Consider the following 144,179-nt stretch of genomic DNA (forward strand, 5'->3'; position numbering starts at 1 on the left):
TCAAAAGCAAAACAATGGGGACCGTCACGGCCCACAATCAATGATCTTTCAATCGAAGTTGTTCTGCTGCAGTACCCTGTCTCCCTCAGAGCCTGGTTTGTAGGTGAACGCTGAACTTCTGGTTGTATGTGTTCTTAAATTCTGGAGGAAGTAGAAATGGCAGGACTCCCAAGCCCAAGGTGGATGTGATCTCACAGACCTTCTGGCCAACCACTTTCTGTTGTATAGGCAAGATGGGAGAAGGAGTTAATAGCCATGCTTTCTTATGTTGAATAATAGGTGGACGCCTTTCACATCGTTTTCCATTGTCCATCACTGCTCACCACTGGGTCTCATTCAGTTTGAATCTTTGTTATTCTCTCCCTTCTCTCCTTCTTCTTCTCCTCCTCTTCCAACTTCCTCCCTCAAGTGTTGCCTTCTGCCTCCCGACTCTGACTTTCTAAATGAGGTTCAATGGCTCCTTTCATCTTGGATCCGGGAGTACTTCCGGTGCCAGGGCATAGCCTACTGGAAGTACTTCCAGGTCAATCAGAAGTTCCCTAAAGCAAGGAGCTGCACTCGCAGACCCAAGCAAAGGCAGCCTCACTGCACTACAATTCCCAAGATTCCTTGGGGAGTATTGGAATGGGTCCTGAAGCCCAGGGTTGCTACCATCTAGTGGGTTGGGGGAGGCATATAGTTTTGCAGTGAAGCCTCCCTCCATCGTTCTTTTACATTGGCCTCCCGGCCAGTTAATGGAATTGAAGCAATCTGGAAGACACCATTACAGAACTCAGGATGCATTTGGCCAGACACATACTATGTCTTCCCACTCAACAATTTCCAAAGCTTGCCATTTGCTGGATACCACCAAAGAGGACACGAAAACCAGGCACTTGGTGGTCAACTTTTTTGGGGTACCTAAAAACTGTCGACCTACCGCCTGATGAAGCTGCGGCTGATTGAGTCCACTGAAGAGCACTAGCTGTTCAATGAGCCAAAGAGCGTGGGAGGAACTAACTAACTAAAGTGAATAATAATAATAATTCATTACATTTATATAGTGCATATCTCACTACTCAATGTGCTTTTCATAGAGACTGGGGAGCCACTTCAACCACCACTAATGTGTAACATCCACCTTAATGATGTGATGGCAGCCATTTTGTTCCATTACACTCACCACACATGAGCTGTTAGGTTAGTAAAGGGAGCAAGCAAGAGATAGCCAATCAGAGACAGGGGAAGATTAGGGGGCCAGAATGACTAGGCCATGGCGGGCTATTTAGCCAGGACATCGGGATACACCCTACTCTTTACGAATGAATGACCAACACGTTTGAGTGGTCCCATGCAATGTTGTGTGGGTTTCTTACGCACGGAACAGGCAGTGCAAAGTGTACTTTATTCTTCCTCCTCTTTCATTACAGCACTTTGTTAGTGGATTTTTGTGAAAAGTTATGTTTTTAAGTGTCACAATCATTTTGAGTTTTCAGCTCCATCTTTAAAACTACAGTTCAAGAGCTTCGAGACCACTAATATTATCTCTGTGTTATAAAAGAAAATCTTGAGACGAGACTATTGCCAAGAGATTTTTTCAAGTCCCGCCCTCCTCTCGACCATTTTGAAGCACACCCAGGGTCCTCTCACCTCTCATTCAAGTGAATGCTTTTGTCAGATACAGTTCCTGCGCTCTCTAAGCTCTTATAAATTTTTACCTTTTCCTCACTTTAAGTTCCCAATAAAAGAAGACTTATAATGTTCAAATCTTATTGAAGAATTTCATCCCGAAGGCTTATCAACAGAAGAAATGAATACACAGGCAATCCTAGCACCGAGAATCGATGAAGTCAAACGAATTAATGCCAAAATTGTGGATTGGTTACACGGCGAATTGGTTAAATGCGTATCAATAGACTCTGCTGAAACAGCATACAAGAAAGGTAATGTAGTACATCTTCAGGGGATGACATTAGACACCAAAGGAGATCTTGATATGCCATTCATATTATGACGTTTACAGTTTCCCGTGAGAATAGCTTTTGCTATGACAATTAACAAATCTCAGGGACAAACATTCAAAAAAGTCGGGTTATATATTAGAGCGAAAGAAAGTTATCCGCTGCATTGTCACAATGTAAGTCCAAACTCGGAATCAAAATTAAATGCGATATTGACGAAAAGTTCATTAAAAAAAATAAATTTACTAAAGTTTTACAGTAAAAGTGTAAGTTTAAAAAGTGTTTGCGTGTTCATTTCAAAACCACACAGAACGTACATGTTTAACGCAACGAATAACTCTCGCAACATGAAGCATAATTTTCTTTCAATTTATTACGTTTTACTATTTTTTTACTAGGGTGGCGCAGTGGGTAGCGCTGCTGCCTCGCAGTTGGGAGACCTGGGGACCTGGATTCGCTTCCCGGGTCCTCCCTGCGTGGAGTTTGCATGTTCTCCCCGTGTCTGCGTGGGTTTCCTCCCACAGTCCAAAGACATGCAGGTTAGGTGGATTGGCGATTCTAAATTGGCCCAAGTGTATGCTTGGTGTGTGGGTGTGTTTGTGTGTGTCCTGTGGTGGGTTGGCACCCTGCCCGGGATTGGTTCCTGCCTTGTGCCATGTGTTGGCTGGGATTGGCTCCAGCAGACCCCGTGACCCTGTGTTCGGATTCAGCGGGTTGGAAAATGGACGGATGGATGGATTTTTTTACTATGGTTAATTACTCGCTGTAATGTAAAATAGTTCTGTTATGCATATGTAACAATTCCCATGAAAATAACAGTCTGTTTAAATCGTACATCCGCTTCCCCATACGCGAGCGGCAGAACCGCGAAGTGGCTAGTGCGTAGCGCCCGCCCGGGGGTTGGCGAGTGAATCGAGCAGTAATATAAAAAAAAATCATATGAAGTATAAATGTAAATGTTGCACTTGGAATTTTGACCCATGTTTATATATATTCAGATATATACTTAACATTCATATTAATATTTATACTGAGGTTGTTGCTTCTTTTTAGTATTCAGTGTCATTTGCACCCGCGCCTGTACTGCTCATCACTAATGGTCAGACTTTCATATACAGCTAAGGGAGTACACTCCAAAGGAAAAGATTAATTAAAAAAGAATATGGTAAAAAAATTAACTTTTAAAAAAACGGCAAAAAAATGCAAATTTCGGAGTTTTGTTTAAATGTAAATACGCTTGCACATATTTCTGAAAGCAAAATAGGCAAAAAGACAAATTAAACAAGGAGATCATTTCGAAGTAAGACTGAATCAATTTTTTGTGAAGCTGGTTGGAATGAAGCCACGGTGATACCCCAGACCTGAACTTGGAAACCCCTATAGGACTTACAGTAACCAATATAAATGTCGAATCGTTTCAGGAATACTGTCACCAATCACACATTTATCACCTGTATTCATTTTAAAATCTCTAGAAAGCAAGGGTCTTGATAGGATAAAGGTTTTTCCTTTTCATCATGTTATGTTTATTTTTAAAACATGCAATGTCCTCTCTAAATACACTCGTATGTCTAATAGGGTTTTTAGGAGACTTTTCGACTCTAGACGGTACATAGTAAACAGAATATTGCTGTCTGTCGGACCAGGTTAACGTGAGCACCTCTGATCTTTGCAGTTCAAAATCCCCGCCCCTATTTTGACCGCCTCCTTCATGAGGAATTGGATTGGCTTAGAAACGTGTCACTTAGTGAGTCGTCTAATTCTCCCCACCCACTTTTAAGCAAAATTAATTCTTGGTTGTCTCCCGACGTATGTGCGAGACTACTATTTAGACCACATTAATTGGATATTTAAATAAATGATGATGTATTTATTTATATTCTTTTTATTAAATTAATATTTGAGGATTCCTTAGTAAAAATGATTCTCTCCTCCGAAGCGATGCCAAGAAAAACACTTATAAAAAAACCCCAAAACGACTCCGCTTTGAAACCGGAAACAGAAAGTGTACAGTCAATGTGTCATATGACTCGCTCACATGACGAGGCGAACAGTTTGCGGAGGCTGTCACTCACTGGACGTGTCCGTTTTTTACTTTGGTATAGTCGACTAGAAGATGGAGATTTGGGGTAATTAATGAAGAATTCGCACTGCACATCTAGGTGTGTCGTGATTCCTCCAGTGAGCCCACTGCCGCTTCTGCTTGGGTTGTTGGTTGATATTCGAGCACGGGTGCAAGGCACCGCAAAACAGACCTCGTTATGGTGGATTTTTTAGCCGAAAATAATCTGTGTGGACAAGCTATACTGCGAATTGTCTCTAGGGGAAATGCTATCATTGCAGAACTGCTGAGGCTTTCCGACTTTGTCCCCACTTTCTTCAGGTTAAAGGACAAAGTCGATCAGCAAAAATATGCAGATATTGTTTACGACTTCAGCTATTTTAAGGTAAGTTATAATCTGGTCGAAAAATCTTCTGTGAATGAGGAGCAGGCGGCCCAGCCAAATGAGTATAAATGAGAGGTAGTAGTAAAATATCCTGTCCATTCTATTAACATTCTCATAAGGGTCCAGCTGGAGCCCGTCCAAATAATCAGTGCGCGCAAGGCAGGAACAATACCTGGACAGGGCGCCACTTCATCACAGGGTGTACACACTCCTATAAGGGGACAGTTTAACAGCACCAGTTCAGCCAACCTGGATGCCCTTGGATTGAGGGACGACACAGGGGGAGCATGCACACTTCTCAAAGGAAGTACCTGGAACTTGAACACCAGTCTCCTTGTTGTGAGGCAGCAGCGCTACCACTGTGACACCCTTTGTAGGCATCCATTTTTTCAAGCAGTTTCCAGTTGAGGGTTGCATGAAGTGGCAGCCAATTCCTAAACTACTGAATGAAGGCACCAATTCGGCACCAGGACTCATGCAGGTTACTACGGGGTTATTATTTGCATATGCAGTGCAGCGAAAAAGAGTTTATCCCCTTTCTGATTTCTTTTCTTGTTGCTTATTCATCACACTTAATCGTTTCTGATCTCCAAACAAATTTATTATAATACAAAAGACCAACTGATTAAACACAATACACAGGTTTTAAACAATGATTTGATTTATAGAAGATTAAAAAGTTCACCAACATCTATGTCACCTGTGTAGGGGAAAAAAACAATTAAACTTTATGAATAAGCACAAATAGAGGAAAATGTGCATGGGGAACAAAAACTTTTTCACAGGACTTTATATGAGAGCTACCCTATGGCAAGTTGTCACGTGTTAGTGCAGCTTGAGCCCCAGGCACCTCATACATGGCAGAGGGAATGAAGGCAGGATGTGCCATCAGTAATGATTCATTTTTATTGCAATTCCATTTACTCATATGCTGTATCCAGAATTTTTCAGAGTTCTTTATTCATGTCCTGTACATTTTTAAAATATCACTAAAATGTGACCTGACAAGACTTAAACAGTGCCAGTGGTCCCAAGTTTGAGTGATTATGGGGCTTCTAACTATGCTCTTCAGTGGCATCTGTCTTTGAGAGAAATAAAAATCATTTTGCAGCAAAGAACAATTTGTAAAACAGTAATAATTATCTCAGTAGTTCAGTAATAATGGTGAAACTGCTTGGAGTGTGTATAGTGCACAACGGCTGTAACATACAATTCAATACATACAATTCAGGTGGCACAGTGGTAGTGCTGCTGCTCTGCAGTAAGGAGACTGTGGAAGATTGTGGGTTCGCTTCCCGGTTCCTCCCTGTGTGGATAGCGCTTTGAGTACTGAGAAAAGCGCTATATAAATGTAATGAATTATTATTATTATTAATTCAAACTCTGAGAGACAAGTGAGAGTCAGGTAGCCTCCTCCCTGAGCAGCACCCCTGGCAGATCCCCACAAAGTTCCAGCAACCAATGCCAACTTTTTCCAAGGTTTTTTGTTTTGTTTTTTTTTCTATTTTTCTAGATATTTATACCTAGAAAATAAAAAAATAGACTAAGAATATGTTTTAAGTTAGACTGTACTGGAAATAACTACAAATAGAAATAGGTGTGGTGGCTTTCGTGTGAAGTCTGACTAGCTAGACAGACAGAAGTTTAATTTTATTTATATAGAAAACACAACATGTTAAAAACACCCCACAATAATTTCTTATTTATGTGAGGTGAATGGATGATGCATCTGAATCCTCCCATCAGTTAATTTTTTTATACACACACACAGCTACTTTAAAGGAAATGTCTTGGTAAATTATTATCATTAAACAGCATAATGCTGGATTTAAAGATGTCGGTGAGTTTTGGAGATTAACTCTGTAATGTTCCTTTTGACTGATCATGCTGTTGATGACACCAGAGTAAAATGTATAAAGTATTTTATAAACCTTTTAATTGTTGTTTGGTTTATTATGGGTTTGCATATACAAATAAAGTATCTATCTATATCTATCTATCGTCTTTCAGATCTGGTATATGTTGCTTTCCTTATCTACAGTATGTAATATATTAAATGACGGGTGGGCAGATTCAGTCCTGGAGGGCCACAGTGGTTGCAGGTTTTTGTTCCAACCCAGTTGCTTTAATTAAAAAACAATCGTTGTCAATTATTTAATTTCATGGCTTGCTAGTGCTTTAACTCTGCCATGTCAAGTCATTCTCATATCCTGGATACAGTATTTTTTCCTTTCTAAGGATATCATCTAAATGATTTGAAGTCTAAAACAGACAAGTTATTCTTAGTGCTTCACTTTCCTTCCAAGTATGTAATTAAACCCAGTAGTGCATGATAAATACACACAGAGGTGTAAATGGAGAAATGCTGGTTTCTTTTGTCATTTACATGTTATTGCTAATAAGGAGCAATTAAAAACCAAGAATACAGCTGTGTAAGACTAAAATAAGCAATAATGGTTAAAAATCTGTGAATTGTGAATTTCCCATTGGGATTAATAAAGTATCTATCTATCTATCTATCTATCTATCTATCTATCTATCTATCTATCTCTATCTAAAGTGAAGCAGAAGTGTTACTTGAGCAATAAGTGCTTCTTATGAAGCAATTGGGTTGGAACAAAAACCTGCAGCCACTGCGGCCCTCCAGGACTGAATCTGCCCACCCCTGGATTAAATAGTGCCGTTATCTATTATAAAGTGCCCTGTCTATCAATCTGTCTATATAATGACTTTTTCTATCAGTTATATCGTGCCCTACCTATCTATGTGTTGGATAGTGCCTTTCCTGTCTGTCTATCCATCTATCTATTAATTACAGTATATATAATGGCAGTCACATCTGTCTTTCAGATCTGCTGTATATTGCTTTCTGTTTCTGTATGTATTATATAGTATCTATCTATCTACAAATAGTGCCTCTCTTGTCTGTCTATGTATAAATTATATTCAGTTTAAACCTATATGTGAACCTTCTGTTAAAGGATGCTTTTGAGAGAGCTGTCATCGCAGGCCATATTAGACATATATAAACAAAAGACCAGTGACTGTGTGTATGGAGCAGTCTGCTCTTTTCTTGCTCAACCACAGCCACTAGATGGCACCTCACTTCTCACTATGAAAGACCAGTCTGAAGCGAACGCCTCCACGCAGCAATGACCTAGTGCTAATGACACAGATGAAGAGACAACATTGAAAGAAGCAAATGCCGCGGCTGAACAAAGTGCAAGTGAAACACCTTAGCAACAGAGGGCAAGGCGTGAAGTTTTCTTTAAAAACATTATCTATCTGGAGGTATTTTCTCAAAACAAAGATTAATAGGACTCATTTGCCAGCGATCCGGCTAAGGTGTGGTATCACCAATGTGGGGCAGCAGTCACAGATAGGTCCACGTCCTCTGCCCTGGGTAATTCTTGAGAATTAGCTGACACCTGTCCAAGTTCACGAATATACAGAGTCTTCGGGTTGCTTTTTGTCCTGAAAACCACACACAGCTAGTGTAACATATTTTGAATTTTGATGAAGCATTATGCTTTAAAAAGGTTCAAGGTGGAAAACCGTTTAAACTTTTGGGTTCAGCATTAGTAAAATGTAGATGTCAGTATTGACTCCCCATACCCGGTCAGTCCGTTCGTTGCATAGTACTCTCTCAGGGTTGAAAGCCCACATGATCAGGGCACATAAAGCTTTTCTTACTTAGGTTGGCCATTCTCTGTTAAACCAAAGTGATGTCTATCAAAATATTCACCTTTCTTTATGTTTTTGTTCCAGGGTCCTGAATATTATGAAAGCAAGCTTGAAGCCAAGCCTGAGCTTCAGGATTTGGATGAGGAGTTCAGAGAAAACAACATCGAAATTCTGACCCGTTTTTATCTGGCATTTGAAAGTGTCCATAAATATATTGTTGACTTGAATAGGTAAGCTTTACATGAAGAAGCGTAAGACAAACTATTAAGATCCTTACTTTAATGGTGGTAGACTGCATGTACATATATCCTTGCTCATACATACAGATTGTGCTCTATTGATACAGAGGTTAAAATTCATGACGGGGGGGAGGACGACTCTGGGTTGGATCAAATGGCAAGAAATTCAACAGTGTAATTGATCAACAGGGAAACGGTGCAAGCAGGTTGTGATGGTGGTGTGATGGTTAGCTTGCTTTCCTTTCAAACAATAAATCTGTGTTAGATACCTGCCTATTTAATTGAGCTTTTTTGTATAATAAAGCATTTCCTTCAATTTTATGTCCTGGTGGAGACCATATTGTTTGTGGACTTATTTATGGCAATGTAGAGTTGTATGCATTACATCTCATCATTTCGCTACCGATGCAAGGTTCCTGGCACTGTTTGTCGGTTGCATTTGAAGCTGCATGCGTTATTATAAGGTTTTTGAAGTACAAATTTCAGGCTTGTCCTCACTTAAACACTAGTTAAATCAGTGGTCAAAATCCCACTGGTGTTTTTAAAGTTCATAGCAAATTGCGATTACTGATCATATCAAGTCTAAATGCAATATTTTTTCCTACTTTTTAACTTATGGTAAAGTTTGAAGTAATAGCCAGACAACGCTGGGAAACAGAATTACAGTTTCAAAACAGAAAGTGTGTCGGCACGGTGGCGCAGTGGTAGCGCTGCTGCCTCTCAGTTAGGAGACCCGGGTTCGCTTCCCGGGTCCTCCCTGCGTGGAGTTTGCATGTTCTCCCCGTGTCTGCGTGTGTTTCCTCCGGGCGCTCCGGTTTCCTCCCACAGTCCAAAGACATGCAGGTTAGGTGGACTGGCGATTCTAAATTGGCCGTAGTGTGTGCTTGGTGTGTGGGTGTGTTTGTGTGTGTCCTGCGGTGGGTTGGCACCCTGCCCGGGATTGGTTCCTGCCTTGTGCCCTGTGTTGGCTGGGTTTGGCTCCAGCAGACCCCCGTGACCCTGTGTTCAGATTCAGCGGGTTGGAAAATGGATGGATAGCTGGATGGAAATAGAAAGTGTTGTGAAATACTACAGTGTGATCTGCTTTCACAGAAACATCACTATGTGTGATGTGATGGTTAGCATGCTTGCCTTACAACTCATCCATCCAGGTTCAAATCCTGCCCATTATGTTTATTTTCTTTTTTGAACCAGCCCTTCCTCTAAGTAATTTAACATGTCCCTAAGACAGGCCAAATTACTCATCTAGTGTATTAGATATGTGATAGTATGTGTATGTATGCATATAAAATCGGGTGGTATAGCAATGCAGAGGGTAGAATTGCTGCTCCATTGATCCAGTATCCTGGGTTCCAATCCCTCGCCCAGTCATATCCATATGGAATATGCTGGTTCTCCTTGTGTTTATGTAGATTTTCCTCCGGGTATTTCAGTTTTGCTGCCATATCCCCAAAGAGTAACTGTGGGTGTGTGCATAAGTGGGCTGGATCCCTGTCTTGAAATGTTTCCTATGTTGTGCCTAGTGCTACAGGAGATGGCATCCTTAGTAGTCTCCCTCTTCAAGCAGAATATTGCTGGGGGAGCAATGTGTGCAAATTGTATGTTTCATAATAAGCCCTCTCTTTGTCACAACATTGAATACCAAAGTGAATACTAGCACTCAATTTAAAGGTAGACAGAACATTTGGTACAGAAATCTCTGCACCAGTGCTAATGTCTGTAGTAACAAATAATTCAAACCATACGTATATATAACCAGATATACGTAAAGTAGTGCTTACGTTACAGTACAGCTTGGACTATCAAAGAAAAATATAGCAAAATTTAAATGATGCAAAAGTATAGAAAGGGTAAAGTATAGTAACCCACTAATAAATAAAGGAATTCCATTTCCCACATCTATCCATTATTTATTAGTGGGTTACTATAATTTATCCCTTCTATACTTTTGCGTCAGTGATATTTATATGTTTACATACATTTCTTTGACAGTCCAAGTTGTACTGTGATGTGGGAATGTTTTTTAGTATGCCATCTATGAAATGTGGAATGAATACATTTTATTATGCTGTAAACCAACAGAATGCATTCCATTCACATTCCAATAGATGGCACACTACAAATATTAGCAGTGGTGCATACTTGTCTATCTGTGCTTTAATGACAGACCTCATCAAAAATACTGCCATACATTTCCATTTTTTCTTTTTACCTCTAGTGTTAGTATTGGAGTAGAAATGGAGTACTGGGAGGAAAAACACATGCAGACCCGGTGAGAGTGTACATATCCCACACAGGTGGTCATCAGACTTAGCAGCACTTACAACTGAGCCACTGTGCCATGTACACATATAAGGTATTATTTATAGATATATATATATATATATATATATATAAATCCATCCATTTTCCAACCCGCTGAATCTGAACACAGGGTCACAGGGGGTCTGCTGGAGCCAATCCCAGCCAACACAGGGCACAAGGCAGGAACCAATCCCGGGCAGGGCGCCAACACACCGCAGGACACACCTACACACCAAGCACACACTAGGGCCAATTCAGAATCGGCAATCCACCTAACCTGCATGTCTTTGGACTGTGGGAGGAAACTCATGCAGACACTGGGAGAACATGCAAACTCCACGCAGGGAGGACCCGGGAAGCGAACCGTTCCGCCATATAAATATATATATATATATATATATATATATAATTGTGTGTGTGTGTGTGTTAAGTGATTTGGCATACAATATATATTGAGGTTTTAAAGATTGGCTCTTACCAATATTCAGCATGTCTACAGTTAAGAGGTGAGGTTAGCCGTGGAAAGAAGACGGTATAGTCACAGACAGGTAGTTAGAGATAGTGAATGGTAATGGGGGGGGGGGCATTTTGTGATGCATTCCCATGTATTGTAAGCACAATGTAAAATACTTTTAACACCAGGGTTGTAACACAGCAGTGACAGTGGCACTTTGGCAACACTTTAGGACATTAGAACAGCTTTCACAAGAAGAAGCCATTCAACCCAGCATGCTTATCAATTCTATTCAGATTACCTCTGCTAAATGAAATGCCAAGTCAAGCATGGTAAACCCTTACTGTATGTGCTCAGTATAAGATTAAAATTAAAATGATCTTGTCAATCACAAAGAAGCAGTGAAGGTTGGCTTTGTGTTTATTGAAACTTAGTATTTACCCATGATCATCTACTTCATAATAAAGTGAATTTGAAATGATACTTCAAAGTCAGTTGACCGCTTTTTACTCCAGTAGTACAACACGCAGATAGGTTTCACTTTTACAGCCCTGAATAGAATTATGTATGAATTACAAATAAGTTCTGAAAGTATATTTTGCAAGAAATGTAAAACCTGAATTTTAATATTATTATTAAACTAGGGTGCTTTGCCTCCTGCTCGCTTCTCTCGCCAATCCCCCAGCCTGTGTTATGTGCCAGCCACTCTGCATCTCTGCCGCTCACGTATGTGGATTTCACTTTCACCAAACAACAAATCTTTTAATTCTCGCGGATATGCCTCTTCATTGGGAAGAAACACTACTTTTCCCTGATGGCAATACAAATTAGATGATCTTCAAGTCTCCGACTTAAAGTTTAAAGCCAAACAATATATTCGATCTCTTTTCGCTGTTCCGTTATTTCACCGAGTAGTAATTTCTGTTTGTTTGCGCTAATGCAATCTTTTCTATCATTTTTTTGAGACATTCGAATGTTAGTACTTTCATTATCTCTAACCTGCTCTGCATGTGTATCACGCCAACGTTTTTGAATTCTTTACATTGTTTTACTTTGTCATCTACTCTTTGTATTTTATTTGTGGCCCCGGGTGTGGTTAAATCTCTTGGCACAAAGTCATGTCTCGCAGGACTTGAAAAAGTCACATCTTGTCCCGGGCTAAAACGTCTCGTCTCATAATTTTTTTTATATAGTAGAGAGATTTTTTTTTTTTTTTTTTTTTGATGCAACTTTCATAGGTTAGTCCCTTAAGTCAAGCATGTTCGATCTTTATTGTGGTGTTTCTAATGCTTTCTCCTTTTATTTGTTTCATCTGTTTAAATAACTCAGAGTCAATTAGTCTCATTCAATTGGAAACAATAACTGTGTTCCAGATACCTTGATGACCTGAATGAAGGCGTTTATATTCAGCAGACCTTAGAAAGTGTGCTGTTAAATGAAGATGGAAAGCAACTTTTAGTAAGTTATTACAAACTAATTATTTTCCATTTCATGTATTGTAATAGATAGATAGATACTTTATTAATCCCAAGGGGAAATTCACATACTCCAGCAGCAGCATACTGATAAAGAACAATATTAAATTATTAAATTAAAGAGTGATAACAATGCAGGTATACAGACAGACAATAACTTTGTATAATTTTAACATTTACCCCACTGGGTGGAATTGAAGAGTCGCATAGTGTGGGGGAGGTAATAGTTTTTATATTTGTCTTTCTTTATGTATCTACATTTTGCTGTAACTGTGGTAATGTTATATCATCTAATAAAGGCATAAAAAGTGCTTTAGGTGGGGTTTGCATGTTGTTCTTCCATTCCTACCAGTTTCTTCTGACCTCTTCAATCTCAGGTCTAAAGATCTGTGATAAGTTTAAGTGACATCTTTAACTCTTTCAGGGCTGATGTTGACTTTTGTCAAAAGGAGGAGCTGACAATGGTAATCGACTGTAAACTATGACAAAACCCACCGTTACATTTTAGTTGGACTCTGGTTACTAGAAAGTAAGTTAGATTCATTAGTTTGACCGAGATTCCTTGCACTCTCGTGAGTAGCAAGGTGCACACGATGACAAAAATGGCACTGACATCTGGCGAGAGATCAAAGCGAATGTGTAAAGCAAAACACTCCGTGGACGACTTTATTGCCTATTATCTCTGAACTGGACTATGACTTGTCGGACTCGAGTTTTTGATACAAGTGATCGAAGATGAATGTGAGGTTCCAGCTTCAGCTGATTGGTTCCCAGCTAGCCGTGGCACTGACAATGTTCGCCAGGGAGGACTGCCACTGAACAATGATAAGAGGTAGAAACCAGATTGTAACGCACTGCGCCTGTGTCCCAGCCACACAAAGACAGCCTGGCAGCAAGCAAGCCGCACATTCTTGGCAAACTGACGGCCACAGCATGCAGCAACAGATGTTTTATGTTGACTTCTGAGTGAAATCATTGCTTTTTGGAAAAAATATTCAGCCCTCAAAGAGTTAAATTGCACCTGAACTAAATGCAACAGCATGTTTGTGTGTCCGGTGATGGACTGGCTTTACAAATAGTGCTGGTTCCTGTATTTTGCTCACTGCCAAACTAAGCTTTTGGCGGTGTGTAACGCTAACCTCAAGACGAGGGCATAACAACACTCTCTAACCTGTTTAGTCAAATTAGGGGTTGTGGGGAACTGGAACCAGCTGTGGCAGAATCTGGTGCTAGGCAGGGTCCCAGTGGACTCGAGCACACACCCACATTCACACAGGGCTAGGTTGCTATTCACATTTAGCCTGCCGCTCATATCTTTGGAGATTTGTGAAGTAAGTCAATGAGGTGTAGTGATTAGGGCTTTGAACTCCAAACCCTGGGCTACTGACACTGTGTGATCACATGCAAGTCACTTTACCTGCCTGTGTGTCAATTGGAAAAACAAAAGAAAAAGAAATGTGAACTATCTTAAATGATGTAAGTCAGCCAAATAAGTTAATCTGCTGTATAAGTAAACCTGAATTCCTAGACAGAAGCTCATGCAGCCATGAGTAGAAAATGCAAGTTCCACACAGGCAAAGACCAGACACAGAAGTCAAAGCCAGGATTCTGGAATCATGAAGTGGCAGTGCTCGCTGCCCGGTTAAAAGGGTAAGAGTTGTGGTAGCTTGTTACTACTTGCAGTAATAATTGGTTTGTTTTTTGCCCTTTTAGTGTGAAGCCATTTATTTATATGGAGTCATGTTATTGGTTATCGACATGAAGATTGAAGGAGAAGTAAGAGAAAGAATGCTGGTGTCTTATTACCGATACAGGTAACTTTAACATATTTAGTTATTACATATGAGAGTGAAATTCTGTCAATTAAACATTATTTAAAATACTATCTTAATTAGTTCTAGGTGTTCCAAAAAAAAAAAAAGAAGTTGGAAAATTTCACACAAACATTAGAAAGTTTTTTTTTTTTACACAGAGAACCACAGACACATGAAGTAAGTTGCCAAGTAGTGTGATAGACAGAAGAACTTTAGGGACCTTCAAAGCTAGACTTGATGTTATTATGGAAGAATTAAGTGGAGAGGACTGTTGAGCTTTGTTGGGCTGAATGGCCAGTTCTTGCTCAGATTTGGTCTAAAGTTCTAATGTACAGTATAGTGCATGGTTATGATTTAACAAACAATGTTTGTCTCCTGAAAGACTGGCCCTGGCAAGTCTGCACTTCCAAACAAACATCAAGATGAATAAAAGTGTAAGTTTCTATTTAGCATCACATGAATTGTTGCAATACTTAGAAGTGATAAAACAGTCCCTCAGTAAATTCCAGACCCTCCGCGTGAGGTCGTCTTTCAAGTTGGAGCTGCACAGGCACTCCTATAGCAGATCATGTTAGCATTTAACCTTTGATGCTAATTCCTGTTTTTGACATTGACAATTATATATTAATTACTCTGAATTCTAAATAGAGTAAAATGTAGTCATATTTTCAACATTTAGAACTCAAGTTACAGATATTTTGACTTTGATTTCTATTTTGACTAGTAGTAGTATTGTACTAGGTTTGCAATTATGGATGCAATGAGAAGTGAAGCAACATGACCCCTTTTATTGGCTAAATGAACAAATTACAATATGCAAGCTTTCGAGGCAACTCAGGCCTCTTCTTCAGGCAAGATGTCAGTTGTCTAGTAGAAAACTGATGGATGTTTTGCATGGACTTCGGATATTAAATTGGTGAGATTAGAATTGCAGGTATCTTTAATGAATTTGACTTATAGATATCTGAAGTATAATTTTTGACATCTAATATTCAATTGCAACAAGTTAAATGTAATTAATAATATCTATAGTTCACATTTATCAAGGCATAATTATGAATATCTGCCATTTGAGGCTTGACTAGTCAAAATATAATTAATTACAGCCTCTTTGACTTTTATGGAGTTTTCAGATAATGGAATAGTCCCCTCAGTTATATTTATTGCAAAGTACATGATAGGTATCTGTTATGTGCATTGTAATAGTCAATACCGAATTTTAGATTTCTGTTAATTTTTATTTTGATTAGATATCTCAAATTTAAATTCTGAAAAGTGTAAAGCTTGTTTTGGACATCTAAAACATGAATCTTAAATTTAAATTCTGTATAGTAAAAATTGTGTTTTAGATGTCTAAAATGTAATTTTTGATTTGTTAGAATGTCAGTATGACTCTTGCCAGTTGGTTGAAAAAAATGGTTTTGTCATATGTATGAGTCTCTTATGCTTATTGGCAAGTGGAAAGAGCTAAAGTTTATGGTCAATAAAATTGGGGACAGTTAAGTGTCACAGCATACAAGTTTATTATGTTCATGTGGCAATATTACTACTTAGAACATAAGAAATATGACAAATGAGAAGAGACCATTCAGTCCATCAGACCCAGTTGTTTAGATAATAGCTAAGCTTTCCCAATATCTCATCCAAATTCTTCTTAAAGGTTGTCAAGGTTTCTGCTTCCACTCCATGTCTTGCTAGTTTGTTCCAGAGTCCCACGACTCTTAATGTAAGGAAGTACTTCCTGGCTTCAGTTTTAAGTGCATTTCCCCTTAATTTCCACTGGTGTCTAAATACATGATTCACCCTGAATGGACTTATATGGACACAAGTGAAAAGAAAGAATGTGGTATTCATGATTGTATTTGTGATTATGTAATTCGTATATCCTCATACAGTCACACATGGCAGAAGTACTGGCAAATCCTAGAGAGCATGAGGACGTGCCATTACTCATGAGAATAGAATCATGTGGACATTTACAAAAGGAAATAATTCTCCAGGCAAAATATGTAGTACTGTACAAGAGATGCAGCACACAATGACACCCATTCAGACTTCTCCGTACCTGAAACTGAACCTGTGGTTGTCACACTCTCAGCTCCATTGTGAACCGTTTTTTTATTTTATTCCAGATGGTAGTTGCTGGATATACTTGGCCATATTGTGAAATATAATCCTGAAAAAAATAACCTTTTTGGACCATTGTTTTTTTGTTTGCAAGCTTTGGAAAAAATCTGTTTTTATTCAAAAGCTTTTAGGGCATGTTGTGTTTACATTTTTATTTATTAAATTCTTAATAAATACAAATTTATTTATTAATAAATGTGTTTATTTATTAAATTATCTTTCAATTTCTAAAATATTAACTGGCAGGTTAAGAGACTTGCTCTGGTTAAAACCAAGTGTGTCAGAGGGATGAATAATCTGAAAAATGTGTGTGGTTTACAGTCCAGTGGTTTTACTGTTACGTAACCTAAACAGGATGCTAATGGATCAATTGGAGGTTGTGTTTATTTTTTTTATTTTAGATGTTTAGTTATTGTGCATGTGCAAAGTGGGTTGCACAGTGGTCAGCATGTTTTATCTCATAACTCCAGTCATTGTCTGTACCAAATTTGTACATAGTCCATATGTTTGCTTGTATTATTCTCTGGCTGTTCCAGTTTCTCTCCACATATTAAAGTAATAATTTGAATGTTAGATGAACTGGTTGAATCTGTGTGAGTACACCTGCTTTCTGATGGACTGATGCCCTTTCCAGGGCTATTCTGAGGCTTGTCCCTGGCACTAATAGAATTAGGCTATGCAAATATGTAAAAAATGCAAATATCAACAGTTACTTGGACGAGAGTAAAATTGTTCTGACCTGATTGGAATGTATTATGAGTACCAAGTGGCATTTGGTAAGGAGTATGTGGGTGGTATTGGGTTCAATCATCACTGGATATTTTCATTTGGTGCTTCTGTGTACATATGTTTTACTTTGGGTATCCAGTTTGGGTCTCTTTTTCATCATTTGGTTAATTTACATGAGTACAGTTTTGAATATATTCAGTCAAAAGAAGGGAACATAGTTAATATTTATATAGTAACATGACATTTTCTACACCCGATATATATGCATTTTTTTTACAGCATTTTGAGTCATTAGTTTAATATATTTTATGCCAATTTTGATATGCTTTTTGCTTCTAGTGCTACACGTTCATCTGTGGACACGAACTTGGATGATATATGTAAGCTGCTGCGCAGCACAGGGTATTCTAGTCAGCCAGGAGCCAAACGACCTGCAAACTATCCTGAAAGTTACTTTTCCAGGGTACCAATCAGTGAATCCTTCATCAGCATGGTGATTGGCCGTCTACGCTCAGATGATATCTATAATCAGGTAATAAATGAACAAGTCACTTTTTCACAGGCTAACTAAATGTTATGGCTTTACATACTGATTGCAGATTAGTCTGTTTTATGAGGGTTGTGTTATCCCCTTTTAATGTCTATGGGTGATGTGCTGTTATGATGTCAGTTTGGCAGGAAGAATGACGACCTCAGTGTGTTTGAATTTTGAATGCCACCTCTCTTAATAGGCAAGCAGCCAAGCCAGTACAGCAAGTAAAATACTGGTGACTTAGAAACTGTTGATCTTTAATGTGCAGATATTTAGTTTTCAGTATGAGGTTAAATAGTCTTTTTGTGTTGTTCAGTGACAGAAAAAAAACAAATTTAAAGCACCATGTTTTTAATGCTGAAACACTTCAACTGATTCCTGGAGAATCAGTGGTTGTACTCTGAGGTTCTTCTATATTGTTAGGTTCCACACCCTATCATGGAGAGTGGTCCAAGCCATTATGCACAGAAGATTAATTTCAACCACTTGAATCATATTACTGGTAACTTGTGGCAATAAATGAAGATGAGGATATAGACAGACCATCTGAAGCTTCATCCTAGGATGTAGGTGATACTTCACCACCATTGTCTGGTCTGGCAAATCTATTATTGCCAGTCCTGGCTCCATATTTGCAAAGTGAAGAGTGAGAGTCAGATAAAAGCCAGTTTGGTGATTTCAGATACATTTTCTTAAAACACCAACATGTATTTCAATAGCACATTTTCATACACAAAATTCAAACATGAACGTCGGTAGGCTTTGCATCCTAGGAACCAAGTTACCCAAACAATTCTATAACATTTCAGTAATTACTTATTGCTCTGATGCTGATCTTTCTAATTGTAAAATAGGTCATTGCGATAGGAAATAACAAGAAGAATTCATAACTAATTGCAGAATTACAGTATTTGTGGGTTCCTCTAGAGTGCCTCTTTCTCTTTCACGATTTGGCTTAAAAACTAATCAGCATATCGTTGTCACCTAACAGGCTGAAATTTTGAGTTTGGTATTTTTACATCCAGCCATTTTAGCTCTAGACTGTCCTCAAGGAACTGTGACACACAGACCAACACACGCACACACACACACACACACACACAGACACACATCCATCATCGAGGTATCAATATTTTTGTTATCAGGGGACCTTAAAAACGATGAGATCTGTCAAAAATCAGAGATCAAATTTTTTGACAAATCTAAAGCCTTCGCTTCTCCCCAATAGACGATAGGTTATGGTGTGTGGAGGGCACAAAGCAAAAATGTAGCCTAAAGTGTTTTAGAAGATGTCAAAGAGATAGTTACAAGAAAAGAAAAACAAATAAAATTAGTTAAGAATAATAATGAATAAGTAAACAAAAATGAATAAATAAATCCATGCAAGCTTATATAACATAAATATACTGTATAATTGGTAGAAAAGTAGTGTCCTTATATACAATTATATAACATTTAAGTTAAAGATGAGTGCGATGATAAGGTCAGATAGCCGGGAGGACATTAAAAAAAAAAAAAACAGTAAGTTATTATTAAAGATAGCTTAATAGCAGATTAAGGAAATAACCATTATTTCTCCAAATTTCATCTAACGTGCCCCACTTTGGCCTGTTATAATGTCCTTCTTCACTCTGCTATAAACATATTTATTTGTGCCATTTGTTCTGCTTTTCTTGTAATTCTGCAGCTGTATTGTGTAGCACTAGATTTTAAACCTCCAGTATTACTAATAAGTTCTTTTTCCATCAAAGTTTGATATGTCTGGGTTTTTGTATCAACTAAATTTGTTTTGAGATTATAAAAACTATATATTTATGATGCCAAAACTCTGAAATAATTTATTATATGTTACATGATGTCAGTTAGTAACGTATTTGTTGCTTTTCAGGTTTCTGCCTATCCTTTACCGGAACATCGCAGTACAGCACTTGCTACACAAGCTGCAATGCTTTATGTGATCCTTTACTTTACACCAAATATTCTGAACACGCAGCAAGCAAAGATGAGGGAGATTGTGGATAAATACTTTCCTGATAACTGGGTTAGTCTTTTTTTTTTTTTTAATCATTTTGGGTAGTCTTTTTTTTTTTTTTTTTTTTTTGTATCATTTTCTTCTTTGTGTATAGCATTTGATTGCTAAACTTTGAATATACAATGGTGGGCACCCTGTTAGCCAGTCCTGCTTGTTAGTACAAATTGACTTTTCCCTCAGTCAGGCAATAGTATTGCCAAAACATTCCAACATTATCAAGAGGTTCAGTTGGTCAAACAGTTAAATGGGCATTATGTATGATCAGAGAGACTTTGATGGACCCATTTTCTCCTAAACAGCTGTCCTTCTGAGATTTTCACATATTACATTTTCTAGTGTCTATAGGGAATGTTCTGATGAGCAGTGACAGTTCTATAGGTAATTATGATTCTTGGAATTTGAGTCCTTTCACCATCTCAACATTGGTCCAGCTATGTCACCGGTCAGCTCTTCTCTGGCTACACCCTTCATGCCAACGTTTTTTCAGAGCACCCACATGAAGCAGTACTTTTCACAATTAAGATAGAAAAGAATGACTATTCGAGTTTAAGCATCAACCAGAAACCATTGTTAAATTAAAACTAATAGATCAAGAGATATGTTTGCATGTTTTCGTACTGTCTATGAAACGTGCCATGTTAAATGTCAGAATTTTGTCTTTTAGGTCATAAGTATTTATATGGGTATAACGGTTAACTTGATGGAAGCCTGGGAGCCATATAAAGCGGCACGAACAGCTCTTAATTATACTCTGGATCAAGCAAATATTAAGGAACAGGTATGGATAATATGATCTCATAAAAAACAGCTTTAAATATATTGGTATTTTTTAACATATATTTGAAAAAGTTAAAGGGGATAATATGATAGTAATGGGTAATTTTATAGTGTTTCTACTAACTCAAACAATCACTCCACTACTTTCTCTGCCTAGAGTTTCTTCTCTCTACCTAACAGCTCCACACTCATTTGTGGTCATTTATATTTATACTACACCATAGATTTACACTCAGGGGTTATCCAGAGCTCACTTTTTATCAAGCCCTTGGCATTACTCAGTCCCAAATTGCTCTTGTTAAAATGGAGGCTCCGTCTCTTTCCCTGTAGTAGTTGACATAAGTCAGGAAACAACTGTAGGTTTGCATATATTTTGCAATATAGGAACTAAATCACCCCCATGAATTTGGGAGAATATAATAATTACACACAGATGGTGACCAGGCAGGAATTCACACCGAGCTTCCTGGCTTAGATGATGTTACATAAACTTCTGTTACTATTCTGCACAAATTAATTATTAAACTTGTTAATTTGAAAACTGTTTTTGAGCCTTGATTACAAGTAAGCAAACTATTACTAGCTCAGAGAGGGAATATTTTGTCAAGCTGTCTAATTTCAAATAACAGACATGCATGTATTACAGAAGTGCCCTTGTTATCTTTACTTTTTGCTAGTCCTTCATAAAAAATATAAACTAATATACAGTAGCTACATCTGTGAAACTTTTTTTATTCCTCTCAGTCATAGCTTTGCTTTATGTTATTCATTTTTAATTTTTTTATCCATTGCTCACATAATCTTCTAGTTAAAAAAGCTAGTTATGGAGTTTTAAACATAAGGGGGCAGAGAGTACATAATTTAATTATCTTTGTGCTAAGATAAGACTCGAGTCTCCCTTTCTCTCTTATACTACTTAATGAATTTTTTTAAAAATCTGATGCATCTGTTTTATCAATGTATTACTGTAAGTATGCTTCTGACTTTGGTCTTGTAACATACAGGCAAGTCGATATGCTAGTAGTGTAGAAGTGTTGCGGCCCCAAGTTCAGCAGTTTCTAAAACAAGGATTTCTTCGAGAAGAGTATGTTTTGGACAACATTCCCAAACTGCTTAACTGCCTTCGTGACTGCAATGTGGCCATTCGTTGGCTGATGCTTCACACTGCAGAGTCAGGTAAGAAAATTGAGAATATGACAAATGTATACCCTAGACTAGACTAACAATGTAAATAACGGATATCTAATTGGTTTCAAAGAGACATATTAGTGCATGTAGCTCTGTTCATTTGTAAACGCAACCCAAGAAATGATTCCCAGGGATCACTGATTAATTTAATCAAATGAAAGGCCTTGCCTAATACTACGTAAAATGTCAAATTTTCAGCTTAGCTACAAGCACATATGTGGGCTCTCATCTAAATTACTGATGAAGGATTTACTGTAGGAACAAAAATGTAAGGTAAATGGAGAAACCAGTGGTACATTTAATCATATTTAAAGGCATGAATAGGTTTTTTTTTTTTATCAATTTAAGTACAAGATTCTTTGGCGTAGACGAGGGTTGTGGAAACAGCAAAGGAAATGTACACTTTGACAGGTCCATACCTTTTGTAAAAAATTAACTCTTCCTAGTATGATAATACATTCCCATCAGGTAGATAGTGGATCAACATGAAAAAGAAATTAGCAGAATATTATTTACAGATCCTGATGCATTGTTTATCTTTATGAAGCAGGTATGTGACAAATGTTGTCTAACTTGGAAATTTAATAGAATAATTACCATCAGAGATCCACAGTGGAAATATAATTTCTTTTTAAGGTCAAATTTTTTTAGCTCCATTTACGTGTATTCATTTTGTTCTAAAAATTTCAAATATGAGTGAAAAGCGCAGACCTCCAGTTGTATGCTTTTCTCAGTCGTTGTCATTGCTACATTCTGTATGCCACACTTGATGCTCAACACATGGTGCTGCTTTTTTTTTTTTTTTTCTTCTTCCTGTTATGGTGTTTGTTGTCACGTCTTCTTCAGTGTGTGTGATGTGGTTGACGCTCAGCAGATAATGTTTGTCTTCTTTTTCTTTTTGGCATTTTATTTTGTTTGCTGATCACTTTGGTTTAAGAAACCCACCAGTGCAGGTATGTTTACAGAGGCTGCCGATACCTCAAATTTTTTAAATTACCAGGACATATCAGGTATAAGCTTTTGATCAATACCAAGATCAACATTCTAACCCCATTAACTTGTTAGTAATCGCGTGACAAACAGACAGACCTTAACATTTTATACATATGAATAATATAGTTGCAGTTACACTAGTTTGGGCTCATTCTAGCCCTGTAAAGTTTGGAAATTCAAGTAAATAATTTACACAGATATATACATAAAAAGTCTCAAACCCATTCAATCTACTTCACGGTCACAAAAGCCAAAACATGTTCATTATGATGAATTTTACAGTTGAGTTGTTCAAAGCATATTCCCATGGGACACTGCCACAAATCTGAATATTATAACCAGAAATCTTGCTTTTAAATTGTGTAGCTGTTGCACGATGCTTATAGTCCTGTAATAAAAAATGAGCAATCAGTTGTATACCGATAGTTACAAACAAATGCTAATTTAATTCTGACTGACGATTGTCTCAGCTAAAGGCAAAATGTGTACATTTAAGAAAAACGTAGGTTGTTGTTAAGGTGGCAAATATTCTCAATTAACAGCTTCAGTTAAAAATTAATTTATTTTGGTAAAGACACATATTTGAAATGATTTCCTGTAGCGTGTGCTAATAAATTATTGTTCTTAAAGTATTTTTATGTGGAATCACGAGTAGATAAATGATAATATATATGATACTTAAGGCATTTTTAGTTTTTTGCATTTATTTATATACATTTAATTATGTATTTTACAGCATATGACCCAAATAACAAGCGATTTCGTCAAATGAAGGATCAAGTGATTAATGACTCCAAATATAATCCTAAAATTCTCTTTCAGTTGTTACTGGATACCTCTCAGTATGAGTTTGTTCTGAAAGAGGTAAATCTGTTTGTAATACATTCTTATTTTTAACTTGTTTTGTATGTTATATGAACAGATGTATTTGGGCACTCAAAATACAACATGAGCAGAATTTCTGATTTTGCTCCTGTGTTCATTTAATGGTTCACTTACTGTCATTGTATAAATGCGTTAAGATTCCTCGATCCATTTAAGTCTCTAAAAGTCTCACTTATTTATAAAGTTTCTTTATTTATGCTTAGACTGAACCAGTTACATTTTGATTAATTCATATATGTGTATTTCATGTGTCATTTTAAGAATTTATCCTTTTCAGTCTTACTTTGTAGTACAGTTGAGAAAGCAAAGTTACTTTTTTGGATCCTACATTTATGTTCTATGTTGTTGCCAGAAGAAATGAATTTTCCTTAAGGGATCAATGAAGATTTATCTGCTTCCCAAATAACAGTGCATTTCATTATTATGTAGCGCTTTTCATATCCATCTGGCTGTCTAGTGTCTGTCTATGTTGTGGGTACATGCCATAATACAATGTGGCAAATTCTAGATTACATAAAGTCACACATTTATGTTGAAATTTTACTAACAGATGTTCAAGCAAATGTTGTCTGAAAAGCAACAAAAGTGGGAAAATTACAAGAAAGAGGGTTCAGAAAGAATGATTGAACTTGCTGAAGTGTTTTCAGGTGTCAAACCCCTAACCAGGGTTGAAAAAAATGGTAAGTGATGTTATTTTGCCTCAAATCATGGATGAGCTTTGATAGATCTTAATAATAATAATAATTCTTTGCATTTATATAGTGCTTTTTCTCACTACTCGAAGCGCTCAGCAATTGCAGGTTAAGGGCCTTGCTCAAGGGCCCAATAGAGCAGACTCCCTTTTGGCATTTACGGGATTCGAACTGGCAACCTTCCAATTGCCAGTGCAGATCCCTAGCCACAGAGTCCCCCTAATGGATAAGTTTAATAATTTCCATCCCCCCCACACCAATTTAGCATAAGGCAAGAAGAAGGACCTGTTGTGGATGCCATTAATTTTTACTGCACAGTTATGCTCAGATACCTTCTCAAGTTCATTTATGTTGTGTCAATTTAGATGCCCAGTTTTAGGGAAGGCAAAAATATATTTTCCACTAATAAATAAAATTAGCTGCACATTTATGAAATACCTTTTCTTGTAAGCCTTGCTCTCTTTGTAAGTAATGTGGTCTACATGAGTATCCACTGCCTTTTGTGTCCCCCACATTTGAAAGTGAACTGACTCAGGTAATCATCTTTCAGCCCTGGTGCTTTGATGTTATCCAGAGTTTCGACCCTGGTTTCTCTTGTTACTTATAATTACAAACAGAAAACTATGCGTCTTATTTTGAAAGTAGTAATGATGTGATTTTATATCTTCTTTTAAGTCCCTTTAGTATTTGTATCTTATTCTACACAGAAAATCTTCAGGCTTGGTTTAGAGAAATATCCAAACAGATTTTATCTTTGAATTATGAGGACTCAACTGCTGCTGGAAGGAAAACGGTTCAACTTATCCAAGCTTTGGAAGAAGTAATGAATAATAAACAATTTAATTTGTTACATTTTCAGTTTCAGTTTATTAAGTTGTGTCAGTGACTGTAATAACATACTTTAAATATGTCCACAGGTACAAGAATTTCATCAGCTGGAATCAAACCTACAGGTCTGCCAATTTCTGGGAGACACTAGAAAATTTTTGCATCATATGATAAGAACAATTAACATTAAAGAAGAAGTTCTGATTACAATGCAGATTATTGGAGATTTGTCCTATGCATGGCAGCTTATTGACAGGTAATGGACTGACTTTTTAAAGATGTAGCCCATTTAGGCCAACCGTGTGCCACAATGGCTAAGGTGTTACACTTTAAACCATAATGCTGTTGGTTCATCGTTGACTTTGTGTTCCAACTTTTAACTGCTCTATGGAAACAATAGTACTCTACACTGTGCTGAGAAAATGTTTAGTGCCTTTATTATCAGTACTGGTCAGTAGCATATTGAGGGGAGTCAGAATGAAAAAAGATACCAGAGTGGAGTGCTTCTTTCATTTGTCCTTTGCTCAAAAAAGTCAAGCATATAGTTTTCAGGTCTGAAAATCGTATTGACCTGCTCCAGCAGAAAACTCAACCCAATTAATGGAATAAGTAGGATGAACAGTTTGTTTTCTAAGCTTAGCTGTTTGAAAATTATCAGAACGTTGGATGAATTCACAAAAAGTGGAGTTTTTCTGTATTCAAGCCAATGAGAAATTTGACAGCCTGGTTGCCACCAGACTTGGCTGCACGTTGTTTGCAGCCCCAGTTTTTTACAATCATGGGGACGTTGTAGTTGGATTTGAAGCAGACACTGGACGTTATGCATGGAAATTCTCTTTAGGGAACGAAGCTTTTTGGAACAATAAAGTAGAGTAGAATACATCTTTAGATATTTGATTTTTTTTTGTATTTTCCTCTGCTGCTTTTCAATTTCTAATCCATTGTTTTATTTATGTCTTGAATAGTCCTTTATAATATACATAATGCAGAAATAATTCAGTAGAACAAACACAACACTTGGCCATTGCTGATTACCAACCTGTTTTGTATTGGACAAAAAAACGTAAATAATGGGGACCTTTCTTCATCTTACAGGTTTTTTGACCCCCTTACCTGCGACTGAATGTGTGAATGCTGCCAACCTAGGAGATTGCCAGAATTTAATTAAATAGATTGTTAAAACAGAAATGACCACAATTCTTTGTGTGAATGACGCTTCATTCTGCACATCTTTGTAGATCCATCTCTATTGATGACTGGTTGGTCAGACACAGGCAGCATTTCCTTTTACAATATGGGTGTTTTTTTGTTTTTTTTGATAAAATCAGTTTTAGAAAGTGGCCAATGAATATTTATATCTGATAAGTGATTACATTTTCACTGATTTTTTTATTCCTAATCTATTTTTTGTCTTTCATTACAGTTTTACATCCATCATGCAAGAGAGCATCAGAGCAAACCCTTCAATGGTTACAAAGCTGAGAGCCACTTTTATTAAGGTGTGTGCAGAAGCAGTTTTTTTCCAATGTTTCTGTATTGTGACTATTTCTGACAGGATAGGCACTTTTGCCAGTGCCAAACTGTCCCAATGAAAAAAGGTTTAGAAAACGAATGCTATTGAAGATGTTTATGTATGTTGCAACTGTTACGTAAATTGGACAGAACCCACCAACATTTGTAGTGATAACACTCCTTTTTGCACAGTTTAGTTGACCTGAAGTGACATTACTTAAGATTACGCATGTCTCTTTCTAACAGTTGGGTCATTTGGTTGGGTGAAGGACAGGATTGCACAGAGTTTGCAGAAGAAAAAAATAATGCTTAGGGAGAAGATGGTGTCAAACTAGTAGATATATAAGTATTTGGAATTAAGATTTTGACTTCTTGAGACACTATTTCATTTCTAGTCTGTTTTGACTTATGTTTGTATTGGTTTATATTTTTGTTTGACATAAGCACTGTTATTTTTTGCTAGTTTTTGATGGCTCTGGCCATATTGTATATTTTAACAACATCCACTGGCAATCATGTGACCACCTGCCATTATTACGCTTGACATTAATGTGTGGGCCATATTTAAGGCAGGCAGTGTGGCATAGTGGGTAACACTTTGGACTTCAAATTCTGATCTTGTAGATTAAAATCCCACTACTGATGCTGTGTGACAATGACCAAGTCACTTTACCTGCCTGTGTTCTAATTGGTAAAACATAAGGAATGTAACCAATTGTATCTCAAATGCTGCAAGTGAAATAAGTAAAGAATAAATAATAAGATAGTGGCCTGCATATCCAAACACTCTCTCTTTGGGTTAAAAAAACAATTTAAATCTGTGTTACTCTTCTCTCTCTATATTTAATGTTAGAGAAAGAAAGACAAGACGCTTCCAAGATGGTTTTAGTGTTGGATCCTGGGCTTTGCTTTCTGGACTTAGACTCTCATTTTGCATTTTGGTCTAGTCATTTCGTTCTTACTTTACCGATCACCAACACTCTGACCTTTTTGCCACTTAGTTATTGTTTGTATCTCAAAGTGTATTAATTTCTTTAAAATCCCCCTGGGCACTCTCTTTCGCCACAGAGTCTCCATAACAAGGAGGACATGTAGGGTTCGACACTGAGTTGATTCTACAAAAAATAAATAAAATATTACAATTTAATATTAGTAAAATTCTTTGGAGGCACTCATTCAGACATAAAGGTTCCAGGTGAACAGGTGTTTTTTTTTATTTATATATATATATATATATATATATATATATATATATATATATATATATATATATACAGTATAATGTATGCCATTCCCCTTTTTTTTTTTAGCTTGCTTCGGCACTTGATCTGCCACTTCTGAGAATTAATCAAGCAAACAGCCCTGACCTTCTCAGTGTCTCTCAGTTCTACTCTGGAGAGTTGGTTTCCTATGTCAGAAAGGTATGAACAAAAATTATGACAATAAACATGCTTGGGTATTAGGAAACCAGAGTATGGGTGATGTCATAAAATTAAGTAAAGACAAAGGGGATTCAGAGAATTTTAGAGGACAAAGATTGAGAAGTTGGGAGCAAAGGCTGGAGTGGTTTTATGAAAGTTCCTTACACAAGAGACCTGTATGTAAAATTATGCATTTAATAAAGTTTGTATATGTACTAGCTTTTCTTTAATTTATAAGCAACACACTGACTTACAGTTAAAATAAACTAAACAGTTATTTTTATAGAGAGGTTGTAATTATCTTCCAACCAGAAAAATATGGATTAGGTACCTAATAATGTATGCCAAATGGCTTAGTAGAAATTTTTGCATGTCCTGATTTATGTTTAATAAAAAATGGTGAATTAAATTTGGTGAGCTATAATGGGCTGTTTGGCTTGTTGTTGGTTAGTGATTTTCTTTTTCTCTTTTATGTCAAATTGAAATGCTTGCTATCCTACCATTATCAAAAAATTGTATTTGGAAACTGACAAACCATTCCTAATTTCTTTTCTTATGACTTAGGTACTACAGATCATTCCTGAGAGTATGTTTACATCTCTGGCAAAAATTATTAAACTGCAAATCCATGACATTATGGAAGTGCCAACTCGCCTTGACAAAGACAAACTACGAGATTATGCTCAGTTGGGAGCACGTTATGAGGTGTGTCTTGATCACAACTTAGGCATTTGCTGTGTATGATGCAGGATTGTTGAGAACATTTTTAAGATTTCTAAATTATATATATATATACAAAATCTGCTGTGGGCTGGCGCCCTGCCTGGGGTTTGTTCCTGCCTTGCACCCTGTTCTGGCTGGGATTGGCTCCAGCAGACCCCCGTGACCCTGTAGTTAGGATATAGCGGGTTGGATAATGGATGGATGGATATATACAAAATTTATATAAAACCTTCTGTTTTGTAGATGAACCCATCCTGGCAGCATTTTTTCCCATCCATTTTGTCTTTTTAATGTTTTGTTTCAGGGGAACTGATTTCTTATTTGTATGCAGTTTTATCAGCTGTCAGGAGATGGACTTATTTAATAATATCAGTATATTTATATTAAACTAAAAGTGTTTTATTTTTCATCAGAAAGTATTCAGGAATTGTCTTATTAAAAGTACTAAAACCTTTTTAATATTAAGCATAATTTAGAAATGTGTTCTGTATTTAGATGTTAAAAATATTTTTTTATTCCTTATCTGCAATTGTGTCTTGTCTACACATTAAATTTTATATGTACTGCATATATTTTTTTTTTAAACCGGACACATTTAATATTACAAACTTCATCTTTTGTTGATAGTAGCAAACAAATGTAAAATCTTCATTATTTTTGACTGAATGAACGGCTATGCACTAGCACATCAGCCTATATATTTACAGTAATTTTGTGAATTGTTGTAATAGTACAGACTTCATTCTCTTAAAGATGTAAGACCTTTTGGATTGTTGCACAGTATTTGAGTTGTTCCAATTAACTTTCAAATTTCTGTCTTTGAACTGTACATACTGTCTAGCTGTCCATCTGTTTATTTTCTGTCTTTCATACATATATATTCATTTTCTTTCCAGGTTGCCAAATTAACTCATGCCATTTCAATATTTACTGAAGGTATCCTCATGATGAAAACCACACTAGTTGGTATCATAAAGGTAATCCATTTTCATTAAATGTAAGTCTTTATGATAATATATTTTATTAATGGATCACTTACCCTTTATTTTTTTTTCTTGAGCCAAGCTAGTTGAATTCTCTCCCTCCAGTCAAACTATAAGGCCTCCATTTCAGATGTGGATTGCTGTTTTTTCTTTCATGAGACTAGCCGCTTCAGCTCCTAGTGCCTTTCAAGGAAAGCTCGGTGACCTAATGATTGTATAGTTTAAAAATCAAGGCTATTTTTTTGGGCATATCTCAGTTATAAGGCCCCACCAAAGTGAGTAACATTATTATTTGTACCTGCCCGTGCCCAAGTGAACAGATGCTGTGCATCTCCAAGAATTGCCACTGCACTACTTATGTTTATGTAGAGGTATTTTTTTAAACACTGTCTGGAGGTGGTTCCTGCTTTGTACCTATACTTGCTGGGATATGCTCTAGTCCCCCAATGACCCTGCTCAGGATTAAGGAAAATTGTGTGGTACTGTTTGCCACTGCACCGCTCATTTTTGTGCATAGATTTTTTAACACTGTCCAGGGACTGTTCCAACCTTGCACCCAGTGCTTGCTAGGATAGATTCCAGCTTTCCAGTGACACTGCTTAGGATTAGCAGGTTTGAAGATGGATTGATGAATGAGAGAACAAATGTTTATCTTCTGTGTGATGAATAACATGGTAAAATAACTATTTTTGAGTTCATTCTAAAGGTGTTTACTTGGTCTTTTTTATCTATAACTGCCAAGTGGTGAGAAGTCATTTCTTGTTATCATGATGTAATGTAAAGCAAAATTCTAACTGGAAGGCAGAAGCAGAAATCCAGGTATTGGACTGAAAAAAGAAAAACAAAATTGATAGAGAAGTTTGGTGTTTTTGTAGAGTTAGTTGGGCAGCCTTGTTATATGGAGAGGTCTAAATAACCCAAGAAAGTAAAATTCATACATCATGGACATCTGGATCAAACAGCAAAAGTAATATTACATTAAATACTAATATCTTTTCTGAATAAAATTATTTGGTGCTTATCCTTTTATCATTCTGCCTGCAGGTATGACATGACTAAAGAGTAAGTTAATGTAAAATGCCAAAAAGCAGTGCTTTGCATATTTGACTGCTATATTCAAAAATAAGCCTGTGTTCCAGCAAGTTTTAAGATTTGGCTATTTGCAGTTCTTATTCATACAAATGCATGATTTTAATATTTAAAACACTGATGCTTTTTATTTGCATATAAATTTGTCAACCTTGTCCTTTGCATGCATTATTTATAATCCTTGACACAAAATGTGTTATATGCAACAAAGAAGTAGACAGCACTCATTCCAGTGTTGAACTTTCTCCTGTTCTTCTCATTCCGTACACTGTTAGATTCTGTATGCTCAGAATCATTTCCTGTAAAACAAGCATTGTGTTATTTTAAGTATCGACCCTCTTAGAACCAAAAAATGTTTCTAGTATAAGGCTTTTTTGAAACATAATGTACTTCTCTTTTTTTCTTTTCAGGTGGATCCAAAACAGCTATTAGAGGATGGAATACGAAAGGAGTTGGTCAGAAGAGTTGCTTTTGCACTGCACAAGGGTCTTATCTTTAATCCGAAAGCTAAGGTATCCCAATAAATCAATGTGTTTTAATTGAGAGAAAAATTGCTATTCATTTTTTAATTCCTGCAATGATTGTAGTAACTACAGTATAAAAAACATTTTTGATACTATGAATAACAAACACTTTTCTGATATTTCTCTAGACTAGTGAATTAATGCCAAAGCTGAAAGAAATGGCTGCAACTATGGATGGATTTTACCGTTCATTTGAGTATATCCAAGATTATGTGAGCATCTACGGGCTTAAAATATGGCAAGAAGAAGTGTCCCGCATCATAAACTACAATGTAGAGCAAGAATGCAATAACTTCTTGAGGACAAAGGTGATATTTGTTTTTTAGGTACAATACACACAACACAAAATTCAGTACTATTCCTCAAATGATAAAATCTTCACCTCAAAATTAAAATTACTTAAAAAAATTACTGTTAAACATGAAAACACCCCAAGTACTTAAACTCATGACTGCATAATTTAAGAGATGAGGCTCTAAATATAAAAGTAACAAGAGGATTTTACTTGATCCTGTCCACTCATTGACAGATCTCACTGCCATTCTGTTTTTCACTACAACTGCACTAATTAGGATTCTCCTTCAAAAAGTTTAACAAAATAACATACTTATTAAAAGGTAAGTAAACAAGATAACCCATTTATAGTATATTTTAAGATAGAATGGTATTGTTGATGTTTTTTTTTTGTGTTTCAAATAGCGTACCTTAGTGGCTAAAGCACAGGACTTTAAAAGACAAGGTTTTCAGTTTAATCCTCATTTCTGGATCCATGTATGACTTGAGCGGCGGGTCTTTGACTTGTTTCAAAAATAAACAAATGTAACAACATGTCCCTAATTATAACCTAAGGAAAATAACCTAAGGTAACCTAAGGAAAAATGGTTTGTGTTAATGGATAAATCTCATGGCCATTAGGTCTCAACAATCCAACCTATTTGAAAAGTTAATTTAACTATAAAAAATTGCACAAAACTATGGTGATGCTTCACATTTAATAGTTGGGAAGGGTAATCTTAGATTGGTAACATGTATGACTTCAAGTTAGCAGTATGAATACAGTTCATAAATACGTCATTAATATTCTATAAATGTCACTGTTCCTATATAAACTATCATGATAACTGTACTTTCTTTTCCATGAGAAAAACAAAATGGCTTGCAAGCTGCAAGCCTTAATGTCTACTTGTGTGCGTGTGTGTGTATGCGTGTAAAACAATGCACGCAAAATGGCTATTGGTGCTTCTGATTCTGAATCTAATGCCTTGTAGTTGTCCATTTGGAGTTTGCATCTTCTTCTCGTGTCTGTGTTAGTTTTCCTCCGTATACTCCTACAGTATATACCCAAAGGTGCCCAGATTAGATTAATTGGTGATTCCAAATTTGTCTCATGAGAGTGAGTGAGTGTGTAAGTGGGCCCTGCAATGGACTGGTGCTCTTTTCTGCCTTATACGCAGCTCTGCCTGGCAATAGGCTCTGACCACTTCAATCCCTAAACTGGAATGTTTGAGAATGTTGTGTTCAGTTAACTATAGGAAGCCTCTATATAACAATTTTGCACATTTATCTTTATTTTGAAAGGTGACACAGATGTATATTGTTGCTTTATATATTCACATTTAATTTTTTTTCAGATTCAGGATTGGCAAAGTGTATACCAATCCACTCATATCCCTATACCTCAGTATCCACCTGTGGATGAATCTGCAACATTTATTGGTCGGCTTTGCAGAGAAATTCTAAGGATCACTGATCCCAAGTATGTAATATATTATTTAAAAAATTCTATCAGGGTAGTGTTTCATTTACAAATCTTTATGCAAGTTAACATGTTTGGTGGAATTTTTAGTCAAAATCGCATTTGGTTTAATAAAGCACTTTGCATAAACAAATGGGTAGAAATGTTCCCTTTATTTGCAGGAAATACCTTTCATATGTTAGACTTTTTTAATGGTCTGTCTCTCTATCTGGGACCTTTTTGTGTTACAACTCAGATATATTGCTCAAACACAGCTACTACCATTTAGCCATTCCTTAATGAATTATAATCAAAACTAGCACGCATCTTTTTGCCTGATTTCAGAGTGACTTGCTACATAAACCAGCTGAACACGTGGTATGACATAAGAACTCATCAAGAGGTCACCAATAACCGATTGTTTTCAGAGATTCAGAACACACTAGGAACATTTGGTTTAAACGGCCTGGATAGACTTCTCTGTTTTATGATTGTCAAGGAGCTACAGGTAACCTCAAAACTTTACACATTTGCTTTGGAATATTCACATTACTTGTTCTTTTAAACAGTTTGATATTAAAACAAAGACAAAATAATTACTAAAGCTTCAAAAGCCATAATTTAATTGATAGCATATGATAAACTGTCATTATTTATCACATGGAGAAAGCACTTCACTGCTTAACAAAGGATGTTTTACTGTGAAAAGCTTGCCTTTTAGGTTAAACAGCAAATCAAGTCTGGCCTAGTGCAAGTAAAGATGGTTCTGAGAATGAGTGTACCTCATGAGTGTTCAGTGGAGTGACTTTCTGCCTGAGGCTCTCCCTGTTACAAGATTTAAAGGAATACTCTGCGTAAAGACTATATATTTTTTTATTTGTTAGGTACTCCATGTATTCTGTACTTAGGGCAGAGAAAAAAATTTAATGTTGTGTTTTCCATGAGAATGACAATAAAAAAAGTTTATGGTATAATACAAGCCATTGGTGATCAATGCTGTAAAATGGCAATCAATATGAAAAACTTGTGTTGTATAATCCACATGTCAGTTGTCTTAATTGTTTGCTCACAAGATTCAAAACACATACATTTTTTTAAAGTATTGTTAAATAGACAAATTCCAGAAAAAGCCGCACACGTAATAAACAGGAAATCAAATGCACATGGAGTTAAGCTTTGCATTTTCAGTTTATTATTTTTATTAAATTAAATGAAAGCGAAAGATATGGTAATGGACTCCTGGGTATTAAAAGCTATGATGACAATTGTCATTTTTCAGAATTTACTATCAAAGTCAAATAAATGACTGGCTCTTCTGGGTCAGGTGATAAATTTAAAACCTAGAAAAACATCAGGTTTCATTGATGGCAAGTAATGGCCTTTGATTACATAAAATATTTGGATTGAACTCCAGAGGCCACGGGTTTCCTTGAGGATCAAGTTGATAAACAATGACCTAAGCTTAGTATGTTTGAGCGAATACTGTATGCATTTGATCTTAAATTAAATTAAAGATGTGCTGATAGTTGATGTACCACATGCCAAACATATCATATAAACAGTATTACTGTGCTTTGAAGTCCATTGTTTATGTAATGGTAAATAGTTTTTCTTATTGTAGCAACATTCATCTTTTGTTAAGATTAAGATTGTTTGTACGTGCCCCAGAGGCAGGCAACTTGAAAAATCAATAGTTACATTTATTTATTTAGTTTATTAGTCATGCATTTGTTTTTCCATATGTTTTCGGTCTGCTCTTGGTCCAGTTACTTATATTTAACTCTTCTCCAGTAGTTAGCATGTATTGTTTTCTTATGTGTGTTTGTGTCAACTATGTGAAAGTAATTAAAGACAGTGAAAAATTACTTGGGAGAAAAAAAGAGTTCAGGCTAGTCAGCTTGAATACATTTATCATTTGCCTTAAAAAAAGTCTTAGTGTTCATTTCTAGGGAGCTGTCTTATATAGAGACATGAACTGTGATATTCTGTAAGACCTATGTTGGCCTGTGTTGAACATCAGTGGCTGTATTAAAAATAAGTGGAAGGATGGTTATAACTAAAATAACTCAAATCTGTCTGTGAAATTTGCAGATTTTTCTGAGTATGCTTCAGAGGACAATCCTTAGAGACAGATATTTACTCGACATCTTAAAAGCCCTGATGAATGCTGTGTCTCCTGTGAAAGGTATTGTGGGTAAGTGCAGTATAAATACATTCATACATTTTACATGATTAATATAAATTTCAAAACTCAGACTATACACTCTGCACATGCAAGTCCTATTAACTAAGAGGAAAATGAGTGAGTCAGTTTCTTTTTTTTTTCCCCTTAATTTGAAATTTCTGTGGCTGCTAGAGGTGTGAGAAAAAATGGATACGTTATAGCAGCATTACTGTAGTCACTCCTGGGTCTGGTGGGCCACAGTGGCTGCAGATTTTTGCCCTAACCAGTCTCCTAATTAGAAGACAGACCTAGCTGATAATATATAGTAATTCATGATCTTTGTATCTTAACAGATGCAAGTAAACACATAAATAAACAGTGTTGTTCTGAAATTGAAGTAAATCACACTATATTTTCATCACTAACCTGAAGGTAAAAGTTAGACTTAAAATTTTACACGTAAAGTAAATTGAGTTGTTTTTTTTTTTTTTTTTTTGCAGCAAATGCTTCTAAAGTTTACTCTGCAGCTGTCATGAAAACTCAGAAAGTTTGGACTCCTTATTTAGAGGCAATCCAAAAGGTAACCATGTTAAGAATACTAAGTGAGGGTGGAAACTATAGCTGTACGGGAAAAATGCTCCAAAAGTGCTCTATTAACTTAGTACAGATTTGGAAACTACAATCTTCCTTTACTCATTTATTAGTTTCTTGTTGCTGGACCAGACACAGTTAACTACCCACGGGGCAGCACCTTGTACACTTTTCGCAGAACAATCAAATAACTTCAGGTAATTGGTCAAATCTTTACAGCTTCATGGGACAGCATTGCTTTGCAGAATGTGAAGTTCTTCTTTTGCAGTGTTTACTACATTTCATTCGGTGACATTTATTCCACATCAATTTACAGTGCAAGGTAAAACCTTTCTTTAAGAGCCATTTTAAAATGGAGATTTCACTGCATTGCTGGTCTGAAAGTAATATCTTTGATACTTGTGTTTAAAAACTGCATATAGCACAAATATGGAATGTCATTTATGAAAAAATGTAAAGTAAGATATTAATTTTTTTATGAAAGGTCATCTAATTATTATGAAGTACAATGTCATTATTTTATTATTATTACAGATTTTATTTCAAACAGGCCTCAGATGATGAGATTTCATAATCATTAGATGGCTTTTATTTAATTATGAATAATTATATATTTTTTAATACTTTATTGAGTCATTTATATATAGTTTAGCATTAGATTATTTCATAATTGCAATTTTATTTCATTTTGGAACAAATAGTATTCCATAAACATGCAGTAAACAAACACATATTTACATATACATACATACATATATACGCGCACACACATACACAGAGTTTTACAAGGTTGTTATTGCCACATGCATAGAGTACAGCAAAACTCTTAAATGGCTTTTGCAACTTGTTGCCATAATTAATGGTTATAACTACTTTACCTCGAAAGTTCCATCTTCCGTACCTAAAATAGAGCCTGTGTCCCAACTGTAACCTGTCTTGGTCCATTCACTGACTGGCACACTTGCCCACACTAGATTTCTCAAATCAATTCATATCTCAAATGTCGTGAGATAAGTGAGGACATGTGGACAGGGCTCAATTGTAATGGGCTTACCATTAATGTACAGTCAAATGCCTGATTAATCACTTTAACTAACACAATGTTTCTTAAAATCCCATTGAGAAGATGCTTGCTTTCCCAAGATATGGGATCACAACAGGAGTTGCTGTAACTTGTTGATTGTCTAATTTGAGAAAAAGTGAAATATAAAGCCACCTCACTGTTGGCACAGTGGTAGTGCTGCTGCTTTGCAGTAAGGAGATTGTGGGGTCGCTTCCCGGGTCCTCCCTGTGTGGAGAGCGCTTTGAGTAGTGAGAAAAGCGCTATATAAATGTAAAGAATTAAAGTACAATTCTATTACGCTTGCCTTGATTTCTTTAGAAACATCAAGATTTTAGTACGCTGAAAGAAAAGCTCTTGTTTAATGAAGCTTTACTTATTTGAGGGATGCATTAGTTTGTGGGCTTCTTTAAAAGCTCCATCTGGATTGATGACATGCTTTTTCATTAAACGTGTGTTTGAAATCATTCTTTATTAAGTTGTAATGGTCTTTAAATTACTTAAGTGATAAATTGTACAATAATCTCAGTGTTTCAGCCAACATAACTTCTTTCAATGGCTCAGCATCCATTAAAACTGAACACTTTATTCCAAAATTCCCATCACATACCCTATACATATCTGCCAAAGTTGTCAGAGTTTTTACTTATTTAAGTTCTTACTTATTTAGTCTACCTTAATTTTTAGGTTGGCCAAATGCAGATTTTGAGACACCAGATAGCTAATGAGCTAAACTATTCCTGTAAATTTGATTCTAAACATCTGGCAGCTGCCCTGGAAAATTTAAACAAGTATGTATAATGGCATTCTTTTATCTAATTGTGCTTTCAATTAAGGTTTTCCAGACAGATTATGGAGTTAAGACCTCAATTCTGCTGTAATGTACATTATTATGTAATTTTAAAGTTATATCTCATATACTGTATGTATGTATGTATGTATGTATGTATGTATGTATGTATGCATGTATATAAAAGTATAATATATATATATGTATATGTAAATAAAAGCATTACAGTATGTTGTTACCTTCAAGTTATCGTTAGGTTGTGCATGCATTTGACAATTTTTGCATTCTATGAAATGCACTGCTATTTACTTTCAGGGCTTTGCTAGCTGACATTGAAGCCCATTACCAGAATCCTTTGCTGCCATACCCAAAAGAAGAAAACACTCTTCTTTATGAAATCACAGCATACTTGGAAGCAGCTGGTTTAAATAACCCATTGAATAAAGTAAGTGCAATTGATCATTTTTGACTCTGAGTGACAAGGGCAAAAAATTGGAAAGTGGAACATTGTGTTGCAAATTATGACCATAGGAGAAGATTGAATGATGAAAGCCTTCTCTGTTTGGTCATCTTCTTTAGACAGAATGGAGACTGTGGAGGCATTCTACTGTACTAAATAGACATAGCAAGAATAGTCTCAGAATTCTTAAAACTATTTGGAATTCAACAGACTATTTTATCCTTTCTAAGCTAAGGCTACAACAAGACTGTTTACTGTAACAGTCTTGGATGTTTCTAAAAGGTGCACTGGTCAAGCTGCCAGTTTTTCCACATTAAAAAATGTATATAAGAACTTATGTATCATTTGTAAATTAGCAATTGCCGTTTAACATAGGCACCAGAACGACATTACTACAGTAATTGTGTGAAAATGCTGGTGACTTAGCTTGGTATTTGAAAAGAAAGAAATTCCATTTTAGAGTCTACCTTGCATTGGAACTTGAAAGGCAGAAACGGGTGAAATTTGTTGGGTGTCCTACATGCTAAAGGTGTAGTAGAAAGATGACATGAGACATTTATAAATACATCATGAAAAAGTAGATTTGGTCTGTTTGGTCTGTTTTTTCATATACTGTATGATGGCAATTTAACTGAGAACTTTCCATTCCTGTGGTTACTTTGGTAATTCACAAATTAAAAGTTAAATTAAAAGAGAAAACCACAGGTCCCAGGAGTTTTCAAGAATTTTAAACACTAAAGAATAAAACAACTCTGTATAATTATTGTTATTTCTGCTGCTGTTGTTTTTTTTTTTTTTTTTCTTTCAGATTTATGTAACAACAAAGCGACTTCAATTTTTCCCTTTGGTGAATTTTCTCTTTCTGATAAGTCAGCTCCCAAAAATGCAATATAGCAAGAACCAAGGTAATGTATTTATTTTCTTATTGTATTAACAATGTGTGATACACTAAAACATGTCAATACAAAATTAAAATTATGAAAGATATTTTATGGAACGTTTCCCATTCCAGAATTGGCCCCGACCATATGCCAGTGATGTTCGGGTAGACTGTGCTTCTCTGTGTCAGTGAACTAGAATTAGCAAGTTCAAAAAATGGATAGATGGATATTTTATAGTTTATTTTCAGTTAGGACCTCTCAGGGTAGCATTGTCTCCATTTCCAACCGTTTACTGCATGCTAGTAATTATATAGTAACGTGTAGAATTCTTCTTTGAAAAGCTTCAAGGTAATGTGCATTGGCTGTATTTTTAACTTTTTAAATTGTTACCAGAAAAGCAGGATCCATATTTAATTCTTTTTAGTTTTTATTAACTAAACTTCAGCTAGGACTAAAAATGAATGTGGTGAACAGTAACGATTATAGCCTTTTCTTAAAAATTATCCATCAGTACAAAGTTTCACAGCTGTAGATTTGCAGCATACTTCACAATGGACACTTTGTGTTTGGCTGTTGATTCTTTTTTCTTAATTGCACACTATTCTTTCTCCCATTTTTAGTTCCAGCAGGAGTCACAATGTGACAAAAATACCACTAACTACATTATTTCCTGTTTTTGAAAAATACATTTTATTTGTTCAATTTTTGTACATTAAACTATTCCTACATCTGTTGGAAAAAATATGGGCAGATCAATTGCTGTCCAGCCAGTTAATGTTTATTTTATCACAGAACAGACCACCCTAAGGGCTTTTACAAAAGTGCACATGATTGTAGTTTAAAGCAGCTAGGCCAGAAAGAGCAATATAGAAACATTCAAAAATATTAAAACCACAGGGAACTAAACAATGGAAATAGCTCAATTTATGTAGAAGGTAATTGACAATAAAAGAGATAAACATTACAGTAGAATTGGAATCAGTAAAGGAGAAAGAGACTATTAGACAGATTGATTGATTGATAAATAGGTGAGCCACAGCACTCTTGTCAATGTTGACATTCTTTAAATTGCCTTACATAGCTTTTAAATAAACTTAACAGAAAGTGTTCTCAATTTTTGCGTGAAAGTAGTCCTGTATCAGTGTTGTTACAGACAAGTACTGCAGTTCTCAGCTGGAGGGCAGAGGAGTGGGTCTTAAAAAAGGCCATTAGTTAGTTACACAGTTTCTAGTCCCGAGGCTCCATATAACTAAATATAACAAAGGTTATAGTCATGCTAAATTTAAAAGTTCCCAATCACTTTGGTTGTCTTACAAGCACACAATAGTTATTTTATCTAAGCACAAAGCCAGTATGATCTATAGTCATGCCACTATACAAGCATTTGCTTTTGCATTTGCACAACTCCCATCATCTCAGAAACTGTGTTCTTAATGTGCACGCTAAAAGCACTTAGCCCATTCCTAGTCATGTCAAACTCCTGTCAAAAGCACAATAAATCTAATATCATTTCTGTTATGAGCTCTACACTCTTGTCTACATATTTTATTCATTCAAAAGCTTCATCAGATCTAAATATTCCTATTTTAAGATGCCACACAAATTCAATACAAAAAAGTGTTATTTTCACACCAATGCATGAAGTAAAGTGATGTGAAAGACTCATTGCCAGTTATCGCAAACGTTTGATTGCAGTTGTCGCTGCTAAGGGTGGCACAACCAGTTATTAGGTTTAGGGGGCAATTACTTTTTCACATAGGGCCATGTAGGCCTTATTAAATAAAATCATCGCTTAAAAACTGCATTTTGTATTTACTTGGGTTATCTTGGTCTAATATTTAAATTTGTTTGATGATCTGAAACATTTAAGTGTGATAAACATGCACAAAAATAACAAATCAGGAATACTTTTTCATAGCACTGTAGTTTATTATATTGACTAATCAAAAACCATTTTTTTTCCCCTGTTAGGAATGACTTGTAGAAAACCTACAGACCCAGTAGACTGGCCTCCTCTTATACTTGGTCTCCTCACATTACTGAAGCAGTTTCATTCTAGATACGCTGAGCAGTTTTTGGCCTTAATTGGTCAGTTTATTCGTTCTCTCATGGAGCAAACCACGAGGTAATTCTTTCTTTATGGTTATTGATATTTTGAATGTGTTTATATTTTACACTTGCTGTGCCAGCCATCTACAATGGGTTGAAATGTAAGTAATCAACGTGGACCTCACAGTTATCATTTGCAGTGCACTATCTATTGGAATGTATTTTGTAGTGCATGTAGTAATGGAATGACAAATTAAATGCATTTTAACAGATGGTGCATTACAAATATTTGTGGTAATACATTCAATTACTTCATGTTTGTGATGTATTATATTTTGCACAGGTCTCTTTTATATGCCATTTGGTGGGATTCATAAAAGAAGTGTGAATGTTTGTGATGTGTCATCTGCTGGAATGACAAATGCAATGTATTTTATTACTACCAATCTGATGTGCTGTCTGCTGGAATGACCGAGACATTGCAACCAGACAGACACACAGGCATTTACCCTTTTATTATGGTGGATTTTTACTTAGTATTTTTGTTTACAAGGGTGGCGTAGTGGTGCATTGCTAGCTGTGCTGCATCAAAGATTCAACATCGTGGTTTTAAATCCCAGCCCAGTTGCTGTCTGAACAGAGACTGCATGTTCTCCCCATGTCTCCATGCCTTCTTTTTTTCTCAATACTCTGGTTTCCCCCTTAATTCTTAAGGTATGTGTGTTAGGTTAATTGACTATTCTGAACCGGTCCCAGTGTAGGTAAATACAATTGTGTGTAAATGGGCCATGTGATGGACTGTAGCCCTGTCTAGTCCCTGGATGGTTTATGTCTTGTGCTTAGTGTTGCTGGGATAGGCTCACTGTGACTATGAACTGGATTATACTGGTTTGTAGAATTTTCTGTTATGTTACTATAAAGAATTACACAATATTGTGACCATAGTGAAAGTGTATTTATTGTAATTTAATGACTCTTGTCTGTCTTTAAAACAGTGTTGTCAATTTATATTCCCTGAATATAAAATTTAGGAGCTAAGTCTTGATTAAAAATGTTCATATTAACATTCATGTTTAAGTGATGAAGTCTTCTTAAAAACCAGATGTCCCATCATGGGAATTTAAGTGATGTGATAACTAACACTATATTTGTTACACATATGTAATTCTTTAGTCAGAAGATTCCAGAAATGCCATCAGATGTCATTGGAGCCTTAATGTTCATGGAAGATTATGTGCACTATACAAAACTTCCAAGAAAGGTAAGATGTCTGTAGATGGCTGATGTTAATAATCATTGCACAAATTTTGCTTTTGGTTATCCCACTGAGGATTTACAGTAGCAGGGGTGTCAAACTCAGTTTTGTTGAGGACTATAAATAACACTATATAGTGGATTCAGAAAGTTTTCAGATCCTTTCATTATATGCGCTTTTTATTGTGTTGTAGATTTAATTTGAAATCAATAGATTTTCTATTTTTGCCCATGATTTTACAATCAATAACCCATAATAACAAAGTGAAAACATTTTTTTCAGAAAGGCTTTCATATTTCTTCAAAATCAAAAACTGAAATCCAATCATGTACATCCCTCATATAAAAATACAAACCATGAAGTCTAAAGAACTCTCTGTGGACCTCCACAATCAAATTGTTTTGATGCATAGATAAGGACATTGGGATAAACACTTTTCTAAAGCTTTGAGTATTCCCAGATGCACAGTAGTCTCAAGAATTATGGAATGAAAGAAGTTTGGAACCACCAGGAGTCGTCCTAGAGTTGGCCATCCAGCAAAGCTGACTAATCTGGCAAGAAAGGCCCTGACAAGAACATAATGGTCACTCAATAAAGCAGTGTGCCTTACTGGCATATACAGTGCATCCGGAAAGTATTCACAGAGCATCACTTTTTCCACATTTTGTTGTGTGTAGAATTCTGAGGAAAAAACATAACACCCCATAATGACAACGTGAAAAATGTTTACTTGAGGTTTTTGCAAATTTATTAAAAATAAAAAAATTGAGAAAGCACATGTACATAAGTATTCACAGCCTTTGCCATGAAGCTCAAAATTGAGCTCAGGTGCATCCTGTTTCCCCTGATCATCCTTGAGATGTTTCTGCAGCTTAATTGGAGTCCACCTGTGGTAAATTCAGTTGACTGGACAGGATTTGGAAAGGCACACACCTGTCTATAGAAGGTCCCACAGTTGACAGTTCATGTCAGAGCACAAACCAAGCATGAAGTCAAAGGAATTGTCTCGAGGCACAAATCTGAGGAAGGTTACAGAAAAATGTCTGCTGCTTTGAAGGTCCCAATGAGGACAGTGGCCTCCATCATCCATAAGTGGAAGAAGTTCGAAACCACCAGGACACTTCCTAGAGCTGGCCGGCCATCTAAACTGAGCGATCGGGGTAGAAGGGCCTTAGTCAGGGAAGTGACCAAGAACCCGATGGTCACTCTGTCAGAGCTCCAGAGGTCCTCTGTGGAGAGAGAAGAACCTTCCAGAAGGACAACCATCTCTGCAGCAATCCACCAATTAGGCCTGTATGGTAGAGTGGCCAGACGGAAGCCACTCCTTAGTAAAAGGCACATGGCAGCCCGCCTGGAGTTTGCCAAAAGGCACCTGAAGGACTCTCAGACCATGAGAAAGAAAATTCTCTGGTCTGATGAGACAAAGATTGAACTCTTTGGTGTGAATGCCAGGCGTCACGTTTGGAGGAAACCAGGCACCGCTCATCACCAGGCCAATACCATCCCTACAGTGAAGCATGGTGGTGGCAGCATCATGCTGTGGGGATGTTTTTCAGCGGCAGGGACTGGGAGACTAGTCAGGATAAAGAGAAAGATGACTGCAGCAATGTACAGAGACATCCTGGATGAAAACCTGCCCCAGAGCGCTCTTGACCTCAGACTGGGGCGACAGTTCATCTTTCAGCAGGACAACGACCCTAAGCACACAGCCAAGATATCAAAGGAGTGGCTTCAGGACAACTCTGTGAATGTCCTTGAGTGGCCCAGCCAGAGCCCAGACTTGAATCTGATTGAACATCTCTGGAGAGATCTTAAAATGGCTGTGCACCGACGCTTCCCATCCAACCTGATGGAGCTTGAGAGGTGCTGCAAAGAGGAACAGGCGAAACTGGCCAAAGATAGCTGTGCCAAGCTTGTGGCATCATATTCAACAAGACTTGAGGCTGTAATTTCTGCCAAAGGGGCATCGACAAAGCATTGAGCAAAGGCTGTGAATACTTATGGACATGGGATTTCTCAGTTTTTTTATTTTTAATAAATTTGCTAAAACCTCAAGTAAACTTTTTTCATGTTGTCATTATGTGGTGTTGTGTGTAGAATTCTGAGGAAAAAAATGAATTTAATCCATTTTGGAATAAGGCTGTAACATAACAAAATGTGGAAAAAGTGAAGCGCTGTGAATCCTTTCTGGATGCACTGTAACTGTGAGTGCCAGGTGTAAATAATTAAAGGGCACAGCAGGCTCTTTATTTCTTAGAAGGCTGCATTTATTTTAATGTGTGTAGTGATGTCCTTCACAACTTCTATAATTCTGTAATGGCCGGTGCATTTTTTTCAACACTGTGGTGTGCTGGGCCAGTAACATCACTTAAGTGAGACCCACCAAATCAACAAGCTAATTAAAAAGGAAGGCTCAGTTGTAGGACACATTCTGGACCCCCAGGAGGAAACAAAGAAGGAGAGAATGATAACAAAACTGAGTGCTATTATAAAATATGTTGCACATCCTCTCCATGACACTCCAACACTGAGGACTTTTAGCCAATGGATCAGTCAGCAAAGGTGTGTCAGAAAATGCTATGGGAGCACCTTTATACCAACAGCAATATGCCTGTGTAGCGCCTGACTGGGGCTGGAACTGGAACCGGAACTGGGAAGCTTTTTTTTAATTTTCTTCCTTTTAGTCATTCTGTTGTGAGTTCAGACCTTTGTGTGTGTGTGTGTATAATATATATGTACATATACTAGCTGTCCCCTGCAGCTCCGCCCACGTAGTAGTGAAACAGGACAAACTTTAAAAATCAATAAACAAACACTCCAAAATGTGGCGATAGGTAGGCCGACTCGAACGGAGACTAGTGCGTGAGTGAGGAGGTCCCTGCCCAGCTCCCTACTCCTGACATGACACGTCCCCCTCCCCTCAGCCCGCAGCCTGTCTCGGAGTATCGCAAATAAATCGCTCCTGCTAGCGAACTATGATAAAGATGAGAGAAGTCTCAAAATTAACTGGAATGTTCAAGCAAATTATACAAAAAACAAAAAAACCCAATCTAAATCCGTTAAGTACTTCTCTCGTGAAAAGTGGGCAGAGAGATAGACATGACGTTGGATTTTATATATGTATGTGTGTGTGTGTATTTCTTTATTTAACTTTTGTAAAAAGCCTAATTTCCTCCCTTGGGACAAATAAAATTCTATCTATCATTATATACAGTTAAAACCTATATTTGAACCTTCTGTTAAAGGGAGCTTTGAGAAAGCTGTTGTTGCAGGCCATATGTAACATATTTTAAATATTGATGAAACAGGATGCTTTAAAAAGGTTCAATGGCTGGATTTGTCCCACAGGTCTTGAGTTTGACACCCCTGAATTAGAGAATTGGCCAAGGAGCAGGTAACATTTTTCAAGATAACATATTGTATGTGCAAAACAGTACAGTGAAGCATTTTTTCTTGATCAAATGTTTAAATTTATAGTTTGTATGCAAAACTCAAAGAAGCGTAACTAGCAGCATGTTACAGAATTTATTTTGTCTTTTTTTTTCCAGGTTGTTGAAGCTCATGTGCCAACTTTCATCATTGATGAATTCCGAACAATACTCTGAGTCCAATTCAAAAGAGAAGTAATGCATTAAGAGAGCAGTATGAATTCATTATTTGTAATGAATTTGGACTGATTTTCTGTATGTTTTCAAGCACTTGTGTAATGTAGGAATCTGAGTTCACATTTCTAATGTATTCATTTGAATTGACATTCTAACTTTGTATTATTGTAACATGTAAATTTTCCTTAACATAATGTAAGCAAAGTTAGTTAACAATATAAATAATTTTTTTACTAAAGTGTCCTGTACTGTTTAATATTAAATTAACTTTATTCACCAAAGTATTACTTTATAACTCTTTTACTGTACAGTATGTTTTCAATGTCATAATCAAGGCCATTCATCATTCCAGTCTTTAGCAGATCCTTGTATATGATAAACCTGCTTTGTTCATCCATCAGTTTTGAAGCCCACTTACCCTGAGCAGGGTTGCAGGGAAGCTGGAGCCTATCTCAGCAATTTTCAGGCACAAGGCAGGACAACACACTCAGATACAAGCATGCACTAGGACCAGTTTAGCAATGTTGAGAATACGAGTCCAATTCCAGTACCAGCAGACACACGCTTGTCTTTTCTTGGGTGGCCTGACTAAAGCACATAAGGAAAACATGCACAGTGACGCGTGCAGGCAGCTAATGGATTGCTTTTTCCTTCTCAGGCAGTCACGGTGGAGAAAAGTAGTTAAACGTAATTTATTGGACAAAAATGCTGAAAAGGATCACCTACTCATAAAAATATTAGAAGGTTTAAGTTTTGTGAATTTCACAATTCTAAAGTCCTAAAGAGGTCTAAACTGCACAAAATAATTAACCACATAGTTATTCACCTCCTGTAATATGATGCACCTAATCCTCACTGGTGTAGCCAAGTGGTTACAGAATTAGTTCCGTGGAGATCACCTGTCTGGGGTTTCAATTGACCTGAACGTGGAAGGGCCAACTTGTGGTGAGTCTTTATGGCGGTCTGACTTACAAAGCAAAAACAAAAGGATGCAGTAAAAAGTTCCAAGTGGTTGAAATGCTTTTAGAGGTGCTATAGAAATGGGATAAATAATAAAATATTGGGATAATAATAAATAACGTCTGCAAACGTCTGTGCCTATTGGTGAAGTCACCGGAGAGCGGTGTTATCTGGGAAGTGGGTTGGTAAGACAGATTCTGGAAAATGTATGTTTTTTTAATCGAATTTTTTATTTATTGCACAATAAATCCAGGTGTGCAAAGCTTATAGAGACTTACCCAAGACAATTCGAAGCTGGGATTGCTGTGAAAGGGGCTTCTACAAAGTACTGAATTAAGCGTCTGAATAGTTCTATTAAGAGGTTTCAGGGTTTTTTTTAAATAAATTTAATAAACGTGCAGACCATTTTGAGTACTTGTTTTCACTTTGTCATTAGGGGTTATCGAGTAGATTGGTGGTAAAAAATGGCAAATTTTTCCATTTAAATTTCAACCTGCACCACAAAAGTGCAGAAAGTGAAGGCATTGAAAACTTTCTCAATCCACTGTGAAGAACGCTATACAAAAATAAACTGAATTGAATGATTGTATTATTTGCAAAATAAATTTTTGCAAAACATCAAAATGATTCTGTATACAAATTGTATTGTATTTTAACAGCATTATTCAAAACGAATATTTACATGTAGTCCCGAACAACGGCACCAGCGTCACTGCAAAGTTACTACCGATTGATGCAGTCGCCGGAGGGCGGTATTATCTGGGAAGTGGTCGGAGGATTCTGGGAAATAGAGTTCTTTTTTTTTTTTTTTTTATCGAATACTGTGTTTATTGCACGATGTACGCTAAAAACTACAGTTACCAGAATACAATAAGAACCACGCGCGCGCAACAGACTCCAGCCGCGGAAGTTGAACGGTGTGAACGGAGAGTAGCTGGAGAAAAACCAAAAACAATAAGCGCAAATGAATTAACTTTTAAGAGTGAGTATTTGGAAACGTTTTTCGGAAAGTTCCTCAAAGTTTCAACAGTGAATGACCGTAAATGTTTATACTTGTATCCTAAGTCGTTGTTAATGGAGTGCATCTTCTCAGCGTTATAAAAACCAAAACATTGCAAGTACTCGCCTGTCAATTTTATAGAGATAGTTATTGTGGTGCATGTTAAACTGGTACTTTCGGCATTTAAGAGCTGAACGTAAAGTAGGTAAAATTGAATTTGGCCGATTCGTTTTCATTTGTTTTATGGTCATATGCTATTTTCACAATAAAACAAGTTTCATTTTAAGAACATGGGTACCTTTTGTTTGCATAAATTTGCAAGTGTGTCGAAATGAAATGATTGGTATTTCTGGATGGTTGAGGATGCTGCTCTGTTTAGTAAGAATAATCATTTACTTTTAATCATTAATGTAAATGTAAAATTCTTTTGCAGTATTTTTCTACAATGCTTGGCTTTAGTCGTACAGTGTGTTCTTCATTATCATCTTTGGAAACGTGTCAGGCCTACCTAAACACAGGGATTGACATTGCAACCAATCTGGCCCTCGAGTTAACGGAAGCAGGAGGTGAGTAGACATTACAGACTTAGCGAACAATGTTGATATGAAGGGGAGGATTTTAATAGTGTAATGTCCAGTGAGATTTGCAGTGGACTGACACGCTGTCCAGAATTGGCTCCGGCAACCTGTCTAATGCTGCGGAGATTAATCCTGACTCCTGAACTATATTATCGGCTTCAAGAAAGATCAGAACTCTGACAGATCGAGTGAGGTATTCAAGGTAAGCATTGAATTTTAGTACTTCTTTATATTTGCTGGTTTCTGCAACGATATGCTTAAGTTCATTCAGAACCATAACATTAAAACTGGGGATAGGAAAATCAGTAGTTGACAGTTTTATAAAAAGTGAGAAGCCTAATGTAAACTTGATTATTTGGTAGTTAGCAGGTCATTCAAAGAAAACAATAGAAGTTAATAGGATAAATGAATACAGCTAGGCAGAAGCCCATCTTTGCTACCAGCCACTGAAAACCTCACTAAACGTGTTGCAGATGTGAACAGATTTTTACAATTTCCTGTTTACAGAACACAACAACCATCAACAAAGATAAAACTGATTGTAATTTGCTTAAAAAGAAAGAGATGAGCAGGTAGATCTCTGGAAGAAAGGGGTACAAACATGTCAGACAAACATGCTACAAGTTGAAAGTACGGAGAAAGAAAGTACTGAAGATTTAAATCTTGAGATAGTGTCATTGATTTGGGTACGTGCAAATGCTGTGCTGAATCATTCAACTTTGTTGGTGATATAATTAATGTTTATCATATGGGGATAAAAATTGATACAGCAGAGTATTAAAAGTTTTTTTTTATCACAGTGTATCATTGGTACTGCACTCAAACTAAAATATTGGGTTATTTCACAAAAGTACTGCATTATTTTTCAAAAGTATTTTGAATGCCTGTAACTTTTTTGTTCAGTTATAGTCCCTTGATTGCAAGGTACGTGCTTTCTTCACCTCTCCCACCATGCTGGCAGCAGCAGGTTGGTTCTTGCCTTACACTCAGTACAGCTGTGATGATCACGGGTTTCCTGGTGACCCTAGACAATGTAGATTAAATTTACCCTTCAACACATATAGGATTAATGTATACCTATTATTTTTTTGTTCACTTTTTGTCACTTGATTGCACTATGCAAGTTCTTAATCTATCCTGCACTAGCAGTCGTAAGACGGCCAGAACGTGTGCATGCATGTTGATACTGCTCATACCAGGCAAGATCTTTTCTGTAATAATGCAATAAGTTTGCAAAATAATGCAATATTTATTGCAGAGTAATGAAATGCTTTTGCATAATAACACAATTCTTTCACAAAATAATGCAATTCATTTTTATTTTTTTTTGAGTGGCAGGAATAAGCTTCTGTATGAAACATTAAAAATTGTATCTTCTTTTTTGTGGATGTGTTGGTGTTATTCCACAGATATGGTGCACTGTAAAGATGTAAAGATTGCAGTTCCAAATGCTCGGTTCACATCTTAGTGTGTCCTTCATTATGTTTTGTTAAAGTGAAGAAGTAACTTGAAGCAGTTCGCAAACATATAGTAAAGTCCAATACTCTGGCACACTACAGGTTAGGACTGTCTTTCAAACCAATCTGGCAGGAGTGCTTCAAGGCTGCTATGTCTGTCTGTCTATTAGAAAGAAAGAAATCCTGGGACGAAACGTGACTTTTTTTTTTTTTTTTCCCCAGAGAGGTACTTTCATGTCTTGCGAGACGAGACTTTGTGCCAAGAGATTTAACTGCGCCTGGGGCCGGAAATAAAAGACAAAGAGTAGATGACAAAGTAGAACATTGTAAAACAATTAAAAAACATTGCCGTGATACACATGCAGAGCAGGTTAGAGATAATGAAAGATCTAAAATTCGAAAGTCTCAAAAAAAAAAATGATAGCAAAAATTGCATTAGCACAAACAAACAAATTATTACTCAGTGAAATAACAGAACAGCGAAAAGAGATTGAATATATTGTTCAGATTTAAACTTTAAGTTGGAGACTTGTAGATCGTCTTAATACGTGTTGCCATCAGGGAGAAGTAGTGTTTATTCCCAATGAAGAGGCCTATCCGTGAGAATGAAAAGATCTATTGTTTGGTGAAAGTGAAATCCACATACTCGAGCATCAGAGACGCAAAGTGGCTGGCGCGTTGCGCAGACCTGGGAGGTTGGTGAGCAAAGTGCCCTAGTCTGTCTGTTTATATGTCTAGAACTACTTAATGGATTAAGATCGGGTTTTTTTTTCTATTTTCTGCTGAAACATTCCGGTTCACTTGCGGTACTGATTTTTTTTGCGCAAATCCGAGAGAGACACTGTGGGCCGAGTAGAGGGCGAGGCAGGACCTCAGGAGTAGGGAACCGGACAGGGCCCTTCTCACTCACCTGCCAGCCTCTGTTTGAGTTGCTCTACCTCTTGCCACGTGTTGGAGAGTACCTTGCCTCCTCTTAGCTAGCAATACCTGTTTTTTCAGCAGACATTATTATCTACAGACTGTTAAAGAGTAACGTTTGACATCTTTGAGAGAGGGATCACAACTACTTGTGTTTTAGAGGGTAGCTGCTGAATGCCAGAGATATCACGGCCATGTGCTTTTCTCCCCATGTGGGGGATGCTCTCCCATCAGAACTGAACACGATCAGATAGAGTGCCAATGTTTATTGATTTTTAAAGTTTGTCCTGTTTCAGTACTATGTGGGCGCAGCCGTGGGAGACAGCTAGTATTGAGTATTAATCTCTGCACACAGAGAAATTGATGTACTCAGCCTGGAGGGCAGCACTCCACTGGCAAGGAAATAGAGAAGTCGTAGCATGGAGTGAAGTGCTAGGAATAGAACCGGAATATTCATTTGCTAACCGGCTGGTTGGATTTTTAATGTGGATAAGCCAACCCACAAAAACAAACAAAACTTAAACAAGTGAAGCCTGTATTAGTATAATTATTATGTTTATTTAAAACACATAGATTATATATATTTTTGGCAACAGATACTCCTGTGTGCCTCACATGGAACAAAATACCAAACATTAAGCTGTTTATTAAAGCAAAGGGTTTATAAAACACACAGAATGAAGATTATGAATGTTTTATTTGGCAGAACACATTAGTTTATGAATTAATCTATATAATGCACAAGCACCCAAAAGTCTCCATTCTCTCCTTCTTAATCCCTTTTATCTTCCTGTAGCAAGGCTTGTGGTCTTTGTTACCTCCTTGCTAGTGAGCTGTTGCCAGGGTCTAACCACCAAGACCCTCTGATCATAGGGTGGCTCTATACTCCTTCCTGTAATTTACTTGTGGGACAGTCCCCAGATTTACTTTTTTGGTCAGGAGTGACCCTGGTATAGTTCTGGTCATATGTAAAAACCTAGCCTCTGATACATCAAGTGGACACAGGGTTCTTCCAGTGCTGCCGTTTAGATGCTTGCACTCTAGTGCCCCACCATAGTTATTTCTAGAGAACTTGAGAAAAGCTTCCTTTAGTGGAAGCTTATTCTCACTGAAGAAAAAACACCCTCCTATGGAGCCTGATTCACATTATTACCAGTGTGGATCCTTCTTGGGCATAAACAACTTGCTCTTTTGCCCATGTTTTTCTCTGGCACTTCTGTCCCAGGGTGTTGAGCAATTCCTTTTCTAAAATTCATTCTGCACACTACAAAAGAACATCTCCTTGGAAATTAAGAATTTATATCATTGTTATTTAAAAAATCTAGTCGCTAAATGCATCGTGAAAAGGGTTTAACTTTCCTTTTTAAATTAAAACAATGCATTTTCAGTAAGTTAGTGTCAAAAGCTCCTGAATTTCTTTTTAAATGGAGTTCTACATCTTGATCATGATGCAGATTTTGGCACTGATGTAAATTTATATAAATATTTATGAACATTTTTCAGTCGGTAAAGTTAATTTCCACCTTCACCACACTGGGTAATAAAGTTTTATTTTTATGTTTTTGTGTCATTCAGGAAGTGTAGAAGATGTGAACAAATTGGAGCAGATGGTTTTAAAATCTGTTGCTGCAAGTCAAGATCTTACTAACTTTACAAAAGCAGTGCAACAAGCTACAGCCCAGGTAAAAAAAAAAGGAGGGGGGGGGGGGTCCGATGAAGTTTATATGGCCGCCATTCATCTGTAACTATTACTATTTCCTTTATACATTGAAATCCTGTATTTTTGTCTGTGTCTTGTAAAATGGATTTTTTCTTGTATAGAGTAAATCAGTTGTCTTACTCTCTATCTTGTAGTTGCAGAGTGAGATAGTTGTTGAATGTTTTGGTAGCCCTTGTCATGTTTTATTACTTTTGCATTTTCCACAATTAGGCTGTAAAGATTTGGCCCACATGTCTGCCAAAAAGTGACTTGAGAGGTTGAGTCTCTTACAAAAGGGAGTCTAGATTGTTATGTATCAAGCACAGACACATGTACTCTGTTTTTTGCACTCGGAGTCAGGTGGACTATTCCTTAAAACCTGGGGACATTGAAAATCTTGTGTTGTGGAGCTGTGGGTTTACCATTTAAAATAAATAAAAGTGTATTATTATGAAGGGATGTGTCACTGCTTCATTGTATTTAAACTCTGTGTTTTGGTTATTTTAGTAGTGCATTATGTTATTGGAACATGAGAAAATAGGCTTTTTTTATTCTATATCATTTGCCATACATCTTCGATCAATGTAAATATTCAAAAAATACAGAATCGATTATTGAAAGTTTGCAATGATTAGTTAGTAAAAGACAGATACGATAAATGATTTTAAAAAAATTATTTCTAACTTAACAGTACAGTGCTGCTGCCTGACTGTCACTGAATCTTCTATCATTGTTCAATAATTAATTAATGGACAAATAGTGTCGGGCTCCTTTTATGTTGAACAGTTTAAAACTACTGTTTTTTTTTATGTAGTCATTATATACTTAGTAAAGTCTGTAATTACATTTTACTTGAGAACTTGTCTTGGTGAACAATTCTATACAAAAATAAAATGAATAAATTGAATTGATTTCAATTGCTAGTTAAGATAATTTCTAACATATCCTGCACTCTGATGCCTAGTCTCCTCCAACTCTGTGTAGAGGTAATCCATTTTTGCAAATCCATCTAATGCAACAACAGAATTGTTTCATTTTGCTTTTAAAACATATTAGCCCAGTGCTGTTATTGTTCTTATTTTTAATGCTGTGCATTGTTAATTGCAGTATGATTAGGAAGAATCTGTAGTGAATGTGGCCCTTATTCTAATGACTTTTCACTCAGAGTTCTGCAATGCATATATCCATTCTAGCTAGAAATTATGATGTTTTAAAATAAGATGATTTTAGGCCGTTACATACAGGACAGTGAGGAAGAAAGTAGCACAGTTGATCATGTAACTGCTTCACTACTAAAATCTTTGTTCTGCAGCAGCCAGTATATGATAGCCCTGTTCTACAGACTTTTGGAAAAGGCAAAATTAAAAATTTTACTTTCAAGAAATGAATGTATGGACAGATAGAAGGCTTCAGGTCTGTTTTCCACCTAAAATAATCAGTACATATTTTACAAGAAACTCTTTAAATCTTATTATGATGATTGAGTTTAAAGAGCTATACAGAGGGCACGGTGGTGCAGTGGTAGTGCTGCTGCCTCGCAGTTAGGAGACCTGGGTTCACTTCCCGGGTCCTCCCTGCGTGGAGTTTGCATGTTCTCCCTGTGTCTGTGTGGGTTTCCTCCCACAGTCCAAAGACATGCACGTTAGGTGCATTGGCGATTCTATATTGGCCCCAGTGTGTGTTTGTGTGTGTGTCCTGCGGTTGGTTGGCACCCTACCCGGGATTGGTTCCTGCCTTGCGCCCTGTGTTGGCTGGGATTGGCTCCAGCAGACCCCCGTGACCTTGTGTTTGGATTCAGCAGGTTGGAAAGTGCATGGATGGATGAGCTATACAGAATAATGGACGCCCATCATTTCTTTTATCATTCTTTGTGTAAGATATTTCACAATAAGGTGCAAAAATCATAGTAAACTTCAATTTCCTGTTGTCAACATAATACAGTATTTAGTAATGCATTTAGAGGCTGTTATTATATATGATTCCTTTCTATATTTAGAAATGTTAAGTTGCATAAGGAGACAGTTCAATACTTTCAGTACCTAACAAGTGTCATCCATCAACTGTTAAGTATATGATGCTTGAACCATGTAATTCCTTTCAATTAATTATAACTGTTTTTTGATTTCAAGATAAAAAATGAACCACCAGAAAGCATGTCTGAACTAGTTCAAGAAAAGTATGTTGCACTTCAGGCAGCCTCTAAGGATTTATTGCTAAAAGATGAAAAATTTATCAAATTTAAGGAAAACCTGAAAGAAGCAAGAAGACAAGGTGAGTAGCTTATTTTCAGTATCTGTTGTTGCTGAACAATTAAAATTTACTTGGTATAGTTATGTCAGTATTGACATAAGCAAGTTAAGCTAACAAACGGATACAGAGTTGAATCTTTGTATTTTAAACAAAGGTTAAGAGTAGAGATGATAGAAATGTTCATAATTTTCAATGGAATGTGTGCTGATGATTCCAGCTGTTATATTAATGTGAGCTCATCAAGTAGAATATGACGACAAAATTTTTCATCTTCAGTATCTATTGGTAATATTTTGTTTCAAATTTATATTGAGATTGATTTTTTTTTTTAACATTTAAAGTTGTTTCAAATTTGTATTGCAGTGCCTGCAGAACTATTCAAACCTTGAATGTATTTAAATTTTGTTGAGCTACTGTGTGAGAAGTACAGCACCATGGCACAATGGCTAGTGCTGCTGCTGCCTCCCAGATCTAGTGCCTGTAGTTTTTTTTCCTCTCCTTTGTTTCAGCATGTTTTTCTCCAAGTATGTTTTTCCTATCACATCTCAAAAATATGTTTGGGGTTCAAAATTTTCCCACTGTCGGTGTGTACTTGGTGGGTTGCCTTGCACCTATTGCTGCCATGGTACAGTTTAGTCCCCTGTTACCCTCAATAGGGTTAAGTAGGTTTGAGACTATCTTTAAAACAAACATTGAATAAATGGAAGTAATTTTCTCCTTGTTTTATACAGCTTCCCGAACATTTTATTACTGAATAACATGGTAGTATGAACAAAGATACGTTGTATGTTACTTAACTGTTTACCCTGGGTAAGTAATTTGCAGGAGAATGTTTGGCATCAGTTTATACAGAGTGCTCCTGAATAAATCTTTTTAAGAATTTTACACATTAGGGTTTAGAGGATTATTATTACAGATTTGCTAAAAAAATATGAAACTTGGTCTGAATAGTTGGTGAATCAGTATCTTATAAAATAATTCTAAAGATTCCTAATGGAATTCATGTGTTTGGCTGTGCTTCTCAAGGACATTTTCCGCCTTGATCCGAAGTTGCTACATTGTTGAATTTTCCAAAAGCTGTTTCTTTTGGAACATGAGTTAGCACTCCCATCTACGATCTTCTCTAAGCTGAGGCATGTTCTCCTCTAGAATTTAGCTATGTTTAGCTTAAGCTGTGGGCTTAAGTCACTATTCTCTCTATTCAGGCAAGTATTCAAGTCTTGTGGAAGAACCACCATAATATGTTGCTGCCAACACAGTACTGTATTTTGAGGTTGGCATGTACGCCCTTGAAAATAGGTTCTTTTATGTATACCCAATTGCGATCCCAAAAACGGGCATATTGACCTCAAAATAGGGAGTAAAGAATTAAATACTCCAGCATTAGAGAAATCTAATACTTAGCTTGACTTTTGAAGCTGGTTTAACTTCATACATATAAGGTGCAGTGGAGGCAAGGGTGGACATCATCATCAGAATCTCAGGGCCATCAAATACACACAGGAATACAGTACTGTACATGGAGATTTCTTAGCTGTTGCTGTGTTCTTGGCTCTCCAGATAAATATATATGGCTTAGCTTGGGGGTAAAATACACCCAGAGAGAGGATGGAATTTTTGATTAGCAGTCCAGTGTTGAAACATTGAGAGACAGAATCAGCAAGCAGCCAAGTATCAACTTATCAAATGTTTATCAACTTGTTCAAAAACTGTTTACAAAAAGTAGCACAACAAGCAGTAAGGATTCCTATATAGAATATTGACAAGAAATGATTTTCATATATTGTCAAGTATTTTACATAAAGGTTAAAAGTTGACCATGTTTGTATACATGCAAGCTGAGGGTCTGTTTAGATGTGTGAATATAGCTTAAAAATCATGTCTGCAGAAACATAAAAAAAAAACTCACTATGCGATTTTTAATTATTTTTATGTCTCTCTTCACGTGTATTTTAGGCAGTGTTATTATGATAAACTGCTTTCCATTTGCAGCAGGCTTATTGCTTTGAATTCAGACCACTGACCTGATTTCTAAGTTAACCAGAGCATGAGATATTTTACTGCATTATTTCATATTTTGCATCATGCTTCTTTCATACACTTAGACCATTATTTACTTGGCCTTTTCTTAGAATTAGTAAATTAGCTAGCCATTGTCTCATAGAGGCTAAAACTGTGAAGCCCTGCCAATGTAACTGCACATTTGTTGGGTTTACCTATCATAGATTTGAAAATCTTAAATCTGTCTGCATTATCTGTGTGGGCCTTTTTTTGCTGTGTTGCTCAATTTTGAGGGGTAATCAGTTCAAATAAAACCTGGTTAATTCTTTTTTTAGATTTATTCCCTGATAATGAACTTCTCTTGTAATTCTGCAAATATTTTTAAATCGCTTCCCAGATACTTTGTTTACATTATAATGTTTATCTCTCGTCTCAAATAGCCACCTATTACAGATGTGCTAACCTCTTTTTGAAATTATGTCAACAGATGACGTGGGCACTGGTGGATGCTGTTCAAATTTTAGAGTGACCTGGGAATTAAATGTGTCATACCTAAGCTCATTGTAATTTGTATTAGTATAGGGAGCTAATAATTATAAATTCAAGACAGTTCTGATTTTTAATTACAATTAATTCAAATTTTATTAAAAGATAATTGTAATTATTTTTATAGTTTTAATTTCCCATTATCAATATAGAGTAATTTTTAAATAGGTAAGTGATGAGGTGTACCTCTAAGGTGTATTTTAATCTACAACATGACAAAAAAAGAAAAAACTCAAGGGGGAATCAGTGCATTGTGTAATCATGGAAGCTATATTGGCTTTGTTTATAACCTTCAAGATCTCAAAGTATAAGCCATTTCAATATTTAGTATAGAATTTAAGAAATACTAAGATAACTTGGTCAAAGTCCATTGCACATTTTTTTGTTATTGGAAGGCTTAATATAGTTAGTCATAGTTCAGGTGAACATTTCTTTGTTTTGTTGTTTGTAATGCAGATGAAAATGAAGTTTGAATTTAATTATCCACAGTTTTGTTTGTTTTTGATCTTTTTTTACTGGAACCAGATTTCAGTTTCCAGTTCTGTATATGCAAGCTCCACGCAGGGAGGACCCGGGAAGTGAACCCATGTCTCCTTACTGCGAAGCAGCAGCGCTACCACTGAGCCACCGTGCCGCCTGCAATGTATTCATCATTAGATTAAGAAAAAAATAAAACAACAATCCTAAACCTTAACAAATGTATTATGCCATTTTCACAAAACCAGTTGTAGCCATAGCTTGGAAGTATGCAGACACCTTTATATCATGAATGATGATGTGATATCCAGTACATTATATTTTGTGGATTTTTAGCAAGACTTGTTCAAACTGTAATTAAACCCAAATTTCTGTACTTCAACAGTTTACCTTGGCTTTTAGTGAGGCCATTAACATCTTGGGTAATTATACATGCAAAAGTATTACAAATAACAGTGTGTGGGATATAGGATGACTCTTCAACATAACACAAATATTATAAATAGGATTTCACATTTTTACACATTCCTTTATTAAAACATGTTTAATGGTACAAATGGTAAGTCCTTCTGCTTCAAACACGTTGTGCATTTACAAACCTCTTTTCACCGGATATGCCTTGCATTTCTTCTTCTTTGTGCGCCGTCTTGCCTTTTTTCATTGGATATTCTAGCCTTTGCTTTCCTCTTACTTTTTGCTTGTTTTTGAATTTCTTTGTTGGACATTCCAGCCCCGTTGTGGACAGCAGACAATGTGATGTATGGATGTATGTCGCACAGTTTACTGTATTATCCCAGCCACTAGTCTTTGCTCAGCTGACTTTTTTCATGGCTTCTGTTGAAAACATTACTTCCAGTTTTTAGAGACCAGTACTGTGTAAAAGTTTTAGGCAGGTGTAAAAAAATGCTGTAAACTAATATTTAGTAAAATTTGCAAATCTTTCTAAAAACATGTTTTCACTTTGTTATTATAGCTTATTGAGTGTACTTTACTAATCTGTGTGTGTACGTATATACAGTGGTGTGAAAAACTATTTGCCCCCTTCCTGATTTCTTATTCTTTTGCATGTTTGTCACACAAAATGTTTCTGATCATCAAACACATTTAACCATTAGTCAAATATAACACAAGTAAACACTAAATGCAGTTTTTAAATGATGGTTTTTATTATTTAGGGAGAAAAAAAATCCAAACCTACATGGCCCTGTGTGAAAAAGTAATTGCCCCCTTGTTAAAAAATAACCTAACTGTGGTGTATCACACCCGAGTTCAATTTCCGTAGCCACCCCCAGGCCTGATTACTGCCACACCTGTTTCAATCAAGAAATCACTTGAACAGGAGCTGCCTGACACAGAGAAGTAGACCAAAAGCACCTCAAATGCTAGACATCATGCCAAGATCCAAAGAAATTCAGGAACAAATGAGAACAGAAGTAATTGAGATCTATCAGTCTGGTAAAGGTTATAAAGCCATTTCTAAAGCTTTGGGACTCCAGCGAACCACAGTGAGAGCCATTATCCACAAATGGCAAAAACATGGAACAGTGATGAACCTTCCCAGGAGTGGCCGGCCGACCAAAATTACCCCAAGAGCGCAGAGACGACTCATCTGAGAGGTCACAAAAGACCCCAGGACAACGTCTAAAGAACTGCAGGCCTCACTTGCCTCAATTAAGGTCAGTGTTCACGACTCCACCATAAGAAAGAGACTGGGCAAAAACGGCCTGCATGGCAGATTTCCAAGACGCAAACCACTGTTAAGCAAAAAGAACATTAGGGCTCGTCTCAATTTTGCTAAGAAACATCTCAATGATTGCCAAGACTTTTGGGAAAATACCTTGTGGACTGATGAGACAAAAGTTGAACTTTTTGGAAGGCAAATGTCCCGTTACATCTGGCGTAAAAGGAACACAGCATTTCAGAAAAAGAACATCATACCAACAGTAAAATATGGTGGTGGTAGTGTGATGGTCTGGGGTTGTTTTGCTGCTTCAGGACCTGGAAGGCTTGCTGTGATAGATGGAACCATGAATTCTACTGTCTACCAAAAAATCCTGAAGGAGAATGTCCGGCCATCTGTTCGTCAACTCAAGCTGAAGCGATCTTGGGTGCTGCAACAGGACAATGACCCAAAACACACCAGCAAATCCACCTCTGAATGGCTGAAGAAAAACAAAATGAAGACTTTGGAGTGGCCTAGTCAAAGTCCTGACCTGAATCCAATTGAGATGCTATGGCATGACCTTAAAAAGGCGGTTCATGCTAGAAAACCCTCAAATAAAGCTGAATTGCAACAATTTTGCAAAGATGAGTGGGCCAAAATTCCTCCAGAGCGCTGTAAAAGACTCATTGCAAGTTATCGCAAACGCTTGATTGCAGTTATTGCTGCTAAGGGTGGCCCAACCAGTTATTAGGTTCAGGGGGCAATTACTTTTTCACACTGGGCCATGTAGGTTTGGATTTTTTTTTCTCCCTAAATAATAAAAACCACCATTTACAAACTGCATTTTGTGTTTACTTGTGTTATATTTGACTAATGGTTAAATGTGTTTGATGATCAGAAACATTTTGTGTGACAAACATGCAAAAGAATAAGAAATCAGAAAGGGGGCAAATAGTTTTTCACACCACTGTATAGTATGTGCAGATAGATACATAAGATGAATATAGTGGTAGTTAAGAATGTTGTTAAGATTAATGTTACCTGAATTTAATCTTTGTTAATAGAAAAGTGCTTCTGGTGCACGTTATGTATACCTCAGTCGCAGGTTCAGCTAATGAACCCTGAATTCTGGTCTGTTTATTTCTATGTGTAGTGGGTGGGCAGATATTTCGGTGAAGGAAGTGATGTCAAAGCTCTTCCTTGCATTTGTCCTCATTTATGTGAGTAAAGTATAACTGTCAATAAATTTTGTCGACTTTAGATTCTAAAAATGTTGGTAATAATAGTGGAGCTAAATAATTTGAGATTTTATTTTTTTTTTATTTATTTTTTTTAATAAAATTCCACTGTGTAACCATCAGGGCTAACTGCTTTCCCCACTCTGAAGTGAGTTTATAGCATCTACTAATTCTGAAAGTGTAAGGTTTATCCAGTTCCAAGGCCCTAAGAGTATCTAGCTGTGCTACCTATAATGAATCAAGAAAATTGTTACATTATGTCTTATGGACTTGTAGTACTCTGAATGTGTAGGTTATATTTTTATTGTCCATAATTTTATTTTTGTCTGTGTTGTTAATTGCTGTTATTGCATTACGGACTTTGTGCTTGTGGATTTGTTAGACTAAGATCTTATTGGCCTTCCCTCCATGTTCATAGTAATGATGTTGTGATATAAAGATAACCTGTTCAATTTCTTTAGTAGTCGAGAGGTTAAATTGTGATTGCAAAACTTGTCTTTTCCTATAAAGTCCCTCTTCTGGAGACCTGGCATATTTTAGATCTATTTTGGTAATCGCACAGTTTGTAACAGATCATAACTTATTAGACACATGGAGGTTTTTAAATCCTAAACTAAGAGCATACTCCCTTTTCTCACCCATACGTCATTGTTACTCAAGAATTGATTATTTCCTCATAGACGATAATTTTTTGCCCACTATCAAATGTTGTACATATGATGCTATTGTTATCTCTGACCATGGACCTATGATCATGGAGCTTAAAATTACTGTGTCCTACACACTCCTCTCGTAGCGGGTGGCTTGAAGCCCTGTCATTAGCTGTTGAGAACTGCACAGAATTCATATCCAAGCAAATTGATTATTTTCTTGAGACAAATGCATCCTCAGAGGTCTCAGCAGGTATACCCTGGAAAACTCTGAAGATATTTTTAAGAGGACAGATTATTTCATATCTTTCTCACAAAAATAAATCTGAAACCAAGAAGGTGTCCTGAGTTAATCAGTGAAATTACCTGTTTTCTGTTACTCCAGTTCCTCCATTATTAGAGTGTTGAAGACAAATTTTTTTTGGCTTTCTAATTTGCAGAAATTTAAACATTTTTTTGGCAGTTGGAAAGTGTTCTAAAAATCAGTCCCATTTGGAAGTGGATAACATTGCTATTGTTGTGCCACATGTACAAAGTTACTAAATATCTTTGCTTTATAAACGGTACTCTTTATTTGAACAGATGTTTCTACTTTGCAAGTGGCACGTGCTCCTTGAAAATAGGTACTTTTATGCAACAGCCTTTACTGATTGCCTAATCTTTCTAAAGAACACACTCACCCATGCTCATCCACCTCGGATAACTCCGCTTGATTTTTGATGTTGGTGAAACTTCTTTAATCAAACTGCTGTTAAGGTACATAACAGGAACAGATAAACCTCATTATAGAATAGGAGTCACTAGGAAAAACCGTATCATGAGCAAGTTTCTCAGTGATTGCCAAATTCTTTACTCTTTTGCTATTTGGATAAAAGATTGAAAGGTGTGCGTAGTGTAATAAAACAGCCCATAGACAGTAAACCTGTTCTGATGATAAATCAGCCAGCAGCAGCATGCATTAGCTGCTATTTATCACCTTATTCTAATATTGATTAGAATAGTTAGTCCAGTAAATAATGTCGTCATTCTGAACAAGTGTCTTGTCTCTGCTTCACTCTGCAACAAGAATATTCTGGAAAGTTCTTACTTTTATAAATTAATTTTGTACCCAACATTTGTCATGTTTTGCTGTTTGTCTCAGAATGTTCAGACATGAAAAGGGCCTTATATTTCAGCTTCTAAATATTTGTGGTTCTGAGATGACTGAGCTATCTTTACATGTTTGTATAAATACTCTTATGATAGTCTGGTGCCCTGTCCAAGGGTCAGATTTCTAAAAGATTTGTATGTACAAAAAGAGGCCAGAAATGTACATACTGTACTCAGATTTCCTTGCAAAAGTAGGATTTATAAAATAAAACTTGATGACGAAACATGTGTATGTTTACAGCCACTCTGACCCGTCCATGTACAACATTTTCAGATATAGGAAGAAATTACAACATTCTTGATCATTTAGGAAAATGCAGGTAAGTAACAACTCATGCGCACAATATGTCGTATCACAGAGCTATTGTCATAATGTTCATTTACATGACAAACATATTAAACCTTAAAAGTGTTTAATGTGGTATACAGGCAGTACTTTAGTGTCCTTTTAAGAGGGCCAGTGATGTAAATTTGCATTGTGTGGGTGTACATACATAAAACATAACATGTTTTTGCCAAAATAAAAGAGCAGTTTAATAGCTGTGTCCAGTTTTACCATATGTAATTGTAGTACCTTACTGCACTTATTTTGCCATAAGGACGTCTAGTAAAAATGAAGCTGCTTTTGTTAACTGTAAGCATTTACAATACATTAATGCACATGTCATCCACGATGTCAAAAGGAGACTGACAAATGTGGCCTTGGTCAGCCCACGGTTCAAATTTGCTTTGTCAGACTTGATGTTAGTGGATGTAGTTGCTGGTTTGATAGTAAGTTAACTGGCTGAACTGTCATTGTTTTATATGATCTATAATATTTATTGCATCAGCAATCATATTATCATTACATGTGACAGTAGATATCTACTGACATGCTGGCATCTTAAGTTATTCCACTACCCTGCGCTTCAATGTCATGCTGAGGGCACCATTGACACAGGTGGAAGTATCTCGCTACCGGATAATGAAAATCTACATGTGGGAAGAGAGTAACTGGTCTGTGGCATTGTGCGAGTTTTTATTTAATTAAAAACAATGTGGTTCAGGCTCATGGGTGGGTGTGCAAGATTGTAGAGCTGTGTAACTACAGGGTTTTCAGTGTGGATGTGAGCTGATTGCTTGATTGGCTTAATTTATTCTATATCCGCACTCCATGGGTTGCAGTTAAGCTGTTACATCCACACAAACATAAAAGAAAGCCTGTGGAGAATGGGAGAAAAATCCAGAAAATCAGTGAGCAGGGATTACCCATGAGAGATTGTGTGAGAGAGTGGAGAATTGGACAAGCAAGTGGTGCAGAAGCTGGAGGCTTCACAATCTGGAGATGACCCTGGCGAGGAGGTAGCAGAAAGTGCTGACAGGACAGGGTCACTTCTGCTGAGCACCCAGGGAGCAGGAGTGACCAATAAGGCTCTGAAGGAAAAGTTGGTAGGATAATGGAACTGGACTTGGGACATCAAAGCAGGTGACTTGCTCCAATGGCTTTGGTACAAGCTAGTTTTTAAATGTTGACCACACATGTAGGTGTCTCAGCTCCTGGTTGAGCATACCTAAATGTGTGAACTGGAGGCTGAGAAATTTAAGAGAGGCACCAAGGCTCTGAAGAGACGGAAGTCCTTCCAATTTTAACTTTTTATTTTTAATTTTTACGGAATTTATTGCAGATTTTATCGCCCTAGGTAGAGCTTCTCTGATATTGTTCAGCATAAACCGGGTGTAGAAAATGGATGAATGTTTGTATTAATGCAAGTTAAATTTATGCCTACATATTTAAGTAAAGTAGAAAATGTCTGCATTTAAAGTATATATCACAATTACATTGTTGATTTTATTAGTACCTGCAAGAAAGAATTTCACTGTACATTTGATCCTATAAAACTATTTACTGCTCACTATGTTCCCAATATTTAATACAGCAAGATTTTGGCTCAGCCACAATTTACAGTTTGCAGGAACTCATTCTCCTCAGCTTCAGTTCAATATTAATGAAGCCTTTTTTGCATGATGGGCCACGTATTGTTTTCAGTTTTCCCCTCTTTGTTGCAGAATCTATGCATGTGTATTCCACAACTTATTTTGCTTCTCTGAACAGACCTCTGTTGTCATTTTGCACTGAGCATAAAATTGCTTCCACAACTTTTTAGAAAAGTTAAACCTAATTTGCTGTATGACCTTTAGGTGTGGCTCTGTAGTTCAGACAGATAACTACAAAGTCAAGGTATTTAAATTAATTATAGTTGCATTAAGTATACATGTGCGGCCTCGTTCCGTTTTTCATTATAGTAATTTGCATCCTTTGACATATGTAACTGTGTGAGGGACATTGAAGTAAACAGACAAAAGTGAAAAGCAATGTTAACCTCTGAGATTAAGTCAATATTCCTTTAACTGAGCAAGCTAAATCACTTGTTTCTGCACTGCATGATGAGGGCTGAAAAGTGCAGTGTTGAAGGTTTACTTTGCCAGTAATGAATGATTCTCAGCACATCTCAGCATGAATCTGCCATATTATGTATTATCTATTAATACCTGATCATTGAGCCTACTTATTTAAAAGCCTAACCAGTATCTTCAACAATAAAATGAGCCTGTCCCATCTAATGACACCTTTATTTTGTACTGACATTGAATCTGGCAACTATTGGCTGCTGACTAAAGATCAGAGATCAGACACCTAGAACCACCATTACCTGCTGCTGCTGTTAGGTTCCTCTACACAAAGCATGTCCCCTGGTTGTACACATTTATTCAGCCTAGTTAGAGGTCTCCCATTCCTAGCCCAAGACTTTTTTTTTTTTTTGGCTATCCTTTTACTGTCAGAGAATATTCTTCCCTGAAAAATCAAATCTATCCACTTTCATGAAAGTTAGACTTGCAACATTTATACAATATATTTATGCATGTTCCTTTCATAACTATAGTCTTGAAAAAATTAGAGGACAGAGCTGCACTAGCTTGTTTCTAAGTAAAGCAATTCAATAGATACCTACCAAAGGAAAACAACTGTTGGTGACTAATAAGAATTTTCCTACTCAAAAACAGGACTGACAGCTAAATAGTACTTCTCAACTTCTGTTGTCCTTTTGTTGTTGTGTGTGTATTAGTTACTGCATGCAATATTTCTTAATTCCAAGAAAGTGAAGAAGAAGACCTTCGCTACTTTGAACTACTTCCAATACAGTATGTGTTCATTTCACTATATTGCATAAACAGTTCCTGGAATGTTCCATGGAAACCAGTGTTTTATGAGTTGCTAAATTTACTGGGAGTTGAATATTAACAAAATGCTTGATTGCACTATGTAAGCAAAAACAGCTAAAGAGTGACTCAGCGTGTGAGTCACAAGCTGCAAAAAAAAAAAAAAAAAGTTTAAAAAAAGCATAGTGACTTTGAAAAGACCTACATGTATAGTTGCCTGTTTATTTTGGAATTCCTTTGTTTCAGCATGTGCTCAATTACGACCCAATCTGTTGCTTCATTTCACTAGGGAATGGTGGGAGACTTGGTTAACCTAATGTTTCCTGTGGTTACTTATAAAACATAGTGAAACTATTAAGATATTCTTTACTTGAAAAAGTTGCTCCAGTAAGGTTGTTTGGCTGTAGATGCTGAAATTCAAGTCTTTAAGCAGTGCCTATAATATATTGCTGTTTTAAATGTAGGATCCCTTATTTTAGAATGAGAAAAGAGTGTTGACGTAGAAAACACTAGAACATAAAAGTGTAAAAACTTTAGAAAGACACCATTCAGTCCATCATGTTATTTTGGTTTGCTGATAACACTTATGTGGAGCAGTTGTTGCTTTTAATTGTCTGTTTGCTGTACCTTAGCCTTCAGAGAAATAAAATCCATACCGTTGACTTGGCATGGTAGAACGTGACCCAGGTTTCTGCTATGTAGGTGGTGTTGTACTTTGGTGCTCTTGTAATTTCTTATTATCACACTTTCCATGCTGAGGAATACAACAAAGTCTTTAACAATATCACCATAGATCATTGAGCCATTTATATAAGTAATCCTCCAAGCTTGTCAACTCAGGTGGATTTGGGACCTTAACGCCATCCAAACTTAATAAATATGTGCATCTGTGCTCCCATACTAGCTGAATTTCAAGCAGGGAATTTCTGCATACAAGATCGGTAAGTGGTCAGAAGGTAGATAGCACTCGCCACTTATTGGTTGCATTGTTTTGGGGCATTTGACTACTCTCAGAAAATATAGCGAAGCCTAGCACAAACTTGATCACTCCTATGTAGAACTTTTATATTTGAATCACAGCCATTTTCGTAAGATCTTTCTCATTACTGAGAATTTGTCTGTTTGCTGAAATAGTTTCTGTAATTTCTTTATATACAGTACAGCAAGATTTACATCAATTTTAATACAGCCTAATACTGCACAATTTAAAGGAATGCAACAAATAGTCATCCAAACTAATAGGAAGTGAAGCTACAGCTTTTTCATAAGTATTTTCAGTCACAGCCATTAAAATCATGTGACAGAAACAGGAAATCCTATAAAAACTGGCTAATTCTGATTTTTTTTTTTTTTTTGTAAATAGGGTAACAAAAATAAAAATGAACAGTTATACAGAGTTGGTGTCTAAAGTGAGTCATTACACGATGACTGTGAAAGCTGTCAAAATACTAGTGTAAACGCTGTAGAGTATAAAAGAGGAAAGTTAAAAGTGCATCTTATAAAAAAAACTTTGGGCTGAGTTTATGAAAGCATACGTGTAACTACTTAATACCTTTTGTAAATAAAAAAAACCTCTGAATAAATTTGTGCTGTTCTATTGTTTTTGGATATAAAACACAGTACTTTATATGTGACTGCATTTTTTATTCCAGCTGGACTCATTAAGAATAATGAGGAAGATGATCAAGAAGATCTTGATGACGACATTGCTGTTACTCAGAGTCAGAAGAATTTCACTTGTCCTATTACTCAGGTATTTCTTATACTCAGTTTGTACAATTGATAGGTATAAATGATGATATACATATTCTGGGTGTTATTCAGTAACACAGGACAAATATTTCAATCATTTTTGATTATTTTTAATACATTCTTAAAAACACAAATTACCACAATTGAGAAACAAGCTACATAAACAGTGAAACTTACCCAATAATCATAGGCATTCTAGGATTGTCATGCTAAATATGTTTTTAATTCTGAGCCATGTACATTAATATTTCTAGAAAAATATGTACATGTCAGCTCTGTTGTTATTCACGCATTTTTCTGAGAAAGTCTGGTGTCACAGTGCCCTACTGTTTGTTTTTTTGCCCTTTCCCAAATGGTGACAATAATTCCCAACTGTCCCTAATTAGACAAGAGCAGAACTTGGGGGGGGGGGGGACGACTCCAGTATTCCCTCTTTACATGTTGCAGTTCAGCCCCAATTTAGAGTAAGTGGTTAATAACATCACTACTTGTAGAGGTACAAAAGGTGTTCACATTAAGAACTGTTTTGGAAGGACAGGGACATCTGTTCGTTCAAAATTGTCTGACCCCATTTCCTAAACCTCTTCAATGCACTTCGGGTCTGAATTGTATTTTTCATTTTCTTCATTTTTGTTCACCTCCTTTTCTCTAATCTTTGGAAATTAATTCTGCCAAGTTAGCTAGACGTCTCAAACATACTAAATAATGCAACTCATTGATGCCACATTGAATTTCTAAAAATATTTTTGCTCAGCCTTCACATTTGCTTTTCATTACTAGCCAGGACTACCACCTTTAGAAACTATGTGGGCTGTTATGTTACAGTATTGGATGATGGGAAATTAGGTCTGTAGATTTTCAATTTTGTTCCCTGGAGTGGGAGGTAAGCTTCATAGAGTGCTATTGGGTGTGCTAGTATTATGAACACAATCTATGAGCCATTTTAATTTCTTTAAGTGGACCCTGTAGCCCATTTCTCTCACAGTGCATTCATGTGCCAAGCTCTGGGCGAACATTTCAGTCACGATGCCATGCTGTGTTAATGGGGTTGTTCCTTTTCTAGTGTCTCTAATATTTTATAAAAGTGCCAGTTTTTATATATAATATAATAAGTGTTCAGTGTGACTTAAAAGTGGGTGGCAGAGTGGTTAGGACTGCTGTCTCACAGCCCCAGAGACTTGGGTTTGAATGTAGTCATTGGCACAGGGTGTGTGGAGTTTGCATGTTATCTCTGTAGCAGTGTGTGTGATTTTTCCTTCAGGTATTCCAGTTTTCCTTACACATTCCAAACATGTTCTTGTTTGCATTTTGTTTTTTTTCCCCTTTGGGTACATCACTTTTCTTTTCATATTCCAATGATGTGTGCATTGGGTTAATTGGCAATTCTATACTGGCCCATTGTTAGTGAGTGTCCTGTGACTGACTGGTACCTCAACCAGCTTTGATTCCCATCTTCAGCTCAGTGTTGCCCTGATAGGCATTAGCTGCCTGTCACCATGAAGTGAATAAATGGGTTAAAAATAGATGGATAGTTTCATTGCATTAAATTTAACTTGAAATGACTGTTTAATATAAATCCACAGTAGATTTCAACATACGACAAAATTTTACAACTTTCCAGTTGTGACTGTTTATTTTAAACTAGGGTAAACTCACTGTGTAGTGCACTTCACTCAGGCAGCTTACATTTTTAAAGTCTGTTTTAAACATCTGTTTGCCTATTATTTGTTGGATAATATTTAAAGACAAGATTTTGCAACTTAAAGCAAAACATTGTCTGGCAGTCAGTAGTAATAGTAGTTGTCTTTTGATAAAAATTGCTATGAAAGTATGGTTTCCTGTGAATTTCTAGGAAAGTTTGACATTTTCAATACACTTCCTAAAAAAAGTTTTACTTTTAAAAAGATATTCCATAAACCATTTTCAGAATTATTTGGAATTAGAATCATTTGGCAATGTTAAATATAAAATTACATATTTTTGATTTGTGTCTTCAATATGTGAAAAAGTTATTGGCCTTATCATGTAAACTATGTGGTGATTTAGGATCTTTTACAGGTGCTTTTTAGTAATATATAAGTTGCATTTTTAAGGCAACAAACAGTAAGTATTATATATTTGTTTACAGCAGAAAAAACTGTGAATCTTTTTTTTCCTGTAGGTAGAAATGGTACATCCGGTGAAAAACAAAATCTGCAATCACCACTATGAAGAGGAGGCTATTCTCAAAATTATAAACAATAGACAGAAACAAAAAAAGACTGCACGGTGAGTAAATTGTAAATTAAGAAATCCACATATATTACATTCTCATAGAGAATGCATCAGTAATTTTATGAAAAATAACTGTTCATTACTTGAGTGACAATGCACTTGACCCTCACCTGTTACCTTGTGGGTGCTGAGCCCACGTATCAGATCCACACGATGTTTTTTTTGGGCTGAGCATGACAGGGCTAAATGGGTCAATTATAACCAAACTCCACTCCCTGACCAGGCTCCTGGAGTGGGTCCCCGTATCCCTGTTCTTGAGAAGGTTGTCTTATATTCACTTGGACCAATCGGGTTTATCATGTGGATTGTACTTTGAATGTCCCCACATTCCAAACCACCCCGTCACCCCCACCAATTTGACATGGGGAATCCTGTCCTGTATGCTCATAATCTGTCGTTCAACCGTGAAGAAACAGGTAAAAAATAAGAAATCTGAAGTTTTTTTGAAACACACCACGTTATGTATCTTTTTAAAATACTTCTAATAAAAAATATTAAGTGTAAAATATGTTTGATCATATAGTAATTTGTCCGGTAACAGTTTCATTTTTGTGAAACAGTAATAACCATAACTTGTATTTCATAGGTGTGGAAGAGACTCTTGCAACATTGCAGTTGACCTTGTATACTGATGGGAGTAGCGTGTGCCTGTTTCCCATTATGCCTGGAATCTTTCAGTTGATCTTACAGGAACACCTAGCAATAAATCACTCTCTGCCATCTGTAGAAATTTGATTTTGCTAACCGTGTCAGTGCCCTACTACTAAATAAAAAATAATAATTCTAATGCTCCTACACATAACAGACTATTCCTTAATGTGCTATCCCCCGAGAAATCTTTTCTATACACATACTCATGCACAACTCCTCTCATCAGAACTGGTTAGATTCTCAAGCACCTGAGAAACAGAAGGGTGTGTAGGAGACCAACCAAGGGATGACTTGGCTTAAACTGCAAAAACTTGAAAGATTGTGTATTGCACTGTACACTTTTTTGCAAAAATATATAAAGCAAAAAACAACAATCAATAAAAAACAGCATTTGTTATGAATATGTACATACTCTTGATGGATGTAATATAGGCTAAGTGACTAAAGCATAATTGTGATAGAAGTGCAGTAGTATTCTTGCACATTAATTTATTGCTTGATAATGTTATTTATTATAATTTTGACTTGAATTACAAATGAAAATCTAACTGAATTAACTTGTTTATTTTCCAACATTGTATTATTAATTTGTCGTAGAGATGCATTATCCTATTCATATTCTTTATTAACTCACTATACTGCACCCAATTGTCTAGTTGGTACTCTTTTGTAATTTAAATCACACCTTTTTGTAGGTTGTTGATTTGATTTAAAATTAGAGGTGCTGAAAGGGGAGCAGATAGAATGCATTGTTAATCTTTTTTTCCTTAAATGAGGTGGGAATGTCTTTGTGAACTGGTTGAACTATTTCCAGGTTGTTTCTTTGTTTTTTTTTTTTCAGTAAATATTTTAGTTTAAGGAGTAGAAGTGTTAGAAATCTAAAGTTTATATTTTTATGAAGCTCAAAATCTGCTTTTATTTTTAATGGAGTGGTATTATATTTGTTCACCGAACTTATTTTTTTTTTTTTACATCTAACTACTACACTGGTACTGTGAGTGCTGTGCAGAGTGGAGGCAGAACCTCTGTGTTTTTCCCAGTTGATTCAGTGGTTCAGTAGGGTGTGTTTGTCAGGTCACTTGAAAGGGGTGTGTGGTGGTCCCGATATCTATGCAAAAGGATGAAGTTCCAAGTCTTTAGAGTCCTGGTGCTTCCTGTCTTGCTATATGGTTGCGAGACATGGACGCTATCCAGTGACCTGAGATGAAGACTGGACTCCTTTGGCACTGTGTCTCTCCGGAAAATCCTTGGGTCCTGTTGGTTTGACTTTGTGTCGAATGAGCGATTGCTCATGGAGTCCCAAATGAGGCATATTACCTGCGTTGTGAGGGAGCGTCAGTTACGGCACTATGGCCATCTGGCGCGTTTCCCCGAGAGTGATCCCCAACCGGGATCCTGAGTTGTTTCATCGTGTAGTGGGTGCGGCAACACACTGTACCAGTGCATGCTCCCCAACTTGATTTGACTTGACTTGAGCATTTATGTTAAACACAAATCAAAACTTATTTCATATTTTGGACTAGAGGCCTTTTGCTGTTGCACTATAACATCCTTATCAATTTTTTTTCCCCCTCAGTGTTTGCAACTATTTCTGCCATGCTGCTTTCTTAGAACTGGTGTTGAAATTGATTTATAATGTGGAGCTTTACACTTGGCTATCAGTAAACAGACAAAGATGTGTTTGTTCCTTCCCAAACCAAAAGAATTAAGCATGTTTTGTGCGCACCTGCAATAGAAAGAATGTCTATTTTTGGCCATCAAATAAATTGGTATGCAAGACATACCACACACTACAAAATGAAAGTTTGTGTATAAAGCATTATGCTTTTTGGTAAGACACAAAGTCAGGGTCAGGCTATACCAGTGCTTTTAGAATCATTGTGACAGAAAACAGTGAGTGTGGCTATGAACAACACAAAAGGAATGTTGTATAACAGGCTTGGAGAGGTAATTGTTCCTGACATATCTGATGTGTTCCTTGAAATGATCTAGAAGCTATTTCCCGGTTTGGCTTAGGTAAATAGAGCATATAGAGCATATTGTATAGTGTGAGATTGTTAGACAAGCATGTGGACACTTTGTGATTTATTAATTTATTTAAATGAGCAGATATAACTATTATTGGAGACGAGATTTACAGGTGTTGCAGCTGAAAATGCCTGGTGACAATCATTTTGGTAAACAATGTCTTTGGAAGTATTATTAAAACAAAACATGATTGGTGCCTCATTTTATTAATCTAATGTATACTAACAAATGTAAGATATAGTTATATGTACACATTAATATGTAAATTATTTATAAAGAAAAATTAAAATAGAATGGGTATAGAATGTCCTAAAAGCAAAGGATTCCATTTTTTTAGTGATGCATGACAATAATTGAACAATACAGTCATATGAAAAAGTTGGGGAACCCCTCTTAATTCTTTGGATTTTTGTTTCTCATTGGCTGAGCTTTCAAAGTAGCAACTTCTTTTTAATATCTGACATGCCTTATGGAAACAGTAGTATTTCAGCAGTGACATTAAGTTTATTGGATTAACAGAAAATATGCAATATGCATCATAACAAAATTAGACAGGGGCATAAATTTGGGCACCCCAACAAAGATATGATATCAATACTTAGTTGAGCCTCCTTTTGTAAATATAACAGCCTCTAGACGCTGTCCTCCTATAGCCTTTGAGTGTCTCGATTCTGGATGGAGGTATTTTTGACCATTCTTCCATAGAAAATCTCTCCAGTTCAGCTCAATTTAATGGCTGCCGAGCATGGACAGCCTGCTTCAAATCATTCCATAGATTTTCGATGATATTCAAGTCAGGGGACTGTGACGGCCATTCCAGAACATTGTACTTCTCCCTCTGCATGAATGCCTTTATAGATTTCAAACTGTGTTTTGGGTCATTGTCTTGTTGGAATATCCAACCCCTGCATGCATAACTTCAACTTTGTGACTGATGCTTGAACATTATCCTGAAGAATTTGTTGATATTGGGTTGAATTCATCCAACCCTCGACTTTAACAAGGGCCCCAGTCCCTGAACTAGCCACACAGCCCCGCAGCATGATGGAACCTCCACCAAATTTGACAGTAGGTAGCAAGTGTTTTTCTTGGAATGCGGTGTTCTTCTTCCGCCAGCTTTTAGTTATGACCAAATAACTCCATTTTTGTCTCATCAGTCCAAAGCACTTTGTTCCAAAATGAATCTTGCTTGTCTAAAAGAGCATTTACATACAACAAGCAACTGTTTGTGACGTGAGTGCAGAAAGGGCTTCTTTCTCATCACCCTGCCATATAGATGTTCTTTGTGCAAATTGTGCTGAATTGTAGAACGATGTCCAGATACACCATCTGCAGCACGATGTTCTTGCAGGTCTTTGGAGGTGATCTTTGGGTTGTCTGTCACCATTCTCTCAATCCTGCTCATATGCCGCTCCTGTATTTTTCTTGGCCTGCCAGACCTGCTGGGTTTAACAGCAACTGTGCCTGTGGCCTTCCATTTCCTGATTCCATTCCTTACAGTTGAAACTGACAGTTTAGACCTCTGAGAGAGATTTTTGTAGCCTTCCCCTAAACCATGAGACTGAACAATCTTTGTTTTCAGATCTTTGGAGAGTTGCTAACGAGCTAATCCAAACAGTTTGGTATTGCAAGTAATCAGCATTGAGCAGTTACATGCATTCAAATCAGCAAAATTACAAGGGGACCCACATTTTTGCACAGCCAGTTTTTCACATTTGATTTAATTTCATACAACTCAATACTACTTCACTAAAAATCTTTGTTTGGAAAACACCGCAGTACTCATATGTTCCTAGGAAATGAAAGACATACCACTTTTATTTTTTTTGTTGAAAGCAGAGTCCATTATTATGCAGGCTGGGTGGGGTTCCCAAACTTTTTCATATGACTGTAAGTGCAAGCACACCAAATGTAAGCATTTTCATTTAAAACAATATGACAAAATTAAATGTTGTCTTCTTGTGGGGTTTGGCTAAAGGTTATGTCAGCAGTATGAGGAGAAGGTCTAAAAAAATCCTTAAAACTTTATTGTGGAAGTCAGTTTCATGACTAAAAAAAGGCTGCCATCTGATGAATATGAAATGATGGAAGATATGAAGTGTAACTGGTGCTATAAAAAGGCTAAAGATGCAAATCAGCAGGTTTGTTACAAAAGCAAGGTTTTCAGTTGTGGATAGTCATTGGATTTACTAATGTTAACTAGTTGGATGGTGTATTGTGTAACGGTGTATTGTATAACAAGTAAATCTGAGATATATATGGAAACTGATTAACTGATTTTTGGACTATGAAGCCACGTCAGCTTAATTGTTAATGTATAGATTTCTTGTGTAGGGCAGGATTTAAGATCAAGTAAGTAGAAAGGTTGGACCATTTTTGGATTTTGAAGAAATTTGAGTTTAAATATAAATTGTAATTTGTCAGAGAATACTGCATTAACAAAACTGACTTCAGCCCCACACCTCATAAATACTGCAGATGGTCTTCAGTATTATAACTTGGCATACTGATGTATTATCTTAGATGAACCTTTTAAAATGAGAAATGACCTTTCTTGTTTCTTCTCTGTCAGATGTCCGGTGGTTGGTTGTGACAATACAAATATAAAACCGTCTGACCTGATACAGGACCTAACACTCAAGAGAGTAATTGACAAGCAAAAGAAGCATGATGGACATGTTTAACTTTGGAATATGTAAATCAAATGTATTGTGTTTTTAAGGTAATATTTTGAAATAGCAAAAACATAAAAAATGTAAATTTCCATTGTTGAAAGCCTTAAAATTAATTAATTTAATCTTTTTAAAAAGCCACAGACATTTTTCGTGGTGTATTAGTAAGCTGTTTCACTTACTTTAACCTGCAAGAGAACACATTGCAAGGAGTAGGAGAATCACTTACACTGACCCAGCAAAAACAAGTTGTGTGAACTACTAGACTAACTCTATATATTGCAGCAGATCACTCTGATTAGTGTTTGAAATGAGGTGTCTAGAAAAGAATGTACTTTTTTCTTGTGTGTTATACTTCTCTTTAAAACAATTGAAAAATATAATGCCTTTAAGCAGTGAGGAGACAGTTTTAGTACTGGGCATTATGGATAAGCAGTTTTGAAATGTAAGGTTAAGTCTGCATTTATTTTAAGAAGTAGCACATGCAACATATTTGCATCATCTGTGTGTGTATATATATATATATATATATATATATACAGTATAATTACTTGTTAAATATTTTTTAACACTGTGAAGCTGGTAATTTTGCAATTTAGATATTAGCATAGAACACTTCCTGAAGCTGCGGTGGGCTGGAGCCCTGCCTGGGATTTATTCCTGCCTTGCACCCTGTGTTGGCAAGGATTGGCTCCAGCAGACCCCCGTGACCCTGTGTTAGGATATAGCGGGTTGGAAAATGACTGACTGACTAAAACTTCCTGAAGAGATTCCTTTGACTATTCCATAAAGTCACGGAACAGTATTGTAATGGTACAGAAATTTCACTTAACTACACTTGTACTTTTTTCCATTTTTCAGTAATTGTACATAAAAATGTATTGTTGTTGGAAATCTTTACTAAACTGTATTGTTTTAAAAATTATTAAAATTGTGAATATTTGGAAAATTATAATAAAATGTTAAATACAAGTTCATGTTTATTACTCTTCTTGAGACTGACTATAAAGAAAAAAAATGATCAAAGCTTTTCCTTAGATATATCTGTTTTCAAGTAATTGATGAGAGGGTGGATTTTTATACAGAAGCTTTAATTCATGTTATATTTTTATTCAGTTTTTTTGTTATAACAGACATGGAAAATAAATAACAGGAACACAACACACAAATAGGAGAAAATCACGCTCCTCTAAAAACACAGATTTCCTTAAAAATTCATAATATTGCCAAGGCTAAAGACAAAGTCCTACATGTCAAATGTAGTATACCATGTTATTTAAATGTAATTTAAATACATTCTAAATTACATTTAGATCCATTTAAATTAATCTTAGCTTGGAGAGGTCTATTATTTTGTTACATTTAAGATGACCCACTTAAAGGTTTTTGAATTCTGTATCTGTCCTTGTGTCTATATAAACACAGGGAATTCCAGTTGATGTCTTACATCTTGCCTGAAGAAGGGGCCTGAGGTGCCTCGAAAGCCTGTATATTATAATCTTTTCAGTTAGCAAATCAAAGGTGTCACTTTGCTTGAATTCTCATTGCATCCATAATGGTTAACATGATACAACACCCTTCTAACTACCGTCAAAGGAAGAATGTAGGTACAGTTTATATAGCCCAAAAAAATAGTACACAGCACAGAATGAAATACAGCTTGCAGGGACCTCAACTTGCACTAATGGATGAAGAGGACAGCATTGTCCTTAAGCCCAGCACACCATTTTTGTGTCCTAGATAAAGCCTGTTTCAATATAGTAATAAAATAATATTTTAAAATGTTTTTGTTGATCGTATGAACTATTTCATGTACAGTTTATAAGCACTGAACATGTAGTGTCCTACCTGAAGATCTTCCCATAACTATTGATTTTACCGGACTCCAAGGCATATTTCAGTAACTTGTATGTTTTCTTGTCTCCATTCCAACTTGTGCAATTTCACAGAGTTGTTTGGAGTGTTTTTTTTGTCTTCATTGTGTAGGTTAGGCCACCATACTGACTTGCAATTTAAGTTGGACCTTGTAGAGGAAAGCAATGGAAACCCCAGGCAAGTGATCTCCTTTACACTAATCATAAGAATTCTAAAGCCAGTTGACTGCACCACTGATGATTTACGTGTATCATATTAAATACTTATGCCATCAATTATTTTGTTTTATATTTGTAGTTAATTTAGACCATTTTGTGGAGATTTGCTTTCACTTTGACATTAAAGATTGTTTCTGTTGATCAGTGTCAAAACAGCCAAATTAAAGCCACCTCGATTGAGTGTTGTATAACAGTAAAATGTGAAAACTTCCAAGAGGTTGAATACTTTTTATAGTCACTATGTCAGATAAACTAAATTTGTATAAAGAACAAAAATAATAGGATAAACCAGTGATGAGGAACTACTGAATCAGTCATACCTTAGAACAGAAATAAATTGGCTTTGACTCCAGAGGATCAGTATAATAGGGCTGTGTAGACAATGAGTATATAGTAGTAAATGGGTCTGAAGAGGTGGATAAAGCTACTTGTTCCAGAAATACCAGTTTTGCTATACATGCTGTGTAATGGTTGAAGTGTTTCACTTTTTATTTTAGGTCATGTAGCACTGGATGTGACACAGGCTTAGCTGAGAACGAATCAAGCAGCTATAAGGAATAAGGAAAAAGACAACAAAAACTGTTTCTAGAATGACTTCCACAAAAAGAGTTACAGTAAAAAAAAACAGAATCAGATTATGGAGGTAATCAGTTAAAAAAAACATTATTGGAATGAATAAATTATTGGTACAACAAGTTATTCTTAATTCTTTAAGGAGGAAACACTAGGTGGTGTAACATTACACTTGTGAAAAGGTTGCCAAATGATAACTGGGGGTTTCCTCAAGTGCTCTGCTTTTCCCCATATCCCAAAAACATATTGGGTTAATTGGTGACTCTTAATTGGTCCAGCATTAGTGTGCTATTGTAGTGGACTCGTATGTCAGCCAGGGTAGGTTGCAGCCTTGTGACCCATGCTGCCAAGGCAGATTTCAGGTTTATGGGAATACATAGATTGTAAAAGTGAATGAAAGGATATATTCTAAAAATCTTTAAGTAATAACTGCTTAATCCAATTCATTATCATAGAGAGCTGGGGCCTATCCCAACAGAACTGTGCACAAGGGCATCCCACACCTGCTCATGCACACACTTGCATTGGGCCAGTTTGGAATCACCAGTTAATCTCGCCTACATGTATTTGGTGATGTGGGAGGGAAACTCCACATAGAAATTGGCAAAATGACCAGTCTTCACGTAGACATCGTCAACATGTGCGATTCATACTCGGGACAATGGATCTACAGGCCTATCCGCTATAGTCCCTAATGTTTCCTCTTACAGAATTACAAAGGTCCATAGAAGTAAAATGCTCGGGGGTCATCAATACTGTATGTTTGCTGTGTGAATGTGATATTATTGTAAGCTTGTATTTTTGCATGTAGTTCAGCTTTAGATCAAGTGGGTGAGCTTTCTTTGGATCGTACACAAACTGATCATTGTAGACAAGGGTGCCATCATTGTATACAGTACTTGCATACTCAAGGGGTGCTATGCAATGGCTGACCCCCAAAAGGTCATGTTAAAAGGCAATTAACAAAATATATCAAATCAAAAAGTACCTATTTAAGTACACATGCAGCAAGTCTTTTGTTGCAGCTTTATCTGCTAGATGTTAATCAAGCCTACAGGCTAAAAATGTTTAAGTCTGATTACATGATTGCACACTACCCATAACTCATTATGCACATTGCTTAGCCTGAGAGGGTGATGCTTGCTTAAAGGAAAAAACAACAAAATAATGAGTTTGAAAACCTGTCACAGATTGGGATGATGCATTAACAGAAAAGATGCTTCATGAAGAAGGTAAGCAAGACATGACTGCAGCATGAATGATGTATCTTTGGTGCAGATTAAAGCGTTTTTTAAACTGATGTCTTTAAGTATCCTAGCTCAGGGGTGGAGTCTGTCCTGGCTTCCCTCCTGGGATGGGATGTCCATCCACTGCTGGGCATATTCATGCATGCACCAAACAGTGAGTTAAATTAGTGCTGTCAATTAGTTTATCATGCAAGTCTTTAGGATTTGGCAGAAAACTGCTGAAAATCTGCTCAGTCTTGGGACAAGGTCTTAAAAGATGGGGAATGGACAGAATTCATTCCAGGGCTCTGGAGCCATAGGGCAGGTGTGCTAACTATCATTCCACCATAAAGTAAACAATCAAAAAGATACTATATAGCACCTTGCTGTAGTGAATATCATCAGGGGCATTTCAGAAGTGTGGAACTGTAGTATAGTTACTGACAAATTCACATGTTTAATGCTGGAGCTCAGGTGGTTTGTCTTACAACTTTGCTCAGGGTCACAGTGAGTGGGAGATGGCGACTGCCTTGGCAGCCTTGTGGTTTAACATCCATTACCTTGTTCATTAGCCTGCACTGTCTACCTTTTGAATGTCGAAGACAAATGTTTGCATTTTTTATGATTTCTTGTATGTAACATTTTGCATGTCTGCTTTGACTGTTTAAATGTGTTCTGTGTCGTACCTGCTGTGTCCTCTACTACGGTTTATCATATAGCCTTTGTTGGCTTACAGTGCTTGGACCCAAATTTGATTTCTGTGTTTGTGGGTTTTGCATTTTTTCGTCATTTTCTGTCTTGGGTTCAAAAGTTTGCTGTTAGGTTAAATTGCTGTAGTGTAGATGTGTTTGAATTTACCAAAGCATTTTTTTTAAAGTGAAGTTGCTGGGTTCACTGGTGACCTTGTTCACTGAATTTTTCCCAGTTTGCTATGATGCTTTGTAAGGCTAGTGTGACATCGCAGAGCTGTAGCAGCCAATGTAGGACATGCCACCTCTGTTTTGTACTTAACTGCAGGCTTGGTGGGGTTTACTCATACCACCAGTGCACATGTCCATGGGAGAGCTGTCAGTAGTAGCAGCAGCAGCCATCAACCTTAACAACCCAGTCAGACACAGGGTGGCAATAGCTACATTCACTGCAATCAACTGGACTGCATCTTGCCCAACTATCTGAGGTGCATCAATGCATGTGGGTCTGTGAACTCGGTCAGAATGCTCAGGAATTGCTGTGCTGTCTTACTGGGCTTTCAGCACCATAGGCTGATATTTCTAAAAATGGAAGAGTCCTGGATCAGCTGAGATTTCTAGCCCTCTATTGCTAATTCCAGAGACTAGATGTTTGTCCTGCTTTATTGCATGCCTTCTGTATCATTTAAGTGCACTGGGCTTGTGGAGTGCAAGTCTCACTGAGTTCATGTTTCCAGCTCCTGTTGTCTGCAGTAAATGTTACTGTTCTGAAATTACATTCAATCGCTGTTATCTTAGATGTTCCAGTGGGGACTAAGCCTTAGTGAATTAATGTTTCCTGCTCCTGTTGCTGCTGTCTGCATGGAATTTTACTGTTCTGATATTTAATTCTATTAATTTTATCTAAGAGAGGCATGGTGGTGCAGTGGTTAGCTCAAAGCTCAGGTCACATTTGTGGTCACAATAATCAGTCCAGCATAGTTACTGGATGCTTTCTTAGCCCTCAGGGAAATTTTAAAGACCATTGCATCACAGTAATCCATTCAAAATGAGGCCAGCTTCTACTTCCCCATTGACTTCAATGAATATGCCTGGTTCAGTGAAATGCCAGAACATTTCCACAATTTTGCCAAACTTGCTGCGAAGCAGATTCAGCAGTGTTCATTCATCATACCGTAACTGTGATACATTCCTGATGACCCTGAATCAGGTAAGCATACCAAAGGTTTGTATGACCTACATTACCTTTCTTTGTTTATGTTTCAAACATGTTTATTCCATTACTGTGTTCCAGATTGAACTATTTAAGTAGAATCAAGCACAGGGCAGAAATCATCATTCCATCCCAGATGCATTTGTTTATCTAATGATTTTGTCCATACTGACTTACAAATTGTATAATTGACCTGTCTTAAAAATAAAGGTGCCAAAGAGGCTCTTCAGTGCAATGCCATTGAGGAACCCCTTTTGCTTCCCTAAAGAACAATCCACATGAATGTTCCACAAAGATCCTTTTATTTATTTAAATCAGGAACTGGCTCCATAAATAACTATGAATAGATGATAGCAGATTTATAAGATAGCAAGTTTTACTGAGTTTAAAGTAATCTTCCTGTGAACAATAAAGCTGGCTATGTTCAGGTTTTCTTGATCTGTTAGAATTCCGCTAAGTAGCCTACTTACACATTTAAGATTTCCATTTTTCTACAAATTAGAAACCTTTTAAATGTCCAAGAAAGCAATTTCCTATGCAAAGAATACTTCCCAAAACGACATGGTTCTTTGTAAAGCAATAGTTCTCTGAGGAACCACTCAACTCAGGGAAGAGCTGTTTTAGAACCTTTGTTTTAAGAGTGTATCTACAGCTGGAGCACTGGTGGGTTGTATCTGCGTGAAATTAGCACAGGGATTGAGAAGCGAGGTTTAAACCAACAATCGTGTTTAAAGGCCACACTGACTGCAGGAAAAAGAAGAAAAAAATGGAAGCACCCTCAGTTTTGAGGTCTGCCAATGTTATCAAGATGATTAATTCTGGAGAAGAGTTGCCTGCAGCAGGTGTGTGTGCAACATTAATCTGACGGCATTTCTTTAGGCTGAGGGATAACACTGATGCTCTAAGGAATCCCACAAAAGCACATGCAAGTCATGGAACCATTGGTCACTCCAAAAGAGGTCTGATTTTCAGTTGTAAAGGGTCGAAGCAGGCAACTGTACAACTTGTGCTTAAGATATTTGATCCACCTGAAGTCACTGTAAACATGTTCTGGCAGGAACCAAACCTGCAAAGCGCTATATAAATGTAATGAATTATTATTATTATAAGCCAATACGTTTTCTCGCACACAGCCATACAGACACACGGGGTCAGTTTGCTGGCGTCATTGAACTGAACAAAGACGACATAGAACACGAAGATAACGTAAAAGTAAGTACATGCTGTGCTCGGACGGGATGCATAGCTAGGGTATATTCGGTGCCAAAGTGCCCTTTAATTAGAACTACTTTAACCGAAAAAGTCCAAAGCCTCACATTTTAAAACAGTCTTTTAATGTTGATGACAAAAAAGTGCAATGTACGTTAGCGTTATGTAATGATAATAATATTAAATCGGACACACAGTTCAGTGAATCGGTCGGGTCAGCGCCCTCGAGTCGCGCACGCGATTCTTTCAAAGAAGCCGAGCCGGAATGTGCTCCTCCGTTCTCGTTGGAGCTCAAGCCCCGCCCAAATGCCGCGCGTGTGACTAACAAGACCCGCTCGGCCGGGCTCGCTGCCTCACAGACCTGCTTGCGTAAGCACCAGAGTTATCATAGCGTACTGGCACTGCTTTGGTAGTTAGTTGTTGTGCTGTCACCGAGATCAGTGCTACAACACTCTTGTCACCACGACTGGCATTAGGGCTGAGCTACTTAAAACTCTGTGGGATTATTAACATGGTCACGCGCCCCGATTTATTGTAGGCTTTCTTTCTTTGCATATCGTCTGTATCTGGTGGTGCTTCTAAGAATACTTCGCACCTAAGCCGGTCTTCATGAGTCATAACGTAGACTGTGTTTCGTCGATGTCCATTCCACGCAAAGCAAGGTGTAGACCAAAGCGAGTGGACGTCGACGAAACTCTACCCAAGTGCGCGAGACTGAACGATTCTCCTACCGACGCATGTTTCATAAACTCGCCGTCACCCCCGGTGCCCCATAGCGCTACTGCAGTGCAGCAGGGACCCTCTCAGATTGGAGTTTACTTGCTACTGCCCATCTCGGATAGGAATGGCGCATACCGGGCTCTGGATGTGCACTCCGGGGGCGAGTCACTGTGCAAGGTAAGGGTATAAGACACAAGTGTAAGTGTATGAACGTAAGTTAAGACTTGGGAACAGGTGCGTGTCAGTGTGTGAGATGGGAAAGCATATGGACAAGTGTGTATATGTAAAGTGAAGACTTGGGGGTTGATGTGTATGTGTGTGAAAGCGTGAAGAGTCAAGACATGAAGGTAAGGAGGCATGTAAGGTGAGGTGCGAAAGTTGTTTTTGGGAGGGGGGTCGTTGATGTATAAAGTAGGTGAAGTGTAAGATATGAGGACGGGCATATGTGTGTGTATTTATTTATATATATATATATATATATATATATATATATATAATATATATATAAAGGTAAAGGTGTGTGCAAGTAAAGTAAAGACTTTAGAATTGATAGAAATGCAAAACGTAAAGACAATTATGAGAACTGTGTGTATGTAAAGTTGGGAAAAGATGTATGTCATCTGAAAGGGTGAAGACCAAGATATGTGTTGGGGGGGGGGGGGGGGGGGGGGGGGGGGGTGTCAAAAACGGAAAGACATGCAGGTAAGAGTGTTTGTATAAAGACCTAGAGATGAATGGATATGGTTCAAATCTGTGTGTGGAGAGTTGAGACAGGATGGCAAGTGTGTGTGTGTGTGTGTAAAGTGGACGGGGGGGGTTACATGTGTGTGCACAGTGAAGACTTTGGTGACGGGTATATCAAGGTAAAGACATTAAGTCAAATATATGTATATAAGGTAGAGACCCAGGCACAGGTGTGTGCATAAGGTAAAGACTTGGGAACAGGTGAGCGAATGTGAGGGTAAGGTAAAGACCAAGGTAGGTGTGATTATATAAAATGTAAAGTCCTCTGGGGAAATGTATATGAGGTAAGGCAAGGACACAGATGTGTGTGCGTGTGTGTGTGCAAGGTAAAGACAAAGAGGCAGCTGAATGTGCAATAAGAATATTTAAAGAGGTAAAGATCCGGAGATGTGTGTCTGGGTGATAAAAATACTGGACCTGTGTATTTATGTAAAATGTAAAAACAGCATAAGTAGAAGTGTGGTGGAGACCAAGGGGCCTGGGTGGATGTGAAATGTAAAGACATACGGACATGGGACGCATATAAGATAAATAGTTTGGAATTGGAATAGTGTGGGGTATCATGAAAAGCGAGAATATAAGGACAAGTGTGGTAAAAATCGGGGTGTTTCTAACAGAAAATGGAAAAACATAAGAACTTGAGGTAAATGCCCAGGGGGATAGGTGTGCTTGTGTGATATATAAAGGCATATAGAGGAATGTACGTGTGTGTGTGTGTGTGTGTGTATAGTAAAGAGCTTGGAATAGGTGTGCTAGAGGAGACATTAGGATCAGTGTGTGTAAGGTGTGTGAAGAGCAGCTGTGGGTTCAAGTTAAGGACATTGGAGTAGGTGTGTATCAATGTGAAGACTAAGAAAAAACAGGAAAAAACCTGGTCACGGGTGTTCATATGTGTGCACAGGTAATGTGTGAAAGTTAAGGATCTCAAGGCAAGTGTGTGTATAAAAGAATTAAAAAACTGAGGATAGCTGGAAGCTTGAAGGGTGAAGACATCAAGGGAAGTGTATGTGTACAACATGTTGGCATGTTAGCCTGTGTGTGAAAGGGAAGGATTTTGGGGAGCATCGTGTGTTGCGTGTGAAGGGGGCAGCAATAGATGAAGGGTGCATTGCAAATAAATGTTGTTTGGCAGATGTGGGTGTCCAAAGCAGCAAAATTACAGTCAGCAGGTTAAGTACATGTGTGCACAAAAAAAAGAAAGACACCCGGCAAGGTTGATGTGCACTGTAGTGAGAGGAGAGCGTGGCACACCGGGTGTATGCCTAGACAACCACATTTTTATGTAGTGCCTTTCATTTCCTAAATCATGAAGACAAATTCCAAATACTTGACAAAGCAAATAGTATTTGAATTTACACACATTAAGTGATGCAGGAGTGCATATGCAGGGGAATTGATGAGACACAATGGAAGGATGATGAATTAAGAATAAGAATGACAACCGAGCAAAAGACACATGCTCTGTTTGGACCTTAGTGTTGACACCAAAGCAGCATCCTAAAATTGACTCTGAGTGTGTGTGTGGGGTTTCAGAGGTCCAGATAAGATCAAGTTAGCTTTGGCTATCTGTGTGTGTGTCTGTGTGCAGGAGGCTTGATTCAGTGTGTCAACTTAAGGCGGCTCCAGATTTCTTGTGCGAGGTGCAGGCTGCAGGTAGCAAAGTAAAAGGCATGAGGTGCCCGTCCATAGACATGTTTTTAATGTAAAGGCATGATGGGAATTGCAGAGGTGTACAGTACATGTAGTCCACTCTGTATTTGGCTGATAGTCCATGTGCATTCATGCACTCATCCATATCTCCCTGTCCAGGTTTGGTTACTGCTTTGCACCTAGTGCTGTTCGGGTAGGCAATGGCTACCTGATAGATCTAATTAGATAAGCAATTTAGAAAACTGGGACATGTAGACCCACCTCAGACCTGCTGAGTGAGCTACTTAATGCTAGGCACTCATTACAGGATAATCGGCCTAATTTTGGGCCAGATTTGGGCAAAAGGTGTCTTGATTTCAGGTAAGACTTGAACAATTATACTCCCAGATCATCCGGTTGGGTGAGGTATGTAGTGATTAATCGTAACCTCCATAATTGCTAGTTGGAGACGGCCCGACTTGTGATTCTCAATATTAAACACATTCAACATTTATAACTATAGTATGGAGGGGCGGCACGGTGGCGCAATGGGTAGCGCTGCTGCCTCGCAGTTGGGAGATCTGGGGACATAGTTTCGCTTCCCAGGTCCTCCCTGCGTGGAGTTTGCATGTTCTCCCCGTGTCTGCGTGGGTTTCCTCCGGGCGCTCCGGTTTCCTCCCACAGTCCAAAGACGTGCAGGTTAGGTGGATTGGCAATTCGAAATTGGCCTTGGTGTGTGCTTGGTGTGTTTGTGTGTGTCCTGCGGTGGGTTGGCACCCTGCCCTGGATTGGTTCCTGTCTTGTGCCCTGTGTTGGCTGGGATTGGCTCCAGCAGACCCCCGTGACCCTGTGTTCGGATTCAGTGGGTTGGAAAATGGATGGATGGATGGATAGTATGGAGGGAAGGTACCAAGATTTACATATGCAATGCATCTTTACGTCAATGTGTCAAAGACCAGTAAGCAATGAGACATGAATGGAAGATCTTCAATTTACACAGTGGCCTGTATTTTCAGAAATTCTTTGTGCTTTACGATTTTTAACTACAAAGTAATGTACAGTACCTGGTAAATTATTACTGCAAACTGAACTTGACTGTTGTCCACCATGTTTGTTTTCAATTCATGTTTGTGCTTGTGATAAATTCTGTGAGATCACAGGTTTGGAAAGTTGGTGCTTAGAGAGGGGAGCAGCTGCCGTTACATCTCTTAGCGTACATCTGATTCGTTTGTGTTGTATCAGGTGAAATCTTTGTTAGGTGGGGAGAATCACTACAAATTGTTTGAGTATTATAGCAAATAAATAAGGAGGCCACATTAAATGAAGCTTTGTACTGTATGTTGTGCATTTTTATTGTTTATGGCACCAGAGATTGGTGACATGTTGGTTTGTCATGCAAGTATGAATTTCACAGTACGCTGTATAAATGACAGTACTAATAATCTTATCGTGTATTGTGCTGAAGGGAAGACCCCAAGAAGCCCAAAAAATGTTGAGGTGCCAGCTGGGTCGCCCCTGTTTAATACGTTTTCCATAAACTCAGAAGAAAACAGGCACACAATAGTGCAAAACTGTCAAAATCAATAGGCAGGGGTTGCCTAAAGACAAGTGCTACTTCTCCGTAGAGTGGGTCCAGTGTGGCGGAGCTCCATCCTGCAGTTAGCTCTCCTTCCAGGGACAGTCTGCTTTTATAAGATTGTGGCTGGGAGGAGTGGAGTCAGTTGCCCTCATGGGGCGTAAACTGGGCGCTGTGGGTGAGAAAAGAGATAATACTGTTAAGTGACAGTGCCCGCTCATGTCCAAGAGTGAACGTGGTCTGTCATAGATAAACACTATAGTTGGAGGGGCATCCATACTGGCATAGTTGGTTTTTCGTTTATTGGTTGCAACACCAAAATAATGGAAGGAGAGTTGGAGACTACCTTCCAGTACTATATGTTCTCCACATGGACTGGGTGGCAGCATCCCTCTTGGTGGGCTCCTATTTTGATACCTGGAGGGCAGCATGGGAATTGTAGTCCTATTGGACTGCCCTTTTAGGATCCTTGAGTACTGCTAAGAGTAGGCTCCCTTGTCCAATTCAGGTTTAGCTTGATCTGGAAGTGCTTTTTATGAAGACACTGGCAGTACCCCCAGTCTGGCTTAAGAAGGAATCCTCCAGCTTACCTGGAGTGGTTGGCATCAGGAGAGAATGAGGGTAAAGTTCACTTGGGGAGAAGTGGAGGAGGAATAGAAAAAGAGAGAAGAAGGAAGGAAAGAAAAAAGTGAAAAGACACACACCTTCATATTTGTATGTATGTATGTATATATGCATGTGTGGATGTACTGTATACTTTTATTAATTTTGTATATTTGTCTAATCCAGCTTTCAGTATTACAGATGCTTGGTGCCATTGTAGCAAGGCTATTACTGTTAGAGTGCTGCTGGGTCAGGTATATAACAGAAAAGTTGATGGTGGTCATTAGCGCTGCTGCCTTATGAATCCAGTGTCCTAGTTTTGGATCCCACACCAGCTTATTGCCCGTGTGAGTTTACCGGTCACAAGCCCAAAGATGTACAAGTTCAGTTAATTGGTTATTCCTAATCAGCTCTGTGTGTGTGGTTGGGTGGGCTCCTGCAGTGGATTAACACCCCGTTCAGGGTTAATCCTGCCTTGCACCCATTACAGCCTGATCAGGATTAAGTGGATTTGAGATAATCCTGTTGCTTATACCTCATCAGAATTCAGTGACAGTTATTTCCTTAAGCTACTTTATTGAATCAACTGTTCTTTTTCTCTTACTCATTAAATTTTACAGGTGTTTAGCATGAAGCAATATCAAGAGAAAATCCTGCCTTACGCCACCCTTCCTGCACACCAGAACATTTCCAGCATTGTGGACATCATCATGGGAGACTGTAACGTCTATGTGTTTTTTGAAAGGGACTATGGAGATATACACACCTTTGTCAAAGGCTGCAAAAAAGTTGAAGAAGACATGGCTGCCAGGCTGTATTATCAGATTGTGTCGGCTGTGGCTCACTGTCACCATTCAGGGATTGTGCTTGGTGACCTGAAGCTCAGGAAATTCATTTTTTCAGACAAGCAGAGGTAAGTATAAATGCAGAAATCATATTAAGTACGTCGGAGTGTTTAAAAGTGTACTTGCCCAATGCATAGCGAGCTTTACACTGTGAAGGGACTGCCTACTGAGAGGAGAACACAAACTACACTATGTAACACAATTTTTGTTCCTGACTTCCAAGAGTTATATTTCAACTGCTTATGTCTAAAGCCTATGGAAAACTTACTACATTCAGCACAAACTTTGATTTTATGACCACAGCCCAGAACATTTCGTATTTATAGTGACAAAACAAGGGAATTTTTATCTTTTCGTTCATGCGGTCTGATAAAGAACAACACTTGCATGGTAAATAGACAAAGACAGTCAATACCACTCAAAAAGGTTCAGAAATGAGTAGGTGTTCTAGATTTGCGACTGTACTGCAAATCACTTTCTCGAAGAAGCCCCCAAATGTAGTCCCCCATCATGTTTTTGTTATACTGTCCTTGGTAACGACGTTCAAAGTCCAGTATATCCTGATGAAAGCGCTCGCCTTGCTCCTCTGAGTAAGCTCCCATGTTCTCCTTGAATTTGTCAAGATGAGCGTCAAGGATATCTGCAATATCTTCCTCGCTGTCTGACTTGCTGCTGTCTCCTGAAGATGGCTGATCCCTCTTCAGAGGAGTGGGAACGGGCAGCTCGGGGCAGTGTGGTACTGGGGCAATGGAAGAAGGAATGTCTGGATAAACGATTTGAGGCGCATTCTTGCCAGTGCGACGTTTGGTAGGATCCACCATGCAGAAGTAGCAGTTGCTTGAGTGGTCAGTCGGTTGCCGCCAAATTCGCGGGATAGCAAACTTCATGGCTCTCTTTTCTCCCCTGTACCAACCTTCAAGAGTTTTCTTGCAATATTCGCATGTGAAATGAGGTGCCCAGGGCTTGTCTTGATCCCCAACAGGCATGCCAAAGTATGCCTTGTAGGCCTCACACATCTTACGACATGCTTTCATGGAATACTTTCTCGCTCTTGTCTTTATAAATTGTCCACAGACGTAGCAAAATGCATCTGCTGGGTGCAAGCAACCTCTTGATGCCATCTAAATCAAATCAAAAAAATAACATAAACCGAATTGTTGGTTCGAGTCACCTGTGCTTCTATACTTGTATGACTGCTGTTGGACAGTCTGAGAATGTTCTAGAAAGTTCTAAAAGTTTCTTGAAAGTTCTAGATAATTCTGAAAACTTCTGGACAATTCTAACAGTTCAAGAATATTCTAGAAGACTACTCAGTATTGAATGTGAATCGAGAATTTAATCAAAAACACAAATTTCAAAATATCATTGTCCTGATCACAAAAGCAAAGTTTTTGTGGAACAACAGCTATTTTCTATCTTTTTAGGCATAACGGGTTAGGAAAATACATTTTGTACCCAGGAACAAAATAAAAATAAAAATTTGTTACATAGTGCTATTTATGGATATCCATCCACTTGACAGAGTAGGCACGAGAGACCATTAAGGGGTGATGTGCTCTGTATGTTTAAAGGAATTTCACACTTGAAAAAAAAACTCTAGGGGACAGCAAATAATGAAACGGGTCCCCCAATCTGGCAGGTGGTGACAGTGTAAGAGCTTCCACATGGAGCATTCTGCTTCCCATTATGGAGGGCTTAAGGCCAGAAACTGTTCATTTAAACAAGTAAGTAGTCTCAGGAAACTAGGGTGGTATTTTGTAGGTCGTTCCTGGAACCCAGAAATGAGTCTAAAATCGAGTTTTAAAATCCAGAATCTGACCAAGCGTGGGATTAGGAGGTTCATTAATCCAAGGCTTCCAAACATGGAGGTGAGGCAACCTCTTAACTCAGGCTGAAAATTAGAGGCTGTTGAGATAGTAGATTTCAAGTGGAAAAGTGGACAGGCCAAAACAATGGACATTCATCTAGCTAGCTTTATTGATTCCATCAACCTTGGGTGCAATGAAGGAACCAATCCTGTACAAAACAGGAGACCATAAAAAATGGTCCAATTTAGTGACACCATTCTTTGAGATGGCTCAGAAAATGGAACACGCGGAGGAAACTTACATGAACACTGAGAGAATATGCCAACTGCACACATTTAGTGACCAGGAGTGTGCCAGGAGTCGAGCCCCAAACTGTGAGGCACTAATAAATTAGGCTGTCTTCATGTCAGATACAAAGAAGCAGTACAATTTTTGCCTTTCATTTCCAGTTTGTCTTTTCTGCTTTTTAATCATCCCACTGTTGCATCTTTTAATAACTAAATGGGAAATACTGACTATTTAGACAAAATGGTGCAGCGGCAAAGGCAGTGGAGCCTGAACCTGCCTCTGAGTCACTGAGCGGCTCTGTGCAGTTCACTTACCCGGGTGTGTCACAATTACAGTATAACAAACTATGTATGTAAACAAATGGCAAATGTAAGGAGTACCAATCTGGTAAGTTACTTTGGATAAATCCAAATATTAAGTAATAATAGCAGCATAGTAACACACATGGACTTCAGAGATCCAGCACCCTGGCTTTGAATTCCACTCCCAGTTGTTGTCTGTGTGCAGTTTGTATGTTCTCCTTGTGCCAGTGTGTGTCTCCCTCACCAAATTCCCAACAATGTGCCAGTTAGGTCAATGGGAATTCTAATTTGGCCCGTGTGTGAATGTGGTTATATGCATGAATGGGTCCTTCAATGGACTTGCCCTATGCTGCCAGAAATAGGCCGTGGCCCACCATGACCATCCAGGTTTGAGACGGTTATGCTTTAATAATACAACCCAAATCAGAAAAAGTTGGGACAGTGTGGAAAATGTGAATAACAAAAGAAAAAAGCAAGTTATTTCATTGCAGACCGTATGAACACAAAATAATTCATGTTTTGTTTGGTCAACATCATTTGATTTGTAAATAAATATCCATTCTTGCCATTCAGGCTTGCAACACATTCCAAAAAAAGTTGGGATGGGGGCAATTAAGGGGTAGTAATGAGGTATAATAACTAAATAATGATGTGATTTGAAACTGGTGATGTCAACAGGTGATTGCAATCATGATTCGGTACAAAAGCAGCATCGAGGAAAGGCCTACTCCTTTAGGAGCAAAGATGGGCAGAGGATCGCCAGTTTGCCACCAAGTGCGGGCAAAAATCTTTGAAATGATGAAGAAAAACGTTTCTCAAAGACAGATAGGAAGAGATTTGGGCATTTCTCCCTCTACAGTGCATAACATAGTGAAAAGAATCAGGGAATCTGGAGAAATGACCGTGCGCAAAGGCCAAGGGCGCAAAGCCTAAACTGAATGGTCGTGATCTCCGAGCCCTCAGACGGCACTGCATTAAAAACCGTCATTCATCAATAAATGATATAACTGCGTGGGCTCAGGACTACTTCAGGAAGTCACTCTCAAGCACTACAGTACATAGTTACATTAGGAAATGCCAGCTAAAACTGTACTGTGCCAAAAGGAAGCCCTACATAAATAGTGTCCAGAAGCGCCGTCGACTTCTCTGGGCTCGGAGGCATCTGGGATGGTTCATTGTGCAGTGGAAACGTGTATTATGGTCAGACGAATCGGTTTTTCACATCTTTTTTGGAAGAAATGGACGCCGTGTGCTGCGGACCAAAGAGGAAAAGGACCATCCAGACTGTTACCAGATACAAGTCCAAAAGCCAGGGTCTGTCATGGTACGGGGTTGTGTCAGTGCCTTCGGCAAAGGTAACTTGCACTTCTGCGATGGCACCATCAATGCTGAGAAGTATATCTCAGTTTTGGAGGAACAAATGCTGCCTTCAAGACGACGTCTTTTCCAGGGACGCCCATGCTTATTTCAGCAAGACAATGCCAAACCACATACTGCGCGCATAACAAAGGCATGGCTGCGTAAGAAGAGGGTGCGGATGCTTGACTGGCCTGCCTGCAGCCCTGATTTGTCTCCTATACAGAATGTTTGGCGCGTTTTGAAACAAAAAAATGCGTCAACGAAGACCCCGTACTGTTGCGCACCTAAAACGTTGTTTGCAGGAAGAATGGGACAAACTAACACCTGCAACACTTAAGTCACTTGATTTCTTCAATGCCTAAACGTCTTTTAAGTGTTGTTAAAAGACAGGGGATCTGTACAAAGTGGTAAATGCTGTACTGTCCCAACTTTTTTTGAAATGTGTTGCAAGCCTGAATGGCAAGAATGGATATTTATTTACAAATCAAATGATGTTGACAAAAAAAAAAACATGAATTATTTTGTGTTCATACGGTCTGCAATGAAATAAAATTTGAGGAGAATTTATAACTTGCTTTTTTCTTTTTTTATTCACATTTTCCACACTGTCCCAACTTTTTCTGATTTGGGGTTGTAGTTGTATTATTTACAGCAGCTATGTTCATGCATATGAGTAAATAACATAAAGATGCATATATATATATATATATATATATTGTGACAGATAGAGGCTTTGTCCACCTCTTGAACCCTCAGGTACCACTCTGAACACCAGGTGCAAGTATAAATATTCTTTATTTTATAAAAATACCGTGCACAAAGCACTTTCCACACCCCACTCATAAACACTACAATTCTCTCAATAACCAATCCTCCTCGCCCAGACACTTTGCCACCCTACCTCCCAGCTCAGCTCAGTGTACTGGGCTTCCCACAGTCCTTTTATAGCCCCTGACCCGGAAATGGTTCCTGGCAAAACCCACAAGTCCGTTTCCTTCCGGGTCAGGGTAAACAGTCCTCTTCTTCACCCCGGGAGTACGTCGTTTCCTCCGGTCACGTGACTGTGACGCACTCCCGGGTTATAGGGCACGCAAGAGCCCACTAGCCCCCCTACAGCGACTCCCGGTGGCCCCCAAGGTATCCAGCAGGGCTGTGTATATAAACTACAAAGTCCATGAGGCCCTGCTGGCATTCGGGACACCATCATTCTGTCCGGAGGGCTCCTCCTAGCGGCCTGGGGGTGGCGACCATAGCCGGTCGTCCATCACAATATCCATCCATCCATCCATTTTCCAACCCGTTGAATCCGAACAGGGTCACGGGGGTCTGCTGGAGCCAATCCCAGCCAACACAGGGCACAAGGCAGGGTGCCAACCCACCGCAGAACACACACAAACACACCCACACACCAAGCACACACTAGGGCCAATTTAGAATCGCCAATCCACCTAACCTGCATGTCTTTGGACTGTGGGAGGAAACCCACGCAGACACGGGGAGAACATGCAAACTCCACGCAGGGAGGACCTGGGAGGCGAACCCAGGTCCCCAGGTCTCCCAACTGCGAGGCAGCAGCGCTACCCACTGCGCCCCATCACAATATATATAATATATATATGTGTGTGTGTGTGTTTAAATACTGAATATTTTGGAAGATAAGAATACAGATGTAGCTATATAGTTGCTACCTCTCACCTCCTGAAGACGGGGGTCAGATATCCACTCTGCCATTTAAGTGTTCCTGCCATGTCTGTGTAGGCTTCATAGGTTTTGTGCGCATTAACTTAACTGTTGACTCTAAATTTGCTCAGTGTGAGTGTGTTTAAATATAAAGTATGTTATTTTAATTGTTGGTGTGTGTTTAAGTATGCTTGTCAAGGGTTGGTTCTTGCCTTCCACCCAAGACTTTTGGACCCTGTAACTATTAAAATGAACGTATACAGTACTATATTCACACACTCCTACATATGTGCATATAATGTGTTGTGCATATTTTCATCCATGTAATGGTATTATAGATTTTAAATACTGTTTTTTATATTGTAATTTATAATTTAGTAATTAATAATTTGTTATTTAAATGTATATGTATTATACAGATAATAATAGCAGCAGTAGTGTCACATGCACAGAGTACAGTGAGATTCTTACATGCAACACATCCGCACTCTCTGGCGCCATAATAAATGAAACGGTGTTTAAAATTCATGCCGAAGAAGACCTACACACACTGTTTTACAATTAGTGCCCTGTCTCAGTGTCACATAATAAATTGGTGGTGAGGACTCATCCTGCTGTGCCCCAGCGTTTCATTAAGCTTTACATCTGTCACAGTCTTGATTTTAAAATCGGGGATTTTTCAAATTCAAAACAGTCTCTGTTTGACACTTTTTAACTTGTGGAGGCGTCAGATGGAACGGTAGTGGAGGATGAGGATATTGTTAAATATTCTATATAATACAGTAGATAGATGCTATCGTAGATGGACAATTTGAAAGTCACTATATGACTTAGATAGACTGATAGTTAGGAAAGTTTGTGTATTATCATGTGTACATAATACAATGAAATTGTTACTTGCGTGTCTCCTCTGAATAGAGACAGTGATCCAATGCCAACAAAACAACACATACACTTGCATAAAACAACAAAACAAATTATATATACAATTATAAACTAATGTATAAAGATGAATATGTAATGTGTTTGTCAAGTATGCAAATACACCCTGTTGAATCTCTCCGTGCTAAATGTTGGCATGGATTCCCTATTTGTACAGGACATTGTTCCCCAGGCAGAGTTTGGTGACCACACCTGCGCTTTATGAGGGTAGTGCCCCCAACAAGGTATTTTTAGGACTTGGCACAGGTATGTAAAGTTGGTTCCTATGGTGGCTTTAGTCAGTGAAATTATGGCTTGGGGGCAGCATTCTTCTCACTGGGGAATTTATTGAGTGACCACACCTGCACTTAATTCCACCCTAGAACGTGTAATATGTGAATATGTAATATACAGTATATCCATCCATCCATTTTCCAACCCGCTGAATCCAAACACAGGGTCACGGGGGTCTGCTGGAGTCAATTCCAGCCAACACAGGGCACAAGGCAGGAACCAATCCCAGGCAGGGTGCCAACCCACCACAGATATACAGTATATACTGCATAGATATATAAAGAATACATAGATAGTTTCTATTATGACTTGACTAATCAGTAGTCTTGCCATTTACGATCTGAGAGCAGAAACTGGCCCATAATCTACTGGTACGAGTGCCAAGGGTTCTGTGCTCTTCTTCCCAGAAAGAAGAATTGAGAAAAGTGTGCAGGATGGCGGAGCTTTTCAGTAATCCTGTTTGCCTTTCTAAGACAGTGAGCGTCGAGTATGTCCTGAACAGAAGGCAGCTGTGTGCCAGTAATATTCTGTGCCACCTTCACCATCCTCGTCAGCACTTTTCAGTTCTTGGCCTGACGGGGATGCGCGCACCATTCGAAGTTAGTGAGCCCTGATGAAGAAATTTGAGCCGCCTCAGTCATCTGAGGAAGTAAAGTCTTTCTTGACAGGATCCAAAATGTGTTGTGCCCACTTCAGCTCATCAGTGATGGTCACTCCAAGAAATTTAAAGCTGCTCACCCTATAAACCGTGTTCTCTTGGATATTGGTGGGGATAGTCGTCTACTTCCTGAATTTTACAACCAGATCTCTGGCACTACCTAAGCATATAATGCTTGTGTCACAAAATGTACCCTTACATTCAAAAACCCACTTTATTAAATTCAGCACCTGCCTGGACGATGTGCTGCTGGAGTTATTTTGCTCCAAATCAGTAAGTTTCTAGCATTTTTATAATAGTAGGACGTGTCCAAGCAATAGTAATAACTGCCAAGTTATGAGTTGTCATGTCCACACACTCCTAAACTGACACTGGCAGAGAGGCATCACTCCAGAAGTGCTCAAGTTGTGTTCAGGGATGCCCAAAATGTGTACATATGTGGGAAAAGTCAAAAATGTGACCTCATTGCTGTGTTTTCTTTTATAAATTCATAACAATATATAAAGAGAAATAATAATTCACTTCTGCCCTAAAGTTAAATGCCCAGGTCCTTAGCTCAAACGCTGCACTGATGGGGTTATTTTTCTAAAAAAAAAATATTGAAAACGTCCCGCCCAACACCCCCTCAAGCTGCACTTTTTTTTTTTGTTTCTGTTTTTATGTGCAAAGTTTCGTCATTCTGCTGCACCTCCTCCTACATTCTCAAAAAAGAAGTCCTTAAAAACGTCAGCCGGTGCCAAGTGTCATCCATGCCAAAAGCAGCCTGTTCCTCTTTTTTTTTTTTTTTTCTTGTTTTTCTCCCTGTGCCGTAAACGTTGTGAGCGCATTTAACTTTCACTTTCCTAAAAGTGGCCACTTGAAGGGTCGCTGAGCCTTTGTAGGGACACACACTGTCTGACTGCAGGGGTTTCGAGACGGGGTTTAAAGTTACTGCTGATCTTGTCTTCTGAGGGATGGCAAGTCCAGGTGTCAGATGATCGCGTCCACCTTTGCGCACAGGAGGTGTGTAAAGAGAGCCATTCTGCAACCTGTGTTGACAAACTGAGGAACTTCTGTAATTAGTACATACACCACTGTGTAGGAATCAGCAGTTGTCGAAACGCTGCGTTGCATTTCACATTGCTAATTTTGAAATCCATCTTGCACAGGCGGATAATGTCCAGTGTTGCTAATGCCGTTGGGGCATTTCAACGCTAAAATTAGACGCAGTGCAGGCTGCTTGCTAAACTCTCGGAACCCGAGTAAGACACACTTCATTGGAGCTTGAACTCTGCCCCTGCAGAGAATTTCCACTTCCATTTAGGTTTTATTTATTTATATAGCACATTTAAAACAACTAGAAGCTGACCAAAGTGCTTTACATAGAAAAGGTAACAGTATGAAATAAAAGCCAGATAAAGAATTATTAAAAAGAAAACATTATACATGCATGAACACACACATACCAACACACAAACATGAATAGCTTATACAGTCATATGAAAAAGTTTGGGAGCCCCTCTTAATTCTTTGGATTTTTGTTTCTCATTGGCTGAACTTCCTTTTAATATCTGACATGCCTTATGGACACAGTAGGATTTCAGCAGTGACATTAAGTTTATTGGATTAACAGAAAATATGCATCATAACAAAATTAGACAGGTGCATAAATGTGGGCACCCCAACAGAGATATGACATCAATACTTAGCTGAGCCTCCTTTTGCTAATCTAACAGCCTCTAGACGCTGTCCTCCTATAGCCTGTGATGAGTGTCTGGAGGTATTGTTGACCGTTCTTCCATACAAAATCTCTCCAGTTCAGTTCAATTTGATGGACAGCCTGCTTCAAACCATCCCATAGATTCTCAATGATTTTCGAGTCAGGGGACTGTGACGGCCATTCCAGGACATTGTACTTCTCCCTCTGCATGAATGCCTTTGTAGATTTCAAACTGTGTTTTGGGTCATCATCTTGTTGGAATATCCAACCCCTGTGTAATTTCAACTTTGTGACTGATGCTTGAACATTATCATGAAGAATTTGTTAATATTGGGTTGGATTCATCCGCCCCTCGACTTTAACAAGGGCCCCAGTCCCTGAACTGGCCACACAGCCCCACAGCATGATGGGACCTCCACCAAATTTGACAGTAGGTAGCAGGTGTTTTTCTTGGAATGCGATGTTCTTCTTCCGCCATGCAAAGCTCTTTTTGTTCTGACCAAATAACTCCATTTTTGTCTCCTCAGTCCAAAGCACTTTGTTCCAAAATGAATCTGGTTTGTCTAAATGAGCATTGGCATACAACAAGCAACTCTGTTTGTGGTGTGAGTGCAGAAAGGGCTTCTTTCTCATCACCCTGCCATACAGATGTTCTTTGTGCAAATTGCACTGAATTGTAGAACGATGTACAGACACACCATCTGCAGCAAGATGTTCTTGCAGGTCTTTGGGGGTGATCTGTGGGTTGTCTGTCACCATTCTCACAATCCTGCTCATATGCCACTCCTGTAATTTTCTTGGCCTGCCAGACCTGCAGGGTTTAACAGCAACTGTGCCTGTGGCCTTCCATTTCCTGATTCCATTCCTTACAGTTACAGAAACTGACAGTTTAAACCTCTGAGATGGCTTTTTGTAGCCTTCCCCTAAACCATGAGACTCAACAATCTTTGTTTTCAGATCTTTGGAGAGTTGCTTTGAGGATCCCATGCTGTCACTCTTCAGAGGAGAGTCAAAGGGAAGCAGAACTTGTAATTGACCACCTTAAATCCCTTTATATCTCATGATGGACACACCTGCCTATGAAGTTCAAGGCGTAACGAGCTCATCACACCAAGTAATCAGCATTGAGCAGTGACAGGCATTCAAATCAGCACAATGACAAGGGGACCCACATTTGTGCACAGCCAGTTTTTCACGTTTGATTTAATTTCATACAACGAAATACTGCATCACTAAAAATCTTTGTTCGGAAAACACCGCAGTACTCGGATGTTCCTAGGAAATGACAGACATACCACTGTTATCTTTATTGTTGAAAGGAGAGTCAATTATTATGCAGGCTAAGAGGGGTTCCCAAACCTTTTCATATGACTGTATATAATTATGTAAAATAAAAATGCATACATAAGACGAACACAGTATAAACAATATAAATAGAAAGATTTAACCACTCAAGCTCATCAACTAAAAAGCAAGGGAATAAAAGTGTGAAAAACTATCAAGTGTGGGAGCTGACCTTATTATGAGGGGCAAACTGTTCCACAATTTAGGACCTGCCACCGCAAAAGCACGATCACCCCTCTGCTTCAACCGTGTGCGTGGGACAATAAGCATTAGCTGATCTGAAGACCTCAGCTGCCTGGCTGATGAATATGGAACAAGAAGATCAGCTAAGTACGGTGGAGCTGACCCATGTAGGGCTTTAAAAACAAACGATAAAATCTTAAAATTCGGCCTGTAACTAACAGGGAGCCACCGGTCCATTTTTTTTGCTCCAGCAGCTGCATTCTGCACCATTTGCAGGTGAGACAGTATTGTATGGGATATCCCAACTTACAGGGCATTACAATAATCCACACGAGGCATAACAAAAGCATGGATGAGCTTCTGTAGGTCATTGAATGACAAAAACGGCTTGGCTTTATTGATCACCCTGAGGTAGAAAAAACTACTCTTTACCCCACAGCATTGATCTGTTTTTCAAATTTAAAATTTGAATCCAAGATCACCCCAAGATTTTTAGCCCATGGCTTTAAGTACCAGACAAGTGGACCCAATGAGCTAGCGATGTTTGGTTAACAGTAGGTTGACCAAAGAGAATGACTTCAGTTTTTGACTCATTTAACTGCAGGAATTTACGTGTCATCCAGTCCTTTATATCATCTGAGCATTTAAAAAGCTTTGTCACAGACTCCATTTCACCCGATTGCAACGGGAAGTAAATTTGGGTATCATCAGTGTAACAATGTTAGGGAACACTATACTTGTTTAGTATAGAGCAGAAAGGTAACATGTGTGAAGAGATGAGAACTGGACCTAAAATGGACCCCTGGGGTACCCCACAGGTTACCGAAGCAGTAGGAGATGTTAAACTACCCGCATGTACAGAAAGCGTCCTGCCCTTGAGGAAATCCACAAATCACTTAAGAGCAGTACCCAGAATACCGACCCACCGCTCAAGCCTGTTAATCGGAATGTCATGATCAACTGTGTCAGATGTCCCCGATTCAGTTGCCAGCAGCAGAATGTTCGTCACTCTTAGCAGCGCCGATGCTTTACTTTGAAATGTTCTGAATCCCGACTGAAACTTATCAAGAATATTGTTGTGCTCCATAAAAGCCCATAGCTGGGTACCCACAACTTTCTACAAAACTTTAGCGAGTATTGGTAATTTGGAAATGGGACAGAAGCTACCAGGAACCCAAGGGATTAAGGTTTGCATTTTTAAACAGGGGTTGAATCACTACATGCCTAAAGCACGTAGGAACAATCCCCGTCTGCAATGAGCTGTTAACAACTGACACACATTAGGAGCGATTACATCAGACCCCCCTTTAATACAAAGCTGCTCATCAAATGATTCTTTAGATTTATTTACGGTGGGTGGCACAGTGGTGCATTGACGGTGGCCTGCGTAGTGTTGGTTAAAGCCATTGCTGCCACGATAGAATTCAGGCCCTCATGACTCTCAATTGGATAAGCACTACCAGAAAGGGCAGCATTGCCAACTCACCGTGCTGAGGTGCCCATTGGTGTGCAATTTGCATGTTGTTTTTGCCCCCATGTGGGCTTCTTATGTTGCAAAAATGTCTAAGATCCTGTTTTCACTTTGCCATTCTGGGGCACCGTCTTTTAAGCCGAGTTATTCTCCAGCACCCCAGGGCTGCTGCATTAAGTGGGTTAGAATTAATGTGACATGATATTCTGGGGAATTGAGTGTTGTATGATGAGGGAAAAAAATTAATTTAAATGATTGCAGCAGAAGGCAGTAACATAGCAAAATGTGAAAAATAGTGATGGGGTTCTGAGCGCTTTCTCAATTTACTGGATATACTGTGTTCTTTCGAAGGACCATGTGACAATATGCGACTTTTCCAGCGTTTTTCAGTCATAGCTTTCGTTTACGTAATCTTGGCGAGACGGAGGCGGTCGGCAGCGCCCTTCTGTGAAGCCAGTCTCATAATGTGACATGTCCCATGACTCAGGCCAACTTGTCTATGACATAGAGGTGGGCTGTGTGTGCACGAGGGCGGACATCCAGTGAAGTGCAATGCATACATATAATGTAACGTTGAGCAATACGTAACACGGAGGCTTTGGACCTTGCAAACAGAAGAAACGCTCGTCTGTCTGATGTCTCGTGTCTAACAGGGCTGAGATTGCAGCTGAGCTCTGCCGTATCTGTTAACCCGTCGTACAGCATGGACTCTGTCAGGCAGCATGCTTATTGGCTGCCAGACAAAGAGGCGAGCACGACTGTGCTGGAAGGTGCGGACACAGTTAATAAATGTGACATGGCCAGCGATTTTTCAGTCGTTTCATTTGACATGGTCCAGTGACGAGATCAGCAACAACAGTCAGTAAGTCTGACATGGCCCACAACTAGAAGTAGCATATTGTGACTTCAGCATAAGTCAACTTTCCATATAAAAACTATTATTACTAATTAAATAAATCGTCACTGGTTCAATGTCAATGAAGAGATTTATTACTATTGCTTCAAGGCAAAAGACAGCCTGCCAAGTCAAAAAGGAAAATATAGTAAATTAAATTAATAAATGCGTGCTTATCTGATGTTGTGCTAAGATAGGAAGCTATAGCACGAAAAAAGGAAAAAGATCGGGAGAAGAGAAGTAAGTAGTCCGGGGGCAAGCAAAGTTCGTAACTAGGAGATCACAAAAAAATGAGGTGAGTCAAAAGGAGAGACAGAATTTGTTACCCAAGTGCAAAGAAAACGTATCAAAATACACGGCAAGAATCCAAAGTTGTCATCTGCAATTCGGGAAAGAAATGTGACCTAAGCGATGACTTTTGATCCCGTTGCCTCAGTAACATAATGGGCCATGTGCCTCGTGCCTTCAAGTTGTTACCAAGGAAACCTGTAAACAAATGGCAATGACAACCGGTAAGGAAAAGAGCAATAAAATGATAAAAATATCCAAGGGTTGCAGAAGTGTCAAAACCCAAAGACATCAAGTCCTTGTATAAAACAAACCAATTAAGGGGAGAAAAATCCAGGAAAGACCAGAAAAAAATTAAAATACGAAACACCAGTATGAACCAACTTTTTCCTTTATGTAGCCACAGGGAATATTGGGCATAAGGTAAAAATCAGCTGTACCATGGCATAACCCCCACTCCCTTATAACAGGTGGTGAAGGCTAAGGATTTGGAGGAAACTGCAGTCCCTGTAGAAACTCATCAGAGACATTAGGAGAGCTGTGCCACCTTACCATTGCAACATCAGACCAACCAGTGGAGTTTAGAGGTACTTTGGACTCCATTTACCTCACCGGGCACAGTGCCATCTAATGTGTGTATATATATAGAGAGAGAGAGAGAGAGAGGAAAAAATAGGATAAGGTTTGCATTCAGGTCCAAACTTGTCGCTCGTTTTTGACCCGCTGTCACAATATGCGTATATCCTGTTTAGCTCCGCATATCGCATATACCGTACGATGCTTTCTATGATACTTGTTTGTCCCAAGATCAAAGCTCTCACTAGGCCTCTTAGTCAGCCCCAGAACAGTTTCTGCATGAGTCATTTTTCCTCTGCTAGAAGAAAGTTATTGTTTTGGGAATGTTCAGATGTGAGAATGTTGTGGTAATAGCGCTGTAGATAATCCTTTAAAGGGATATCTTTTGATTTCTCTCTGGTCCTTCTACAGAACAATAATTCCTCTTGGATGTATCATCTTTCCAGAAAAGGTTAGTGATTAGGTAGCATTACTGCCAGTAAAAGAACAACTGCTTGGCGCTGGTGATCACCAGACTCCATCTGCTTGTGTTAATGGGGCCTGGGCTTTCTTGATGTGGTCATCGTGGAACCAGTCATACCAACAAGAATATCTTGAGGGGCATCAGCAGCATAATAAATGTGGCACTGAATGTAGCAGATATGTGTTAAGATAGTGACTTGACATGTTGAACACTTCAGCCAAGTGGAATTTAGCAGGCCAAAATGCTACGGAATGAAAAGTAGCAGAAAATGTAGCTATTGAGGGTTAAACAAAATTTTGAGTTAAGCTAACTTGTGTGTAAGGAATCACATCCAACGTGGTGATCATGCCTACTACGCTATTACAAAACTACAGCGGTGTCTCATTAATAGAATGTGCTCAGTGTGTATTTTGGCTTAAATGTGTGATACTGTTGGCTTCACTTTTTTTGGTTGCACAGTTTGTTCATTATATGTTGTAATCACATTTTTGTGGTCAGAAGTTACCAAATCCTTTAAGTTTGATAAAAAGAATTTGTTAATGCAGTATGGTGAAAAATATATTAATCAAAGAGAGGCGTACAACAAAGATGGAAAGGTTTAGACATGCAGAACACGTGTGGTGTATGAAGCTTTAGCAACAGTAGTGATGTTAATCTTGAGGAATGATGGGAGAAGTGTTCGGAGAAACCAAGCAAACCCTGTTGGGGACTTATTACTGGATCCGTTTGGACAATGACACATACACCTTCTGAAAGTGGGGTAGCACAAATTAAAGTCCTATCTTGTTTATAGTTTATTCCCCTAAAAGTAACATCTTGTTTTGTATTTGACAGGCCTTCTCTACGGTGTTCCTGGCCATTGGCCCGATGTCTCCTTTTATGTCTTGTCAGTTTTTTTCATCTTTCTCTGTGTTATCATGATGTCTGTTTGCCCCTTAGTGACCAAATGATATTTTATGTTGTTTCCATTTATCGTAAATTTCTTCTCAGGGCACTTCACCTTTCCCGTATGGTTCAGTTACCGACATTAATGTACAGCAGTAGTGATAGCGGGATGCGTGTAACTCCATGTCACTTTTGGATCTCATCATTACAGATTTTAACGAAACTTGACAGGATGATTTGGTCATCTGAGTAGCCCATGGAACTGAAATTACGCACGTCTTAGATCAATATTAAGGGAGATTTAAGCTGATAGAGTTTGAACTTATTGGGCTCGAGTTATGACTTTGACTGGCTATCCATCCATCCATCCATTTTCCAACCCGCTGAATCCGAACACAGGGTCACGGGGGTCTGCTGGAGCCAATCCCAGCCAACACAGGGCGCAAGGCAGGGAACCAATCCTGGGCAGGGTGCCAACCCACCGCAGGACACACACAAACACACCAAGCACACACTAGGGCCAATTTAGAATCGCCAATCAACCTAACCTGCATGTCTTTTGGACTGTGGGAGGAAACCGGCTATGTCTCCCTAAAATGTAAGTTGCACAGAAATGGTTCCCATTTTATTTCAAAGCTCATTTCCAGCTCTGTATTTTGCATAAATATAGTACTATGCTATGTATATCCTCAAAATGAAAAATTCCCATGTTATGAGTGATTAAAATCTTGAAAAGTGAAAAAAACTATATTTTAAAATTGGTAAGGTTTCATTAAAGCTAACTTATAATGCAAATGAGAATAGTCCAATGTCCCCTGCAGATATAAAAAGGGCCCGTCTGTTATGACGTAGACTGTAATTTAAATATCTGTCTGAGGCCTGTATACTGCTAGAAGAACTCAGGCTTAGGCCAGGCCTGAGCCTGAGTGAAAAAAGAAAATCAGACTCTGCCGGGTTTCTAAGTGCCAGCCCAGTGTGACGCCTGTGGGTGTCGAACGCTCAGAGCACTTCCTGTTTCCTGTTTCCTGTTTCTGAAGTGCTGTGAGCGTTCGACACCCAGTGGCCTGAGCCTGAGTTCTTATAGCAGTATACAGGCCTCAGACAGATATTTCAATTACAGTCTACATAATAACAGACTGGCTGTCATGAACATCTCCAGAAAATGTATTTTCACGTGCTATCAGACTGTTCGGAACTTCCAGTCGTGACATTTCGCTTTCCCAGCTGGGTGCACTCTGATGGTCTGGGTTCAGCTCCATGCACCCTTTTTGCTTCTGGGAGCCTCTTGAACCTGAACTGTCGATAGTCCTGAATCAAGATGAGCCGGGCAAATGAGGACACACATGTGGCAAGGTGTAGGTGAGAAAAAGGGTCAAGTGCTTTTATTAAAATCACTTAAAACCAAGTGTTCAATAGTGGAGTGCATCAGCCATAATAATTAAATAAGTAATTCATAAAATGAAAACCCAGTGTCCATGTAGAGGTTAAAATAATCCATAAATAAAGATCGACGTTAAAATTCCAAAGCAGGAATCCATTCTAAAATCTCAAATTCCTAAAACCGACGTCCCCTCTGCTTTAACCCGAATGGGAGAGAGGAGACGTCCCTCCGACAGGCACAGCCAACCTTTTCTTGTAGTCTCAGGTCCCTGCTGTCCCAGCAGGGCACCAAGCCTCGCCTCGCACCTCCCGCTCTCACTGCCACTCCTCGGCCTTACATGACAGCGGGCCGCTCCAGCTACAGTCAAACATGCTCAGCCGAATGGCCCTACGCTCCTCCGAGGGGCCTCATTCCGTCAGCAACCCCGGTGGCTACCAATCCTCCCTTCATTCTCTCGTCTTTAACCTCCGTGTCTTTCTTTTCTTTTCGTTCTCCGTCTTCTTTCTTTCTGTACTGCCCTTTTTCTGGCCTGATCGGCGCAGGTGTGAACGAGGCACCTGCCTGACGCCCTCCTTCATACGTATCTGTGTGATCAGTCAAGTACCCCACCTGCGGACACCCACACCCGTTTGGAGCCCCGCACTTCCCAGGACGCGATTACTTATTTTAAAACTTGCGCGACGCCACGGACCACCTATCACATGCATTCACGTGGGTTTTTGGTCGGACGTTTCGGAGAAACATGAGGTCTGCACAAAACATAAAAATGCAAATAAAGATGGACTGCCTTTGTCATGTAACTAAAGAGCAAAATCAACAGATTTAATGTCTTCTCGCTTCACTATAAATGCCAGTCACCCAAACACATGGCGTTTCTGGCTGTATTTTATATTTTCCACAAGGTGAAAGGTCAGCATGACATCACAATCGGATAACTCAGGTGGGTTTGTTACCGATTTGAAGCTTTGATTTTGTTGGGCTGTCACATGAAATTTCCGACTCATAATTATGGTATGTATGCTAGCATTGAGCCCCCCTAGGTTGCATTTCCTGCTTTTTAAGGTTTCAGATCTGCTTCAGAGTCCCGATGTGCTTCTTTAACTTTAATATATATTTTTTTAATTTTCAGAACCCTCTTGAAATTAGAAAGCCTGGAAGAGAGTCACATCGTGAAAGAAGGCGACGACTCGATGTCGGAGAAGCATGGCTGCCCAGCCTACGTCAGCCCAGAGATTCTGAACACCGCAGGGACATACTCTGGAAAATCTGCCGACGTTTGGAGTTTAGGCGTCATGCTTTACACTTTGCTGGTGGGACATTACCCGTTTCATGATTCTGACCCAAGTGCTCTTTTTTCAAAAATAAGGAAGGGACAGTTTTACATTCCCGAAACGGTTTCTCCAAAAGCCAAGTGCCTCATCCGCAGCATCCTCAGACGGGAGGCTTGTGAACGGCTCACGGCGGCCGAAATCCTCTTGCATCCCTGGTTCCGAGAAGCTATGAGAAGGGACTGCGTCCGGGAGGTCTTCCCGACGCCCGATCAAACTGTGCCCGAAGTCCCTTCTCTTCAGGACGATTTCTGCTCGTTCCTGTGCTGAATGAGTGAAGACGCGTGTTAGGGGGAACAAACCATTTTCAGCCTCAACTTCTCGTACTGTACTTTGGATGTTACGCTTGTATCAAAATCTGCCGAGGCTCAGGCCTAACGGGATGGCAGCCTTTGGGCCGAACGACGCCTCATCGATGAAGAAAAGTGAAAAAACGAAGAAAAAGAATCGATCTCCTGGTGCACGTAACATAGAAAAATTGCACTTATTTTTTTTTAAAAAACGAGACAAGTGAGCCGACCTCAAACTGTGTGTAACTACAGGCAACCGGCGTGTAAGGGTTTGCATTGGCGGGGTGCGTGTAGAGCGTCGAGTCTGATCTGACATTCGTGTCTGCACATCGAAACGTGTGCCGTGTGTGCCGTGGAGACGGACGAGATACTGAGGGCCGCTCTTCACGAAAACAAGCTGGGCGGTGAGGACGTGTTGCACTGATGAGCTCATTGTTGGGAAATGTTTGTATCTGTGATACAATCTGACTACTCTGTGTGTGTGTGTGTGTGTGTGTGTGTGTGTGTGTGTGGAAATGTCCAAAAGCAAACATATGGTAGAATCCTGCACAGCGTTTGTACAGATGCTTTATTTGTAAAAGTGCAGCCAAAAAAACCAAAACGATAATAAAACAAACCTGAAGTTTTGATCAAGATGTTTGTGTTTGTGAATCATCAGCGTTGTGGAATCTGACGGGCAGACAACTTTAAACAGAGGTGTGTTTACAGCGTGCATGACCTGTTAGTCATATCAAACAAACGGTGTTGCAATCTGAACTCTTTACAGTCGAGGTGGCGTGTGGGCATCGCCTGCTGTAGTCTGAAGCGTCTTAACTTACGGCTGCTGGGGGCTTATTGGATGATTTCCTTCTATTGAAGTATTTTGTCATACTGGGAAGTTTAAAGGTTGTGATACCTCAACCAGGTGATTACATAACAGCTGCTCATCTTCGTAAAACACATTTTAAGTAAATCGAGGCCTTTAAATCCTGGTGGACAAGAACAAGGACGGACGAGCGTCTTGAAAGGGAAGCCATTGCTAAATAAATGCGTTTCAGCACCCAGCTGTATTTCTATGGATGATTAGGTCCGCAAACAGTCCATAGACATACAGGTTGGGTGAACTGGCATTGCTAAAGTGTGTGTGTGTGTGTGTTCACCCTGCAGTAGACTGGCGCTCCGTCCTACCTTGTGGCCCATGATTGTTGGTATGGACCAGAAACGTGCGGTGAGTTTCATGGCTGGTGACTCCTTCAGAGTCAGATTTACAAATCTATGAACCCACAAGAGTCGCTTATTCACTTTTCAGTTGGCACACTGACTACTGGTTATGTTTCACATCTCATCAACGTTCTTCACACACACACATACACCGTTAAGGCGCATATTTGGCTAAGAAAGAACGTGACATTTATAGCGGCGACAGAGAGGCACCCTCCATGTGTTCTCAATTTGCCGTTGCGATTCCACACTTCATACTCCTTCAATACAAATGAAAGTATAGAGTGGTCTTCTAAAACGGATTTCAATGTTGACCTTAATTGAAATATGTAGTTTTTTATTCTGATGCCTTAAGCAATTTTAATAGAGACTGTTCAACAAAAGGATAACAGGAAAAACAAAAGAATTTATTATTTAATGACAAAATGTAGTTTTTAGATACTGGATTGTGTTTTTTAATAAAACTGAAAACCGTTTATGGTCTTACCTTTATTTGTAAATGAAGCCCATGCGCCCATCCCTCTCAGTCACTTTCTGATAAAAGTCCCTCCTTATTTTTCTTTAGTTTTAAAAATCTTAATCTTACATTTTGGTAGTCAGTCGGAAGAAAAAATAAAAATAAACGTCCCGCTGCTGACTACTTGCCTTTCTGATGTCGCTAACTTATTGGCGCCTCGTAGAAGAACAGCAGCAACGAACACCTGTTGGCTCACATGCGCCCCCTACAGGGCTGCACGGTACTGTCCGCCTTGTGCCTTTTCACTGTGGTTTTATGTCCGATCAGCAAGACTAAATATGTCACACACATTCCCTTCCCTGACCGCACGTCCCTGGTATGGACTCCAGCTTCCACACAATCCTGTCCTGGATAAGCAGGTTAGGAAAATGGAAGGATGGGTGGATTCTAAATTAAACTGGCAATCCATATGGAAGGACTATTTGAGCTTTTAGCCCAGTGGAAAGAGTTTGGGATGAGACTGTCCGCTCAGAAGTAGAGGCCAGCGGACCATCGTGCATTTTCAGAACATCTGTGGTGGTAGTGGTGGTGGTGATGATCAGGAGGTGAATGGCAGGAAATGCAAACACACGTGGGCAGTTTCTATAGCCCGGGACTCTGGAAGTTCACTGGCCCTTCCGGCTTATAGTGTGTCCAACACCCCTCAAGTTTTTTTGGCAGATCAAAAATTACGTGTGGGCGGCAACTAGCACCACATTTTCCTTTACGAACAAGACACACGGCTCCTCGTATCCCATCAGAGTTCTCTTTTGCAGCCGTCTCCTCTCTTATTCGGCTTTTCTTTTCTTTGGACATTGCAAAGGGTTAGGAAAACCAACAGCGGCCACAAGATGGAAATTAGCATTGAGTGAAGAAATGACGTTGGCGCGTAAAGTGGAGTGAGAACCGCAGTCCGGACACAGGCGAGAACTGGGCAGCTAAGAAAAGTGAGTCTGTTAACATTTTGTGAATTTCCCCTTATCTATCTATCTATCTATCTTGCCTACTATACTAAAATTCTATCTATCTATCTTGCCTACTATACTAAAATTCTATCTATCTATCTTGCCTACTATACTAAAATTCTATCTATCTATCTTGCCTACTATACTAAAATTCTATCTATCTATCTATCTATCTATCTATCTATCTATCTATCTATCTATCTATCTTGCCTACTATACTAAAATTCTATCTATCTATCTATCTATCTTGTCTACTATACTAAAATTCTATCTATCCTGCCTACTATACTAAAATTCTATCTATCTATCTATCTATCTATCTATCTATCTATCTATCTATCTATCTATCTATCTATCTATCTATCTTGCCTACTATACTAAAATTCTATCTATCTATCTATCTATCTTGCCTACTATACTAAAATTCTATCTATCTTGCCTACTATACTAAAATTCTATCTATCTATCTATCTATCTATCTTGCCTACTATACTAAAATTCTATCTATCTTGCCTACTATACTAAAATTCTATCTATCTATCTATCTTGCCTACTATACTAAAATTCTATCTATCTTGCCTACTATACTAAAATTCTATCTATCTATCCTGCCTACTATACTAAAATTCTATCTATCTATCTATCTATCTATCTATCTATCTATCTATCTATCTATCTTGCCTACTATACTAAAATTCTATCTATCTATCCTGCCTACTATACTAAAATTCTATCTATCTATCTATCTATCTATCTATCTATCTTGCCTACTATACTAAAATTCTATCTATTTATCTTGCCTACTATACTAAAATTCTATCTATCTATCTATCTTGCCTACTATACTAAAATTCTATCTATCTATCTGTCTTGCCTACTATACTAAAATTCTATCTATCTATCTATCTTGCCTACTATACTAAAATTATATCTATCTATCTATCTTGCCTACTATACTAAAATTCTATCTATCTATCTATCTTGCCTACTATACTAAAATTCTATCTATCTTGCCTACTATACTAAAATTCTATCTATCTATCTATCTATCTATCTTGCCTACTATACTAAAATTCTATCTATCTATCTATCTATCTATCTTGCCTACTATACTAAAATTCTATCTATCCTGCCTACTATACTAAAATTCTATCTATCTATCTATCTATCTATCTATCTATCTATCTATCTATCTATCTATCTATCTATCTATCTATCTTGCCTACTATACTAAAATTCTATCTATCTATCCTGCCTACTATACTAAAATTCTATCTATCTATCCTGCCTACTATACTAAAATTCTATCTATCTATCTATCTATCTATCTATCTATCTATCTATCTATCTATCTATCTATCTATCTATCTATCTATCTATCTATCTGCATTACTGTGCATCGCTTACTCACATTAAAGGAATACTCGCCCAGAAGCAAAAATCTGTTTAAATATTACTTACCACATGTGCTTGAGAGTGTAATCATGCAGAATGAGAGAAGTTTATCATATAATGGAATCTTGACAGTCAGCAATGCCGGACAGCAGCAAACGACGTGAAAAAACGTCAATGGAAAATAAAATTACTCACGTCACTCATGCTGCATAATCCACTTGTCTGTTATCCAGTCGAATGCTAAAAATGTGCAAAAACTATGGATTCTTTGCTAAAATATCATTAACATTTACTTCAGGGGAAAGGCAGCATGCTTTGTAAACTGGTCATACAGGGGATCAGTGGCTGGGATTGAATCTCCATCTTTAGTAGAATAAATTATTAGATTAGATTATTAATTCCATGGGGAAATTTGAACTCCTTAGCCACTAGGGGGCCACACTGCTTAATTAATGAATTCACTTTTTAAACCTGAACTCTCACAAGTGAGGCGATTCAATACACACTGGGACAGAGACGTTAGCTTTCAGATGTGTGTTTATGAGCACCTGAACCACTAGGGGGCGACACACACTCAGCTAAAAATTCACCTTTAAGAAGTCATCTGGAAGACATATTGGGACAGGCATACCTACTGTAACAAACTGGCTTGATGGACTGAAAGGTCTCATCTGTCAAATGTCCTTTGTTCTTGTATCCTTATTATTATTACTGAGCAAAGTGGTTCATTAGGGTCAAATAGGGCGAGGAATGAACCTGACCACTTTTGAAATTCATTTCACCTTTTCAGCCACTAGAGGGCACACTGCCCAGCCCACTAATACGATTCACAGTACTGTAAATGTCTGTTTAAAGGCAGCACTGGCACATAGACATTTGCAGCAAGTCTTACAGGGTATCAGTTGCCAGGACTGAATTTCCAGTCTCAAGTTCTGCAGTTCAACTCCTTAGCCACTAGGGGGCCACACTGTCTACTCATGCAATTCACAGTCTGCAAGTGTTTGTCTAAATACACTGCACTGGTTTGTAAACCCATCTGTACTGGTCATGTAGGGGATGGAATTTCAAGCCTTGTGTTGTACAGTTCTGCCCCTTAGCCACTGGGGGGAGCAGTGGGGGGGCACACTGCTTAATCATTCAAAAATAATATCCATTTAATGAACTGATTAACCAGAATTCTGCCAAATAAAGTGATTCTGTATGGGCTACACCGGGAGTGGCACATTAATTTTCATTTTGTGTCTTGTAGTTGAACACCCAAACCACTAGGGTGCGACACACCCCCGTTAAGGATACTGAGAATACAGAAGAGTATTTATTAAAGTTTCCGTAAACTGAGCAAAGTGATTAATTTGGGTGAAACACTAAGTCAATGGCAAGGAGTAAACCTGACTGCAATTTGTCTCTTAGCCACTAGGCGGCATACTGCCCACTGTCTTTGTAAACTCAGTACTGGCAAATAAAGACATCAGTAGAGTGTCACATGGGGAGCCAGTAGCTGGGACTGAATTTCCAGCCTTCTGTCCTACAGTTCATCTCCTTGGCCACTGGAAGGCACACTGCCCAGTAACTGAATTCTTAATACTTTGAAGTGTCCTGTTTAAATAAAGTCGTTTCAGTGAGTCATACTGGGGATCAGTGGCTGGGATTATTACATTTCCAGCCTTAGCCACTAGGGGGCCACACTGCCACCTAATGAAAGGCAGAATTCACAAAAATCTGAAGCCTGTGGGCTGTTTATTAGCAGCTGAAGTTCTTGGCCACTAGGGGGCACACTTCCTGCCAGTGCAGCAGAGAATTCACAAAGCTGGGATTGTTGGTGTAAATGGAGCTTTGGTGGGTGAAATGACTGGCTGAGGTTATAGTAGGACTGGCGTGGCCACCATCTGTGCTACACTTCAACACCCTTGTCTCGTGTGTCCACATATCAATGTTGTGCTGATGCCCCGTACTCCGTTTGTATTTTATATAGTGCCTTTCAATATTATCTTTATATTGAAATTGACTTCAAATTCCTACAATGCCAGCACTGGTAGGCTCACTAACTTACTCAGCGTCACTTAGCCAATGATGCAGGCTAACTCCTGGACAATATAATTTCTGATAATATATAGCGCCTTTCTATAGTGAAACCCACCTCTTGACCCTTAGTCTTTATATTGAAATTGATTTCATGTTTTTACAGTGCCATCTCTGACAAGCTTAGTACCTTAGTGAGAGTCACTTAGTTATGCTGTGAGCTGACTCTGGCGCCTTATGATTTTATATAGCGCCTTTCCATAAAGAATCCCATCATTTGGGCTTTAGCTTTATACTATATTTGATTTAATCTTTTTTTTCAATACCAGCATTGACAGGCTCGGTGACTTACTGAAGGTCACTCACTCAAAGATGCAGGCAGACGTTTGGACCTTATGTTAAAATATAGCGCCTTTCTATAGTGAATGAACCCTTTGTACAGCAGGGGCACTGGCCGGCTCACTGACTTACTGGTTCAACCAAAGCTGCCAGCTGACTCTGAGACCTGATAATTATATACTATATAATGCTATATAGCGCCTTTCTGTGATGAATTAGAAAACACCACAGAAAGGCGCTATATAGCATTATATAGTAAACAGAAACATCACATTTTAACAGGGCCATTGAGCAGATGCAACAATAACTCGCCTCACCCCAGTTTTAGGTGAGGCAGAAGAAGACAAAGAGAGAATCCCGGAATAATTGTGAGAGATTGCGGCAGGTGATGGAGCCGCGCAACTGCTAAAATGAGACACGGGGGGCACACGAAGCGGGGGGTTCTCCTTTTAAAGCGCCTTTTCGCCGTCTCCATTTCTGGAAGGCCGCCTCCCGAGCTCTTGGCTTGCCACACGTCCCAGTTTCAGGTGTCTCCTCACGGCCGCCACGATTTCATCGCCGTTGCGCAAGCGGCCGGTTGAGTAAGCGCCGAGTGTCGCCGACGGTACACACGCTGGTGCGCTGCCAAGGAATGTCGCACGCAAAGTCCGATTAGCTAACGCGATTGTGACTTGAGATAATGGGCGCTGTCAGCCAGCTTGTCCTTCTGTGGAAATAAAGTAATAAATAAAAAAAAAAAAACCGAGTTTCTCAGAATGACGGATTAGAAATTTAAAGGAGAAGCCGTGCGGTCCGGCGCTGCACTTCTCAGAAATAAAGGGGGCCCGCCGCCTCATTTGGACACAACAGAACCAAACCGACCAGAGTGACCTCACGTTGGGGTCGCGGGGTTGGGTAACGGCAGACAACGCATTCCAGACGGGGGGCTGCTGGAGCCAATTCAGTTTCAGTTACGTCAGAGGAAATGGCAGACACGGCTAGTCACCTCGGGCTGGCAGGCGGGCAGAGCTGGGAGTCAATAAACATGAAGGGCAGAAAACAAAAACACACAGCCGAGTGGGCTGAGAGCCTTCACATGAAGGGGGGGTAGGGTTACCACTTTTAATACAAAAAAATAACGGACGCATACTGCAGGGGGGGGGCCACATCCCGTATTACCCAATCAAAAGTAGGAAAGGAGGCATCTTCATAAAATGCGTGTGGGATGATTTGCATGAGACGCTGCTTTAAAAAAAAATGATAAACAAAATACGGGACAAATCCCGTCCCGTATTGATTCAAAACGGGACGCGCAATTTCATTCTCAAATACGGGACGATTCCGTATTTTAAAGGACGGGTGGCAACCCTAGGGGGCGGTCCTCTGTGGTTAAGACGTCATCGAAAGGCACTGTATAAAATAAATACGCTTTGCTTGTTGACGAAAACCATATCGGGCCAAAGTGGGTATCTTTTGGTTGAGCACCTTGTGGTTAAAATATAAAAATGAAAATTATCAAGAATTGGTGTGTATTATCGAAAGGCACTATATAAAGTAGACGGACCGCTTACACTCGGCACCATACCTGTGAGAATCAGGACAGAAGCGGGGCTCTTCAGGTAGGCAATGCCGCCCCCTGGTGGTTAAGATGTTAAAGTGCAAGTCGTCTAGACATGGAGAGGACAACCAAATAAAATACGGGCTGTCGGACTGCACTCAGCAGCGTATCTGTTCATATCGGGTACAGTAGTTAGCATGGCCCCCTCTAGTGGTGAACGACTGTAACACACAACGTTGCAATTTTTTTAGTTGCTCTCCTTTTGAATCAGAAGAAAAGGGCCTTTAAAGACGGTGATCAGCATGAGCTCAAGCGCGTGCAGAAGGAACTCCGAGTCCAGCTCAGGGCGGCGAAGGAGCAGTACAGGAGAAAGCTGGAGCAGAAGTTGCAGAACAACAGCATGAAGGAAGTGTGGGATGGGATGAAGATCATCACTGGCTGCAGCTTGAAGCGGGGTACCACCATTGAGAGAGACGTGAAGAGAGCAAACCAAATGAACATCTTCTTTAACAGGTTTGACCACCCTAACCCACTCTCACCTCGGAGTACTGCACTCTCTACACATCCTTCTGCTGATACCAACATAGGAGAGACATCCCCACCCACAATTACAGCAGCGCAAGTGAGCAGAGAGCTGAGGAGACTTCGTGCCAGCAAAGCAGCAGGTCCAGATGGAGTATCGCCACGACTGCTGAAGGTCTGTGCATCAGAGCTGGGGGGTCCTCTACAGCGCATCTTCAACCTGAGCCTGGAACAGGGGAAAGTCCTGAGGCTTTGGAAAACATCTTGCATCACCCCTGTCCCAAAGGTATCACGTCCTGGTGAGCTGAATGACTTCCGGCCTGTCGCTCTAACATCACATGTGATGAAGACCATGGAGCGGCTGCTGCTTCACCACCTGAGGCCACAGGTCCAACATGCCCTCGACCCTCTGCAGTTCGCATACCAGGAGAAGGTGGGAGCGGAAGATGCCATCATCTATATGCTACATCGATCCCTCTCCCACTTGGACAGAGGCAGTGGTGCTGTAAGAATTATGTTTCTAGACTTCTCTAGTGCCTTCAACACCATCCAACCTCTGCTCCTTAGGGACAAGCTGACAGAGATGGGAGTAGAGTCATACCTGGTGGCATGGATCGTGGACTGTCTTACAAACAGACCTCAGTATGTGCGTCTCGGGAATTGCAGATCTGACATTGTGGTCAGCAACACAGGAGCGCCGCAGGGGACTGTACTTTCTCCGGTCCTGTTCAGCCGATATACATCGGACTTCCAATACAACTCGGAGTCCTGCCACGTGCAAAAGTTTGCTGACGACACTGCTATGGTGGGCTGCATCAGGAGTGGGCAGGAGGAGGAGTATAGGAACCTCATCAAGGACTTTGTTAAATGGTGCGACTTAAACTACCTACACCTGAACACCAGCAAAACCAAGGAGCTGGTGGTGGATTTTAGGAGACCCAGGCCCCTCATGGACCCCGTGATCATCAGAGGTGACTGTGTGCAGAGGGTGCAGACCTATAAATACCTGGGAGTGCAGCTGGACGATAAATTAGACTGGACTGCCAATACTGATGTTCTGTGCAAGAAAGGACAGAGCCGGTTATACTACCTTAGAAGACTGGCATCCTTCAACATCTGCAGTAAAATGCTGCAGATGTTCTATCAGATGGTTGTAGCGAGTGCCCTCTTCTACGCAGTCGTGTGCTGGGGAGGCAGCATTAAGAAGAAGGATGCCTCATGCCTGGACAAACTGGTGAGGAAGGCAGGCTCTATTGTTGGCATGGAGCTGGACAGTTTAACATCCGTAGCAGAGCAACGGGCACTCAGCAGGCTCCTATCAATTATGGAGAATCCACTACATCCATTAAACAGTGTCATCTCCAGACAGAGGAGCAGTTTCAGTGACAGACTGCTGTCACCGTCCTGCTCCACTGACAGACTGAGAAGATCATTCCTCCCCCAAACTATGCGACTCTTCAATTCCACCAGAGGGGGTAAACGTTAACATTATTCAAGTTATTGTCTGTTTTTTACCTGCATTTTTTATTACTCTTTAATTTAATATTTTTTGCTGCTGGAGTATGTGAATTTCCCCCTGGGATTAATAAAGTATCTATCTATCTATCTATCTATCTATCTATCTATCTATCATATAGTGCCTTTTCTCTATCTATCTATCTATCTATCTATCTATCTATCTATCTATCTATCTATCTATCTATCTATCTATCATATAGTGCCTTTTCTCTATCTATCTATCTATCTATCTATCTATCTATCTATCTATCTATCTATCTATCTATCTATCTATCTATCTATCTATCTATCTATCATATAGTGCCTTTTCTCTATCTATCTATCTATCTATCTATCTATCTATCTATCATATAGTGCCTTTTCTCTATCTATCTATCTATCTATCTATCTATCTATCTATCTATCTATCTATCTATCTATCTATCTATCTATCTATCTATCTATCTATCTATCTATCTATCTATCTATCTATCTATCTATCTATCTATCTATCTATCTATCTATCTATCTATCTATCTATCTATCTATCTATCTATCTATCTATCCATCCATCCTAATAAAATACGAGAAAATCTGTAGCTCCCCGTGGATCTTCACCTTAACTGACATTGAATGGCTTTCGTGAGAAAAAGGGGCTAGACTGGCAGGTCGGTATCACAACTGCCTCCTCTTTGCCAGTCATCACATTATGGGACATGCAGAGAAAAGCCAAGCAAAATGACACCTTTTATTGGCAAACTAAAAAGATTACAATATGCAAGCTTTCGAGGCAACTCAGGGCCCCATCTTCAGGCAAAATGTAATCAGAGGGGCCTTGCATATTATAATCTTTTTAGTTTGCCAATAAAAGGTGTCATTTTGCTTGGCTTTTCTCTACATTCACAATGGCTAACACGGTACAACACCCTAGTACTACTAGGACATGCAGACAATTTATTTATACCTGTTGAGCAACTGTGACAGGCACTATATAAAGCAGAGAGGGCCTGCTCGCACTCACTGCCATGAGCAAATGGTTAAGACGCCGGAGTGGTGTACACCGTGTAATGGTGTGTGTCATATATAAATGTGTGTGTATACACATATACAGGTATGTGTGCTGTATATATGTCTAATATGCTGTATGTATTTATATGGTGAGTGTACAGTGGCGTTGCTCGAGTTTGTGCTGCTTGGTGCTTCAATTTGCCGCCCTCCAACATATCTGAATATGTTAATCTATTTAAACAGAAAATTAAAATGACAGATACAGATAAATTCAGATAAATTCTGCATAGATTTATTTATATATAGAGACACACCAATAATTTTTCACATATAATTATTTATAAGCATCAGCTAGACAAGAATGTCGTATAGACGCACTGATGAGCCCTGTTCTGATTATTAATTTAATATAATCACGCTGCGAAAACCTGAACCAGTGTGGTGTACAAGTGATAGGTGGGGATGTTTTCTGCGCAGAGCAAGAACGCATTCAGATTGATAAAGAAACGAAATTATAAATTAGTTGTTTGTCTCTAGACAAAGCTGTAAAGGGCCCCTGTACCATCACCCCCCCCCCCCCCACACACACACACACACGCACACACCATTACCCCACCAAGGTGTATGTGTCTAACTGTAAGAGTAGGACCAAACTGGCCACTTGGGCAGAGAGTTGAATACGCACTGCAGACAGCTTATTAGTGCCCCCGTGTGGCAGTTCAATAGATTGCAATCAACCTTCCGAGGAGTTAAAAGGAATACTCTACCCATACATTGTCCATCCATCCATTATCCAACCCGCTAAATCCGAATACAGGGTCACGGGGGTCTGCTGGAGCCAATCCCAGCCAACACAGGGCACAAGGCAGGGAACCAATCCTGGGCAGGGTGCCAACCCACCGCAGGACACACACAAACACACCCACACACCAAGCACACACTAGGGCCAATTTAGAATCGCCAATCCACCTAATCTGCATGTCTTTGGACTGTGGGAGGAAACCGGAGCGCCCGGAGGAAACCCACGCAGACACGGGGAGAACATGCAAACTCCACGCAGGGAGGACCCGGGAAGCGAACCCAGGTCCCCAGGTCTCCCAACTGCGAGGCAGCAGCGCTACCCACTGCGCCACCGTGCCGCCCCCCATACATTGTGTTTATACTATATTATATATACACACACATAAGTCTTTAGCCTGCACTACAGGCAGAATTGTTTTTATTTTAATCCTCAGAAACATGTTCCCAAACCAACCACCACTTTCTTTATGTGTCTTGTGGCCTTTGCTCATCACACACTGCAACCTTTTTGTGGAAGCTGGCTAATGTTACGCCTAGGCACAGATATATAGGGCAGCACGGTGGCACAGTGGTAGCGCTACTGCCTTGCAGTTAGGAGACCTGGGGTTCGCTTCCCGGGTCCTCCCTGGATGGGGTTTGCATGTTCTCCCCGTGTCTGCGTGGGTTTCCTCCCACAGTCCAAAGACATGCAGGTTACGTGCATTGGCGATCCGAAATTGTCCCTAGTGTGTGTGTGTGCCCAGCGGTGGGCTGGCGCCATGCCCGGGATTTGTTTCCTTCCTTGCGCCCTGTGCTAGCTGGGATTTGCTCCAGCAGACCCCCATGACCCCTGTGATATAGCAGGTTGGATAATGGATGGATATACTGTATATAGTACTAAGGAGGGGGGGGTCAGACCCCTTTGTGTTTCTGACTGAGAATTTTCCATGCACTAACATCATAATGTAAACTGGGATTTTCTGTGTATGCTTCCCCATACACCACATTTTTTCTGCCGTTTTTTGATCCAGTGTCTTCCATTAATTTTCTAGAGAAAATTCCAAGGTCACAACTCCAAAAATGAAAGTTCCTATTCAAAACAAAGATCCTTCTCTTGCCTTTTATTATATAAGACATACTCTATAAATATTTTGTATATGTCACTTACCCCATGTAGTTTGGAGTGATGGCCAAGAAAAATCTGAAATGTTACATTTTCAGGCAGAATGGAGAGAAACAAATTACTGATGTAATACAAAACAATGGTGTCCAATGCTCTACAACAGCAAACAATGTGAAAAACGCACATTGAAAAAATCTTCCATTACTTGTGTTGCACAAGCCACATGTCAGTTTTCCAGTCTTAGGCTCAAAATGTGCAAAACGCCTTCATTTTGTGCTAGAATATGGTTAAAGTAGCACACAAAATCCTCAAGTAAAGGTGATTCCTATACTGTACAGCAAGCTGAGATTTCCATTTTGGCCACACACACTCTTTTGTTTTCCACATGAAAAACTAGCAGTTAATGGTGAGCACATCGCCGATGTAACGTTCAACAGTAGTGGTCTTCAACCAAACACTGACTTAAGGATGTAAGAGTGATGTCTGCTTGCGGGCACAACTGGTGAGTATTTGACGACCGATCTCCTCGTCTGTTGGCACACTTGTCTCTGTCGTTCATGCATTGTGGAGTGTGTGTGGCATTTCGATGAGCCAGCTGCCCAGTGGCTCCATATTCAGGTTTACCTCTCACTGTTCTTCATCACTAAAGTGCCACCTGTGCTTGGCTTGACGCTCAGTAGATGTGGACGCTGGAGTTCTTTATCACACCACCATAGTGTGTAGCAGTGTACGAGTATTTGGTTACATGGCAGACTAAAGTCACTTCACTGAGCCCCCCCCCCCCATTCTTATTAAATGGGGACAAACAAACTCTGAGCCCCCCCCCCCCCCATCCTTATAACTGCGGACTGCAGTACATCGTGTGCCCAGCTTGTGGCACCCCTGCCAATGACGTCACGTTTGTGATGATATAAATATGGTGGTGGCTAATAAAAACAACCTCAAGAATCTTTAATGTCAGTTTGCTTATTGTTCCAGTACAACTTTCGTTTTGCCAGATTATGGTCTTGTCCTCTGACTCCTGCTTTGGACCCTTCACTTTGTAGCGGGGCCACATAGTGTTTAAATATCAGTACTGAGTGCGTCTCGTTTTATTGTCCCGTTTACTGTTTATGTGCATCAGTTAATGCCGTCCCCGAAAAAGGGGGACGGATGATGGAAGGAGACCACAGCCGCAAACCTGGAAAACACCTGTTTACAATCCATCAATCCCAGCCGTCACAGGACTATATAAGCCAGCAGGAGGAGAAGGAAGAGAAGGAGATTTTGTTTCACCATCACGACCACCCTGTACTAGTTATTGTCCACATCGCGCTTATCCATCCAGTTTGTTTTTACATCAGCCGGATTTATTTCAAGGACTTCACCACGAGAGACCCCGGGGTAGGACTTAATCATCCACCACACACACGAGGATTCACGGTGAGGCTGCTCCATTTTTTCCGGGGAGAATCAAACATCGCAATTTCACTAATTCAGTCATCCGCTTTCAGGACAGTTTCTTTATTACCGGACTCACGTTTTCATTCATTTTCAGTTTATCAGTCATTGTTGTTATTCGTGTTGTGTGTGTGTGTATATATATTATATATATTTGGTGGTGTCTTGTTATTGCTGGGGTGGAGGGATATTTATATGTTTCTATTTTTCTATTTCATTTCACTTAATACATATCTGTTTAATGTTTTTGTGTGCTCCTATTTTTCACCGTCGATTGTGGAGGGGAAAAGTTTAATTGGTAAGAAGTACGGCTTGATAGTTAGATTATCTCTCAGTAAATTATCCAGGCCACTGGTCTTGGAGGTGTAGCTGCCGGCTGGGTAAAAGGGGTCGGCCGTTACAACTTTCCCTGCCTGCATCTTTGCTTTGGGGTTCTTCCCCTTGTCTTTCTAATCTTGCGGTAATTCCCGGAGACACGCAGTGTTTCTTAACAAAAACCAAACTGCTTGATGTTGTTGCCAATAAAATGAAAGATCACAGCATTAGAAAATCACGGGCTCCAGGCAGGGCTGGCACCACCATTAAGGCAAATTAGGCTTTTGCCTAGGGGCAGATCATAAGGGGAGTGGGGGTTAGCTACCAAACAGTCTGTTGCCGCATTAATAAGCTTGGCCTATAGGGTGCAAAATAAGCTGGCACCGGCACTGGCTTCAGGATCCATTTGATCCTAACTCAATCACAATATTCTGCTGTGCAACCAAATGACTAGCAAGCCATTTAAAGAAACGATGAAACTGAAGGGGCAGCGCAAGTTTAAGTGTAAGAGCTGAAATAACTCTGAGAAACTGTCCATTCCATGTGCTCGGCTTGTTCCTGCAAAAGTGTAAGGAAGACTCTTCAGACTGACTCGTCCTGTGAGAATGTGAACTGGCAATTTGTCTCACTTCATAAAATCACAAAACCAAAGGCTGCTGTTAACGTACCCTGGCTGAGTGGATGGCCCCGGCCCGCCATACTATGAGGCCGCTTGTCATACTCAGTCAGCAGCTCCGTCACTTAAATCCGCTACGCTGGAATGGCTGCAAGTGACACACATGAGGTAAAGTATAGTGAAGATGTTAGAGGATTTATAAGGAAAACGACTGCAGTGTTAACTGCCATTTCTTAATAACGTTACGAACCGAGGAAACAGCTTTGCTATCTCCTTGTCGCCTTCTCCTGCTTTGTGAACATCCGTTCCTTTACTTTTCAGAGGGCTAGGCCGCTGCTTAGAGGAGCCCATGGCTGCTGATCGTTGGGATGAGATTTGAGGAGTCCGAGAATTTAGGCAGCTTTGACATTTGTATCACGTGGGGTTTCCTAACGATGATTGTGAACAAGCCATAGTCCTAATGAAGCTCTGAGACCACCTTGGCAAAAGTTATCTGAGAACCTCAAATATCTTGGTGCCCAAACGTTTGCATGGTGCGCCTTTCCTTTTTTTTTTTTTTTTTAACTGTACAATTGTACAAAACTGAAACAACACACTAATCTTGTATAAGATGCTGAAAGGAAATGTGTCATCTTAAACTGATCACCAAAAGGCATAAAGTTAATCTACTGCCCACTTAACTATTCACAGTAACAGATATTTTAAGCCAGGGGGGCAAACATTTGCATGCTGTTGTGTGTATATATATATATATATATATATAGTAGAAAGCCAGGCCCTGGACACAGACAGACAGACACCGTATGTCCAAAACACACGTTTATTACTAAATATTAATTCTTAATATTAAATATTAATATTATTAATAATATTATTAATAACCAATACTGATGCTCTGTGTAAGAAAGGACAGAGCCGGTTATACTTCCTTAGAAGGCTGGCGTCCTTCAACATCTGCAATAAGATGCTGCAGATGTTCTATCAGACGGTTGTGGCGAGTGCCCTCTTCTACGCAGTGGTGTGCTGGGGAGGCAGCATTAAGAAGGACGCCTCACGCCTGGACAAACTGGTGAGGAAGGCAGGCTCTATTGTTGGCATGGAGCTGGACAGTCTGACATCTGTGGCAGAGCGACGGGCGCTCAGCAGGCTCCTGTCAATTATGGAGAATCCACTGCATCCACTAAACAGTGTCATCTCCAGACAGAAGAGCAGCTTCAGTGACAGACTGCTGTCACCGTTCTGCTCCACTGACAGATTGAGGAGATCGTTCCTCCCCCAAACTATGCGACTCTTTAATTCCACCCGGGGGGGTAAACGTTAACATTATATAAAGTTATTGTCTGTTTTTACCTGCATTGTTATCCATCTTTAATTTAATTTTGTATCAGTAAGGTGCTGCTGGAGTAAGTGAATTTCCCCATGGGATTAATAAAGTATATATCTATCTATCCCCAAGCTTCATCCTCCTCCTCCCGACTCTCACTCACTCACTCTCACCCAGGAATGGAGTGAGACGGCCTCCTTTATAGTGCACCCGGAAGTGCTCCAGGTGCCCCTTGATTAACATCCAGCAGCACTTCCGGGTGTGACAGAAGTGCTGCACCGGAACCACCGCTCCTCTTCTGGCAGCACTTCCGGGTGTGGCAGAAGTGCTGCATGTCCAGACTCTGGAGTTGTCCAGGTATCCCCTGGCGGTGGCCACGGACTCCCACCAGGTTGAGCTTCTAAGCTCCAATTCCATGGCCCTGATGTAAACCAAGGGGGCTGCCCTCTCATGTCCTGGAGGAGGTACTCCTGGCAGTATGCGCATTCCCCTGGTCTTCTCTTAGAAAGGGCGTCCCGTCCGGGCAGGATCCCCAGCCGTCCATCACAATATATACATAGGGTGGTCCAGATCTAACTATGCAACTTTTAATGCAATACAATAATTGCACAGTTAGATCTGGACCACCCTGTATATACTAGGGGGTTTCTGTCGTTCACATTGTGAAGAGGGGGCTGAACACACCCCAAGGAGACGCGGTTGCTCCTCCAAAACCCCCTCTTAAACGGTGATACAGTAGGAAACAGTTTTTTTTTTTTTTTTAACCTCCTCTTTGCTCGATCAGCTGCTGCCGTGCTGCGTGATCTTCATCTCCTGTGGTGCTTCGAACATTTAAAAGCCTGTACAGCTGCTATCCTACTCTTTGTCTTTTAATTCTGGGCCTGGTTAAATCTCTTGGCACAAGGTCTTGTCTTGTGGGATGCAAGTTCTTGATATTTTTTAGTTTATAATTTAAAAACGGAATAAGAATCTGAAAATCTAACAACATCACATTAAAGTTTGATAAATTTTGAAAAGAATGATACCAAACATATATATGTAGGTTTTAAAATAAGCCGATTTAATGCGTGACCGTTGCACTTTTAGGTTTAGGATTATATATATATATATATATATATATATATATATATATATATATATATATATATATATATATATATATATATATATATATATATATATATAAATAGAATCCTTACCAGGAAAAGAAAATCCGAACACATTTCTCCAGTTTTGATGTCACTACACTGGTTACCTGTGTCATTCAGAATTGACTTTAAAATTCTGCTTATGGTTTATAAAGCCTTAAATAATCTCGCCCCATCTTGTATATCGGAATGTCTGACACCTTATATTCCAAATCGTAACCTCAGATCCTCAACTGAGTGTCTCCTTAGAATTACAAGAGCAAAACTTAAAAGAAGTGGTGAGGCGGCCTTCTGCTGTTATGCACCTAAAATCTGGAATAGCCTGCCAGTAGGAATTCGCCAGGCTAATACAGTGGAGCACTTTAAAAAACTGCTGAAAACACATTATTTTAACATGGCCTTCTCATAACTTCACTGTAATTTAATCCTGATACTCTGTATATCCAATTCATTATAATAACTATTCATTCAAAATCTGTACTAACCCCTACTCTCTCTTCTGTTTCCTTTTCCGCTGTCCTGTTGGTGGTGGCATGCGGCACCACCATCGACCCAAAGCACCATGATGTTCCAACAATGATGGATGGATTAAAAGCCAGAAGTCTGTACGACCATCAGCATCAAGTGACTCCGTGAAAAACCCGAACTACACAGAGGACTATTTCATTTATGTTAGGTAGGATGCCCAGAGGGGACTGGGCGGTCTCGTGGCCTGGAACCCCTGCAGATTTTATTTTTTTCTCCATCCATCTGGAGTTTTTTTGTTTTTTCTGTCCACCCTGGCCATCAGACCTTACTCCTTTTCTATGTTATCTTATTTTAATTTTGTATTTTCTTTTATTTTTCTTTTCTTCATTATGTAAAGCACTTTGAGCTACTTTTTGTATGAAAATGTGCTATATAAATAAATGTTGTTGTTGTTGGGGTGTGTGTATATGTATATGTGTATATATATATATATATATATATATATATATATATATATATATATATATATATATATATATGTGTGTGTGTATATGTATATGTGTATATATATATATATATGTGTGTGTGTGTGTATATGTATATGTGTATATATATATATATATATATATATATATGTGTGTGTGTGTGTGTGTGTGTGTGTGTGTGTGTGTGTGTATATATATATATGGTTGAAAATGGTTTACTGTCAAATGCAAAGAGTACGCGACACGTGTTTCACCCTCATTCTGGGCTCATCAGGTGTACACACTCCACTGCACTCCCTCTCGGGAATCGAACCTCAGCGCCAGAGGCGATGCCCCTAACGTTGCGCCACGGCATGTGGTTCGTTTATTTGACAGCATGTAGATCGGGGTAATTAGATTCACGGCATTCGAAGTCTGTGTCACAATCTGATTGTATGGGTGGTTACCTAGCAGATTGCTGGCCAACCTGGTAGGTAACCACCCATACAATCAGATTGTGACACAGACTTCGAATGCCGTGAATATATATATATATATATATAATATATATATATATATATATATATATATATATATACACACACACACCACAATGACAAAACCACACTCTGGTTAAAAAAAAAAAAAGGCAGCTCAAGGGCAACCAAATTGTGCCAAATGATTAGGCCTAAAAACTAGAGAATGCCTTTGTGTAATTCAAAAATCCCTCTTTAAAACACAAGAGGATAACAGAGACAAAGAACTGGGAAATCCAGTAGAGCAGGGTGCTGTGCCATTGCTCAGTGCTTTCTAGCAAGAATGAATGTAAGATCTTACGAAAGGAAATTACTTTCCTGGCAGAGTACGTAGTGCTGTGACAGAGCAGCAGCTCGCCACTGCCGCCATTCCTGAATCCTCTCCACCTGATGCCTTAGTTGTCAGAGTTTCAGCCGCACCAAGTGAACCAAGTGCCCTAGCAATCTAAATGAATGAGATGTTGACACGTGGGTATAGTTAATGAAATTATATTTTAAGGGTATGGTGACGTTACTTCTTTAAAGGGTGTCTATATTAGGTTATATCAATGGGCTTTCATTTAAGTGCAGATTCAGCTCACCTGATGTACATCTTTTGAGCCAATGTACGGAATTTGAATGTTGCTGCTAAAACAGAGTTCATCTGACACTGATGTTTTGATGATATCTTGTCAAATGAGTGTAGTGTATGATCTGCACCAATGGATGATGACTAATAGACAAGCAAATAATTGTGGTGCTATAATGATAATAATATTCTTCTGAAAAGTGTGTGGAGAAAATATGAGAGAACCTCTTAATAAAGAAACCTTTGGCATTATGGGTGATTGAGTGTAGATTGATGGGCCATGTATTTTGAGGGCCGGCCGGAACCCTCGCCTGGCCAGGATGCCCTCAACTTGGAAGGACAGGGGGAGATGGTATGCATGCAGCATTGTCTCTCCTGAACTGCTACATGGCAGCCCCCCTGGGTTGTGACAATGTCATGGTTTCCCACAGGTCATTATGGGAACTGGAGCTCTTGGACTCGGCCCTGTTGGGTTCTGTGGGTACCGCCAGTGCGTGTTGCAGGGACTGGGGAACCCTCCTTTGTCCGACTCTCATCTCACCCGGCAGTACTTCCGAGTTATGGCTTCCAGGTGTAACAAAAGGAGCTGCCTTCCATTACTTGGAGAGCCAGAGCCACAGTCAGGAGGATGAAGGTCACTGGGAAGACCAGAGGAGGCAGTGACAGACAGTGTGAGAGAGAGAGCGAGAGAGAGAAAAAAATGGAGAGACAAAAGTATTGCTGTGTGCTGCTTTGGACTGTGATTGTGGTGTGGGAAATGATTAGGAAAGAGTTTCCCCAAATATAAAACTGTTTTATTTATTTTACACTTATGTTCGAGCCTTTGTGTCCGGTGTTTGGGGAGCTGAAGCACCCACTGGTGGCCACAATATCTACTTAACACTAAATTTGCAACACAGGAAAGTGTGCAGGGGTCCAAATACTTTCATAATTCACACTCTCTTCACTAAAATCTTAATTGAAATGGCCGTCATGGCTCATACAATCAGGACCGCCTTTGTGCTCACACCAAGTTTGAGGCCAGAAGTCTACTATCTTCTTACAATTTTTCGGTAAACCATCTAAGTTATCCTATATAGAAGATTGTAACAAACCATTATTTTTTATATTGCACTTATTAGAGAAGTCTACTCCAGCATTCAGCACAGAAGCGATCAGTAAATTGAATCAAATGATTTTTCTGTCTAAATGAGATGCTGAGTGAAGTGAGCTCATTTAGAGTGTCGTCTGGAGGAGTCATCCCCATTACTTCTCTCTTGCACTGTTTAATCAGGCATAACTTCCAGTAGACAAATAGATGGAGTACTTATTAAAACGATTACTTATGTAATATGGATTCTTGAATGTCTTGTAGGAGTTTGTCAAAGCACACGACTAACAAATATTAACTAGACATTTTAGATTCAATTCTGAGTAAGAGTGGGGTTTTATATTTCTTTATTTGTTCAAGGTTTCTATCTTTGCCCTTTTTCTAAGGCTTATAACATAGCATTATGTAACCTATTTCAGGGGTGTGGATTATGAACCCTTTGTACACTTCACTGTTATATTCTCCCCACTAAACTCCCCATTCTTGGCTAACAGCGCCCATTCAAACACAACTGCAACTCCCTGGAAAAAGACTGTTTTTGCTCTTCAGTTTCTATTGCTTGTTTATTTGCTCTTCGTGCCGAGTGTTGCCTTTTGCATTGAAGCTGTTCCAGAGAAAATGCAGACTGAGGTATGACTCCTACTGCAATATGAATTTTGAATCCTTGTAACATCTTCTGGATTGAAACCAAATATATACGTTCTGAGATTTTTCAGGAATGGTAGATGGACTTTTCAAGGTAAGGCAGTTCTACTCACTAATCATAATTAGGTTTCCGTCCAAGCTAGCATTTTCAAATTGTTTATGAAAGTATCTCCACCAACACTAAAGTGACCAAAAACGCATTTGAGGTAGCCTACGATGAGCATGTGTGCATAGATGGAAGAGGAAGTGTCCTCCATGCTAGACATTCATTTGCAGCTTGTGTTTACACTCAGAGGACAGCAATGGTGAACACGACAAACAAAAAATTGGATTGTTTTGTACAGTTTGATGATGAGATGGAATTTTTATTGGGAGTAACAGGTTTAAAACATGGAATGAGGAAAGGGTCACTTAATAGGCATGAACCAATCAGAGTCTACATTTTCAAAACTATCCGTTTTCACCCCTCTTCACTGAAAAGGCTCCGGCGAGTGCATTCAGAAGTTACCAAAACTGGTAGTGTGGATGAAAAGCAAAAACAGAGGCTGATGTCTATGTTTTTAAACAAAAACGTGGCAGTCTGGATGTAGCTTTAGTAACGTATGAGACAGTATCTCATCAGAGATTTTTTTTTTTCCCATGTACTTCAGGGTTTTCCTTAATAGCTAGTCTAACCAAAGCAAGTAAAAAATAAGGGACTACTGGAATATGGAAGTCTTGATTCAACTCCACCCCTGCATTGGCTCTTCAGTGAGAGACAGTTGGAGTTCTGGAAAAATCTCTGTGTAAACCCCCAAAAATGAAACTGTGCAGCCCCTCCAGCTGCAGATGTTTTCTGTGGTCAATTAGCAGAGCCAACGTCCCATTGCAGCAGCAGTTGGTCTTGTCAGACTACAGCCACACCAACACCAGATTTGGTAAAAGGATGATTTATTACACAGAACATTGTCAGCCTGAATTGGATGAAGTGTGTCAGAGGATGTTATGTTATGTTATGCTACCACCATTTGAGTAAATAATGCATGAGCACTTTGGTATTTACAGCACAGCATATGGCTTCATTCGCACAGCTGATTATAATATATAATGAGTCACTGGAGTCTTTTGTCTTAATGCTTAAAATACTAACGCTGACTTAAGCTGCACAATAGAGTGCTTTGTGAAGCCAAGCTTATTATGCAAGAGGCTGCGCTGAATAATACTGCCATAATTTAAGATCCAATGAACAGGATTAGGCCTCTAATCCGAGAAGAAGAAGAAAAATGGGTTCTGCATTTATGAAGTTTTTCTCATTAATGCACACCACTACACACCAAGATCATTTCATTTGACTCCTTTGAGCACCGCTATGCCATTAGGGTGTCATTACTAGAAATGTGTAATTATAAATTAGGCTGGTGTAATGGTTAACACTGCCAGAGTCCTCGGTTCAGATGCAGACTTTGTCCATGTCTATGTAATGGGAGACTATCCAAATTCTTATTTACAACATTTTGGGCTTATGAACCCGCCATTTAGTTAGATGTTCCTCTCACCTATTAGCATTCTGTTATGTCAGGAATTCCATTCAGTCCTCTTTTTTTTAAGTAAAAAGTAAATAAAAAATTAACCACAGAGAACAGAACATGTCATTCCTTGTACTTCTTCAAGATATTTTATTAGAACAAATTAGTTAATGATGAAACAGTTACTGAGGAAGAGGACACTAATTCAATGGATTACATGTAATTTCTCTTGTTACTTACAAGTTATAGTTAATTCATTTCTAGTTAATAAAAATAAGAAGTTAAGACCTTTAGTCAGTCATTCTTAACCTGCTTGAACCTGAACAGGGTCATAGGAGTGGCTGGAGCTCAGTGGCGTAGCGTAGTGGGGGCGGCAGGGGCGGCCCGCCCCGGGCGGCACTTTTAGGGGGTGGCAAAATTTCACAATAAATAATAATAATATCTTGTAAAAATTTGAACCATACCTAAATAAGGGGGCAGTGGAATTTTCCTCCGCCCCGGGCGGCTGACACCCACGCTACGCTACTGCTGGAGCTTCACCCAGTCAGCATTGGGCAAAGGTAGGAAAAAACCCTAAACAGGATGGCAGACACACACACACACAAACATACCCCAACCACTCACCAGGACCAATTTAATATGACTAATCCACCGAACTTGCATGTCTTTGGACTGTGGGAGGAAACACATGCAGGGAGAACATGCAGATTCCACACAGGGAGGACCCGGGATGCGAATGCTGGTCTCCTTACTGCAAGGCAGCAGCACTAGCACTGTGCCGCCCCAGTTAAGATCTTAAGCACATTAATCAAAATAAAACAAAAAAGGTAATAAAAGTACAAACACATCAATTCATAAAGATAATCCTGCCCAGTAAAAGGCAAGTTGTGAAAGCATCAAAACAAAATAGAAAAAAAAGGGGTGAACAGACGTCAAAATAAATAAAAGTTATGTGGCCACTCTCCAGCACAATGTGTTATACTTTTTACATTTATGTGATTTAGCATGGTTTTCACGCATGGTGTGTTACTTTTTAGCCATTTCACTTTGATTAAATATTAATGTTTTTAGTTTTATGTGACATTTGCACTGCCCTTTTGCATAATTTTGTGCTACAACTCATTTCTGCAAATGCGGTGCGGTTGTCACCCATCATTTTTGATGTTTTTTTCTTCTTAGATAGATAGATAGATAGATACTTTATTAATCCCCATGGGAAATTCACATTCTTTAGCAGCAGCATACTGATACAATAAATAATATTAAATTAAAGAATGATAACAATGCAGGTGAAAAACAGAAAAACAGACAATAACTATGTATAATGTTGAATATTAACGTTTACCCCTCTGGGTGGAATTAAAGAGTCGCATAGTTTGGGGGAGAAACGATCTCCTCAATCTGTCAGTGGAGCAGGACAGTGACAGCAGTCTGTCGCTGAAGCTGCTCTTCTGTCTGGAGATGACACTGTTCAGTGGATGCAGTGGATTCTCCATAATTGATAGGAGCCTGCTGAGCGCCCTTCGCTCTGCCACAGATGTTAAACTGTCCAGCTCCATGCCAACAATAGAGCCTGCCTTCCTCACCAGTTTGTCCAGACGTGAGGCGTCTTTCCTCTTAATGCTGCCTCCCCAGCACACCACTGCGTAGAAGAGGGCGCTCGCCACAACTGTCTGATAGAACAACTGCAGCATCTTATTGCAGATGTTGAAGGACGCCAGCCTTCTAAGGAAGTATAACCGGCTTTGTCCTTTCTTGCACAGAGCATCAGTATTGGCAGTCCAGTCTAATTTATCATCCAGCTGCACTCCCAGATATTTATAGGTCTGCACCATCTGCACACAGTCACCTTTGATGATCACTGGGTCTATGAGGGGTCTGGGCCTCCTAAAATCCACCACCAGCTCTTTGGTTTTGCTGGTGTTCAGGTGTAGGTGGTTTGAGTCGCACCATTTAACAAAGTCATTGATTAGGTCCCTATACTCCTCCTCCAGCCCATTCCTGATGCAGCCCACGATAGCAGTGTCATCAGCGAACTTTTGCACATGGCAGGACTCCGAGTTGTATTGGAAGTCCGATGTATATAGGCTGAACAGGACCGGAGAAAGTACAGTCCCCTGTGGCGCTCCTGTATTGCTGACCACAATGTCAGACGTGCAGTTCCCAAGACGCACATACTGAGGTCTGTCTTTAAGATAGTCCACGATCCATGCCACTAAGTATGAATCTAATCCCATCTCTGTCAGCTTGTCCCTAAGGAGCAGAGGTTGGATTGTGTTGAAGGCGCTAGAGAAGTCTAGAAACATAATTCTTACAGCACCACTACCTCTGTCCAAGTGAGAGAGGGATCGGTGTAGCATATAGATGATGGCATCCTCTGCTCCCACCTTCTTCTGATATGCAAACTGCAGAGGGTCAAGGGCGTGTTGAACCTGTGGCCTAAGGTGGTGAAGCAGCAGCCTCTCCATGGTCTTCATCACATGTGATGTCAGAGCAACAGGCCGAAAGTCATTCAGCTCACTAGGACGTCATTCTTTGGAACTGGTTTAGGAACAATATACATTTTATTTTATTTAGCCTCATATATTATTTGTGCCACACGAGTAACGGGTCACGTGACTGTGTTCATCATGGCTGTGATGCATATGGAATTTCTGTTATAAATATGGCTGCGATGCTAGTTGATATTATTCTTCATTTACATAAAACTCAAACCTTTAATGTATTAGTTGCTTTTCCAAGTATGAAAAGTGCTATGTTTGTTTCAGTTTTGTTATGTTTTTGACTTTGATTTTTGGTTTGCCCCAGTGCTTTGGTTGCTCGCTATATTTCTCATCTCTCAGTTTTAACCTTTGCTTGGTACTGATTTTAGTTTTCCTTATTAACTCCTGGCTTTTTCATCGCTCACTATAATCCCTGGAGACTCAGTCTCATAATAGTAATGTCATCTTTAGGTGCCTATATCCTATATCATTGTCCAAGTTTGTCAGCACACAAACACACAAAAAAATTATTTAATGTACTTCTTCTTCATTTCAGGGCATAGTGGTGGCTCTGAGGCTAGGGATCTGTGCCAGCAACTGGAGATTTGCCAGTTCGAATCCCGTAAACTCTGAAAGTGTCTCTACTCCATTGGGCCCTGAAGCAAGGCCCTTAACCTGCATTTGCTTCGTCCTGGGTATAACATTAATCTGCATCCAGCCCTGCAAGCAGATCCTCCAATGTATAGGGAAAACTTCAGGGTTGGTGGTGCGATTGGCACCCGCCACCATAAAAAAACCTCACACTGTTCCAGTGTGCTGCTGAGGTGTCACCCACTGCTCTCTTGTCGCAATCCGGGTAGTTCATTGTGTGGTGGGTGCGGCAACACACTATCAGCGCATGCTCCCAATCACTCTTCTTCATTAAAGTCTCCTTACTACATACCCTTCTACTTTGTCTTTTGATTAACATGTAGGCTTTGTCACTTAGGAGAATTTGATCTCTCATCATCTTTAGAGTGTGTTGCTCATCTCGTTTCTGTAACAACGTTGCGGCGCAGCTGTCTCATAATCCTCATGTTCGTTTTGTTGTCACATCATCTCCAAGTATATATTGTGCCTTCTGTTACCCAAGTTTGTTGGGAAACTCTAAGAATTGCACTAAAAATTATTTAGTGTTATTTCTTCTCAGTTAAAGACTCCTTGCTATGAACCCAACTACTTTTGATGAATGTTTAGGCTTTGTCACTTGGGTTGGTTTGATCTGTCTTTAGACTTTGTTGTTCATCATGTAGAGGATAGCAGCCAAGTGCATCCCAGAACCTAAGGAAATATCCTACAACAACAGACACAGAGAATTAAGCCTGTTTAGCCTGTAGGAGACTGTGTGGGACCCCAGATCCAGGTCTTTAAATTTCTCAAAACCTCTTTCTTCCTCATCTGAAAGAACTAACTCACCTCAAAGTTAGAAATATAATTAGAGAAGTTCTGTTTGTTTTAGGATAGATTCCTACCTTGCATCTAAAGGTGCCAGGATAGGCTGAAAACAGTTTTGTCCAAATAACCAAAAGCAGACAGACTATGCCAGGCCTGATACCAGTAGGCCTGATTTAACAGTCAATTCAGGATTACACGGCCGAGTTCTAACTTAATTTACACATCAATGAATTGAATCTGCTTTTTAATTACAGGAACCAGAAGCATTGGATTCAGAGTGAGAATCACCGCATGATGGGATGCCAGATTATTGCAGGTCTCACCAGCACCAGTCCAATTTAGAGTCACCAGCCAACCTAACAAGATTTTTAATCTGAAAGACCAGCACACATTCCATGAGTAAGAAACTGAAATTTATATCAGCGGACATTTGGAGAGTGAAGCGGTAAGAGAGACTCTTTTAAAATGGACACATCTGAAAGCAAGGTCACAAGCTTGGCAGTTCATCAACACGGACATTCTGCTTTCCCTTTAGGCAAAATGAGTGGAACTGTAAATAACAGAGGACTTCAGATGGACTCGTCTCTAGACACTCGGATGCTAATTAGCAGATTATGTAAGCGCCACTGAAGCTAAATTGTTTCAGAAAAGACATGCCAAACTTAGAGGACTAAATCTAAAAAAATTACAGTGCAGACAGACAGATAGTACAAGTGTTATATGCACAGTACATTTATAAAGTATTCAGACCCCGTCACCTTTTTCACATTTTGTTGCAGCCTTGTGCTAAAATTGTTTCAATTATTTTTGTTCTCCTCATGAAGTAACACAAAATACCCTACAATGAGAAAGCAACAACAGGATTTTAGAAATGTTTGCCAATTTATCAAAAACCGTTAATATGACATTGACACAAGTATGCAGAGCCTGAGCTTTGGCTCATGTGCATCCCATTCTATTGATCGTCATTGAGATTCACCTGTGGCCAATTCAATTGATTGGACTGATTAGGCAAAAACCAAGCCATGAGGTTAAATGAATTGCCTTCTCAGTTTAAAGACAGGATTGTGTCAAAGCACAGAAATGCTACAAAAACAAAATGTTTGCAACACTGGAAGTTCTCCAGAGCTCAGTGTCCTCCATAATTCTTAGATGGAAGGATTTTGGAACAAATGTGATTCTTCCTAGAGCAGGCCATCCTCCTATACTGAGAAACTGGGGAAGAAGGGCCAAAGTAAGAGAGTTGACTAAGAACCTGATGGTCAGTGTGACGGAGCTCCAGAGAACGTCTATGAAGATAGGAGAAACTTCTAGAAGGGATCACTAAAACGCTCCACTAATCTGGGCTTTATGGCAGAGTGACTGGACGACACATAAAAGCTTGCTTGGAGTTTTCAACTACCTTTGTGCACCCCACAGCTCATCTCCTTCTAGCCCTCAAAGCCACAGCACAGCCACACATTTTAGGCTACCTGAATTTTGAATGACCCTATCTCTTTAACCACACTGGACTTTCCAGTTCTCATCTACTCTTCTGCCTCTCTTCAACTGTCCATCTGTTAGAAATCTCTGCTCTTCCATATGATGGGCACGGTCATCTTAAAGGCATTATGTGGGCTGTCTAATTCATTGGTCTCATTTGTCCTCTCTGCTACAAAGGCCAGCCTGCTGAACACATAGAACTTCCAGCTCAAAAGTGTTTGTAAACAGTGAAGCATTTCCTCCTTTATTATTTTACCTTATAGGTAGAATGGCAGCACAATTCCAGTTCCAGTCGTCACTGAGGTGATGGCATGTTCTCTCCATGTCTCTCCGAGTTTTGTCCGGGTACCCCTCTTTTTTTTTTTAATTTTTTTACTGCATTTCAAAACACACAACTTAGGCTCATTAGCAACTACACAAATTGTGGCCAAGAATCCGGCCTGACGCTGCTGAGACAGGTGTTAGGACCCCATGAGTCCATACTGGAATAGAGAAGGAGAGAGGTTTATGTAAGCTTTGAAAAAAGGTCATCTGTCATTATTTTGAACAGAAGATGACTAACTAGATAGAACAATGTGATAGATCAATATATATTGAAGGCACTATACAACAGATAGATAAATGGATAGAGATATGAAAGGTGCTATATGATCCATCCATCCAACCATTCTCCAACCCGCTGAATCCAAACACAGGGTCACGGGGGTCTGCTGGAGCCAATCCCAGCCAACACAGGGCACAAGGCAGGTACCAATCCCAGGCAGGGTGCCAACCCACCGCTGGCGCTATATGATAGATAAGACATTTCTCAGATGTGATCAATTGACTGAATGGGTGTTGTGGTCACCGATCCCTATATAATGACATGTTTGTTGGTCGGTTGGTCTGTCTGTTTGTGCCCTTCTCAGTTTGGATGTTTCCAACCCAGAAACAGATCAGTGGCCCCTACCTGACAACTTTTTAAAGGTATCTGGATGAGGAATTGGGCCTACTGAACTTGATGGACTGAATCATCCTCTAATTTGTTAAAACTGTTATAGTCTTTGTGCCTTTGGACTGCAGGAGAAAGTGAAAATCCAAATACAAAAACAACACAGGCATGTGGAGAACATCAGACAGCAAACCAGAAAGAAAGCATTCCAAGTGAGATTCAAACAAAGAGTATTACAAAAAGTATGTTGAGCTATCAGTGCTATTAGCTGCGCCACCATCCACTAATTAATTTTTTTGTTCCATTAAGATGGCAAGAAGATAAAAACTGTGACCAGCTTCCTTGACCAGGATTTTTTTCATTATGGCCCATTTGACAAAAAACTCAACTTCTTTGACGTTGCTTAAGTAGGGCAGGTCATAACTTGTTCACAGGATAAAACTAAAATTGTTGGCAAGATTTGTTTATTACAGAAAAAAATCATGTTTTTCCACACTGTGCAGGTTAAGGTGGCTAAGCTCTTCAATCCTGTATTGTACAGTAGATTTACTACAGCAGGTCAGTCTCAGCAGCGTTCCAGGGCATTTCCTCTTGACTTTTTGCATCTAAATTTATACAGAAGTGCCTGTGGCTTTCTGCATTTTGTGTACATGAGGGTTTCATTTTTCTTATTGTTTAATTATAATTATATTTTATTTTCTGTAAATGTAGGTCCTTGTGAAAGTGATAATGCATATTATATTACACTAGCAATGGTAACCAGCACTGTGCCAAGTGGGACCACCAACCAGTGTTGCCTGGGGTGAAGGCACCAACTAAATTTAGGAACCAAACATAGTCAGTGGTCTTCCTCTGTACAAATGGGAAAATCTTTGCCAAATCTGGCAGAGGAAAGTTCAACAGGATTTACTGGTATACTAGATAATCACAGGGATGCACATTCAGCTTTATAACCCAGTCTTCATAACCCACTTACCCTGGGCAGGGTTGCCAGGAAGCTGGTGTCTATCCCAGCATGCACTGGGTGCAAGGCTGGAACCATCTCTAGACAGGATACCAGTTCAATATGTTATATTATTATATATTATATTGCACGGTGGCACAGAGGTAACACTGCTGCCTTACACCAAGGATCAGTGTCAAACAAGCCAAATTAATCCCACTGGGATGTAATGTTGTGCAACAATAAAATGTGAAAACTTCTCAGGAAGTGAAAACGGTATATAGGCACTGTATTTTGTAAATTTAGTTACCGAGTATGTTTTTGTTTTTTATTTTGAAAATATGGCTTTTCTCATTTATTATTTAATGTTATTCATTGCCGATCTTTGTTGCGTATGCCTTGCGCCCTACCCTGTACAGGACTGCTGCCATCAGCCTATTTTGGGCTGAGAGGTTTCAGTCCCTGGCTGAGGCATTGATGTTACCAATTCTTTTGTTCAATTCTCTTTCAATTCATGATTGTATGGATCTTTTACATTAGATTTTTGCTTTTGTAAATTAGATTTCCTTATTCTTTGGTGAATGGACTTTGGCAATGTTTGTGTATTTCAATTACTGGATTTCAGACATGGCCCACTATCTGCAAACTTGACCAACTTATTGTTTCTATTGTTATACAAAGCAGCTGCCAGTGACTTAGCCAAGAATAAAATTCAGTGGGGATGAGAAAGTATATGAATCATAATTCAGTCCAGGCTCAAACAGTTGGAACTGTCATATATTTTATACCTAAGACTTCTCTCGGCTTCCCCTATGGCATCAGCCCAGCACTGACCCCTGTTGGAGACCACTTTTAACACCACTTACAATACTTCTGAAAAAGTTCCCCTTACCATAACCCTTTGTTCCTGGTATTTGAGCCAACTTTGTACCTGCCTACACACTGCGTCCTGAATTCCCACTTATTTTAGTTTCATCACTAACATCTCAAGCTTATCCTTATCTAAAGCCTTCTGATAAATAATATCGTAGGCACCACTCTTACCTTATGCTTTTTTTTGTTTCCTCATAGAATTTCAGCATATACTGTAAGTGAAATACAATCTCCTCTGTTTGAACCTATGCTGACTAGTTCTGAAAATGGGCTGTTTGACCTTTCCATTAATGACTGCACCTATTAATTTACTTGTGATGCATGTTAAACTTACTATTGTTAATTAAGCCAACCCAATCACCCTATTTACGTAATAGGATAAAATTAAAATGGTAAAATTGAGACAAAGTAAAAAAATAAGCATTTCTTGGGCAAAAAATCTGAAAAAATACAATGTGGCCTTCAGTTCTCTAGATAACCGTGTAACTAGATGGTGTAATTGCGTAAGCGTACCCTTGATCCTACTGCTGCTGACCTTTCCAGACTGTACACAAAGTACTAGATATTAGCAGGAGATTAAAAAAAGAAACTAGGACATTGTGAACATTGCCACTAGAAGCAGGCTTCTTTTGGTGCTTTCTAGATTGTACACAATACAAATTTTGCTGTAAGTCACATTACACAGTTCTTTTCAAAACAAGATCTTCAAATTTCTGATGAGGAGCAAAATGTGTCCACAGCTCCAATGTCAACAGACAAACTAAGAAAATATGGAGCTAATACAAAGCGGTGGCTTCCTAGCCTAACATTCTGTTAGCCTTGTTGGTTGCTTCTGTCCACTATCTGAATGTAGATAGTTGCAAGTCCAGTATTGATTTTTACATTTTCCTCATAAGGAGTATTTTCAAGTTTCAGACCTTCGGTGGAGTACTCAAACCTTACATTTCTACTTTTTATATATAGTACTTTACATTTACTTACATTAAATTGTATTTGCCCAAGTCTGTATGCTGTCCAAATCCCAAGTAATGTTTTGGGTGAATCTCCATTATCCTCCTTGTTTGCTATCATCTTCAAATTTAACCAGCTTATAGATTATAAAGAGTCTTTTAGTGACTTTACGATTATAGCAACCATCAACAGTAAAATATTTTCTGTTTATAGTAATAATAATAATTCATTACATTTATATAGCACTTTTCTCAGTACTCATATAGTAGAACGAATGAAAAAGGGAGGATGAACGGGGGAACTAAAATGCACAAACAGTAAGTATCATTATAAGAGAAAAAATTATAGTAAGCTGTAATTTAATATAAAAAATAAATGTCTGAAACAAACAACTATATCCAAATTAGATTAAAAAACACACACAAAAAGATAAAAGTGATCATCAGCTTTTATTGCAAAATGGAAGAATCAAAGAGCAACTACAGCTCTCAACCACAAAGTGGTAGACCACATAAAGTCACGGAGCTGGGCCACCAAGTGCTCAAGTGTATAGCAGGTAAAAATCACTTCTTCTTTGTGGCATCCCTCACAACCGACTTCCAAACGGCCTCTGTTATAAACATCAGCACAAAAGCTGTCCATCAGGAGCTCCATGAAATGGGTGTCCATGCTAGAGCCTATGATCATTGTACGCAGTGCCAAGCATCGGCTGGAGTGGTGTAAAGCATGCCACCCACCATTGGTCTCTGAAGCAGAGGAAACATGTTATCTGGAATCATGCTTCACTATTTGGCAATCAAATGCATGAATCTGGGGTTGGTGGATGCCAGAGGAATGCTGCCTTCTGAACTGCATAGTATCTATTGTAAAGTTTGGTGGAGGAGGGATAATGTCAGGGTCTAGGCTAGGGCCCTTGGTTGCAGTGAAAAGTGCTGTGAATGCCACAGCATACAAAGACATTTTAAGCAATTGTGTGCTTCCAATTTTGTGGCTACAGTTTAGGGAAGACCATTTTGTGCTTCAGCATGACTGTGCCCCAGTGCACAAAATACATGGAAGAACTACTGGCCTGCACAGAGCCCTGACCACAACCCTACTGATAGAGATGGGAAAATGATACTGAAGCGTTGAAGCTTGTGTCAGTCAATCTGAAGCATAGTGAGTCGAATCACTGTGTCGGAGCTTGTGTCAAAACACAGCTGTCATGTGACCTGTGGCGTTTGAAGCTTCGAACGTCATCAGTGCTTCACATCATGCTTTATTGGTTTGACAGCGTTTCAGCGGTTTGACAGCTTTGCCGCTAACTTAACAGGTAGCCTATATAAAATGCATTATTCTCATTCAACAATGTTGGGTTATGGGTAGAGAGATTTGGAGAGCTTTGGTGACAGATGGCGACTAACTGTGGAAAACGGCGTTCAAAAGTTAAATAGTATAAATGGACAAGGACTATAGCAGAATAAAATGATCCCAGGTTTTTCTGACCTTTTACTGGTGACATGAGACTGAAACAGTGAGTGCTGCTTCATTTGCTCTCGAGAATTTGCCTTGACCTCAGTTAACCACCAGATGTCGCTGTTCATACTGGGGCTGACGAGTCAAACCTTCGAATCTTTTTAGGCACAAATAAAAAAAAGCCTCAAAGCTTCATGAGGCTTCATTTTCCCATCACTACCTAATGAACACTTTGGGCCTGATTGGAACCACAATTATGAGGGATTTATTCTCTTCCGACATCACCTGAACTCACTTAATGTTCATTTGACTGAATAGGCACATTTCAGTAATGCAAACACATAATTACCATTAATTTAAACGGAAAAAAATTTTAAGCGGTCCCTGTCTCCAAAGATGACCCCCAATTTTGCTCAGAGAACAAGAAAATACATTAATATTGGCAGAAGTAATTAGTCATCAAAGCCAACATTAATATCACGTTTTCCATTCTTTCTTTAATATGACTGTTTACCTACGTTTTATTATTTCAAGATTCACATTCAAACGAATGATCTTTCTTGGGCTTTTCCAACTTTTGTATGGCCTTCTTGAAACCTTAATATTCTTGGAAATGCAAGAAGACGCGGTAGTAACGCCAATGCGTAGCCCCGCCCACGTCCTGTTACGTTTTGCGGCCGCAAGGCGTGCATGAAATGACCGCGAAGGTGGTCACGTGGCTAACAATGGTAGCGCGCGCGTTTGAAAAGCGTTCCGGTCTCGGTATTTGTAACTGCGAAAATTCAGCAAAGCTGTGCGCTTCATAAGAGGTAAAAATGTATTAAACTGCCTTATTTGTATACTTCAGCTTTCTTAAATAGACGGTTCGCAATTTGAAGGGAGCCTGTAACAGAAATGTATACAGTAATGCCTTTTTTGTTGTTTATTTAGAACATCGCCGATCGTTAAACCAACACCCATGTCTCCGATACACGAGTGAGCAACTGGACTGGCGAGCCGATTCTGCTCTGACCGACCATCAACAATCCTGAAATGGATTCGGTAGGTTTGAAAATGGTTGAGATTATTTGGGGCATTTGCTTTTAAACTTGTAACTCACACAGTTTTGCTACAGGAGCTTACTCAAATATTTCAAAAAAGGATTTATTATTTTAAATAGTAATACTTTTGTAAAATTAGACAGTGGCATTTTTTGTTTGGATGGTGGGTGTAATCTTTACAGAAGCGTATTTTCACCTCTCAAAAAAAGCACTATTTTGCAATGATTATTGTGTTATTTTGCAAAGGGGATTGCGTACTGCTGCCGGTTTCATCGTGCACGCGCCTGCTCCTATGAGCTAGTGACAGCTCATGAGTGACATCAATCAAGTGACAAGAACTAAACAAACGTTATAGGTATACATCAAGTTTTAATCGGGAGAAAGTTTAACAAGCTTAGTACAGATGTTTTATCATCGGCAGAGTGGTGGTGCCAAGCTGCCATTCCTGCTTTGTGCCAGGGTCTGCATGGAGTTTGTATGTTCTGTGTATTTGTGTCTTGATTGGTATCAGTGAGCCTGCTTAGTTGCAGATAATTAAGTTTTAAAACTGAGTGCTGGAAATGTATGAGTGTTTCTGATACTAAAATAACTTTTAGTCGTTAATGTGCTGTGAAGTAAATCACATTATCCTCTTTTTCCACACTAACACTAGTTGCTGCACCACCAGATCACACTGTTTTTAAACAGTATCTATAGCAAAACTGAACTGATACTTCATTTGTTTTTGCTGCTGGATTACAAACAGTCCACTCTTTTGTGATTGAGCCCTGAAAAGGACCAGTGTACCATCCACCATGATTGATTCTTGCCTTACACCCAGTGCTGCTGGGACAGTCGCTGGCTTCTTGTGACCCCAAACTGGGCAGATTAAATTTAACCCTTAGCACATGTAAGATTAAATGTACAGTATATGCTTAGAATGTCTGTTCACTTCTTGTCACTTGATTGCATGCTATGCACATGCTTAATGTCTCTCTTACTAGCTGTCATTAGATGAATGAAGGACGTGAATGCTCTAGGATACCAACAATAGTATGCATGATCTATGTGATACTTGCAAAACTTATTTTGTTTTTGCATGTGGCAGGAATAAGCTTCCATCTGTTTTCAGTTTCCATACTGTTTAATGTTTTAACTTGTCTAAACATTTATTGTTGGATCATTGAATGTTCTGTGATTCACAGACAGCTAGGCAAAGCAATACTCAGATTTTATTTGCAAAACTGATGATGAACAAAGAAAGGTCGTATGACACCATGATTACTTCATATTATTTGACTTTATTATATGGGATTTTTAAAATCTGCCCAAACGGAGTAAAACTTACACACATAATTTAGAGTCTTCAATTATCCTAGCATGCATGTGTTTGGAATGTGAGAGGAAAACCAGAGTACCTGGGGGGTTGTTGACTTTGGACATAGAGAACCGGTACACTCCATACAAAATTTTGACTCCTGATATTTTGAGTTATAAGGAAACCGCAGTAACCAACCATACCACCACCATCCATTATTAGATCAATATTTTCTTACAACCTAACATTCTCACACTCGTTTAATCAAAATCAGGATTGTAGGGGGTTGGTCCTATACTAGTAGCATTGGGTACATGGTAGGAACCATTCCTAGATGGGGCTCACTCACGCACACTTCATGCTAACAAAAGAATCAAATTGGCATTGCCAATTAACCTAACTTGCACAATGTGTCATCCACACACCCAGGACACAAAGGTGCAACAGCCACACTAATGCTGCTCCACCGTAATGCAGAATGAATTCTTTTAAGCAATACTTGAAAAATTAAGACACAACAGAAAAACAGGAGCTGGAGCCTATCCCTGCAACCGAGGGCACAAGACAGAAACCAATATAACTCCGGGCACACTCCCACACAAACTGGAACAAATTTAGAGTGGGCTATGGGCCTATCAAGAAGGAAACCAGAATCAGTGTCAAGACTGGGAATTGAACTCAACTCAACTCCCTTTTTGCATTGAGGCAAGAATGCTGACTACTACTGCAGCATTCCAAACTGTAAAACACTTTAAAGATGAACATATTCTTTTAAATAAGATAATGGGTTTTACACTACCACTCCAACTTCATTCCATTTTTTCTGAAGCAATTTTCAGTAATTATGCAAATAATTATTAAAGGATTGGTGTGAAAGAATGTTTAAAGTATATGACATGGTCAGGATATTTATAGATCAGCCTCTAAAATAAGTTTCATAATCTATGAAATTGACAAAGTCTAGACAACGGCAGGGAAACATATAAAATGTTAAGGTATTGCAAAAATAAACCAAACACACTCTAAGCGAGCACGGTCTTGTTAGCTACTGCATGGAACAAACTGTTTAAAATCCTTCCGGCTTCCAACCCTGCTGTATTCAATACAGGATCATGGGGTGATGGAGCATTGTAATACATGAAGTAGATCGGCACCCCATCCTGTGTTCATTCTAATCTTGACGTCTGATGCTTCTAGGGTAGGCTCCAGCCCCCACAACTGTATAAGTTCATTAAAGGGGTTTCAGACAAAGGACTAAAGGATTTGGAAGGACTTTCTTATTTCAATTTCTAAGCCCATTTTCTCCAATATATAATTGCAGGTAGCAGGAACAATACAAACTAAATATAATTAACATTCCCAAACCAGGGTTGGGGGAGCAATTTGTATCCCTGCAACAATGGCCCCAAAGGCAGAAACCAATCCTGGACAGGGTGCAAGGGCCTCACACATATAATAAAGGGTAGCACAGAGGTGCATTTGTTATTCCTTCACAACTCCAGCCTTCGGTTTCAATCCGGCCTGCCAACTTTGTGTGAAGTTGGTATATGCTTCCCATTTTCTATATTTTTATTCCCCCCACGCCTCAGTAAAAAGTATGTAATTTAAAATGGCAGCTCTGAACTGGCCTTCTGATCAAGTATGGGTGAATGTGGGAATGGGTCCTGGAATGGATTAATGCACCATCAATTGAAAATTCCTACTTGTACTTGTTGCTGCTGACATAGGCTCTTGCCCTCATGCCCTTTCATTGAATTTACCAGGTTTGATAACCGGTATAAATTATACATTCAGCTGTTTCTTAAATCTGCTTCCTTCCAATACAAGGTTGACATATTGCCAATATATTGTTTTATCCATCTGTTTTTCTAAAAACCACATTGTTTGATAACTGGGTCACTCAAGAACTCATCT

General features: G+C 38.9%; 3 protein-coding genes across 7 annotated transcripts; all 3 read left to right on the top strand.

Moving 5' to 3' along the window:
- The first annotated feature begins 3,959 nt into the window (after positions 1-3,959).
- On the top strand, positions 3,960-46,926 carry washc5 (WASH complex subunit 5). Its single transcript, XM_028817612.2, has 28 exons — positions 3,960-4,387; positions 8,156-8,301; positions 12,442-12,526; positions 14,257-14,357; positions 17,553-17,745; positions 19,634-19,786; positions 20,442-20,555; positions 21,559-21,730; positions 23,472-23,599; positions 24,171-24,300; positions 25,020-25,132; positions 25,230-25,396; positions 26,564-26,639; positions 27,963-28,073; positions 28,638-28,778; positions 29,693-29,773; positions 31,279-31,380; positions 31,521-31,700; positions 33,024-33,148; positions 33,473-33,635; positions 35,219-35,321; positions 35,792-35,871; positions 37,630-37,733; positions 38,048-38,177; positions 39,001-39,097; positions 41,045-41,198; positions 42,296-42,383; positions 45,926-46,926. Exons 1-28 carry the CDS (start codon positions 4,202-4,204, stop codon positions 45,980-45,982), a joined length of 3,480 nt encoding a protein of 1,159 aa, XP_028673445.1. The 5' UTR covers positions 3,960-4,201; the 3' UTR covers positions 45,983-46,926.
- Positions 46,927-47,764: 838 nt separating this feature from the next.
- nsmce2 (NSE2 (MMS21) homolog, SMC5-SMC6 complex SUMO ligase) lies at positions 47,765-77,752 on the top strand. Of its 4 annotated transcripts, none has more exons than XR_007936563.1 (7): positions 47,765-47,924; positions 52,471-52,577; positions 54,724-54,865; positions 67,419-67,519; positions 69,680-69,786; positions 75,044-75,956; positions 77,734-77,752. XR_007936563.1 is itself a non-coding variant. In XM_051935599.1 (7 exons), exons 1-6 carry the CDS (start codon positions 47,780-47,782, stop codon positions 75,153-75,155), a joined length of 714 nt encoding a protein of 237 aa, XP_051791559.1. In that variant the 5' UTR covers positions 47,765-47,779; the 3' UTR covers positions 75,156-75,193; positions 75,750-76,094. The 4 variants fall into 4 exon arrangements, 3 of the variants coding, with proteins under 3 accessions (XP_051791559.1, XP_051791558.1, XP_028673443.1); XM_051935599.1 differs by lacking the exon at positions 77,734-77,752 and having other exon boundaries at positions 75,044-75,193; positions 75,750-76,094; XM_028817610.2 differs by lacking the exon at positions 77,734-77,752 and adding an exon at positions 48,376-48,508 and having other exon boundaries at positions 47,824-47,924; positions 75,044-76,091.
- Positions 77,753-80,725: 2,973 nt separating this feature from the next.
- trib1 (tribbles pseudokinase 1) lies at positions 80,726-106,976 on the top strand. Of its 2 annotated transcripts, none has more exons than XM_028817609.2 (3): positions 80,726-80,934; positions 88,039-88,331; positions 105,888-106,976. In XM_028817609.2, the coding sequence occupies exons 1-3, from the start codon at positions 80,773-80,775 to the stop codon at positions 106,354-106,356; spliced, it is 924 nt and encodes a 307-aa protein (XP_028673442.2). In that variant the 5' UTR covers positions 80,726-80,772; the 3' UTR covers positions 106,357-106,976. The 2 variants fall into 2 exon arrangements, with proteins under 2 accessions (XP_028673442.2, XP_028673440.2); XM_028817607.2 differs by lacking the exon at positions 80,726-80,934 and adding an exon at positions 82,443-83,043.
- The last annotated feature ends 37,203 nt before the right edge of the window (positions 106,977-144,179 follow it).

The sequence above is a fragment of the Erpetoichthys calabaricus genome, chromosome 13, assembly GCF_900747795.2.
Source record: "Erpetoichthys calabaricus chromosome 13, fErpCal1.3, whole genome shotgun sequence".
Taxonomy (NCBI): Eukaryota; Metazoa; Chordata; class Cladistia; order Polypteriformes; family Polypteridae; genus Erpetoichthys; species Erpetoichthys calabaricus.

Excerpts from the sequence above, each read along its gene's own strand:
- washc5 (XM_028817612.2), top strand. The coding sequence starts at position 4,202 with ATGGTGGATTTTTTAGCCGAAAATAATCTGTGTGGACAAGCTATACTG. Across the intron at positions 25,133-25,229 it reads TTATCCAAGCTTTGGAAGAA|GTACAAGAATTTCATCAGCT; the intron begins GTAATGAATAAT and ends ATATGTCCACAG. Across the intron at positions 42,384-45,925 it reads ATACAAAACTTCCAAGAAAG|GTTGTTGAAGCTCATGTGCC; the intron begins GTAAGATGTCTG and ends TTTTTTTTCCAG.
- nsmce2 (XM_051935598.1), top strand. The coding sequence starts at position 47,780 with ATGTACGCTAAAAACTACAGTTACCAGAATACAATAAGAACCACGCGC. Across the intron at positions 47,925-52,470 it reads AAATGAATTAACTTTTAAGA|GAAGTGTAGAAGATGTGAAC; the intron begins GTGAGTATTTGG and ends TGTGTCATTCAG. Across the intron at positions 52,578-54,723 it reads TGCAACAAGCTACAGCCCAG|ATAAAAAATGAACCACCAGA; the intron begins GTAAAAAAAAAA and ends TTTGATTTCAAG.
- trib1 (XM_028817607.2), top strand. The coding sequence starts at position 82,756 with ATGAGTCATAACGTAGACTGTGTTTCGTCGATGTCCATTCCACGCAAA. Across the intron at positions 83,044-88,038 it reads GGGGCGAGTCACTGTGCAAG|GTGTTTAGCATGAAGCAATA; the intron begins GTAAGGGTATAA and ends TAAATTTTACAG. Across the intron at positions 88,332-105,887 it reads ATTTTTTCAGACAAGCAGAG|AACCCTCTTGAAATTAGAAA; the intron begins GTAAGTATAAAT and ends TTTAATTTTCAG.